Consider the following 144,179-nt stretch of genomic DNA (forward strand, 5'->3'; position numbering starts at 1 on the left):
CTTGGCTAGAACCCGAGTATGGGGATAAATGTGTTCTACTTACACACCGTATTGTTGCTTGTCTGAATAACATAAACCCCTGAGGGCATAGCACATGGTTTAGAATAACCTAGCCACAATGAAGGTAATCTGGCGACTACCAATCCCATCATGCACCACACGGTGGATCCACCCCAATAAAGCACTAATTTGCAGACTAAGCCCACTGGAGGGCGGGATTCTAGCACTATTAGGTTCTCTATGGTTTCCCCTTGCAAGATTGCATTCACGAAAAAATAGTTTGTTAATTAACGCTAAAATGTTAAAATGGACAAAAGTGGACAGCATGCTACACTAAAATGAGGGAAGTTAAGGGTAATGCATCCCCAGATTTTTGCTGGCTGAAAATGTTTAAAATAACTATACCAGTGCCATGAAGGTAATCCATAGACTACCAGTCCCAGAACACCCAGAACTAATGGGCGGGACCTAGAGACCAAGGGGGTGTGACTTCAATGTTTTGCTTGTTTCATAAAAATGTGAGCCTCAAACACCAAGCTGACCGTGATGAAGACAGCGGACGCTGTCGAAACGCGTTGGTTGCTTTTTTGTTGTTTGAACCCCCCACATGGATTGATGGAAATAAATCTTGAATTTTCACTGATATAAGCGTTTCAGAGCCGTCTTTTCAGCGACTCCACTCCTCCCCGGGACCGGGGAAAACCTGTTGTAATTGTCAGCGGTTGGCTCAACCGCAGGAGTAACGCGACCGAGGAAAAGGAGCGCCTAGCTAAGGGAAAGGGAGCCAAGCGGTGGACATATATATATATATATATATATATATATATATATATATATATATATATATATATATATATATATATATATATATATATATTCACAGAAAAAACCATAGGTTATAGTGGATATATAGTTAGGAATTAGCATTTACAAAACCTTGAAAATTCAATGAAAAAACCATTGGTTTTAGGCCATATATAGTTAGGAATTAGCATTTACAAAACCTTATTTTACTCGCATAAAACCATTGAAATTCCATATATAGTTAGAAGCGCTAACTATATATCGCGCACCCGCAATCCACTGCTGATGATGTCACATATTACATCATTCATGACATGGTCAGTGACATCACTGATGACATCACTGATGACATCTCAAATGACATCACTGATGACATCACTGACACCACTAAAATGGCCCTGGGACACCTTGGAACTCGGACGCTTGTCTGCTAGGGCTTGGGTCCCATTCTCGAAAAGCGTCCCCTCAGCCGTGAAGATTGTACAAAAGTCTTGGGGGCCTCCGACTCCCGCAGGCTTCTGATGGGGAGCGGCTGCCATGATTGCTCGTGGAATGGCCACGACGGAGCTACGAGATGGTAGTGGTCTCATGCTGACGCCAGCTTTAGTCTGAAACATCCAGAAACACTATAGACTACCAATTCGATCAGTTCCGGTAGCGCCCCAACATGACCCGGAAGAGAAGAACTTGCCCTCCCCTCTTTGACTGATGGTTCTTGTTGCCTGTCCCCTCTGTTGTCATTTAACAGAACTTTTTGGACTGCTGAAAGGGGTTGTGTTCTGAACGCTGGTTGGTGGAGACATTTAGACTATATTCTTGACCTACGTTGTCGCGTAATGCGTTTTATGACACGCCGCGTTAGCGCACCCGGAAGTGATCCGAGGCGCGGCGCGCAGCGCGTAACGTAAGCATAACAGGTCATGTGACTTGTTAATAAAACTTTTCATTGGTTCATTTTACTTTTGTTAATTTAATGATGAAAAGCTTGGTCATATGACCTAAAAATTACGCTTTTTATTATTTTCGAACAATATTTTTTTTTCAAACATATGTTATAATATTCCAGGCTAATGTACTTTCCCGGAAAATTTACAACTGTCTTGCAAGTAAAATATATTCCTTTTTCGAGAAAAAGGGCGTTTCTTCCTTCCATGACGGAGCCGTTGAGTAAAAGAGATTCGGCCTGCTGTCTTAGTCGCCGATACGCCTGATTATCAGATCCTTATCGATCACTTTATGTTGCAGACATGAAAAACACAACTGCCCTTGACCATTTATCTTTACTGCGTTCCTACATATTATACCTTTTATCCGTCATGTAATTGGACTGCTTTATTTCACTTGCCTTTTACTGATTCGAAAACAGTCACTAAAAGTAAAAACTTTACCAATGTAAATACTACTACCGTGTTTTGTTTTAAAAACCTTTATTGTGAAAATGTCAGTATACAAATACGGGCCTATAACCACGTGGGCCGGCCACGGAGCAAACTGAAATCATATATGATGAGGAGACATTTACACTGTAGAGGAACGTAACGAGCGGGCCATTAGGTTGCAAGAACTAAGGTGTCTAACAGTTGCGGAATCGGTGGACTTACATTTTGTAATTAAAATAGAACAGGGCCACTTACAATAACATTTTCTAGATATACATTTGCGGGCAAGGAGTTACGAGTCCCATTTATACCGGCGCCATTTTGGGCGAGGCCGGGCAGGTCCAAGATATAGTCAAAATGTCTCCACCAACCATCGGCCAGACCAGAACCCCTTTCGGCCCTTTATGCTACAAGATGGTGTCTTCCATTCAGAAAAGATTGTTGGCAGCATTTTGAAAGGAAACAGAAACAGCCGTTCTCCTAGTGAGTTTCACATTGTTACATTTAGGAAGAATGTTGAAGAGTAGTATGTGGAAAATCTGAAGCCATTTTTCTACAAACTCTCAATCAGACTTGGATGGAAAAAAAAAACCTGAAGAATGTACAAACTGAAAACCAATTTTTGTCTGTATAGCACCAGCAGTAACGCTTGAGTCAGCTTTGTGTCAAGCCGCCATTTTCATTCAATCAATAGCGTCCCCCTGCACACATTCAGGGACCTGGTCGTGTCTTCAGATGAAACGCATTGTAGGAAAAGAAGCAGAAAGGAAAAGGAAAAAAGTTCCGCCGGACCTAGTGAAGCTGCAGCAGGTGCAAATAAGCTTCAGACAGTCTTACAAGCACTGCTCAGAACTCTCAACTGAGGCACTCAACATCCAGGACTTGCCATTCGGATCTTGGTGCCTTGTGCTGGTTCCGACCTATTCACACGGTCCACTACTGACATCACCTCATAAGCCAACGGGGCACCCCACGCCGACTTTCGGCGCAGCATTGTAGGATGGCCACACCAGTGCGGCAACTTGCTGGACACAACATCGGGGCCATCCAGATCTCGGCGCGTTCGACTCACTGTACCGCAACAGTGACCGCAACTCAGCTGGACACGCCGTCTTTCGGCGCAGCATTGTAGGATGGCCACACCAGTGCGGCAATTTGCTGGACACCACCTCGGTGCCATCCGGATCTCGGCGCGTTCGAGTCACTGTACCGCAACAGTGACCGCAATTCAGCTGGACACGCCGTCTTTCGGCGCAGCATTGTAGGATGGCCACACCAGTGCGGCAATTTGCTGGACACCACCTCGGTGCCATCCGGATCTCGGCGCGTTCGAGTCACTGTACCGCAACAGTGACCGCAATTCAGCTGGACACGCCGTCTTTCGGCGCAGCATTGTAGGATGGCCACACCAGTGCGGCAATTTGCTGGACACCACCTCGGTGCCATCCGGATCTCGGCGCGTTCGAGTCACTGTACCGCAACAGTGACCGCAATTCAGCTAGACACGCCGTCTTTCGGCGCAGCATTGTAGGATGGCCACACCAGTGCAGCAATTTGCTGGACACCACCTCGGTGCCATCCGGATCTCGGCGCGTTCGAGTCACTGTACCGCAACAGTGACCGCAATTCAGCTAGACACGCCGTCTTTCGGCGCAGCATTGTAGGATGGCCACACCAGTGCGGCAATTTGCTGGACACCACCCCGGTACCATCCGGATCTCGGCCCGTTGTGCTGCCTTCGGCCTATTCGCACATCGGTCCGCTACTGACGCCGCCTCACGTGCCAACGGATTTTCTACGCTTTTTGTAGCCCTATGCCGCATAACAGGTCATGTGACTTGTTTATAAAACTTTTCATTGGTTCATTTTACTTTTGGTTTCCTAAAGATGGAAGGCTTGGTCATATGACCTAAAAATAACACTTTTCATTGGTTTAGAACATTTTTTTTCCCAAACGATGAAAGCCCCACCTTGTTTCTGGATCATTCAGACTGAAGCTGGCGTCAGCATGAGAGCACCACCATCTCGTGGCTCCGTCGTGGTCATTCCGCGAGCAATCATGGCAGCCGCTCCCCACCGGAAGCCTGCGGGAGTCGGGGGCCCCCAAGACTTTTGTACAATCTTCACGGCTGAGGGGACGCTTTTCGAGAATGGAGCCCAAGCCCTAGCAGGCAAGCGTCCGAGTTCCAAAGTGTCCCAGGGCCATTTCAGTGGACCAGGCCTAAAACCGAGGAGCCGTCCACCATTTTAAGAGCCATGTGGCAGCCGCCTATCGCTGCACTGCAAGAGTGGGAGCAACTCAACAACATGGTGAGCGAGACGCTGTAGCCGCAAGAGCGGGCGCAACTCAGCTAGATGGCCGCCACCTGGGGAGGCCCGTTCACGCCGCCTCCCCCACGCCCCCCCCCCCCCGGGCCGCCGCACGCCAATTTTCGGAGCAGCATTGTAGGATACCAAAACCAGTGCGGCAGTTTACTGGACATCACCTGGGTGCCTGTCGTACATGTTGTGTCAGCCATGTGACACTGGACACAGACCGCTACTGACGAGGCCTCCCCCCGCACCACCCGGGACGCCCCACGCTGTTTTTCTGTGCTGCATTGTAGGATCCCTAAACCAGTGCGGCACCTAGGCGACATCACCTGGGTGCCGTCCAGAACTCTGCACGTTGTGCTGCCTTGGGACTATTCGCACAAAAGACAGCTTCTAACCATTGTTGCTTTTTGTGTTGAGAAATGTTTAAATGTTTTTAGTTTTTGTTCCGTTCGTTAAAGTTAGTAGTTAATAAAGTTTTATACCCTTACTTTGTTGGAGTGTTATCTATTTTTTTAAAAACGGGTGAATGGGGCCTTGAATCGGGTTATTGTCATGTGTGGGCTTTGGCAGTGTGCTGCTGCAGGATCGGACATTTCAAACTCAAATGCACGTTCTTTTTCTTACCTTTCCGAAGCATGGAGCGCAATAGCAAGCAGAGAAAGGGTGATGCACGTGTTGAACACTACCTGACCTGGCAAGTTGCTGGCAGTGCCCCCCCGCCCGCTCCTGAAAGAGGGCACACACACACACCGCCGCTCCGAGTACTTCACAAATCTTTAAAAGACCATGCGCTTGTTCATGAGGCTTAAATGGTTTATCACCTCTTCTAGAACCCCTGCATCGACCCTCTGACGTTTCCTGGAAAAATTACCATGTAACCCAATACCAAGCCCTGTCAGCTGAAACCCCCAAGGAATCGTGGGGCATATTATCAAGGGGGTTTATCTCCGCTTTTTTGGCTTTAAAAGCCTTGAAAGCGGAGATAAAATTATCTCCCTATTACCAAGCTGTCGCTAACACCAGTTAGTGACAGCTAAAAGGAGATAGCGACCATCTTGGGCCCCGCTTTGCATGTCAGTGATACTTATCACTAATGACATGCAAAGTGGCGTGCCAAGATGTTAGCGACTAGAAACAGTCCCTAACATCGCTACCTTCTATTACCAACTTTTGGAGATATTCGCGCTAAGCGCGAATATCTCCAAAATCTAACACCTGCCCTGAGCAGTTCTTAGCCATGTTATCCAATGGGAGGTGGATAACATGGCTAAGAGCATTAGGTCGATAATACATGAATATCGCTGACTTTTCTGCGATAATAGCAAGGTTTATCTGCGATAAAAATCGCCGATGTACGGCGATAATTTTTGTCTCTAAACAAGTTAGAGACAAAAATTATCGCTAGTTGTTCGTAATATGCCCCCGGGTTTTTGCTTGCAGAAATCGGGAGGCGGGAGACTAGCACTGAAATCAGTAGTCACACGCCTGAATCGGGAGGATTGGCATGTCTGAATTCTCTACAGCTGGGGCCATAAACTACATCCGCAGGGGTAGGTGATAGCCTGGGACCAGCCTGGCATCTAAAATGGCTGCCGTGCACGACAAAATTGTGGCATTGGAAAAAAGGCAAGATGGCGCAGCCGCTGGAAGAGATGTATCAACATATATCAGCCTCCTCAGCCACCCTCAGGAAACATAGGGGATTAGGATACGTCTCCCGCACCCCCTTATACCTAGTACTTTAATTAACGAAGCACAAAATGGCGAATTCCCGTTTCGCTACCAGTTTGCGGCCCAGTTCGCGGCCCGTGAAGCGCTTCTACCGTGAAAAATCATTTTTTGTTTATTTTCCCCACGGGACCCTTTAATAACCCCAACAACATTCCTAGGGGGTCAAGAGGGGGATACCTTGCCCCCTTTCATTAAATTCCCCCTTAGTTTTTCACCTTTTCTTCTCTCTCGATCCTACCGAGAGACAAGATGGCGGCCGCTCCGGACTGTCACGCAGCAAAAAAAAAAAAAAGCTCACGCACAGCCGCTGGAAGAGATGTATCAACATATATCAGCCTCCTCAGCCACCCTCAGGAAACATAGGGGATTAGGATACGTCTCCCGCACCCACTTATACCTAGTAATTTAATTAACGAAGCACAAAATGGCGAATTCCCGTTTCGCTACCAGTTTGCGGCCCAGTTCGCGGCCCGTGAAGCGCTTCTACCGTGAAAAATCATTTTTTTTTTATTTTCCCCACGGGACCCTTTAATAACCCCAACAACATTCCTAGGGGGTCAAGAGGGGGATACCTTGCCCCCTTTCATTAAATTCCCCTTTCGTTTTTCACCTCTTCTTCTCTCTCGATCCTACCGAGAGACAAGATGGCGGCCGCTCCGGACTGTTTAGAATGTTGACAGACACCGGAGAGCCAATCAGCTTTCTGCGCGCAAAGTTCCGATAAGCGAAAAGTAAGCGGACCGGATCGCTGCCCGGAGCGCTGTTACAGATATATATCTTGATTTAAACGTTAATTTCTCAAAATCCACTGAAGCACATATATTGAGACCTAGCAAAGGCACATCGGGCTAACAGTCCCTACAATTTTGCCAAGTTTCGTGCAAATCCATTCAGCCGTTCGAGCTAAAAGTGAGTCCAACCGCCCTATGGAAAACTCAATGCAAAAAACGCGTTTTGGGACCCCCCTTTTTTCTCAGCCCCCCCTTGACGAAACCCCACCAAATTTTTAGGGGCTGCTCAGAAACAAAATGTGCCATTTTCCTGACAATTTCAGCCGATTCCGTCCACAAACGCCAAAGTTATTAGACATAGAATTTTCAGAAATCCCATAGGGAATTAATCCTAACTATATATACCTACTGGCGATAGCCAGTAGGTAATATATATATATCACAGCTCCAAATCCTATAAGCACTCTCGAGCACGGCAATAACTTTTAGCAGGGCGGTTTATATATATATATTGAACAAAGACTCCTGACCGCCAAGGGTAGCGGTTTCAACAGGCGTAGACCTCCACTCCAATGATGGGTGTTTTTACTCGATCTTAGCAAACACCAAAAAGCCACATCACAAATTCCTGTGCCAGTAATCCATCTTTATTCCAGCAAAGTGAAAAGAGCAAGTGCCCTCCCTGACGCTTTTCGCTCCGCAGGCGGAGCTTGATCACATGACGCGTCAGGAGTAGGCAGTGCAATAAATTGAAATTAAAAGCCCAAGCGCCTAAAGAAACAGGACGCAAGGGTTGCAACAAAGCAAATGGGCCACCAATTCACACTGAAAGCAATAGTGCAAAACAATGATGTTTTTGATAAGTGAACATAAAGACACAGTTAGAGCATAGTGCTCAAATGACATATATATATATATATATTATCGTACTTCACCAAAAACAGCTTCTCAGCAAGCAGATGAACATGCGGACCCAGAAAGTTCTTTGTGCCAATTTTATTCTTCAAACATCCTGCATCAAAGCCGCCATATATATATATCCACTCCGTTTTCTCCCTAGTGCCTCCGCGCACAAACAGGATCACAGACTCGAATTATGCTGATGCCAGATTTCAATTTATTTAATTCAAAGTGCTCGAACAGTGCATGCCTCAAGACGCGTTTCGGATACGAGACTGTGTCCTTGCTCACTTGACTATATATATATATATATTCCAAGGATAATCCGGCTGCAAGGCAGGCTCAGCTCGTCTTGAAAACACGGACACGGACCCAAGTTTTGTGCAAGGTGGTTTATTTGGTGTTGGTGCTCCCAGCCATCATGACGCGTTTCGCGCTACACAGAGCGCTTGATCACATATATATATATGTTTTTACATTTCTGAGCAAAATAGGCATATAACGTGACCCAGGCTTTTAAATGGTGTCTGGCACGAGTTTGAGTTTTGCAGTAAAGACCCGACACTGGTCGTTGATATTTAACCGGCTGGTCTTCATGTGGCTACAACTCTAAATAGTGCAGAAACGATTAGCAGTGCACGTACTTGGTAGTAGGAGTTTTGGTATCTAAAAAGTGCTGGGCTTGCATCAAATATGCTAGAAAAGTGAAACTGTCATCATTTAAAATTAATGTTGCATGTATAGATTTGTTTTCCTTTTCTTTTGTGTTTATTCAACAAGTGATCAGCCTCCACTATATAAGGTTTGCTCAATATGGCACCCAACATGTGTGACATAGGCAGGTGCTCGGCCGAAACTAATACATGTTGGGTTTATATGCTGGTAGCCTGTTGTGCTGTGTCAGAGCCTGTCAGTATTCAGGGATGGGTCCTGATGGCAATATACAGACATATATATATATATTGACTGAAAAAACCATAGGTTTCACACCAGTTATAGTTAGGTGGAAATTTTACTCGCATAAAACCATTGAAAGTCCCACGTTATCGTTAGTTGGACTCACTATAACTTGCGCGTGCAATGCACTGCTGATGACGTCACATATTACATCACTCACGACATGGTCAGTGACATCACTCATGACATCACTGGCAAAAATAAATCACCTCGATTAAGCACTCATCACTGGGTCTGTTCTTTCGTCATTTTTTGATTCAAGGACTGAGGCGGCTGCTTTAGCTTGTTGTGGCGAATTTGCGTGCATATATATATATATATATATATATATATATACATATATATATATATATATATATATATATATATATATATATATATATATATATATATATATATGTATTAAAAAGTGCAAAAAAGTCTAAAATGACAATCATATCTGTTTGAGGCAGAAAGCAGTCAGAAAGTCACATTCTAAAATCCAAAAAAAGGTTAATTAAATCAATTTAATTAAAAAACAATTTAGGTTGTTAATAACAGGCTGTATTAAAAGTTCCCACCACTCAAAACTGCCAAATTGTGTATGTGATCTGAGAGGTAAATAAAACATTGATGTTCCTAGCAACCACAGACGATGTTCCCAAAGGCGCACCTTGAATCAAATCCATGGCACAAACAAGGTCCCATCCAGCAACTTCAGTAACTGCTGAAGGAGAGAATACGACCAGTGCCAAAGTTGGATCCGCCAATTAAGAGCAATGATTCATATAACTTGGAGCAGAAGCCTCCCAGGAGGGATCATAGTCTGCGTCTAGAAGCAATGGTAAGCGCAAAGGACACCGATACAATTGAGCCTGTAGGGAACCCACCAGTTCTTCCATATTCAGAAGTTAAACATGTTGTGTTCATAAGCAAATGTCCAAGGCACACTAAGAAGTGCAGAGGAGACTGTGAAATATTAGCTTCATGCAGTGTTTTTAAACAGGTCGGAAGGATACAAACTAATGTTTACTCATGTCCCAAAGCAAGGGCATGCCAAAACACTGTATCATGCATTCATGACACAGTAGCACATGTGATAGTGCTATGTCCATTTGTCCTCAAGGTGGGACATCCATTGCAGAGCAGAAAAAATAAAAGAACACTCCCGGCATTCAGGAGCACAACCAGCAGAAGGCTTCCAAAATAGCTTCCAAGCAAGGAGTGAATAAATAATGGAATTGCTCTGAAGACTGTCTGGAAGTTGCTAACCAAATTATAGCCTATGCTACCACCATAGCATTATACATGTTAAAAATGTGGTGCACCAGTTCTCTAAAATGCAGTGGGAAATTAGTGCTAGAAACTGTATCTCTGAAGAGGACCTTGCAACTTGAATATCGAATGTCTCCATTGCAAATGTTAAGGCCATACCTTTCTGACACAGTAAGGCTTTCAGTCTGCTCAAAGCATCAAAGCGCACATTCAAATGTTTTATCAAAGGGCATAGTATTGCCTCCCTAACTACACGGGCAGGTGGAAACAGAACTTGTGTACTGAAATTCAGTAACAGATAGTCTATGCCCAATTTCATGTCACAGCAACCTTGGTTGTTCATCATCAAATGACTCCCATTAGAGACCAACCTAAAAGCCGGATGGATCACAGCCACTGGGGAACCTCCCAAGTAGCAAGATAAGTTTGCCATAGACGTGTTGCAAACCCTATGAAGTGAAACTTCCTTACAAATGAATGACTTAAAGTGCTCTCGCAGTTAGAACATCTAAGAAAAACCTCAGTCTCCCTATTCTGTCAATGGAACTTAAAAGGCAACACCAAAGACGCATATACATACCTTTCTCCTTGAGCTTCATATCTGCCCACAAGCTGGTGTTGTAGACAGTATTGCGAGTGAAATGTTGAAATTGGCAGAGTAATGAATAAAGCACTTATCCTATTGTTTTTTTTTATCTAGGAACCTAAATCGATATTTCTATTTTATGCCCTTGTACGGTTATAATCAATAATATCCCTATAATGGCACAGGAATCATATCCATATTTAGTTGTAGCCCATGCAGTCACATTAAGCAAGGCTACTTCCCCGGACTCCTAGAAAGCACAACCAGTTCTCTAAACAAACCAAACCTCCAGCAACCTTGGAAATCCCCATTTGCTTTTGTTTTGATTTTGTCCTAGAACTCCTGTGAAGCACTGTAAGAACGGCCAGTTCTTAGTGACATCTTTATTGACATCTTATGTCCAACCTTACGTCAAACCCGGCACTTTTCAGGTATAAATATACCAACGTTGCCTTAAGCAAACACACAGTGGTTGTTTTAGAGCCGAGCAGCTATCTACTTGCCCGAGAGCCCGGCTGATGCGAGAGCCCACGGACGCTGCCCCTCCCTTTTGACGCACTGAGAGAGACGCTGTCTTTTCTCCTGCTGAGAAATCCAGCTCCGGTGTTCTCAGCCGCCTTCGCGGGCTGCTGGGATATCGAGTCCTGAAAGAGAGATACCAGACCTCCTGCATTCTATTACCCAGGTACGGAGCTGACTAAACCCTTAAAGAGATTCTTGGCAAAACCAACCTAACTTAAACTGCTACTTACTTACTCCTTCCCACGTATTAGGCTTAGGTCAGGTACACCGGGGTAGGCGAATTTAGAAGCACCAGTTGAGTACGTTAGTCAATGTATATATGTATATATGTATGTATATATTTTATCTATTTTAAAGTATCTTGTGGCTAAGAAACCATATCAATGCTTTTACAGTATTGATTTCATAATACTCCTTTTACTGTACGGACTTTACTTTTCATTAAGTATTGCAATTATGGCAATTCATTTCTCTTGCATGAGAAAGAAGACTGCTCAATAAATGACACCTTTTATTGAAAACGCCCGTCTCTCTTTTCTCTGCACTCTGGTGAAACTAAGTACGCATGATTGACTGAGTGAAATAGCTGTCTATTGTTTTCACACGACTCTAGAGATACACTCTTATTCTGAGGGAGCAAAGTTGTCATGTTATATGGTTGTCAGAAGCTAATCCCTTCTTGTCTATCCAGGGAGGTTAAACTCCTCCTCGTTTATTCGAGAAAGTTTCTAGTGACCTCTGAGCTAGCTGGCAAACCTTAAGTCTAATATAGTCAGTAGAGACCTAGTCGACTTCAGTCCTACGTCTACACTGCTGAATATATTATTCCAATGCGCAGAGTCTATTGGGAATATAGGAACTACACTACAATCCAATCCAGGGAAGGAGTTTCAGCAAAAGTGAAAGGTAATTTTTCCAGCTTCTCTATGTGTAACATAGCATATGTCACACCTTTGCGTGCTAAGGTTGTATAGGGAAACAGGCCGGTGGCATCAATATGTTGCCATGGTACACAACCAGAATGAAGTGTCTTAAGTGTACCATGTTCAGTAGCGTGATTGATGTTAGTTGCAATTGCCCATGTTGTAACATACAGCCGGATTCATCAACAATATTTGCGCTCGCAAAGGGCCAGATTCTGAGAATCTGGCCCTTTGCGAGTGCAATTTTTGCATTTGGGATTCATCCCAAATGCAAAAATCGCAATTTAGAAACTCGCAAATTTGCGAGGAATAGCATTTAAGGAATCTCTATTAGAGATTCCTTAAATGCTATTCTTGAAACATTTTAAAATTGCAAATTTGCAAATTTCGGCCGCTATTTACCGCGAGGTCAAACCTCGTGGTAAATAGAGAAAACTTAGAAAAATGCTTTTAAAAGCATTTTTCTAAGTTGCATGTTAGACACACACATGTCCTTAGGACATGTGTGTGTGCAACACCTCTTGAAATGTGCATTTAAGGGGTGCTACAGGGTGTCCTTTGGACACCCCTGGCACCCTTCAAATCGCTATCTTATTTGCGATTAGCAAATTGCTAATCGCAAATAAGGAATACTCCCCATTCTTTCCTATGGGCCTTTTGGCCCATAGGAATGAATGGGGAGTTATTCCTTATTTGCGAGTAGCAATTTGCTAATCGCAAATAAGGAATCTGTAGGAATCGCATTTCATTTTGCGATTCCTACATGAATCCCGTTTTGAGAGTCTGTAATAGCGATTCCTTATGAATCGCTATTTCAGACTCGCAAAACGGGTCTTTCATGAATCTGGCCGATAGACACTGTTACCCATAGAGTATATCCTAGCAGACAAGGTAGTCATACCATTATCAACTACTGATAGCGCCTTTTCTAAATTTGCCCTGTCAATCTCACACAGTCTCTCAGCAGCTTCCTACTGAGGAACTTTCCACACTTCATTGCGCATTCCAACAACCTACTAAAATTACTAGAACACAGAAAGGGTCTGTCTGGGAAAGTGCTCTCATGCTTTGCATCCTTCATTCAGAATCGCTGACAGCGATTCAAACTAGGCAACTCATTCTCAAATACCTCACCAGTGAGGTGCAGAGTGCCTCAATGGTTGACCAATTCCCACACACTCTTAAATTTATATATGGAAACACTAATGGAAATTCTTAAACAATCAAACATTGTATACCATAGGTTCACAGACAACACACAATTGTGCTTAAAGATATCCTTCTTAGAGGATGTCAGCCAACTAAATAACACTCTAGTCAAAACTGAGTCCTGGCTATCGAAAACTAACCTCTAGCTGAACTCTCTGAGAATAGAATTTCTTCTTTCCTCCCCACAAACCAACCCTACACTCGTCCAAGATTGGCTCAAGCACCTAGATGCCATCAACTCAGACTTACCATTATTGATTCCACAACATACCTTGGAATAACACTAGGCAAGAATATGAACATGTAAGCCCAACTCAGTGTAACCACGTGCAGTGCGTAATTCCAACTCAAAATACTGAAGAAATTCGAACAATTTTTGTAACCTCCAGACTTTAAACAAGCGGTACAATCCTTAGTGGTCTCCAGGCTACAATACAGATCTGCAACCCTGTCAGGTATTCCCAAAACAGCTCCACTCAAAGTGACCCTTAAGAAAGCAGCAAGACTATTAACAGGCACTAGACACTTTAACCATATTATTTAGGTATCTCAACTGGCTCCCCGTCGAGGCAATAACTCAACTGAAAATTGTTTGCCTCTCACACAAACATTTTAATGACCAAGGTACCTGGTAGAAAATATTTGAATCTCAGGTGGCAGCTGCTCCCTAAATGGGGCAAACTCTCTCAGGCTAGAGCCCCCTAGATTTAGAAAACAAAAAACCTACACATGCTTCTTTTCTGGATTGGTAGCAAAAATCTCAAACCGAAGGTGACCTCAAGCCCATCGACCCACTTTTTTAAAAAAGAAATGAAAAATATCCTAATCAACAGATTTGTCTCATAAACTCTCGAGGAGCCTATCCCTTGGGCACAGTGGATGATACAAGGTCAGCAGTACCTATATAGGTCAAAAGCAGATCCTTCACAGGGGAACCCCACTCAAACATTTATCTCATGGAACTCAACAGTTTCGGAGCAGCATCAGAAATTCCACCATGAAGAATCCAGACCAGAGCCTAATAACTGAATGATGGACATTTATTTTGATATCTATTTCAACAGTCCATTGTTCCTTTTATTCGTAATGTACTTGTCTATATTTGTTTATGATTTTTCAATTATGTGTATAAACAAAAGTGAGAGAGAGAAGCATGGAAGACAACCCATTCTCCTTCCCAACCAATCAATACTATAACCAAAGAAGAACTAGGGGGCATATTACCAAGGGCATTTTCGCCGCATTAGCGGGACTTTTTCCCGCTAATGTGGCGATAATTTTATCGCCCTATTACCAAGCTGTCGCTAACACCAGTTAGCGACAGCTTGTAGACGATAGCGGACATTTAGGGGCCCACTTTGCATGTCAGCGATAATTATCGCTAATGACATGCAAAGTGGATGTGCCTAGATGTTAGCGACTGAAAACAGTCGCTAACATCTCTGACTCCTATTAACAACTTTTTGAAATATTCGCGCTAAGCGCGAATATCTCCAGAAGCTAACGCCTGCTAAAAGCAGTTCTTAGCCATGTTATCCAATGGAAGGTGGATAACATGGCTAAGAGCATTGTCACGGTAATGCATGAATATCGCTGATTTTTCAGCGATATTCATGCATTTTGCAGGATTTTTACCGCTTTTGAGATAAACCTTGGTAATATCAAGGTATCTCAGCGGTAAAAATCCTCGGTGCTCTGCGATATTTTTTTCCCGCTAACCAAGCAATAGCGATAATTATCGCTATTGCTTGGTAATATGCCCCAAAGTTGCTTCCTATATTACTGATGTTCTAAAGATCAATTTCTCATAATCTTCAAGGCTGATGTGTCTTGGAGCCCACAGGGTGTTTTAAAAAAAAACTTCCTCGCCTACCTAGTTTGTGACGTGCTTCGTCATTGGGTTCACGTCCTGGTCGTCGAATGCTTACAGGATATGCTACAAGCCTGAAAGGTGATGTTAAAATTGGCTCGAGATTTCCTAACACAATTCATAAGTTTTTAATAGTGGAAGACTAAGTCAATGTTAATTACAATGGTGGATGGATGTGGGATTTAAGTTGATCTCCCTTATCCTAAGTGTGCTCAACATGTTTCAGACATATTTTTTCATGCCTCTAAGGGTCATTGTGGCTTTTGTCAGGACCAAAATCAAAATTACGTATGCACACTATGGCATGCAAAATATGTGTGTGGTTTGTACTTACAAACACAAGTAGATGTGGTGATAATGACCTCTTGTGATTCATCCTGTAAAACGTAGAGTTATGAGAAAGTGACAATATTGACAAGTAGGCAGATTTTGTGTGGAGTCAGATATGTTTTCTTTTTCTTGCTCTTCTCTGTGACTATTTGCCACTTACGTGTCAGATACATTCAGTATCATACCTTTTAAAATGACATGTAAATTTAATAGAACACATGAATGTTCTTGACACACATGACATTGACATATTATTTTGTCATTCCCATTATGGACATCGTAATTCATCGCGTTTTACTGCCAAATATTGTGTGTCCTAGAAACAACCGCCAGCTTTGTTACATACCTCTGCACCTGTGGCTGTCAATTTTTCATGCACTGCTGCAAGTGAAATATTATATATGTGTTAAACAGGCTTTTTCAATATTATCGCTATGCAGGCCCTCATCATTTATCAAATTAGCCGACAGCCCTATTCACTGGTACATGCATAGATGTCAATAGTACTCGCATGCAGTGAAAAATACTTTTCATATTAGAAAACCTATGCATAATCTTGAGTCATATTTTTACATATAGATTGTGTGCTTTTTTTAGTGTTAAAAATGCAGCCAATAATGCTTATCACTGACATCTGAGTATGTGTTGAGTTGCTCGAAGCAGAGGAAAGACTCAATCATGGAAATGATTATAGAAATAATAAAGCTAACATATAATGTAGTTGTATTTTTCTACATAGAATGCTACGAGGAGATTGATCCTGTTGTTGCACTCTGCAGTAATCAAGCACATAGCACAACCTGTAAGCATTCAACGACCACGGTGGGAACCCAGTGATGAAGCATGTCACCAACTAGGTAGGTGAGTGAGGGTTCTTTTAAATCACCCTGTGCGTTCCAAAGCACCTCAGCTTTGAAGAATAAGAGAAATTGGTCTTTGGAACATTAGTAAAATAGTTAGCAAACTCGTTCTTCTTTGGTTAAGGTATTCAACTGTCTGTACGGAGCACCGGGCGTTTCCCGGGTAATATGGAGGGGCGGAGGCTCGTTTTGTACCTGTGGAGGCTGGTTTTGTTACTTGGGTCTGGTTTAACAGCAGTGCTGCAATATCAGCCCCCTGTAACAAAAGCGGAAGTAGTGCCCATAACAGCCACCCTCCCATCCCTCCTGCTCCCATGGCCGGTCAAGAAGCAATCTGCCAGGGCTGGTTGCTGTTCCCAGTCTGTGCCGTGTTCTGGTATCCTTGGGTCATGTTCGTACTTTTTAAAACACCCTAAATAAAATACATTAAAAAAAATGATTGGAAAGCCCCTAGATATTATGTGGTCTGACCATAAAATGATTCAGTTCCAGCTGACTAAACCCAGGCATACTGCTGAGGCACATACCAGCTCTAGATTTCGTCTGAACTGGGCATAATTGGATATAAGAGAATGGGAACGCATACTTTCATATTCTTTTCCTGAAATTACAGGAGACATAACCAACAGATTCAGTAGTCTCAAAACATGGTTTCTGAATGCCTCAAATTTCCTGGTGCCTCTGAAAGAGCTAAGAGAAAGCAACTAGGCTCTCATGTGAGCTCCAAGAGCTAAAAGAAGATTCCAAATGGGCATAAGGGCTATGGAGGAAAAACTACTATAGCACAAGTAAAAATAAAGCTGTGAAGAAGTACCACTATGCTATCAGAGAAGCATGAGCCAATTATTTTGCTAACTAAAATCAAAACACATCAAATTCCTCAAAAGAACTTTATAATCTGGGGAACAGTTTAATGGATCCGTCCTACACCAAATTCATCCCTCCCGCCTCTGAAGCACGCTGCAATCAACTGACCAATTTCTTCCTAGAAAAGGTCAATACTATTCTACATAATCTAGGAGAACATGGGGAGACCACCTTAACCTTGGAATATGGGAATCAAAAGATGAGTAACTTCCCTGGGCTGACCACTGAAGATACCAAAGCTATTTGGTCCTCTCTTATATCAGGCTCTCCACCCTGACATTTTGTTCAAAGGAGCTTTGCCAGTTGTTATCATATTGACTATTATGTTCAATCAGTCGTTAAGGACTGTTGAAGTCCCACCTATGTGGAAACATGCTATAGTCAGGCCACTTTTGGAAAAAACAGCGGCTGACCAATTACTGCTCAATCTCACCTTTACCAGGCCCAAGTAAAGTCTTGGAGAAATTTGTTCTGAAAGTACTTTCTCTGTACCTCGAGTCCAACTGATTCCTGCATTCCTTCCAAACAGGGTCCAGGATACGGAGCAGTATAGAAACTTTCCTCCTAGCACCTACAGAAGAATTGAGAGGAATTCTGGACAAGGGTAGTACAGCAGCCTTGATCCTATTTGGTCAAAGTGCCACGTTTGACAGGCTATTGCACCCAACACTGGTTATAAGATTTTTTGAAGAGTGCATTGAAGGCACAGTCTTGAAATGGCTCACTCTTTTGTTTATAATTGCCCCTTCCAAGTGCAAGAAGAACACAGGCGATTAACATTTGTTCCTAAAATGTGGGGTTTCACAGGGCTAGTCCCTTAGCCTGACCCTATTCATTTTGTATATTGCATAAGGCGCTAAAGGTACCCCCAAAATATTTGTTTTAGGGCTAGAGGAGGCGGAAAACTGGAATATATGCTATAAAGAGAATCTCTGAACTGACCTATCTAATTTCACAGGTTGGTATAACTCAAAACATGTTTTTCTTCAGGGACAACGCACAACCATATCAAAGTGTACAAGAAACAATCATTTTCATTTAAATTGCATTTTATTTATCATTTGTTTCTCTTGGTATATTTATCATTTCAAAAAACAATTTTTATTGTATTTTTAAATTTTTCCCCATACCAAACAGTGATTGACAAATAATCATTTCCATATTTAAGAAAAACAACTAATCAGGAAAATACATAACTAAATATGTTATATATGTGTGTTCATACAAAACCCCCACAAAAGCAATTAATAAAAAAAATCTAGATAAAACAGCTTTATGCACTCATTCATATCAATCTCACGATTTAATCTACTCATACACGCACTCTCTCACATTCTACAGACAAAAAATCTAGAAACAACAGAAAACATCTGAGTTTTATGGGCCCAGATAGGAGATATTATTCAGATATTGTCCATGAGCACCATCCCCAATTTCTTATTAATTATCCTTCTCTTAGGGGTCCTTCTCAGTGGAGTTCTCAGATTTCTGTATGTGGCCTACGTATGTTTCGGTGCAAGCTAAAATAATGCCACCTTCATCAGGGCCAATAAATATTAGTTTTCCTTAAAAACTGGGGGTTCTTCACATCTGCAACTAATATTGGCAAACATGGACTTCTTGTAATTAAATATGTTGATCAAGGTATCTCTTTCTCAAATATGCAAATACCAAAACCAGGATATACTCTTTTATGCTTCATGTTGCTGTGACATGTTTTTTATGCAGCAGTTTATGGCTTGTACTGTTTCTGATACTAGGTATTATGTCTCTGGCGTCTCTTTGTCCTTCATAGGAGGGAAATAGGAGTACCTTGTTGGTTATGTAGCTTTCCAAGTGGTGATCCAGATGTATTATATAACTAGCCCGTTCATCGTTAATCGTAAAATCCTAAGCAGGCGTTTTGTAGCTTTTCAGAATTGTGGTTTCGCCGTCCGCGAGTACCGTGGTAGATCCTCCAAGCAGAGGTTCTCTTTATAGCATTTAGTATGTTGCACCTTTGGCAGGGATTATAAAAGTCTATGCTTTTTCTTTAATCTCCTACGCAGACAGAACACAAATTATTATTAGTCTGTTGCATAAAACAGAAAAGACCTCCACTCTCCTTAGTTCCTGTCTTCAACACATAGCGGATTGGATGGCAGCCAGCAGTTTAAAACCTAATGGGGATGAGACAGATTTGATGATAGTGGGTAACAATCCCACTAGGTGAATGAAAACAAACTGGGCCTCTGTCTTCAGCAGACATCCAACCCCCAAAATGGAGATCAAAACGAGTCTGGCTGGATAAAAAAGCTGACACTAGAAATTCAGGTTAAGAAATTAGCAGCCTCATGGCTTGGCCTGCTTTGCACTCTAAAAAGACATCTGAGATGGCTCCCAGAACAAGTTTAGTGGGGTACAAGGCCTAGTAATTTCTCATCTTGAATGCGGAAACTCCTTATACCTTGGAAGCCCTAAGGCAGTCCTAAGGAGTATACAGGTTATACAAAATTCTTAAGCACACAATCTCTTACTAATACCTAAACATCAGTCAACAGGGATAGCATTGGCAGCCCTGCATTGGCTCCCATTGATCAAAAGGGTTCAGTTTAAGACAGTCTGCCTTGTAAACAAAGAGCTTAATAAAACAGGCTCTAAATTGATCAAAGAACTCCTCACTCTTTTCAATCTAGTGAGATTGCTATGTTCCACTGACAAGCTGTTACTCACAGTCCACAGAATTAAGAGAGACAGAGCTGTGGTTGTTCTTCTGCTTACATTGCCACAAAGCTGTGGGACTCTCTCCCGCAACAAATGAGACAAATGGAATCAGAATTGATGTTTAGGAAACTGCTAAAGCCTAGGTTGTGCAAGTAGGCTTCGCATGGTAGTGTCCTGTGACTAGTCAGTGCTGGGAGGCCCTTCTGGGTAGCCATGTGCTTTATAAATCTAGTGGATTAAAATGGAAATGTAGGCAAATGTAGTTTCCAAGAACCATATCCTGCACAGTTACGCAAGAAAATGTGGGTCAAAAGTCAACATGTAAAAAAAGAAGGCAACTTAAGAAATGTATGCATGTAAAATGGCAGTGTTTGTCCCCAGGCCTAAACCAGACACATGTCACCATTTACTTCAAAGAGGCCTCCCCTGTCAGAGGCAAAAGTCTTAGGACACCGGGCCAGGCCTGAGCAGTCCCCTTATTCTGTTTCCCTAGTTAGAAAAGCACTAATCCCAGTGGGGAGAGAGCTACCCACGAACTGGTTTTGGGGTGACAAACGAGGAGGGGTTGCTAATTTTCTTGGTTACGCCTCTAGGGTGGGCACACGTGCAAGGAGAAAATAGTTTTACCCTCTTGAATTTCGGCAGAGAAAGACACACAAGACATGTTGCAAAAGTGGCCATGGTAACCTCTGAGAACTTTTTCCCGATTCCTTATGGAGGAGCCAGGCTGTCACCCTGGTGACAGGCATATATTAGGAAACACTGATACCCACCGCAGAGTACAACTGGACCCAAGCAAGATCAGAAGAGAGATAAATCTGATGTATGAGACCTAAGAGGAGCACTGAAGGACAGGTCCTGTTACCTCTTGTACTCAGGACAAGGGCATAGACTCCAAGGGTCATAAGGCTGACCTCCTGTTCAAGCTACAGGGACATCAAATAGAGACACTGGAGATGAATTATTTTGATAACTATAGGGATGATAAAATATTGGAGTACAGGTAATTAATTGGGTTTGGCTCCTGTAGTGTCATTTTATGTGATACAGTTTGTTCAATTTTTTTTTAATTCAGATTGGAAATTTTTTTGTTTTTTTTTTACATTCGTACAGTTTTGGTAGTGTATACATGCTTTACACATAAACCTGATTTCTCTGCCCTCTAACTAGGGGGATGAGCTCTGGTTAATGTAGTTAGTGGCTCTAGCGGTTTACCTTCACAAGAATGGTATTCATTGTTTAAGGTGGGTGCTCCCTTACCTAAAAGAATAAACATATTTACTAAAATCCTCTATTCTAGAACCACTTCTATGCTATTACTATGCTGTGTGGGGCATGAGAATGCAACATATCTGTGACCTGTTTGATCTTTGAATCTGTATGCTCTGTGAAATAGAACTGTTACTTTGCTGTATGAGCCTATAGAATTGTTTTAGTGCATGTGTTTGTGAGATTCATTTAAACATTGGCCATCACTCCTTGAAGGAGACTCGGCAGCTGGCATTGAGAAACTATGGGTATTACTTACAGGGCAGTCACCAGTGTTGAAAGTGGTGGCCCCAGAAGTGGCAGTAGTCAACACTTCTTTAAGAATGTTCTTTGGCCATGACACCTATGTTTTTATTAGCAATGATAACATTTATGAGGGCTTGGGAATATGCTGCATGTCTACTTGTTCATGCAAAGATCTGCAGGGCAATGCAAAGGCATTTTTTCTCTTTTTTCTCCATGTGGAAAATGTGTTTTCACATGGAAAATCCTCTACCTCTACATGCCCACCATCTTAAGAGTTGTGCTAAGCCATGTTGCATACTGAAAAGTGAATGAAAACTACACCTTTCAGGACTACTTTTTTGACATTTTTAAAGTGGAAATGGGTCACAGAAGAGTTTATAATTACCCAGAAATGGGCAGGCTTTTGGGTGTGCACACATTTACAGGGTATTCTAACTCTTGTTCCCCACTCCACAATCTGTGAGCACATTTACTCTTGCAAAAATATCTATTTTTTAAAAGCAAACAAATTTAAAGGGACAACAGCCACTTTTGAGAATTCCAAAAGTGGTTTTGAACCCATGAAAATAGCTGTTTTACATTCTAAAGCAATATACATGTGAAAATCACGTTTTTGTATTGGGACGTGTATCCGAGGGCCAACTTTCTTTTTTGTAATGGAACGTGTGTCCAAGGTAGAGGTAGGACAGTGCGTGATTTAATAAGTGTACACGTTTAGACCTGGCACCCTTAGGGTGGACTTCCCCCAAGATTTTTGCCTTTTAGCTCCTGTGTTTGCTGATTCTTTTTGTTGGCCTTAGGACTCAAGCTCTTTACCACTGCTAACCATCGCTAAAGTGCTTGTTCTTCTCACCTAAACATAATGACATCGGTGTATACCTGATTGGCATATTAATTTTACTGGTAAGCCCTGTGTAAAGTGGTATACTGTAGTAATAAAGACAGCCAGCAAGACAGGTAGGTGTGAGTCTTTTTTTGCAGGCTAAATGGAAGACATATTTACAACAAGGGGTGGTGAGGGACAGAGTCTCTGAATTAAGCAGAAAACTCTCACCCAGTCAAGAGATCAGGGCTAGATCCAACACCGTTTTTTAGCTCACTGCACCATCCCAGTTTCAGAACCTGGCTGTATGCAAATTAGTCTGTTCCTGTCCCAGTGCATGATGGGAACAGGGCAAACCAAACTACAAAAGCCAATTCTTACACTGAGAAGGAAACAAGCTCCCGGGGACCGGTTTCTGGCATTACAGCCGTCTTCGGCCCGGTTTGCTTGAATCCTGATGGTGCAATGAGCAAGGGACTCATGTCTGAGTATACCCTTCCACGCTTAGGGTGGACAAAAATATTTACAACAAGGGGTGGTGAGTGACAAAGTCTCTGAATTAAGCAGAAAACTCTCACCCAGTCAAGAGATCAGGGCTAGATCCAACACCGTTTTTTAGCTCACTGCACCATCCCAGTTTCAGAACCTGGCTGTATGCAAATTAGTCTGTTCCTGTCCCAGTGCATGATGGGAACAGGGCAAACCAAACTACAAAAGCCAATTCTTACACTGAGAAGGAAACAAGCTCCCGGGGACCGGTTTCTGGCATTACAGCCGTCTTCGGCCCGGTTTGCTTGAATCCTGATGGTGCAATGAGCAAGGGACTCATGTCTGAGTATACCCTTCCACGCTTAGGGTGGACAAAAATATTTACAACAAGGGGTGGTGAGGGACAGAGTCTCTGAATTAAGCAGAAAACTCTCACCCAGTCAAGAGATCAGGGCTAGATCCAACACCGTTTTTTAGCTCACTGCACCATCCCAGTTTCAGAACCTGGCTGTATGCAAATTAGTCTGTTCCTGTCCCAGTGCATGATGGGAACAGGGCAAACCAAACTACAAAAGCCAATTCTTACACTGAGAAGGAAACAAGCTCCCGGGGACCGGTTTCTGGCATTACAGCCGTCTTCGGCCCGGTTTGCTTGAATCCTGATGGTGCAATGAGCAAGGGACTCATGTCTGAGTATACCCTTCCACGCTTAGGGTGGACAAAAATATTTACAACAAGGGGTGGTGAGGGACAGTCTCTTGACTGGGTGAGAGTATTCTGTTTAATTCAGAAACTCTGTCCATCACCACCCCCTGTTGTTTAATTATTTTGTCCACCATAAGCGTGGAAGGGTATACTCAGATGTGAGTCCCTTGCTCATTGCACCATCAGGATTCAAGCAAGCCGGGCCGAAGACGGCTGAAATGCCAGAAACCGGTCCCCGGTAGCTTGTTTCCTTCCCAGTGAAAGAATTGGCTTGGTAGTTTGGTTTGCCCTGTTCCCATGATGCACTGGGCCAGGGACAGACTAATTTGCATATAGCCAGGTTCTGTAGCTGGGATGGTGCAGTGAGCTAAAAAACGGTGTTGGATTAAGCCCTGATCTCTTGACTGGGTGAGAGTATTCTGTTTAATTCAGAAACTCTGTCCATCACCACCCCCTGTTGTTTAATTATTTTGTCCACCATAAGCGTGGAAGGGTATACTCAGATGTGAGTCCCTTGCTCATTGCACCATCAGGATTCAAGCAAGCCGGGCCGAAGACGGCTGAAATGCCAGAAACCGGTCCCCGGTAGCTTGTTTCCTTCCCAGTGAAAGAATTGGCTTGGTAGTTTGGTTTGCCCTGTTCCCATGATGCACTGGGCCAGGGACAGACTAATTTGCATATAGCCAGGTTCTGTAGCTGGGATGGTGCAGTGAGCTAAAAAACGGTGTTGGATTAAGCCCTGATCTCTTGACTGGGTGAGAGTATTCTGTTTAATTCAGAAACTCTGTCCATCACCACCCCCTGTTGTTTAATTATTTTGTCCACCATAAGCGTGGAAGGGTATACTCAGATGTGAGTCCCTTGCTCATTGCACCATCAGGATTCAAGCAAGCCGGGCCGAAGACGGCTGAAATGCCAGAAACCGGTCCCCGGTAGCTTGTTTCCTTCCCAGTGAAAGAATTGGCTTGGTAGTTTGGTTTGCCCTGTTCCCATGATGCACTGGGCCAGGGACAGACTAATTTGCATATAGCCAGGTTCTGTAGCTGGGATGGTGCAGTGAGCTAAAAAACGGTGTTGGATTAAGCCCTGATCTCTTGACTGGGTGAGAGTATTCTGTTTAATTCGGAAACTCTGTCCATCACCACCCCCTGTTGTTTAATTATTTTGTCCACCATAAGCGTGGAAGGGTATACTCAGATGTGAGTCCCTTGCTCATTGCACCATCAGGATTCAAGCAAGCCGGGCCGAAGACGGCTGAAATGCCAGAAACCGGTCCCCGGTAGCTTGTTTCCTTCCCAGTGAAAGAATTGGCTTGGTAGTTTGGTTTGCCCTGTTCCCATGATGCACTGGGCCAGGGACAGACTAATTTGCATATAGCCAGGTTCTGTAGCTTGGATGGTGCATTGAGCTAAAAAACGGTGTTGGATTAAGCCCTGATCTCTTGACTGGGTGAGAGTATTCTGTTTAATTCAGAAACTCTGTCCATCACCACCCCATGTTGTTTAATTATTTTGTCCACCATAAGCGTGGAAGGGTATACTCAGATGTGAGTCCCTTGCTCATTGCACCATCAGGATTCAAGCAAGCCAGGCCGAAGACGGCTGAAATGCCAGAAACCGGTCCCCGGTAGCTTGTTTCCTTCCCAGTGAAAGAATTGGCTTGGTAGTTTGGTTTGCCCTGTTCCCATGATGCACTGGGCCAGGGACAGACTAATTTGCATATAGCCAGGTTCTGTAGCTGGGATGGTGCAGTGAGCTAAAAAACGGTGTTGGATTAAGCCCTGATCTCTTGACTGGGTGAGAGTATTCTGTTTAATTCAGAAACTCTGTCCATCACCACCCCCTGTTGTTTAATTATTTTGTCCACCATAAGCGTGGAAGGGTATACTCAGATGTGAATCCCTTGCTCATTGCACCATCAGGATTCAAGCAAGCCGGGCCGAAGACGGCTGGAATGCCAGAAACCGGTCCCCGGTAGCTTGTTTCCTTCCCAGTGAAAGAATTGGCTTGGTAGTTTGGTTTGCCCTGTTCCCATGATGCACTGGGCCAGGGACAGACTAATTTGCATATAGCCAGGTTCTGTAGCTGGGATGGTGCAGTGAGCTAAAAAACGGTGTTGGATTAAGCCCTGATCTCTTGACTGGGTGAGAGTATTCTGTTTAATTCAGAAACTCTGTCCATCACCACCCCCTGTTGTTTAATTATTTTGTCCACCATAAGCGTGGAAGGGTATACTCAGATGTGAGTCCCTTGCTCATTGCACCATCAGGATTCAAGCAAGCCGGGCCGAAGACGGCTGAAATGCCAGAAACCGGTCCCCGGTAGCTTGTTTCCTTCCCAGTGAAAGAATTGGCTTGGTAGTTTGGTTTGCCCTGTTCCCATGATGCACTGGGCCAGGGACAGACTAATTTGCATATAGCCAGGTTCTGTAGCTGGGATGGTGCAGTGAGCTAAAAAACGGTGTTGGATTAAGCCCTGATCTCTTGACTGGGTGAGAGTATTCTGTTTAATTCAGAAACTCTGTCCATCACCACCCCCTGTTGTTTAATTACATGGAAGACAAGCATCTCCTCAGCTAACGTCCAGCCGTTGTCTGAGGTCTGCTTCACATTTCAAAGTCAACACTCCACAGCTTGACATCACACCTAGTAACATTAGAATCTATGGAAGAGAATGGTGTCAGGAAATGTTCTTGACAACACTCTACTCTCATTACTACATATCCTTCCTCCTTCTCAAACAAAAACAACAAAAAGCAAACAAACAAAAAAACAAGACCAATGCAAATGCAGAGTAAATACAAAAGTGGTTAAAGACTATTCACAAAATCTTCTAGGAGTAACTCTGGTTCTCAAACTCCTCCTGGGAAAATTTCCATTGGACACAATGCCATTTTCAACATTAACATATTGACTAGGTACTGAATCACTCTCGACACAATCATGCATCCACACTCCCCTCTCCTTCACTTTGACAATCTTACAGATCTTCCACCAATGTTTACCAACCACTTCAAGAGCATTACTCTCCACTTTCATGACTGGCGCCCCAAACTTGTTTTGCCCCTTTTTCCCATGGTAAAATGATTTGATGCGTACCGTGTCACCCATGGCCAAATAAACCAGCTTTGTTCATCTTTTCTGGTCATACCAGTTTTTCTGTTTTGTTTGAGTCTTCAACACATTCTTTTTCACCATCTCCATAAGACTTAAAAAATCAGAACCCACTTTTAGCCACTTACTCATCCACCCTGGTTTAAAACTGGTGATCGCTTTTCTTCCTCCCAGTAATTCTAAAGGTGAAACCCTGATAGTGGAGTGTGGCATGGTTCTTTTGAACCACAACATGCTTTCTAGAGCCTTGCTAACATCGTGGTTACCTGACTTTGCCCACCTCACATGCTCAACAATGAACCTATTCATCCTTTTCACTAGACCATTTGCTTGATGATGATAAAGGGATCTCTGTACACATTCTTCCCAAAAAATTCTGCAATCCTTTATTGAAAATGTAGCCTCATCATCAGAAATAAGAACTGGGTGGGGGGTTGGACAAAATGTATAGTTAACAAAAATCTGCAATAAAGATTGTTTAAATAAAAAATAAAAAAATAAATAAGAACTGCAGGCATTCTTTTCCTTCATTCAAAAACAACGCTATACTTGATGCATTGGGATCCTTTACTAACTTGATCTCTGGCCACTTGGACGCATAGTCGACTAAACCAAAATAAACCTTGACCCTGCAGGTAAGACATCGATGGGCTCTATAATATTGATGCCAAGTTTTACCCAGGGCCCAGAAGGACATTGCACAGAAAGAAGAGGTGGGTTACAAGGATGTATGTCGTCACAACGCATACTTTTACTCCGCATACCATTACAACGCGGTATTTACAACGCATACCGCTACAACGCATAGCGCTTTGGGGTGCTGGATAGTGGTAAGTATAATTTACTATTCTAACTCTAGTCCCCGTGGACCCTAGGGAAGGTGTTGGATAGTAAATTAAACTTACCTCTTATCCTAGAGCGCCCCCCAGCGCAATGCGTTGTAACGGTATGCGTTGTAATGCCTGCGTTGTAGTGGTAGTGCGGAGTAAAAATTGCGTTGTAACAGGTGCATACCGGGTTACAACCTTCAAACCTTTGTCTGCATATCTAAACACCACACAATTTCCAACTGCATCATTTACCTCACTGTCCATCCCAAGCCACCAAAATGCCTCACAGATGTGTCGATTGATAAGTGTCACGCCCATGTGACCCCCACAAGCTTTAGATATAATGATATGCCTTAAATCATGAGGAGAAGTACATTTTCCAGAACACAACAACATTCCATCTCTTAAAAACATTTCAGTCTCAATTTTGCAGTAAGCCTTTAAAAGAGGGGACAACACTTTCTCTCTGGGCAAACCATTCTAAACCAACTCACCAGCTTGTTGTAAGTCAGAGTAATTCTTCTACTCATTAATCCATTCTTCTTCTGAACTCAACTTGAGAACAGGTATTTCTAACACAGCAACAAAACAGTCTTCAGTGTCTTCATCACACAACTCATGAAACTGTAACCCCTCGCTTACGTCATGTACAAGGGAAAGGAAATCCACTTTACTGTCCTTCCCTTCAGAAATGTGGGATACATCAAAGTAGTATTGCATCAACATAGTAACCATCCTCACAATCCTAGGAGTACAGCATTTCCTTGCCTCAGCACCCAGTATGTTGTCTAGTGGTTTGTGATCTGTCTGAAGACAGAATCTTCGGCCCCACACATATGGGCAAAACTTCTCCTCAGCCCAAAGTCATGCGAGCAGCTCCTTTTCAATGACTGAGTACTGTAGTTCAGAGTATCTGAGGACTCTTGCTGCAAAACATACAGTATTTCCTTTATCTCTGCATATTTATCAAAATGGCACCCAGCCCAACTTGGCTGGCATCAACAGTGATACAGCAGGAAAGCTCAGGATCAAAAGGTTTAAGCTTAAGGGCTTCACTAATGCTCAGACACTTCTTGACTAATTCAAATTCAACTGAACACTCATGGGACCACTCAACTTTCACCCTTTTTTTAAGGAAAATACTGATGGGCTGTACTATGGTGGAAACATTTGATATAAAACGTAAGAAAATACTCAAAAAGTCCCAGCAAGGACTTGACACCTGCATTGTCACAGGGTGTGGCAGCACCAACTATGGCCTTGATGAGTCCCTTCTTAGGCTTGATTCCTTCGTGTGAGTACAGATGACCCAGATACTGCACCTCTTCACCCAGGAATTTAAACTTCTCTGAGTTTAGCAGCACACCATGTGTCTCAAAAATCTCTAACACCTCGCACAATATGGCATCATGAGATTGAACATCTTTAGAACAATCAACATTATCTTAAAAAACCAATACCTCATGCACACTGCTCAACAGATTCCACATGACTCTCTGAAACACGGATGCAGTAGACGCCAGGTCATAAGGCATACATCTATTCCGAACAGTCCCCAGGAGTGAAACAAATGCTGTCTAAGGACGTGAATTAGAATGCAGATCAATTTTATTATAGGCGCTAGCCAAATCCTGTTTAGTGAAAAATATAACCTTTAGCACATGCATGCAGGCCACAGATCATTGGTGGTGGATGTGAACCAACCCAGATTGCATTATTTAATTACCTCAAGTCAACACACACTTGTAAATGTCAACACCTTTTCCTTGATACAAACAAGGGAGACAACCATAGAGAAGACTTTGTAGGCTCAAAAATTCCTTTATCATAGACAAAAGTTCTTTGTTAGGATCTTCTTTCACGCTGAAAGGAATTCCTCTTAACTTGTGCTTTACAGGAGCTGAACCTGCTTGAAACCATAAATCTTTCCAAGATTGCCACTAAACAAAGAAAGAAGCTCACTTTTCCATTCACCTCATGTTTCATTGCAATCAGCCACCAAAACCTGCCCTTTGGCACTGGGTTTAAATATCATCACATACAATACTTGTTTGAACCATCCTAAGATTTTCAAGCCCTTGACCACCACATAAACCTTGCCCTTGATCTTGCTCCCCTTGAACATGAGGGTGTCTACTATGTACCTCAGGAGATCAATTTGGTGTCCTTCATCAGAGACTGGAGAAGGGTCAGGTGGATTCAACTCTGGATCACACCATGTCTCTTTAACACTCTTTGCATGATCATAGTAATTCTGGCACCTGAATCTACAAGCAATTTTTGTGTTTTTCCACCAACACTTACTTCAACAATGATGTCAATGCAGTGAGATGGATCGCCCTTTGTGGGATTACTCTCCACAGGCAAAACAATATTACGTATATCTGTGACTACAGAAATGACTTCAGAATCAGACTCTTCTTCAAATTCCATGACACATGCCACAGTTTTCCTTTGCCCTTTTTTCTTCAAGCACACCTTTGCAAAGTGTTTTTTTTTTATAAAAGTTACACACCACATTTGCAGCTGAACATCTGTCACCTTTATGATTTGGTGCATTCCCACACTTAAGACACATGCTTTTGGGAAATATCATTGTATTGTCACTCTTGGTTTTGTTGTCAAAACCATTGCTATGGCGAATAATCTTTAGTTTCTATTTGTTACTCACAAGTGATTTGATATCTTTAGTAGGTTTGTCCTGCAACTCCTTCAAGGAGGCCTGCAAAACCTCAATGCTTTTAGCCACCTCCAATGAGGGATTTCCCATCACTAGGAGCTTCTGTCTTATTTGTTTGTGTTTGCACTGGCATACAAACTAATCTCTGATAAGTTGTTTAGCAGAGTTCTCAAATAAACAAACAGATGCTCATCTCCGCAACACATATACATAGGAGTCCACATCCTCACACTACAATTGCTTTCTCTCCACAAATGTGTGTCTAAAAACCATAAGACTTGGTTGTTTGTCAAACCTGTTTTGAGTTTGAGAACAGCTTATTGGTATTCATCACTGTTGCTACCCTCTACTAGCGTTGAATCAGTGTTTAAATATAGACCTCCCTTTGAACACCAAGGAGTGAAGTAATAAACATTTCCTTCATTTGACACAAATCTCAAAGCACCTATGGTGCCTATATATGTTTCATTATTATTAATATTATTATTTTTTATTGGGGTACTATACTCTTTATTCTGTGAACCTTAGCCACTAGCATTTTTTTTAAGTCTGTTTTTATTATACTTTTCATCACGCACATTATACATTCAACAGTTTGTTTACTCCACAAACATCATTATATCAATACAGTACATACGTTTTCCAAGTTTAAACAAATCCTAAATTATTGCCACACCAAACTAGTTTAATTATTCTAAGACTCCACAATATTAAAAACAAAAAGGAACAAAATCCTATTACCGTATCCCATCCCTCCATCGAGCGAAAGGCTCCCATATTCTTACACCCTGCGCTCTCCCTATCCTACCCTTTCTAGCATAGATAAGCTTCTCCAAATTATATGCAGCTATTAGATTCGCCAACCAAATTTGCATAAGCGGTGGAGTCTTATCAAGCCAAGCCCTGGCTAAGGTTAATCTATAAACTGCCATTACCAAAACATAAATTCTTTCTGTACAATATCACTTCCATCTGGTCCAATTCCCAGCAATATCCAAATGGGTGTTAGAATTATCTGTGTCCCTAGTGACCTATCCAAAAAGCCCTCTATATCTTTAATTAGCGTGTGTAGTTGTGGACAGGTAGCGAACATGTGGAGAATATCTGCTTCAAGGGTATTACATCTAGGGCATGTCGTCCCCTCAGAGCCCCCCCATTTAGCGATCCTAGCTGGCGTATGGTAAAGTGAATATAAGGTCTTATAATGCTGGGATTGCAGTGGGGCTGAACACAGGATAGTGCGGCCCAGTTCCAATGACTACTGGAAGGCTTCAGGTTCAGCCCCTAATTTCTCTACCCACTTACTACTATGTTTGTCCATATCGTCTGGCTTGCCCCTTGCTAGGAACGCATATGCTGATCTAATCGTAAGCTCCCCACCAGTGGTTATACTCTCCATGAACTCATTAGAATTGTACCCTGCTGGGCCCCCCTGTTTGTTGCTCAAAAAACTCCTAACCTGTAGATACTTAAAACAATCCCTTCTGTCTACGTTATATCTACTTACAAGGTCCCCAAACTGAACTATTCCCTCCGAGTTCCTTAGATCTCCAATCTGGGTAATTCCTTTATCCTCCCAGACAGCCATTACTGAATCAGAAAATATTTCTGAAGGAAAAGATTTATTATTATATAGTCTAGTATATCTATTGTATCTACCCAGGCCCATCTTTTACAGGAAGGCATTCCATATTTTAAGAGCCGCACTGAGGGACTTGAATGGTTTCCTTCTAAAATATTCTAGCTCAGTGTGGTATAAGAAACAATTTTCTGCCTCTTGCCCTAGCACTACTGCATAAACTTGCGTGGACATAGTTGTTATTTTCTGCAAAATACCACCCCCTCCAATCAATCCCTGCATATATTGCAGAGCTGCCGCAAGATAATACAGTCTAAAATCTGGCGCGCCCCAGCCCCCTCTTTCTCTTGGTAGAGACATAAATCTATAGGCCCATCGAGTTCTTCCATGAGCCCATATAAACCTGTTTAGCATACCTTCCAGAGTGTTAAACCATTTGGCTTAAAAAAAAGGGGAATCGATCTGAATAAATAAAGAAACTTTGGTACGATAACCATTTTCACAACATTAGTGCAACCCACCAAAGAAAGATGCAGGGTATTCATCCTTTCTAAATCTTTTTTAACTTTAGCCAGTAATGTTAATCTCGACCACAGTATCCAAATTCGCAGAGATTAATATCCCCAAATATGTTGCCGAACTGACCACCCTGGTATCAAAACTCGTAGTGTAATGATTCCTACCTATCTGAGTTTTGGACTTATTTAAACTATAGCCCAACAGTTGTCCAAACAATTGAGCCTCCGCTTCAACCCCGGTGATAGCTGTGTCTGGGTGAGGGGTCAATATAGCGACATCGTCAGCATAAGATAGAGATTTTACTATGCAGCCATTCGATATCATTGGAGGAATCCCTTCATTTCTTTCTAATCTACGTAACAATGGTTCAAGGTACAATGCAAAAAGCAGTGGGGATGATGGGCACCCTTGCCTCGTCCCCCTTCGTATTTTAACCGCATCTGAATGCCCCCTATTCACTCTGATCTTCGCGGTTGGATCTTTATACAAGGCTTGTATAGCTGTTATAAAGCCATTACCTATGCAGCTCCAGCTGAGGACTGCCCAAAGGTATTCCCAGGCGACTATATCAAAAGTTTTTTCGGCGTCTAGAAAAAGTGCAGCAATAGGGTCGCCCAGGAACCCTGCGGCGTCAAACATAGTGACAACCGTCCTAATATGCTGAGTAGGGCCTTTGCCAGCTATAAAGCTGTGTTGTGATGGGCTTACCAGATGTTCAATACTCCCTGCAAACCTTTTTGCCAGCATATTAGAATATATTTTAACGTCTGAGTTCATCAGAGTAATGGGTCTATATGAGCCAGTGAGTGTTGGAGGCTTCCCTTTTTTTGGAATAACTATAATATCTGCCCCACCCCAAGACTCTGGAGGTAGACCCCCCCGTTGTGTATACAGCATAATATCAAACATGTCCACCAACAGTACACTTTGAAACACTTTATAAAATTCTACCGGAATTTGATCCGGTCCAGCCGCCTTCCCTGAGGGCAAACTACCCAAAGCCCCAGTAAATTCCTCCAAATGTAGTGGAGCATCTAATATCTCCCTTTCCTCTGAAGACAAGGAGGGGGAATGGATATCACTAAGATATCTCTCTATCTCATCTAGACCCCTTGCATCACCCAAGGAATATAACTCCTCATAGAACTTCCTAAAAACTTCTCTAATCAAATCCGGATCTGTAACAGAATCTCCCTGCGGGTCCAGAATCTCCTTGATATCAGCCGCAGCTGTACGCTGCCTTGTTCACACTGCCAGTATGTCACCAACTCTCTCACTTAATTCATATGCATCCTGTCTTTTAGCCAGATAGTTCTCGGCTGCTTTCCTGGAAATACCTTCCATAGCATCTCCTTTAAGAGCTATGATTTTAAACAAAAAGGGCTCCAATGGTATATTCTGTCTTATCGCTGTCGATAGATTCTCTTCTTCTACAATTAGCCTTTGCCGAATTTCTTCTATTTTATTTCTTTCCCTTTTCCGTTTTGCCAACACATAGCAAAGCGTCTCCCCCCTTACCCCAGCTTTGAAACAGTCCAAAACTACCCCTGGAGATGCCGAGCCTCTACCGAAGCTTTTCAGCTGTATACTCCCAGAAGGCAATTAAGATCGGCCAACACCAGTCTCCTCCCTGTGCCACGCACAAGAACGGCCACCTGGGGAGACAGGCGCTTCCTTGTGGCCACTCCAAAACTTTGGAATCTTTTGCCACTGGCCATCAAAATTGCCCCGAATCTGATGAGCTTCCGCAGGCTCTTAAAAACATGGTTGTTTAACCAGTAAGAGGATGGCTGACTTCAGTAGTTCTACAGCGCTGAGACACCCTAGGGTATTTGTTGCGCTATAAAAATTACGTAAATAAATAAATAAAATAAAAAAATGTCCCAGAAAAATGTTATCCAAGCTTCCATATGCTTCTGGTAAACAACCTCCTTTAATAGGATGAGTTCAAAAGTCCACTGCGTGTTTCTATTTTGGGCCAGTGGCATATTAAATGTTAAGACCAGGGGAATGTGACCTGAAATAATCCTAGGTTGCTTTACCACCTGTACACCAGGAATTAAGGATTTAGAGATTAATAAATAATCTAATCTGACCAAGATTTTATGTGGGGCGGAAAAGAACGTGCTACCATCCAGGAGGGGATGTTACTTCACCAAAGGATCAACTAATAAATTATGCTGAACCATACTGGCCAGGGCACTGTATGACTTCTTCTTTCTCCCTGTGTATCTCCCCCCCCGATTCTGTGAATGAACTTTCTGGGTCGTGGATGTTAAAGTCCCTGCAACATACAATGGGTTCAGGCCACTGAGCAAGTTCTGTATCCATGAACTGCCAGACATCAAGATCATCATCGGTGGAGCCATATATTGTAACCAAGGTAAACCTTGCCCCTTTAAAGCATATCTCCGCTATAGCCCACCTGCCCCATTGATCCTATTTTTTCCTACAAACCACTGCATCCCTACTTCTCCCCAAAATTGCCACCCCTCTGGTCCTAGTTCCTTGTTTACTGGCTGCTAATACTGCAAACCCCAGCTGATCCAAGAGGTATACCTGTGCTGCTTCAATATGAGTCTCCTGTAGACATACCAGGTCTACTTGGAAAGCCCTCAGCAATCCTGCTACTTTTGATCTCTTATTAGAATCATTAAGGCCACATACATTAATTGAAGACATTAAAGGACATAAAAAAAATCCCAACTCGTAGACCTTCCTACAACAGAAAAAAGATGTAATCATCGTATACTCTTTATGCGCTGTCTGTATTGCCTGTACTGTACCCCGCATCCGGTGAACATATGCGTTATCAAACCAAGACCAACATTTTTTTACCTTGGTTAAAAACCCTACCCCCTCCCTTACCCTTCCCCTCCCTGCTGTCCGCCCCCCACTACAGGCAAATAGGTCAAATGTGACCTGTAAGTGACCGTTTTTGGGTTGCGTCAGTCGCACCCCTCTCCCATCATCACCCTCCAAATTGTACCTTTTAAAACCCGCATGACTCTTGATATTACTAGTGCGCTACCAATCCGAGCAATTCAGCAGTTCAATTCATTCTTTATATATTCTATTTTTTCAGTTCTTTCATGAACTGCTGTGCTTTAATCTCTGATAAAAACATTCTGGCTCTCCCTTTCGTAATTACTTTCAGCTTGGCAGGAAACAATAGATAGGCCTCTGAACCGAGAGCCTGAAATTGTGAAATCATCTGCCTCAACCTCCACCTTCTCTCGACCATCACATGAGAAAAGTCCAGCCTAGCCAAGAAAGTGGTGCCCTCAAAAGATCTCTTACTGTTGGGCCTAGCTTTTTCGATGATTTCTTGCCGTAACAAAAAATTCCCTACGTAGACTAGGATAGCTCTAGGAAAGGATGCCTGGCCCCCTCCTTCTGCGCCATGCACCTTCTTCTGAGTAAAGAGGAACCTATGGGCCCTTTGAATCTCCCTGTCCCACTGCCACTGGGATTCCGGAAACGCTCCCTTAAGTAAGTTAATCACATAGCGCCTGGTATCTTGCCCTCCAGTCCCTCAGCCACACCCAAAAGTCTAACATTGTTCCGTCTTTGCTGATTTTCAAAATCCTCCATTTTCCACTGAAGGTCTTCTGACATCTTCTCCTGCATTGACTTAAAGGACTCCCAGTTACCAAGATCGTCTTTCAGCTTGCCCGTACGCTCTTCCCCCTCCGTAACTCTACCAACGAGTTCATCATAGAGCTTATTCGTCTTCCTCAATGTCAATTGTATTTTCTTAGCATCCTGCCTTCCTTTCCGACTCTCTGACCTAGCCTGAGCTTGCATTTGTTTTAACATATTAAGCAAAATTTCAGACGGAGCCCTGTGCTTTGAAGACCCAGCTACATCCTCGTTGTGATAAGTCTGAGAGGTCGCTGAATAATCCCAAAGTAGCCGCTTCTCCGTTCCCCCTTGCGACCTCGCTAGCTCTCTACTCAAATTTGAGTGTCTTTTCTTCTGAGTAGTGTCTTTGCCTATATCGGTGCCTGAAGAACTGGAACCTGACGATAAATCCCCCTCAGCATCTTCCTCCTCCTCTGAGGTTTCCTCACTTTGCTGCACTGAGTCTGAGTCTTCATTAAGGGAAAACAATGCTCTCCTTCAACAGAGCCCACATCAGCCTTCTTTAATACATCCCGGTCTGCAGAGCCCCCATCAGTATGCCTTTCTGTATTTGCGAGGCTAACCGAACTCCCCCATGTGGCAAGCAACTCCTCTTCCAGTAACATAATAGCGCCCATCATGTCCGCGCTACCCAGCTCACCTTTGGGTGGATTTCCCTCCTGTTCCACCATCGCGTCTCCGAATATCGAACCTGAGACCAGGACTTTCTCTTGCTGCAGCCATTCCGCATCCTGGGACCCTTGGATCGCTGCTTGTGCGGCTGACGGCGTGGCTGACAGTGCTCTGACTGCGCTGTTGCCTAGCGACGGTTGAGTAAGCACATCTGCAGCGTCTTCGAGGACGCCTCCACCATCGCGGAGACCCTCGGCACTGTTTTCACTGATTTTTCTGGGAAATCCAGCTCCTAGACCGGCGGAACGCACCGTAAAGACCTCCGACAAGGTAGGCTGCCTGAGGGGGGTTTCCTTAAACTTGCCTTTCTCAGTCCTGTCAGCAAGTTTCCCCGGCGTCTTGATCCGCGTCTCGGCAGGGATGCTCTGGTCAGTACCGGCAGTCATACTGGGCTTCCCCCGTGGCTTCGTCTTCTTCTTTAGCTGTGGGGCGACCATTTTCCTTATTGCCCCTGGATTCTTCGCAGGCCCCTCTGCAAGCACTACCTCTCCTACTGGGGCATTTTTTTTCCCAGCATCTGCGTGTTCTTTCGCCCTTTTCTTCCCCTTATCGACTTTAGCATCGCGCAGTGGCATTTTGGTCGGCTGCTGCTGCTGTCCTCTCTTTGATCCGAAGGAGCTCATGAGGTTTCTGAGCTTTTGTTTTAGCCACAAGAGTTCCGCCAGCCATCTACTCTTAAGCACCGCACTGATAGGGTGCCCCAAGGCATAGGGTTTTAGTTGAGCATGCCACCGCCACTCAGGGGCCATCGAGGGTCATTAACATGCTATGAAGAACACAGCATCTTGGTGTCGATGGGAGAGAGGTCTGGTGCGACCACTCAGCACAACCCGTCCGCGGCCATCTTGCCTCTGAACCGCCTAAATATGTTTCAAATGTGTTATTAGGTGGCTCACCTCGACTATCTAGGAAGGAAGGAGGAGGTGTGATGGGTTGCATGGTGCACATGAGAAAGGTTTACAAAAGTAAAAGAGAAAAAGAAAATTATTAAACAGCAGTAAACTGAATTGAAAATAGAGTGGTGATAGAAAGATAGGCAAAGAACAATAAAAATAAAATTGTGATGGGGCATCAGCAAATGGATTTGATGTCAGCAGCCAGGAATACTCTTATTAGAATAGTGCGCAACTTGAAAGGAGTGTGAACTTGTTGTTTCTACGTGTCCAACCTGTTTGGGACACTCTTCTTCATCACTGCCACTCTCTGTCACCACTGCCACTCTCTGACTACTCATGCCACCCTCTGGCCCACCCATGCCACCCTCTGTTTCATCACCACACCCTCTGGTTGTCCAGTGTACATTATTTTTGGCAAAGCAAAGCACACCTTCCCTGCCTCAAGTGACCTGAATTAATTTGGGGCTGATTAATGTGTCACAGAATATTTTTTTAGCTGGCACCTGCTTCCTTAGTGCGCCCTGATTAGTGATCTTTTGCACTTGCTAAGTGCTTTCATTGTTGCAAAATTAGTTACAACACCTGCCCTGCCCCAACTGACAATAATGAATTAGGGGCTGATTAATGGATTTTAACTTCCAGCCTGGCTCCTGCTTGTCTCCCTTAGCTGTAATTCAGGACCTTTGTGGCATATGTGTAACTATTCTGAGGTTCAGAGCAGGGTCACATAATAGTTGCAACTGGCAACTGAACTCTGGAGGGGCCCCTCAGGAAGCACTACAGGAAATGGCTACTAATGATGAGCCTGAACTTTTGAACCTGGTAAGTAGTTACTTTCAGTTTTGCTAAAATCGTATTTCTGCAATTTCGCACTTATTCGCGGGGCGCGAACTCACGCGAACAGTGCGAGCAGTGCGAGCAAAATCCGCTGCTCGCGGATTTGCGGATTTTTCAGGAAATTCGCAAATCTCGCGGATTGCAGATTTCCCGAAAATCCGCAAAATCCGCGAGCGGAACGGATTTTCCGCCCATGCCTACACCAAAGAAAAAACTCATAGTTAGGCCGTGAATTCGGCAGTTCACAGTAGAAGGTACACTTCAATAGTGGCTGCGCTGGACAAGACCTAAACACCAACGGGCCTGGTACGACAGAGTGGGCATCTTTCAAGGGCAGGCCAAAACAGCTGACAGGTCTGATACAGCTCACCCGGTCCAAGAAGCAGATGCAGCAGCTGGGAGGATTTTGTACACGTGGGTTCACAATGTCACTGTGTAGGCAGCTCATCGCCAGTAATTTGTAATGATAAAGACAGTCAGCAAGACAGGTAAGTGTGAGTCTTTATTTACAGGCTACACAGAAAACAAGCGTCTTCTCAGCTAACGTCCATCCATTGTCTGAGGTCCGCTTCACATTTCAAAGTCAACATTCCTCAGATTGACAGCACACCTAGTAACATTAGCATCTTTGGGAGAGAATAATGTCAGGAAAGGTTCTTGACAACCCTCTCCTCCCAATATTACATATACTGTGTACGCCACAAATCACCTGACTTTGCCGTTTGCTGTTCGAGGAGGAAGGAAGGACCGCTACCACTCGCGGAACCCGCTTCGCGGGTCCCGCTTCGCCACTGCCATCACTGGAACCAACAGGTAGCTGCTGGGTGTGTGAGCGTGAGACAGGGCTGCGAGCGTAGGAACCGGGACTCGCTTTCCCAGGAGTCCCGGTAATCCTCAGGCCGAGTCACCTGGCCCGCTCTCCCTGACCGCCCCGCCCACTCAACACCTGACAATAACATATAAAGCGGGGAACAACGCTGCGCGGGAGCGCGCGGGAGCGCCCGGGGCTAAGCCCGGGCAAAGGGCGGGCCCTCTGTGGCCCTCAGAGGCCCGAGGAGACTGGGCTGGGCCACAGATCTTGGCTAGGCGTCCTGAGCTCCCTCCCGCCATTTCATTTGGCACTCCCGGGTTATGTCCTGCCGTGAAACAAGAAGCATGGCCGCCGCAGGAGCAAAAAAACTTACCGGGACACTGGATGATTTCATCACCCGCACACACGCACTTATCGACCAGGGGATAATTCTCATGGACAGGAGAGTTTCTCAAGATTTGGCCATGGCCAAGCGTTCTTCCCTTGGCCTCATTGCCGAGGCCCAGACACCGAAAATGGATTCCCGGCGAGAAGCGCAGGTGTTAGTACATCATTCTGGACCTAACAAGGACATGGATGCCCTTAATCTCGCCAAAGATTTGGAAGCTTCACCGAACTTAGACATATTGATTGAGAGTGGAACGCAAAGAAGTGAAATAAATGTTAGCAACCCTACAGTCAATTTAACAGAAAGAGCGCGGATAGAAGGGGCAATCCCTAAACAAAAACGCAAAACTAAGACCTTACCGGCTGTGAAAGGGAAGAAGGCTAATACTTTACCTAACCCCTGTATTGCTGAAAAACCCTCAGACAGTTTACCTATCCCCACAGAAGGACCACCTCCTAATAACCCTGGTTTACTGCTGAGTCTCCCAGATGACACAGTAATTGACCACAGTCTGGAAGAAATTTTGCAACTCAGCGGCCCCACAGGCAATTCAATAATAACATCCCCATTGGAGGAGCCGGGTTCTACCTCAAATAACACAATAATCTGGAATATGTTAAAAGCTTTACTAGAACCTATAGAGGCAAGATTACGCTGTCTGGAAACAGTCTTAAAAAATATACACAAGGACATAAGCGCTCCCAGCTTTACCCTAAATAAAAAATCTATTCAGGTTACTAATGTACCTAAACCTACAAAGACCACAATGGCTCCTAATAAAGCGTCAGAGACTAACAACACGACGACTAAGAAACCCAGTAGTGCCTTAAACCAAGTAGGACCTAAAACCAAACTCCCTGTTGTTGAGCAGATTAAAAAATCAGATACTAATTCGATCTCATCTAAAAATAATACCATCCCCCAGCCCACATCGAGCGACAGTTTATCCCAGGCGCCTAAACTCGATATAAAGGATAAGGGCAAGGTTAGGAATCGTAGAAATATTCACCTCCCCCCAGATGCCGCACCTTATGTGGTTATCCTTACCGGAGTTACAGAACTCCGGTCGCCAGAAGAAGAATCATACCAGGCACTCAAAAACAAAGTTTGCCACTGGCTAGCGATCAATTATCCGCTCCCAACAAACATATCAGCTGATATCCTAATGATAGAGAGGGCTCCCTGGGTAGGACGAAACAAGAAAAATTTGCAGGGGGACTGCGTGGTGGTAACTTTTGAAAATCCAGAGGCAGTAGATTTCATTTGCAACAACAGGGCCCCAAGAAATCAGGCGAGCAGGGTTACTGCCAGACCTCTCTCGTATTTTTATCTTCCCCACAATCAAGCGGATAATCGCTGGAGTTGGTTTAAAGGCTCTCACGATAGGATTCCAAGACAAAGGCCTAATTTCCCTTGGGACATTCAACCCCCAGCGAGGGAGGAGGGCTGGGATGGGGGGTGGAATTTGGTGGGGACTAGGGGAGGTAGACCACGTCAAGGTGGTCCCCCGCATGGCCCCCAATTTATCCATCCCTTTTTCTACCAACAACCTCAAAATGGGCCTTCCAATCCCCTGTACTTCCCTATTGCAAACCGTTTTGAGTGCCTTTCAAACACAGATTGGGTGGATTGACACACTCAGGGTTCGCCAGGGGAACATGGTGTTTGTCTAAATTTATCACGTCCCTGTAAGGATGTCTCTATAGTGGTACCTATAACAGCTAACTTATCCCCTATACCCGGAACTGGGCTGACAACGACGAGAGAGAGCCGGGGTGCGGGTACACTGATTGCCCCTAACACAGACTTAGCACTCTGTAAAGTCCTTACCTGGAACGTGGCAGGTTTAAATGCGAAGGCTTTGGACCCAACATGGCAAAGCTTTATTGAACAACATCATATTATAGGGCTTCAAGAAACGTGGGACACAACACAATCTTTTTCCCTCGATGGTTTTTGCAGCTTTTCCACCCCGGCAATCCCAGGCATAAGAGGAAGAGCAAAGGGTGGTTTACTCATCTTGTGTCCCCTGGATTTAGTAGGGATTTTCAAAAAAATAGATACCGTTTTAACAAATGTTCTTGCGGTAGAATGGACTCTCCCTAACTCAAAGGTTGTTCTGTTGATTAACTTTTATAACTCAAAGGAGTCTGACACTGTAAATGAACATTTAATCTTCGAACTTACCTGCACTGGTGGGGAGCCGTGAGGGGAACGGCAGGGCAAACCTTCTTTCCAAATATCCAGCCGTGAGGGGAACGGCAAAGGCAACGGAGCGAGCGGAGCACCTGGGAGTCTCCTGACCAAGGCGGCCAGTGAACGCCTACACTTCCCAGCAGCCCCGGGTCCTGGCGCGCTCGTGACGCTCCCGCTGCGCCTGGAGGCGCCTCAAGACCGCGGAGCGCCGAGCGGGCCTGGGGGCATTCTTCGAACTTACCTGCACTGGTGGGGAGCCGTGAGGGGAACGGCAGGGCAAACCTTCTTTCCAAATATCCAGCCGTGAGGGGAACGGCAAAGGCAACGGAGCGAGCGGAGCACCGGGGAGTCTCCTGACCAAGGCGGCCAGTGAACGCCTACACTTCCCAGCAGCCCCGGGTCCTGGCGCGCTCGTGACGCTCCCGCTGCGCCTGGAGGCGCCTCAAGACCGCGGAGCGCCGAGCGGGCCTGGGGGCATTCTTCGAACTTACCTGCACTGGTGGGGAGCCGTGAGGGGAACGGCAGGGCAAACCTTCTTTCCAAATATCCAGCCGTGAGGGGAACGGCAAAGGCAACGGAGCGAGCGGAGCACCGGGGAGTCTCCTGACCAAGGCGGCCAGTGAACGCCTACACTTCCCAGCAGCCCCGGGTCCTGGCGCGCTCGTGACGCTCCCGCTGCGCCTGGAGGCGCCTCAAGACCGCGGAACACCTCCCGCCCCGCGGGACGCGCGCGGGACGGCGCCGGGCGAAGCCCGGGCAAAGGGCGGGCCCTCTGTGGCCCTCAGAGGCACAAAGAGGCCGGGACGGGCCACCACCCTTAGCATCCTGTTACAGCAAAGAGGTACTGTGCTTCCCCTTATCATCTCTATACAGCCCACTGTTTGCTATTTAGCATTACACCATGTCTATCTGGGACGAGCTTAATGCTATGTGTGGAACTCAATATACACCCGACCTTTTATCCCCTATAAGCACAGACAAAAACCCACATCTCGCTTACGACACCCTGCAGATGTCTCCTCTGTCTGTTAATAAACTTCAATCTCCACTTATAGCACTACCGGGTGGGCAGAACACCAAAAGAAAGACAGATGATGCCATCAACCACGGAAACCCACCCAAAACTCCTAAACTAGGCGCCAGTCGCTCTCAGCACCACTCAAATGTTACCTCTGTGTCGGGGGATATGGAGCCTGGAAACAAGGAAAATTCCCCATCACCTCCCCAACCAACTTTATTGGCCCAGCTCGAGCATCTATTAACCTCCCTAATCTCTCCATTGGTGGAAAAAATCAACGATCTGGGGGATAGGATATCTAACATTGAATTGATAGTCAAAACACATATCCCACCAGGAACTAAATCAGCATCATCAAACCCTCCGATCCCCCTCCTTGTCCAGGAAAAACCAAATCTGAACCCCCGCAGGAATGCGCATTCTCAAACTTTATCGCTGGCCCAAACAAACCACATTGAGGTGAAAAACGAACCTATCAGAATGCCACGAATAAATCTACCTCCCGAAGCCGCCCCCTATGTGACTGTTGTCTCCGGGATTCCACCTCTAACCCACGGAAAAGTTGAAACACGCCAAGACTTACTACACAAGGCCATGCATTGGTTACAGACTAATAGACCTCTGCCACCCGACCTAGATGGGGGGATCTTAAGCGTTAGGAGGGTGGGGTGGTTGGGCACTCTGCCAAAAGACATTCCAGGGGACCTGGTCCTAATTAGGTTCAAGCAAAGGAAAACAACCCCCTACTTACGTTCCTGCAAGTATAAACAGGGGGATGGCCAAATTCGCATCTGGGATTTGCACGACTTTTATCCGAGCTTTCCACCCACCCAGATATCAAGAACACAAAGGTCCTGGGAAACTTTAGACCGATATGGGACATAACAATTATTGCTGTTTTTAATTTGATGTTTTAAAATGTCCTTTCTAAATAGTTCCCTTATCAGTGATTTTTAACCGCCTTCTGAGTATTGGATAACTTCTTTTAACTGAAATAGTTTTTTTTTTTTTTTTTTTTGTCATTATAATGCTTTTTTAAATTTTCTATAATAATGTATGCTTATGCTTATATGATATTTTTTCTAAATATCGAATAAAGCTTATTTTGAACCTTTGAACCTTGAACATTTAACTTCTTTGTTAAATTTTTTGTCAGCCTATAGGAGTGATTGCACTACCCCCTCGGAATTGGTCATTCTGGGGGATTTTAACATACACCCCTGTGAGGGAGGTTGTTTTAATGATAGATACGGGGGGATATCACCCGAAGCCATTCCCCATTTTGAACACACTGCAGAGGGCGAGTACCTAGAGTTTCTCCTAGCGAACCTAAATCTCTTCGAATTCGATCAGGGCATTAGCGAGCCGAGAGCCCCAACGTTTGTCGGAAGAGATGCCAATACAGTTATAGATTATATTTTTGTTTCAAATGGGGTCTTGGCAAAGGTACATGAGTACAGCGTAGTTGACCGTATCTCATCGGATCATCATCCTGTCCTCTTGGCCTTGGATTTAGATTGCTTTCGTATTGGCAGTCCACCAAGCATGGCAGCCATAAAGGATCTGAAATCTAAAGAGCAGGGAAGGCGCCTGAAATGGGAGATGATCGTCCCAGAGGATTTCTTTCATGTAATTGCCCAAGAAACGGAGGATAGCATGGCAGTATGCTTGGACCCAACTGCAGAGGGCCCCAAGGTCCTGATAGCCTTCGAAGACATCTGCTCCAGGATTAGTAAGAACTTGGAACGAAGGTCGGTTGGGCAAGGGAATACAAAGACCCATAAATGGTTTAATAAGGAATGTTCGAGGGCTCATAGCGCTCTGATGAAAGCCATCAAACAAAAACCCAGAGATAAGTCCTTAGTGGCCAAGTTAAGGAGGGATTATAAAAACATAACACAAAATCGTAAAAAACAAATCAAGGAGGAAGCATGGAATAGCCTACTATCTGTGGAAGTCCTGAGAGACAGCAAAAAGTTTTGGGCCATTGTAAATCAGCCCTTTTTTTCCGACAATGGGCAATCGGATTTAGACTGTGTCATAGAAGACAACAGATGGCTAGCCCATTTTGGCAAAATCTATGAGTCTACACCCCCTGTCTCAACTGACAAAACCCACGATCATACCAATTTGGTCATGGACTTTGACACCATGGAAGTGGAAAGGGCGATTAGAGAGACCAACAAACATAAGGCCCCGGGCCCTGATGGGGTACCAGCAGACCTTTATATGCAGTACCCACAATTCTGGTCCAAAATTCTATCTAATGTTTTCAATGCTATCCCGACAGCAGGCTTCCCATCCTCCTGGTCTACCTCCATAATTGTGCCTATATTTAAGAAAGGGAATAGGGCGGACCCGGCCTGCTACAGACCAATCTCCTTGCTGGACTCTGCCGTCAAGATCTTAGGCAGAGTCATTTTGCACAGAATGGAGGATTGGCTGGAAGAGAGCGGGATCCTTTCAGACCTGCAGTACGGGTTCAGAGCACACAGAGGGACAATTGACCAATGCCTGAACCTTCATTTAATTATTAGTAAATACACTGTGGTGAAGGGGGGGTTTCTTTATTTGGGTTTTATGGACTTATCCTCGGCGTTTGATTTGGTTAATCGTTCTAAATTATGGACCATCTTACACAAATCAGGATTGGACACTACTTTGGTTAGTTTTTTACATGACCTTCATTTTAACTTGTTTGCAACGGTTAGGACATCAAGGGACGGTAGATGCACAGCAAAGTTTAGATCAGGGAGAGGGGTCAGACAAGGGTGCATCCTGGCCCCTCTACTCTTTACACTGTACATCAACGCTTTGGGGAAATTTCTGACCTCAGCCACCTTGGATATTCCGCGTATGGGGGGCCTACCTATCCCGGTCCTCCTATACGCGGACGACGCTGTCCTTATAGCACGGACTGGCATAGGGCTTCAAAAACTTTTGGACCATTTCGGCCAGTTCATGGAAGCGCTTGATTTAAAAATCAATACCGTCAAGTCCCATGTTATGGTCGTTGGCTCGCGAAAGAAAAATATGAAGATCAGATCTTTCAGCTCCAACAATTCACCAATCTCAAGGGTGCCCTCTTTTTGCTATCTGGGGGTCACTTTTGACGAGAGAGGAACCTGGAAGCCACAAATGAAACTTAAGGAAAATGGAGTAATTAGATCAACAACAGCACTCCTGAGCTTTTCAAAAAAATTGGGCTCGAAACCCATGGAAGCAATGACCAGGATTTATAGAGCCAAATGCTTGGCAATTGCTTCCTACGGGGCAGACATTTGGGGCTATGTTCCAGTCTCAGGAATACAAATTGCCGAAAATAACTTCATACGGGCCCTGTTGACTCTCCCGAAATCCTCCCCCACACACTCAACGCATAACGAACTGGGTATGGGGTACGTTACTGATCTTCTAAAAATGTCCCCAGTACTTTGCTGGATCAAAACCTGGACCAATGAAGAAATCAGCCTGAATCACTGCATCCTAAAGGATTGTTTATCTCTGGACAAAGCTCATACTATCCCGTGGCTGGCATATGTTAGAGCGGCATGTGCGAAGCTAGGGCGTCCGGAAATGTACTCTCTTCCGCAACATCTTAAAAAAGAGGATGCAAAGTGGGTGAAGCAACATTTTCGATCTTTGTTGGAATGTGAAAGAGAATCGGCTGAAATCAGTAAACCTACAGTCAGATCACTTTTTCAACTCTCCACCACCACAGAGATGGAACCCTACTTAAAATTTGTCACAAAGCCCTATCATCGATTTCTGCTCATAAGGTTTAGATTTAATTTGATCCATCACATCCTTGGTACGCACACAGATTGGGGTACCCCAGAAAATTCTCCCCCTTGTACATGCGACTGCTTCTCAACACAGGACACTCTGCACCTGGTTATGCTGTGCGAACATTATCTGGTTCCGCGGAAAAAATTTCTTGTGCCCATTTTAAAACCTTTAAATTTCGTTCAGGTACGGCCAGCATTACTATATTTACAGATGTTGAACTCAGTGCCAGTTGCTTATGGCGTAGCCTGTTTTTTAGTAGCTGCCACCAGACAGAAAAAATTAAGAACTGCCGCATTACTAACTCATGAACATTGATTGTTAGTATATACTCTGGTGAGATTTATATGCTGTTATCCTCAGGTGTTCTCTGTATCTACCAAATCCCTTCTTATTAACGTCCCCTTTCCCTTGTTTTACGTAGGAATGCAATCAACTCTCTCTACTTATTTAATTACTTTTTAAAATATTTTTTCCTGTAATATGTACTGCTTTTATGGTTTTAATTAACCGAATAAAGTTTTTTGACTGACTGACTGACTGTGTAAATAGTGCCTGTACTTGAAAGATACTAGTGGGCGGCAGCATTGATTGTGCCACCCACTGAAGTAACTTTCCAAACCTTTCTCAGGCCTGCCACTGTATGTGAGTGCAGTTTACTGGCACTTCAATGTGGCATTTCAAACTACTTGCCAAGCCTTAAACTCCCATTTTATGACAAATAACTCACGCTTAAGGTAGGCTTTAAGTAACCATAAGGGCAGGAAGCTATGTAAGTGAAAGGTAGGCCATGTGCCTGTATGTTTTGAATGTCCTGGTATTGACAAACAGCATATTTCATTTTTCATTACTGTGAGACCTACTCCTCTCATAGGCTAGCTTTAGGAATTCCTTAAATCAATTTTAAGCCGCAATTCCTGATCAAAGTGGAGTCGAATTTTCATGTTTCATATGTTTGGAATAGCAATGATAAATTCTCTTTATTGGTGAAGTTGAATTTAACATTACTGTTTGAGAAATACCACTTTTCAAAGTGGATGTTTCTGTGCACTTACTCTCTGTGTGTCTCACAGCCTGCCTTCAAAACACAGCTGGGGTGAGTGACAGCTACACTTCGTGCATTCCCTGTAGACAACCAAAGCACAGGAAGGATAGGTGTGTCTGAGTACCCATCCTCTACATACAACTGCATTCTGATTGCCTTGCCTGGGCAGAGTAGAAGGGAATGGCGACACTTCACTTGAATAGGCTGTGTCCTGTACCCACAGAAAGGGCTGACTACCACCTACAGATAGACTGGCAGACAGGAATTAGTTCAAAGGGATCCAGGTGCTTTGAAGTTACCCCTCACATCAAAGGCACCTTTGGGTATAAATACTGGGTCTCTGACCCCCTAAAATCAGACACCTTTGGATCTTGAACTGAACCTTTGTCAGAAGAAAAGCTGTGCTGCTTAATGGACACATCTTTAAACTGAAGACTTGGAAGGACTACTTTTCCCTACTGCCTGCTGCTCTCTGATTAAGGAAGATGGACTCTTCCTTCCCACAAAGGGATTTCCAAGGGCTTGTTGGCTTGCCTCCTGTTGCTTGAGACTCAGAGTTATCAAGATCTCTTCCACTGTTCCTGTGCCTGGCTACCTGGAAGCGGTCCAGAAATTTGCAACATAGATCAGAACCCGCGCATCAGTAATAATATTGGTGCATTGCATCAGAACCATTGCTTGGCCTCCAGGGATTGATGCATTAGACAGCATATCACCGCCACTGCAGCTTGATGACATCAACGCATCCCCTTGACTGCATGGCAGAATACATCACTTTGCTCTATGACTCTCAACTCCAGGACTCATCTTTGGAACTGATGCATCCTCTTTACTGTGTGAAGAAGATCAACGCATCTCATTACGACCTAGTAAGGTACTTTGTTCACAAAGCCTACGTGGGCCGTGTAGCCAACCGACGATCCATTGCAATTGGCCCGAACTTGAACTTTACCCCAGTCCACCACAATCTACAGTAACCGTTTTAGTGCTTCTTGCTTCCTAGCACTTTACTGCATATATTCCTTTGAAATTCAATATCTCAAATTCTTTGCATTGGATTTGTAATCCATGTTTTTAAACATGTGTGGAATTTTTCATGGGGTATTTATTATGTTACTGTGTGTGAGTGTGTGTATGTTGCTCAAATACTTTACACATGTTCTCTTCAAATAAGCCTGACTGCTCTGTGTCATGCAGCCAGAGGGTTACCACAGGATAACTTGTGTTTCCTTCGTGGCCTGGGTGCATGCCTCAGCCAACCAGGAACTTATTTCTAACACACAGTAAAGTGCACCTATAGAAATGGCACCATCATATCCATGAGATAATGTACTCCCTATATTCTAGTTTAGGACACATCAAGTAAGAGTGCTGGTGCACATCCTGTATCTGAGAAGGGGTGTCCCTTTTCCAAGTTATTGTGGAAAGTCAAAAGTTCCTAACCCACCAAGAGATCAGCTATTAGGTTTGAATATATATTGTGGTTCTAGCATCTACAGCTCCACATCCAGTGCTTTCACCTACACCTTCGGCCCTCCTCTCTCCTAGGTATCTACTGGCTCCCCATCTCTAGCAGGGACATAACAAGTAATGAAAGCCAATCCATACTAAAAGTAGATATTGCAAAATGAATTGTTATTTTAAAGTCTCTAAAATGTCACATACTAGTTAATACATAAACCCATTTCTGAAGTAGAATTTTACTTGACTGTGTGTTGTTTGCAAGAACCTTATGTGGAAATACAATTGCATAAGGTTGGTTATATTATATATGTAGACCCCTTAGCAGAATATTAAAACATCTGATTTTTCTGCCACCTTTCATGTTGCCACATTTTAAATGTTCTCTTTCAGACATTTCTCAGAAATTCAAGCCTTGCTGTCTGTGATGCCAGTCTATGATATCAGGGATCTGGCTTATTATATTTAACAGTCCATTGATCCTAAGCTTTTACCATGCCATAGTGCAGTGTTAATCATGGAATTTGCTTTTTTCTTTCAACAATCGAAAGGTTACTCGAAGAGTCAAGCCTTTAAATTCCGACAAAGGCATTCTTCAAACTGTTGAACTGAGTATTCGTTGCTGTATAGCGTATTCATAGAAGTCCTATCAATGCAGAACAAACTATTTTAGACTGATCAGTCCAAGCTCAGCTTAGAAATGCAGGCTTTGAGATTGATTCAAAATGGCAAGGAAGACACATGTAATATGTTACATTCTTGGTTTATAACCATTCATGTTAGTGATTCAAAGTTTTTTTGTCATTCACATATATATCCTTTTAAAACACACTTAAATTATTGATAATATAATATGTAGGCGATAGGGTCCTCATACACAGATACCTTAAAAATGATTCTCTAACATCACTCAAATGAAACCACGTGCTTAGGGTTTAGAAAGACTTTCTATTGGTTTCTTACATCTATATTTTAACATCCATTGTATTCCTAGTCACATTTAGGGCCAAATTTACCAAAGACTTGCATCACCCTTGCGCCACGCAATGGGGTGCAAGTTTTGTCCAACTCTTAAGTTAGATTTAAGAAGCCATGCAAGGTCACATTGCGAGGCCCTAAGTGGCTTCATAAATCTTGATTAAAGCAACGGCTCACAAATCACTGTATTGCATTACTCGGCGCAAAGGAGGTGTTTCCATAGGTGTTTCTTGGGTGTTTCCATGCAACATCCATGGATTTTGGTTAAGTCACAGATTTACCAGAAGTGAGAGACTTTGGAATGCGCCTAAACCCTACACCACCCCAGGTGAGACGTAACTAGGAGAAATAGATTTATTTCTCGTTGTTTTTTCCACCTTCTATTTTTTCTGCATTCTGCAGCACACATGGAAAGAGGAAAACCCCTCAGGAGATTGATTTTCTGCAGGAACGAGCCCTTTCCTGCACAAAAATAATCCTGCATGCAATGGAGGCACCCTGGCACTAGGCAGCTAAAAGGTCAATGGTGCAGGGGAAAAGGCAGGAATGCGCAGTATTGGTTAAAATACAGTGCACTCCTGCCTTTCCTTGTCACACAGTGCAGGGCAGCAACGTGACTTTCTGCACTGAAGTGCGTGACTTGGCCATAAATAGGTTCCTAAATATTCTAATCTGAATTCTGAATGTCATGTTCACAGTGCGCAAACACGATGCACAAACATCATGCAGCAATGGTCTGTCTATGTGCATGTGTTGCTTGAACACGGATGTTATATGCAGTCATGCATCAGCACTTTATCCAAGTAGTTGTCACAGTTATTTCTGGAAACAGCATTGTGAAACATCCCCATTGTTATTTGGCAGTGTTACTTGTACGGAAAATGTAATGCACGTTTAGGTGTTGGCTATAAAGCAAACTTGAGGCCAGATCCCAAAATAAATAGGCTAGCACTATTACATGATCTTGGTTGCAAAGTAAGACAATGCTTGGTGCAAACACCTTTTGCCACCATATTATGAATGCAGGTATCTGAAAGAGGTAATGTGTATCAAAAGGGTTATGCAAACTTGTTTCACGACATTTGGTAGTGGTGGTGATATATTCTGTTGTTTGTCTTGCTGCTGCATTTTTGGGCCACAAATTCCAATATGAGTTGTTGTTCTGTACTGTGGTTATTGTGTTGCTTAACTCCTTGGGCGCTAATGATGAGCTCAGCTTGTCATGAGGCACAGTGGAGCTGTACTCATGACGAGCTGAGCTCATCATAACTGACGCGGAACGCCCACATGGGCTAATGCCCTCCTTTGTGGACGTTCCACAGGAGTGGGCGGAGTCATGACGAGCTCAGATGGTCATGAGCACAGCTCCGCTGTGCAGCATGACGAGCTGGGCTTGTCATGAGCACTGCGGCTCCGTGCGCGGCCCAGCTCCCCCCGAGCCGCTGGGGAATTAGCCCCGCGGCGAAGGGGCTAATCTTTTGCCTTTTTGATGTGTGGGATCCTGCAATGTTTTAATTGTGTTGTTATGCTGTTTCCTCTATGTTATTGTGTTATGTTTTGTTGTTTACTTTAGATATGTAAAAAATGGTGATACATTTTCAGCCAAAAGCAGTATATGTCATTAAAGTCCCCAAGACAAGCAACCATTTACCACCATCTTAGTTGGTGCAATAGAGCTGCTCCAGCTCGTCAACTATTTAAGGCACCAATTAACTGAAAACCGTGGCAGAGACTGGGTTGGTATTTTCCACTGGCAATACCACATATCCTCAGTGAAAAGAATGATAATTGTTGATGTAAACATCTTTTACCACTACATTATGAAAACAGATTTGCTGAGTTTGTAGTGTGTGACTAGAATGTTAATGCATTTTTTTTTGCTAGTGCGGGTGAAACTTTTTGTTGTTTCTTGTGCTTTTTGTGCTGTACTGTGGAGAAGGAGTCCTGGCTGGTGTAGCATGTGAGGATGACCCCACTTTTTAACAGGAATTCCTTGGATATGGCAAACATTGGTTACAGAAAAGGCTTTCCTCACATTTCTGTGACAGAAAGTTCTGAAATATGTGCCAACAACACAATTTCCACCACTCAGGCTTTCCGCATGCCTCACAACCGAGTTTTGCCACATATCTAATAGTGCAAAAACTATGTCAAACGTGTGGCGGGCCTACTGTAATTCACAGGAACAGGCCAAATACATTAATGTAGTGTCATTGGTGTCCTCACATGTTCAAACATTTGTCGATTCCTGTCCTGTGCAATCTGCCCACCAATAAACACATGGAGGGTCAATTATATCGGGAGAAGTATGGGAGCATTGTTTATAAGTCCTTTGACATTTGCCTGACTTTCTGAAGTTTTTAGTCACACAGCAAAGAAGAAATTGACTAATTCAAGGAATTCTGTGAAATAAAAGCATGTTGAGACTCACACAAACCACTTTGCTCTTTCTCTCTGTTTCTCTAGTTTTCTGAAATGTCAAAGGTTGGTAGTCTTCTCAGAGTACCGGGCAACACTACAGACATCCCCAATGTATCTCTTCCATCAAAAATATTTCCTGGTGTCACGAGTGCCGATCTCTGGAATCTTCCCCCCATGTCTGACAATCTCTTACTCTAAAAATCTAGGGAAACACGGGTATGGGTCAAGATTTGGAAGGGATATGCTCCCATCTGAGTAAGAATCAGAGAAGCCTCCATGTTTTGGGGAAAATTGCTGAAAATCTAATGCATTGTTCAGCTAGTTGTCCCAAACTGAAAATCAAGTGGTTGGAGATGTGGCACATGGTATTAAAAGCATAATCATGTGCAGGTTATTAAAAAGTATTCCGGAAATTTTTTTCCTTGCTGTTCAGGGGTGATACATGTGCCCAAAAGACAAGTACCCTTAATCAGCATTTACCTTGCTGAAGTTTACAAGTTTCCAAAATACACTGGAACCATTTTATGGTATGTGTACAACTTGAGCCCTTACAAATCCTATGGATGGTTGGTACCACATTGCTCAGGAGTAGGAAGTTGGGGGTCAGGCCGTAGCTGGTGTACATTCTTGTTTGAGGGAGCCTAGAGGGAATTATCTTTTGGGGGAAAAAATTGAAAGTCTAATGATTCTCATGCTCAGCACAATCGCGGCCAGTCGAACAGGTTGAAGGAAGTTTGACACCCACTGATAGAAACCTTAGGATTTGTATATGTTATAAATACATGGTTGGTTGTGCTATGATTTCAGAAAGCTCATGTGTGATATCTGTGTTCAAAAGACAGATGCCCTAAACTGAGATTTCGTTTGCAGCTATTTTCCACATTTCCAAAATGTATAACTTCCAGCTTATTGCATGTGGACACTATGAAACCACAGAAAACCCATTCATATCTGGCTTCCCCATACAGAGACAAACCAGAGGAACAAAGCTGGGACTCACACCTAGACCGGGGTATGTTATTCCACAAGGGAGAGTTGCGGAATTACCATATATATGGAAACAAATTCTAAAAATATGACAAATGTCAAGATCAGTGGATGTTGCTACCAGCTGATCAGATTGAGGGAGGTCTGACTTCCTTTATTATAAGCCTTTGGGTGCGTAAGTGTTAGACTATATATGAACGTGTTATACTTTCATACTGTCAAGTGGTTAATCTGAGACCAAAACACGTGTACCATCAATTTGTATATTGCTGGCAGCTACTCCTAGTGTTTCAAATTTGTTTTGCGCCCAGTTTATTGTATGCAGGCACCATGAAACCATGGTGAACCATACATGCCTGGTAGCCTCATCCTTAGGAGACACAGAGTAACAAAGTTATTAGCGAAGCTTTGGCGGAGATATGCTCCTACCAGTGGTAGACTGGAAATGGTATTAACGCTGCAAATTTGACAGATGCCTTGTTTAGTGCAATCTTTCAGCTAGCCATTTATTGTGAGAGAGATGTGGCACCCAGCCACAGAAAACCTTGGATATATAGATGCTAAAAGTATGTGGGTCTGGATGTTCAAATATATCTCTCCAGGGTGTTGAACAAATCTTTGAACAAAAGACATTGCATCCTAACCCAGCATTTTGCATGCAAATACTTTCCAAATGTCCAAATTGTAATGTACTCAGTTTATTGCCTATGGGGAACCTGAACCCATAAAAAACATCTGAGTGTTACAGGTAAGCTCAAGAGACCCACATAAACAAAACTGAGGGGGTTAGGTTTTGGCAGGAATATGTTTCTGTCTGAGTGAAAATGGAGGAACTTACCCTCTTTTGGAAAACAAATTGCTGAAAAACTGGTACATTTCTAGAATAAAAGTGGCAACCCAGGGAACTGGGCTGGACACTTGTTAAATGACAAAGTGTTCCCTGTGGGGCAAGTGTGGCACTTGATGCAAGGTGCTCCTAACAAGGGATGGCTCAGTGAAATTTATATATGGTGATTAAAAAGTGCAGAGGCGTTATGAAATAAAATCTTTTAGAGAAAAGAACAGCCCTAGGCAAATATTAGGCCAAATCTAATAAACAGACCTACATTAAGCAAAATGATATTAGCATAGACTCAGTGTACTTCACAATAATGATTAGCTTGTTTTCTTTAAACATTTTTTCATTAGTTTGCACTCACTGATATCATGTAAATGGTGCACAGTAATCATGGACCAATGCAGTTTTTGTGTCTTTGCATTTCCGTTAATTTTGTTGTGAAAAGTTGGTTATCTTATTTGGAATCAACATACATAGTCCTTATTCGATTTTTATTGTTCTCTGTATCGCACATGAGTCAGGCTCCCTTTAAGTATTTGCTGGGAATAACTATGGGGCATATTACCAACAACTAGCGATAATTATCGCTATGTTGGTTTAGCGGCGATATTTTTAACGCCGAGCTGCGACGATTTTTATTGCTTAGGAACCTTGCTATTATCAAGGTTTAACTCCAAAGCGATAAAAATCGGCCGAAAGGCATGAATATCGCTGAAAAGTCAGCGATATTCCTGCATTACCGAGCTAATGCGCTTAGCCATGTTATCCACCTACCATTGGATAACATGGTTAAGAACTGCTCAGGAGCAGGTGTTAGCTTTTGGAGATATTCGTGCTTAGCGCGAATATCTCCAAAAGTTGGTAGTAGGAGATAGCGATGTTAGCAACTGTTTCCAGTCGCTAACATCTTGGCATGCCCACTTTGCATGTCATTAGTGATAAATATCACTGACATGCAAAGCGGGGCCCAAGATGGTCGCTATCTCCTACTAGCTGTCTCTAACTGGTGTTAACGACAGCTAGGTAATTTACGATGGTTATATTTGCATGTGTTACAATATATCACTGTGTGTAATCACTTTAGAATTTTGTGCTATCATCATTTATTCAATTATTTCAATGACATTTTTTTATGACACATGGCTCATACTAGGATCATGGACTGGTAAGACTCTTGTTTTATTTTGTTACTTTCTAGGCCCCTGAAGTAGGGTCCATGTAGAGACCCGAAACGCAATGGGTCGAGAAACTTATGGAGTAAACATAAATGGATGATTTGTGTATCTTTGCTGATTGAAGATAATGAGAAAATATATCTTCTGAAAATAAATGACAATTCAAAGAATGGATAAATATGGCTCACAGCATCATCTTTAATTTATTTTTATGTTACTAACCTGGACAAGGAACTGTTTGTTTCATTTGAAAAAGTGTGCACATTCACCGGGAAATGGTGTGCCTGACCTGATCATTTTCACATTCCTGTTTTTTTATTTTATTTTATTTTATTTATTTGTGTTTTATAGAGCGCAAACGTGACCTGTGAGGGTATCAGAGCGCTTTACATGGTGTACAGTGATACAAATAAAAAGTTTAAAGTGCTGAAATGTACAAGATCAACATGTAGGGTTACAATCACTAAGAGAGTTTGTAATTGCACAGGACCCATTTGATCACGGTGTGAGGAGTTGGTGATCTGGAAAAGCGGTAATCTTGGATAAATCAGGCAATGCGGTGGTGCGAGTAGGGTATAGAGACAAAATATCCACTCCAAAATATCGACTGGACATAATATTGAGTTTTAAATATAGACTGGACAAAATATCGACTGGACATAATATCGACTACAAAAATATCGTTTTTCAGGTAAGTGAAGTAATATCGACTGTATAAAATATAGATAGCAAAAATATCGATTTTTTAATAATATATAATATTTTATAGTGTATTTTTATGTAATAATATGTGTGAATAGTGTGTATTAATGTTATAAAATATTTTATTAAATGAATTTTGTTTTTATAATAATTGCGTAATGTAATTCTGTAGCGGGTTGTGGGTTTATAGGGGAATAGGGTGGGAAGTAATTTAATAATAATTAATTAATTAATATATGTTTGTTAATATTTTTAATTAATAATTAATTGATAATTAATTAATATTAATTAGTTAATTAATTAATATAATTTTGAACATATTTTGTATTGGCAAATAATTGTTAATTAATTAATTGTAATTAGTTAATTACATTAATTAGAGTACATTTTTAATATATATAATTTTGTGTTATTTTTAAGTAATTAATTTGGAAAAAATAATATTAATTATTAAAATTATTACAGCTAATGTTCTAATATATTTACTTTATTGTTATTGTTAATTAATAATTAATTGGTAATTAAATAATATTGATAAATTTTGGGTAAAGGAGCATTTTTAGGGTTCAGGGTCAGTTTTCAGTTTTTGGGTAAAGGGGCATTTTTAGGGTTCAGGGTCAGTTTTCAGTTTTAGGGTAAAGGGGTATTTTTAGGGTTCAGGGTCAGTTTTCAGTTCATGGGTAAAGGGGTATTTTTAGGGTTCAGGGTCAGTTTTCAGTTCATGGGTAAAGGGGCATTTTTAGGGTTCAGGGTCAGTTTTCAGTTTTAGGGTAAAGGGGTATTTTTAGGGTTCAGGGTCAGTTTTCAGTTCATGGGTAAAGGGGTATTTTTAGGGTTCAGGGTCAGTTTTCAGTTCATGGGTAAAGGGGTATTTTTAGGGTTCAGGGTCAGTTTTCAGTTTTTGGGTAAAGGGGTATTTTTAGGGTTCAGGGTCAGTTTTCAGTTTTTGGGTAAAGGGGCATTTTTAGGGTTCAGGGTCAGTTTTCAGTTTTTGGGTAAAGGGGTATTTTTAGGGTTCAGGGTCAGTTTTGGGTTTTTGGGTAAAGGGGTATTTTTAGGGTTCAGGGTCAGTTTTGGGTTTTTGGGTAAAGGGGTATTTTTAGGGTTCAGGGTCAACAAATAAGATTGTAAAAAATTATTTTTATTATTTTCATTTATTATTTAATTATTATAATTTAATTTAAGTCGTTTTAAGTATATTTTAGTAATTAAAATTTAATATTAATTTAATTTAACACTGTTTTTAATAAAGTCGATATTTTTTACATCTATATTATTGTTAACGATATTTTGTACTCGATATTTTTGTACTTACCTGTTTGTAGATACAAACTCGATATTTTGACAGTCGATATTTTGTCCACAATATTTTGGCAAGTCGATATTTTGTCCCTCGATATTATTTCAGTGATCCGCGAGTAGGCCTTAGACGAGGAATTTATCCATGAGAAACGTTTTGGCCTCGTTTTTGAAACGTGCTGGAGAAGGGATTCTTCTGATGGCAGGTGGGAGAGATTTCCAAATTCTTGGTGCTGCTCCGGTGAATGCCCTGTTGTAGGTTCTATTTTTCTGAAAGGAGGCGGGTTGGAGTAGGAGGTTTCTAGTGGAACAGGAGTTCCTGCTTCTTCCAGATATCACTAATTTCTGTGCCAGATAGGCGGGGGAGTTTGTGTATAGGGCCTTGTGTGTAATGCATGTAAGTTTCAGCTGAATTCTGGCCTCTAGAGGGAGCCCGTTCAGTGCTTTCATGTGTGGTGAGATGTGGTCGAACTTCCTGGTGCCTGTAAGTAGACTGGCGGCCGCGTTGAGGCAGGCTTTTAAAGGCGCTAAGGAGATCTTGGGCAGTCCAGTGAGGGTGGAACAGCCATATTCCAATCTGGAGATGTCTAGTGCTTGAACTGCCATTTTTAGGTCAGGAGCATTGATGAAAGGTTTCAGCTTCCAGAGGTAGCTCAAGTGGAATCTGGCTGCTTTAGCCATTGAGTCAATATGGTCTCGCATATTCAGGTTGCAGTCGAGGATTATGCCCAGGGATTTGGCAGAGTCCACAATGGTTGGTGGGCAGTTCAGGACTGTGATGGCCTTGATCCACTTGTGAATCTCTGGGTTGGCTTTTGAAGGGGAGATTAGGAGAAATTCTGTTTTCTTTACATTAAGTTTGAGTTGGTTATTGGCTAGCCATTGGACGGTCATTTTCAGGGTCTCATTCAGGCAGAGGATCTCCTTGAGCGAAGTGGAGCATAGCATTTTCAGTGCTGTGCCCAGGTCTGAAGCCAGATTGAATGTCGTCAAGTAGGTGGAAGTTGTTGATGTGCTGGCTTAGTTTCTGTTGTACACACTTCTCCAAAACTTTGGCTAAAAGCGGGATACTGGAGATAGGTATAAAATTGTCAGGGGCGGCTGGGTTCAGTGTGGGTTTTTTCAGAATGGGAAGGACATGGCCAGCTTTCAAGGGGTCCGGGATCAAGCATTGTCGAAGAAAGGTGTTGATAATTGTAGTCCAGCAAGGTACGATGGATTGGGAGATGGCAGCGAGGCAGTTGGAGGGTAGCGGGTTGTTGAAGTGGTTATTAGGCTTTAAGGTACAGAGGATTTTTGAGATAGTATCTTCAGTATAGTATTCAAAGTCAGTCCAGTGGGCTTTGTTCTTTGGGGGGGCTAGGATGGTTGATGCGGAAGAATGGGGCAGGACGGGAAGTGGTTGGCAGTAGGTGGTGGTACTGAGTTCAATTCCTAGTGCCGATATTTGTTCAGCGAAGAAAGAGGAGAATTCATTTAATTATATTAGCGGTTTGGGGGATTCTTTCGGTGTTTTTGCATGTTTATTAGATTGGAGTTTGACCAGTTCAAAGACCTTTTGGGGTCTATTCTTGGTGTTCCCCAGTTCTGATCTAAAATATTCTTTTTTGCAATTGAGGATGTGCTTATTGTAGGCATTTCTCGCCTGGCGGAGGAGTTTTAGATGCGTTGCAGAGGGGTGTTGTCTCCAGATTCTTTCAGATTCCCGTAGGGATCTCCTCTCCATATTGAGGGAGCCAGTGAACCATGAGTTCATCAATATCAGCAATATGTTTGACTGCTGAACGGCAGTTGATTAATAGACCAGATAGGGGGATGTCTGGAGGAGTGTCAGGAGTGTGGGCGGATATAGATACAGACGTGAGGTTGCTTTTTACCACATTTTAGTTGTGGAGAGTGGCTCGCCTGTTAGGGTTGATGGTAACTGTGCTGATGAGGTGTTCAGAACTCATATCTAGCAGATGGGGGATGGCTGGGACAGAGTTGTGGTCTTGGAGGATGGCTAGGATTTCGCTTCCTGTGAGGTCTAAAGGATTGGAGGAGACGGTAGGAGCATTAAAGGAGAGTGCGAGAGCGCAGGATTCCTCCTTAGAGAGGAGGCAGGGCGGTTTACGTGGGCGAAGATGTCTCAGAGGCAGTGGGAGTGGGTGCTTGGGAGGCTCGCTGTTCGGTGAGGGGGAAGTAAGTGGTGGGTTGTGGTTAGCAAAAGGTAACTGTTTGGCACTGTTAGACACAGTGTAATGAATGGAGCAGCACTACATGAACATTTTAATAACTCAGAACTTTTGATTATTTAAGTGTGCGCTGAGAACCATTGTAGTTTAAAAGAATTTGACATACCCATACCTAAAGGAGTCAGACAGACACCTCAATTGGGGGCAGAAAGGATACAGGAAATATACTACCTTTACTAAAACGTCTTCTTCTGAGAGTTCAAACAACAAAGACACCGGATCTGAGCTAAGTATCAAATCAAGGTAGACTAATCCACCTAGGGCCACAGGCTTTTTAGACAGGGTATAGGGGGAGAAGGGACCCAAGAGAGGACGGAGAGGCAGAGGAAGGGGCAGGAGCAGACTCTGAGGCAGTTTTTATCAAGACAACAAGGGGAACGGCAGACGAAGCAGCAACAAAACTCCTGTTAGGACAAGGTATTCCTACAACTAACGCCAGTACACAAAGCCCTAGCACTACCATACAAACTATTACCTCCATCTTCAATCTATCTACATGCAGGCTATCACCAGATGAGATTTCAGTTCTGAGATGGGAACTTTCCTTTGTTCCCACTGTTTGCCCTAACTTCTTTGAATTGAAATTGGAAATGCAAAGCTGCTTCTGTAAGATTCTCCTCAATTATTTATTTTCTGGTGACATGTCATTTTCTTCACAAGCTGCTAAGGGTCTTCGACCACTGTCGACCTCTACACCACCATCCCATATCATGCCTAGTGAGATTCTAGCATTTAAAAAGATGGTACTGAAAGACATGGAGGTGCTCATTAAGGAGGTGAACTACTTGAAATACAAACTCACTTACAATGAGAACATGGCAATTAGGGACATCAAAAAGGACACATAGGTGGTATTGAAATCTGCCATTAAGAGTAGTGACATACTCATCCAGGATGTGTCTGAGTATCGAGTTGAGATACTGACCCAACTGAGAAACATATCTTGTTACATAAAGATTAAGAGTGAACCTACTGGTACACTCAAGAACATGATGGAAAAAATCACAAAGAAAGTCTTGAAACAGGGGGTTTTAAGCAAAAAATAACATGCATTCCTGAATAAAGAAAATCCGAGGATACTGGAATTGTACACCTTACCAAAGATCTCTAAAAGATAATCCACCCGGGAGACCCATTGTCTCACATGTGGTTGCATTTTGGAGTCACTGTGCCAATATCTAGGTTTATTTTTGGAACCCTTGGAACTCCTGACTAAGTCATACATCAGTGACAATATTCACTTTATTAAAACATTTGAAGGGTTGTCTTTCCTTGCAATAATGTACACCTTAGTTACCATGGATATACAGTTACTGTACATCAGCATTCCACAGGCAGAGGGTATAAGAGTGATATCAGCGGTACTGGACTCACGTGAACAGCCTACACAAGTTCCTACTTGGTTTTTGGTGTCACTAATGGAGATGGCTATGAGCAAAAACAATTTTCAGTTTGATAACTGTTTTTATTACCAAGTTAAAGGAGTAGCTATGGGAGCAGGCATCAGCCCTGACTTGGCTTGTTCATGGCTCATTATGAGACTCTTGAAATCTTTATAAATGGCAGTCCTTTTCTTGACAAAATAATCAAGTGGTCGAGATATATAGATGATGTCTTCCTGGAGGGGTCCATTAGATGAATTACACCTGTTGGGTTTGAAAACTGGTCTAGAGATATTCAATTTACCATGAAAATGAGTAAGACTAATATCTCTCCTTCCTGGATCTTATGTTGGGTCCGACCAAATCACGATCTTTAGATCTCTATATAGGAAGCCAACTGAGAGAAACGCCTTTCTACATTACACTAATAGTCAGTCAAAAAGTCTTAAAGGCAATCTACAGTTTGGGCAGTTCCTGCAAATTCACAGGAATTGCATAAGAACAACGGGCTATTTCAGGGGGACAGATACACTCTTCAGTAGACTGATTGAAAGCAATTACTACAGACCCCTTGTTACTACATTTAGTTCTATAAGCAATGACATGAAAAAATGTCAAAAGACATTGGGGCTAGTGAAGGAACAACTCACACAGAAACAAACACCTTTATTCTCCTTTAAACACGGAAGAATCTTAAAGATACCCTAGTTATGGCTGCACTTTTCCAGCCACCTAAAACCAATCTAAAAACATTATAAGGACTCCTGGCTGTAGCGGGCCACTACAAACGTAAATACAGCTTGAACACCAGTAAATTCACCATCAGAATGCAGATATTGCCCTAACAAGTGTCAGTAATTATAACTTTTGACAGAACATTAGGGACCACAAAGTGACCACATCCTCTTCTCCTCAATCTGAGCTTTGACGGCCATCTGAGGCTTGATGCCTCTTTCAGGCCTACCTCCACAGAGAACTGGGAAATCTGTTCAATAGGCCGCGCGCCTCTCCACCTTGACTTCCAGGGGCATCTGCTATGCAGCCGTTTCAGACCAGCAGAAGCCGGCCACTCACCTTTGCCTTATCGGCCTTCTCCTCTGTCGTTATCTGGGTACAGCAGCTTAGGGGGGTAGAGTATCACCACACCCGGAGGGTAAATTTCCACTGACAAGATCACAAGTCTTCTAGGAAACTCCTCTTCATGGAAGTGCTTAAGCAGCCATGCGCTACGGCCACAAAGAGTACGCTCCCCCCATGAGCAATGCATCCCAGCTCTCACCACCTCTATGCCAGGCGAGACCTTGGACCGCATCCTGCAGGAAATATCAGCAGTAAGCCTGGGGCTGGAAGGAATGGACACTAACATCTCCACATTTGATAAGGTTGGACATTGTGGGGTTCCACACATGAGTAGAGGGGCTGGACCAAAGAGTGACAGCGGTGGTAGGCAGACTCGACGAGGTACTGGACAGGGAGCTGGAGCTCCTCTCTTCCTCTGCTATAAGCTAATGGATCTGGAGGACAGTAGCAGTAGGGACAATGTCTGCTTTTTTGACTTCCCAAAATCAGCGGAAGGATCCAACACCAAAGCATTCGTCAGGTACAGCCTCCCGGGACTTACAGGTCTCACCTTTGACCCTCCGCTGGAGATGCAACACACCCACCGCATCGGCCATCCACGCAAAGACTCTCTGATGTGCAGTTGGCTCCTCATCGCCTGTTTCCTGGGCCATGAACAGGTGTGGCAACTGCTGTCTGCAGCTCCTACACAAGGCCCATTCATATATGAAGGCCATGAGATCTTTATTGCAGCAGATTTCTCTAGGGAGACCAACGATCACCGCAAAGCCTTTCTCTCTCTTCGACCCCGACTAGGCCAAGTGGACATCAAAAATGTCTCTTTGAGACTTCACGCTTTTGGATCACCAAGGATGGCATCTCCAAGGACCTCTATATGACCCAGGGGACCGGCACCAGTTCCTGGAAAATGTTGGACAGCAGGACATGAAAGGCCACTGCCCCATGACCAGACAAGAACACAACAATGGATCCCTCCTTCTGCCCCAGGTGGCAGGCGGAGAACCACCAGTGGGTCACGGAACCATGGCAGAGACCAGGAGAGAGCAGCCCGTACCCACGAAGACAAGACCCTGGCCCTCCAATAAGTTGCTGTTTTCACCCTCAAGCAAAATGGAGGCAAATCTCACTCTCCTTTAAAGCCCAACTTGGAGGAAAAATGAGGGGGAGAGGATTTGTGCTGTAACCCCACACCAGAGACAATAGTACTGATGCTGCCCCAAGAGACTTGGCAGATGCCGGACAGCTGAGTATCACTATCACTTTCACTGTATTGGTTGCATGCAAAGTTGCTCACATTACCTGAGGATGATGATGTTATAGCTTTTGTTGGTCTTGTTGGAGTCGCTGTTTTATTATTGGTAAACTCCTTATGACTGTGCTCTTGCCCCGTCTATCCCCCCCGGAGATAGCAGCACCACAACACCAACTCCAATAACATTTCAGCACATCTAGTACCACATCCCCTGGACTCACCCCCCTTCTGAATGTCCAGAGCACTCAACATAGACTCCCTATCCCAGACACATACAGGTCCACACAAGATAACTAGAATTCAGAGTTCTCCCAGAAGGCTGCACTTGTCTGTAAGAATGGCCCCAACTGCTCCCTCCTTCTCCTCCGGTTAGACTCTAATAACACTACCAGTTAATGCTACCCATCCTGATGGCTACTGCACAGCCACAGCATACTCTCTTGAGCTTCCTCCCCACATACACTGTCCCCAGACAACCCAAGCAACCTACAGGCCACATCGGGCAACACCCTACCCTCCTGAAATGCCCCCCTTGAAGCAACCTGGATATTAATGGAGTGGAAATGTTTGCAGTTGTGATACACTTGTTTATTGCCCTGTGGTGGTGTCAACGCAACATGAGTACCATCAATAGATCCAATTACATGGGGTATCCATCTTAATGCATAGAAATCACCCATGATGTCAGACGATTCTCCAGGTTTAGGAAAAGTGATGTAGTGGTCCATGTAATGGGTCAATTCCTGCAACATATCAAAAAGGACATTACTGATCATGAGCTGGAACATTCCATCCGATTTTGCCAGTGTGTACTGGAATGTTCCATGACAAAGTAATGCAATGTTGCCATCACCTTCAGCTTGGGCGTTAGTGCTATTGAGTTATTGTGATGAGGCCGCAAATGAGGTGACAGCTGCTAGTACAACTCATCAATCGTTGCCCTTGTGAAACAGTATTTATTGATGATTCCTCGTTCTTCCAATGTTTGTAGGTCTGGAAAGGGCCTGTAAACAGAAGGCTGTCTTCCGCCTCCTCTGGAATACCTATGTGTTGAGTGTATACAAAGTTGGTGGTAGTTCACAATGTACCAAGCAACATGTACTAGACCAACAACCAAGAATAAATGACCACACCTAAAACAACATGTAACTGAAAAAATAAATGTCAATTAACATTGTTGACCTTAGATACGTATCACAGCATGCAGGTCATTGCTAGACATGTTTGAAAGGTTTGGTGACACAGCAATTAGAGTGCAGTAGTGTAAACTTCACTAGTGTCTGTGATTGTTTAGGTATAGCAAGCAAGCAGGGACAAGCCACAACTCACAATCCAAGTAGCCTAGATTTATGTTTGTGAGAACAATCATGTGGTTTATATGCACACACAATAGAATCATGTAAAACATTATAAGTAGGACACCACATACATACAGCGAATCACAATGTAAATTATGCACACTAATGTCACAGGCTGGACACGGTCATGTTGTCATGTCTGCATTACATGAATAATTACATACACAAACCATTTACTATGTAGAAGTTCCCAATAATGCAGTTGTCCACTTAAGTGTAGCACTCAAAGGTACCCTAGAAAATTACATATCAGAGCTAAGTGTATGTGGCTGCTTAATGTCGCAGTGTAGTCATTCCTTGGAAAATGCAGTACGCAGGAAACATGCACCACCTTAACAGTCTCACATCACACAGATTGCACACTGCATACACTGTCCTGTAATGCAGTGACTAGGTGAAGATTGTACTTGGAACCCACCAAAAACGCATTTTGACTATGACTAATCCTAGGAGACAAAAAGGAGTTGTTTGCTTTCCTGTTAGTATTAGCCTCCCAATCAGTCGTCATGTGCCCCTCAAGATTAGGTCCTGTGGAGTGGTAGCATTACAGTTAGATGTCACTTTCCACTGAAAAATGCTGACCCAGTCACAAACTCACAACATTTACAAAAGTTTTTGCCCTGTCGACTGATTTTTCAAAGGTCGTGGTAGGTGCATCACAACTGAATTGAACACAGCCATAGTCTGTTAGTTGCTATGGTGAAAGTTGCTGGTTTCAGATTTTGTCCACATTGCATGTAAACTGATGTGGTAAGCTCCCATTGGTAATGTCTCTTGTGGTCTGATGATATTGTTTGAACCGCATGTTAGGCGTGTCGTCTGCAGGCAACGGAATGCTTTGGACGGATTTGGAAAATGCGACCGAAGCTTACCTATTGCTTTGGTCGCATGGACTGATGACCACCTCTGAGGCTTAGACATAAGTCTATTCGTTCCCTAGAGAGTGCACTAACTGCACTAACTGCATGATTCCAGGACCTCCCCATCTCTCTGCTGCTGTCCACATCCTCTGGGAGCTACAATGTCACATTGTGAATTGCACAGGGCCTCAGCATTAACAGATGAGGAGAACAAGATTCTGCTTGGCCCACTCATGCCTCTGTACAGCCAGCTCTAAAGGGATGTATGACGTTACAACGCATACTTTTACAACGCCTACCTTTACAACGCAATTTTTACACCGCAACATCCATTACAACGCATACCTTTACAACGCATGCCATTACAACGAATTCTTTGAAACTACCTTTACAACGCATTCCACTACAACGCATACCACCTTTACAATGCATACCATTACAACGCATAACATTACATTGCATGTAAGGTAAGTGTTGGATAGAGTAGGGGTTAAAATTACTATTCTAACTCCAGGGGGTGCAACAGTAGGGTACGTGTTGGATAGTGTAGGGGTAAAAATTACTATTCTAACTCCAGGGGGTGCAACAGTAGGGTAAGGGTTGGATAGTGTAGGGGTAAAAATTACTATTCTAACTCCAGGGGGTGCAACAGTAGGGTAAGTGTTGGATAGTGTAAGGGTACTATGTGTTTTAATGCTATGCGTTGTAATGGTATGCGTTGTAATGACTATGTTGTAATGGCATGCATTGTAGTGGTGTGCGTTGTAGTGTCATGCGTTGTAATGGTTGCGTTGTAAATGTATGCGTTGTAATGGATGTTGCGTTGTAAAAGTTTTGTTTGTAATGGTAGTGCGGTGTAAAAGTTGCCTTGTAAAGGTTGTTTCCCGCTCTAAGGCAAACCAGAGGAGCCGTTAAGTGATAATCAAACTGGTGGACTGGTGAGGTGCACAGAATGGCACTTTTCTAACCTTTCAACAGTGTGGGCAAGCTGCTCATGACTTCTGCATACTAGTATTTATCTTTGTACGTGTTGTATGTGAACTAAGGGCTTGTCACCATGTCATCCTTACAGGTCAACTCCCATCAGAAGGCCAAGCTGTGGAGGACCATCTCCCGGAAGCAGGCCCGGACTGGCCGTTGCGGGCACCGGGCAATCCCCCGGTGGGCCGCACGGGTGGGGGCTGGTTTGGGGCCCCTGGGGGCCGTTCTTGTTACAGGGCCGTTTTTGCAGCTATGCTGCAAAAACGGCCTTGTAACAAAATCGGCCGAAAATCGGCCCTGGCAGAGAGCGCGGCGCCCCCCCTCCCCCCGGGAGGTGGGGAGGGGGGCCGGCCGAGCACTTTGCCAGGGCCGGTTTTAGTTCCCAGTCCGGCCCTGCCCGGAAGGTACATTCTATGGGATTTATCCGTCGGCACAGTGCCCACTGCAGGAAACAGTGGCAGGACTTGAGAGGCTGGACCAAGAGGATCGTGAGAGTCCAGCTGGGCCTGTCACCTCCAGGCAAGAGGGGTGTGCACCGCACCCTGAGCCCCCTAATGCTACTCATCCTGGCAGTGGTCTGCCCAGACCGGGATGGGCAGTTGAGGAGCAAGGAGGGGGTGAGTATGTGCCTTGTTGCCTAACATATTTACCCATGCATGTGCAAGGATCTTAGCCTGATGGCCCTTTTTTAGGTTGTAAGACACACAAAACCACTTTTCAGTGCAAAAAGATGCATATGCACAAGGATAAGTCGATGCATGGTTATGCCCCTTTCATCTGGGACATGTGAGGATAAAATGGTCAGGGTATTGTCAGTAGTGCCATGCTATTGAAAGCTGAACGCATGAGAACATGTGAATGGAGATGACCTTCAGAACTATTGTAAGTGCCCAACTCGTGTCAGCACACTGTGAAATCTCTGGACTGTTCTCTGTGTGGTCTCACCAACTTTGTGAAGTATGTTGATGTTGGTACACTCAACTGTAAAATCCCATGTAAAACAAACAGGTAGCAGGTAAATTTTATGTTGAGGGCTTAGTGAGTAGTGATTGGTCAGTGTGCTAATGTCCGGTGCCAGTACTGGTGTCCTGTGTACTCAAATGTATCCTGTGGGCAAACTAAAGGTTTGGTAACTCAAGTCAGCTATCACACTGTCCTTTCCCATGATTGGGTATAAGATTCCATCCTCTCTGTGCCAAAGAGTGAGTCCATGTTTAGGACTCTGTAATGGTGACAACACATTCCATTAAGTGACTAACAAATTAGGTCTCTGGTGGAAACAGGGTTTGAATGTAAGGGATTATGGCAGATACACATTCACAACGGTTCTCATATGTGTACATTTTCTTGATGTCACATGAGCATCAGTTGGAAGTAATTTACCAAAATGAGATTTAAAGCATTAGCATTTAAGCTGTACAAAGTGTGCACAATGCCAACAATAAGTGAGGAACATTCAGACTTGACCTTTACAAATGTGGACTTCTGCAATTTTGACAAAATAGTACTAAGTGTTAGATAAGCACATGTAAGATGTTAATGACTAATAGTCTGTACAGACAATGCATCCAGACGGCATAGTGATCCACATGAAGCAAGGCGAAGATACAGTCATTGGACTTAAGAGTGTGCTGATCTGTGTTTACATGGCAAACTGGTCAAATGTATCCAATGTGGACAATAATCTGATTAATCTTTCTAACACTGTACTTTAAATGACACACAATTGTGGGCCATATACCTGTCACCCTAGCTATGCCTACTACCTTGATGTCTCCACAATAAGAGTTAGACATGTAACCTAACAAACGACTACTTCTGCTACTAGACAGATGAGCAAAATTAATATGATCTGTGTGATATGGCCTATGCAATGACTATAACAGCTTGATGTATGACAAGAAACATATGTGACCTGTAACACTACACTTAATGGTTCCCAAGTTGATAAATAGGGGGCCCGATTCACAAAAGTAATCTGAGACAAAATCCTAACTTTACGACTTTCGGTATTAACAAGGGGCATTTAGGAATAGTAAAGTTAGGATTTTGTCTCAGTTACACTTAAGCTTTGGTCTTAAGTTTGACTTAAGTAAAACTTAAGTTTAACTGAGACAAAATCCTAACTTTACTACTCCTAAATGCCCTTTGTGATTACCGAAAGTTGCAAAGTTAGGATTTTGTCTCAGTTAAACTTAAGTTGTGGCCTTAAGTTTAAGTTAAGATCAGAGTTATAGAGTACCTAGGGCCATATTAATAAGAATGGAGTTCAAATTATTCCTGCTTTAGCGGCAGGAAACTGCTGCTAAAGCAGCAATAATGGGCTTGATAATATGCCGTATATAATTCCCATAGAAGCCCATGCTCACACCAGAACATGGGCTTCTATGGGATTTCACAAGGGCATATCATCAAGCCCATTATCGCTGCTTTAGTGGCAGTTTCCTGCCACTAAAGCGGTGATAATTTTAACGCTATTTCTTGATAATATGCCCCTTAGTGTTGTAATGTACATCTCATTATGGCCTTATGCCACAGTTAGAGTGTGAGAGTTGGGCCATTTCCCAATTCTGAGAGCTGGACCTTGGCCACCTCATGCTCATGAGATGTTTCTTTTGAATCTATATTGGTGCACACATCGCCATGCATTTGCTCAATACCCAGAAATATGATGCACCGACCAGAGTATGATAAACAGAAGGATAGGGTTGTACGGTCTACCAAGGCTGATGTTAGTTGCAATATGTTCTCCAAGCTTTTCAATGAGTATTTGTTTGATAAGTGAATTTGAGTGTGTCTACATGGCCAGAGAGGATGTATGACAAGCTGACTGCGACAAGATACAATGTAGGGTACATCAGGCTTGTGGTTTTGTTGTTTATTCTACTTGTTTTTTGTATTGTGACAAGCTGTATGTTGTTCCTTCAATGAAACCTATTGTGTGTTCCTGGTTTGACAAGGGGTTGTTTGTGTGTAGTCAGAGGGATGAATATGGCACAGTACAACGCAAACTAATACATTGCGTGCCATTGCAAAGTGGTCGTTACAACGACCGCATTGTTAGTACTCGATGTATTAGATAGCAAGTCATTACAACAACTTGCACTAGGGGGCGTGCTGGACTTAGTAATAGTTTTAATTACTATTCCTACTCCAGTTTGCGCAACAGTAGGGAAGGTGTTGGAATCTATTTATAGTACCTGATCACCCCCTAGTGCAAGTCATTGTAATGACTTGCGATGTCATTACATTGGGTACTAACAACGCAGTTGCTGTAACCACTGCGTTGTAATGGTAGCGTGATGAAATGAAAGCATTGTAAACACTGTTGCCCCTTAGGGATGTGTATCATGAGTATGTGTCTACCTTTTTCACCCAAATGAGCAATTTGCTTGTACATTTCACAAAAGAGCACTAATTCTAAATGTTGTCATTTCAGGCATATGATGATTCTGAGATGGGATATGACATGCCTTACATCGTAACTAAGATGGCAGACAGTTTGTATTTGCCAAAGGCTATGATAGTCATATCAGTTAGGTGACACAGTTGTGACCTAGCTATATAGGAATTAGGAGTTGTCACAATACTTTCAGGAGTGGATTGTGCTTGTTGAGTCCAAAATATGTCACCTACCTGTTCAGGGGCAATGCTGGGTTCTGCATGGTCTTAGGGTGTCATTTATGTTTAAGATATTTAGTCAAACTCTATTGATTTCAAAGGGTATTTTTTATGTACATCTAATTGACCTGTTGGGAATGCTAGACTAAGTCAATTCCTATTAGTACATTCTGAGTGAATGACATGTGTCTGTGATTGGTCATCCAATGCCCCTTCAAGCCCCCTTATTGGACCCAGCTGAAGGTATATTTGTTCAGCATGACAACACACAGCAACAGTTTCCTTCTTGGCTCAGTTGATGCAAGCAGACTGAACCTCAGTTGTTGGTAACAGGGGTGGGGTAGAGTCAATTTAGTTCAGGGTGGATGCTTTGTGTCAGCCCGGGCTGACGCTACCCGTGGACAGCTACGAATGACTACAGAGCCCAGCAGCAGAGCAATGACTTTAGTGGGCTGTCACTGTTACAATCTACAGGTGAATAGACCCCTCCTTTAGGTTTTCATCCATAGTTCATCATGGTGATGCACAATCAACGCACATCACCCCTCACCTGGGACGCTTAGGAATGGGCTGAGATGTCAATCTGTTTGGCACTTCAGTTTACGGACTGGAATGAGAATGTTTAATCTGAGTTTCTTTTCATGCCACACTTGCTTTCACCCCCTTACTCAGTGTGCACAATGCATCGTCATCATTATAGCATGTGGTCACATCACTTGAGGGTGCAATGGATGTGAACGCAAACTGCCTCTGCCTGTTTGAAAATCGGGGAAACCTATGGTACGTCCACAGAACTGAAGTCTAACAGCCTTAATGGCATCATAGCACATTGTGCACTGCTCAACATGGATGACGACAGAGTGTGTAGAGTGCGAAGAGTGCAACATGGATGAGATTTTAGATTTTTGCACATTTTTCCACTAACAATATTTTTGTACAGGATAATAATCCACAATTTTACCCACACCTCATTTGTGGTTGGAATATGATGTGTGTGTATTTAGGAATTTGTGTATTGAAACCAATGCAGTACCTTTGAGATATGCTTGATGCTGGCTAAGATCCCACAGAGATGAACTTGGAGTGATGTTATGTCTAGTGAATTGCCCTGTGCTACATGTGGTAGGCTGAGTGGACTGTGAGTGCACAGAAGTTCTGTGGGACTGTCTGCTGGGCAGGTTCTACAGTGGCCTGTGTTACACTCATGCACTATATAGTCAGACAAGGGAGGATGTGGATGTTGGGATGTGAGGCCCAGCTGCACATGTTGCTTGAACGGTTGATGGTGTTTGAGCTGAGCTTGCTAAACAAGAGTAGAGAGAGAGAGATTTGTGTTTCCATTTTTGAAATGGAGGGGAGACTCAGACGTAATAGGGGCAGAACTAGTAAGAATTTTTATGAGAGTCGAAGGAAGGAGTTAAGGTCAAAGGCAGTTCTAGGATACGTGAAGTGTCCCCAATATTACATTGAGAATTTTTGGAAATGCTGGGGTGTGGGAATCAGAGTTTGGGACCATGAAAAACTGATTAAAGATAGTGTGAGTTATGCTAGGAATAGGTTGATGTGATTGAGGTAGAACCAGCTAGACAAGGTTAGAGGCTGGTGGGAGATGAGAGATGTAGTCTGTGGCACTTCAGTGAGAGATGACTGTAATAGACTGGTGTCATTGAGAAAGGTAGTTGTTAATGTGCAGAAGTCAATAGAGGTATGGAACATGGAACTGAGTTATGGATGTGACAGAGCTCGGTGAGTCATGGTTAAAGTTTTTAGGCGAAACAAAGTGGATAGGTGTATGTCAAGGGCATACACCAGTTGTGTAAGATAGGGTGCAGGATGGGGAGATGCAAAGTGTTGGCCAGTAGATGTATATTGTGTTTGAATCTGTGGATGCACTAGTTTGTAAAATGACTATTAGTTGGCCTTAAGCAAAGTAGGGTGAGTAAAGGGTGAAAGGCGAATGAATGAGGCCCAAAAAATGGCACTGTTACAAGAGGCAGATGTGACACTGGAACTTTAGACTAACCCTGGGCGTAGCATAGTTTGAGTAGTAGCGCTACACGTAGCTACACCAAGTGCACTACGCGAGCTACGTGAACTGCCGCGCGGTGCACTGTGCAAAATGCTGTTTGCACTAATTGCACAGTGCCAGATGTTTGTCCGCACTGTGCAATCAGTGCAAACTCCATCTTGCACAGTGCAAGCGGTCGTTGTCTGCCGCTCGAGTAGTTTTCTCTATTTGAGCGGCAGCTTTCTCAACGCGGACTGGTAGTTTCTCATCATGAGCTGTCTCAAGCATATGAGACCAGTCGCAATGAGAAACCTGACCTCCCCGTGTTGAGAATCTCGCCAGGAGGTTTATTTTCCACGCTCGTGAACAGCAACTTGATGTAGCTGATCGCGAACGAGGAAAAAGTCTCGGGATGACATTTTGCTTGCTCGCGGTCACCAACTTGATGGTGCGGGCTGCGAGCACACAAAAAATGACCGCTACGCTACTGGTGTTTCAATTGTGCTACGTGCAATTCGCGTAGTGCGAAGTAGCGCAAACTTCACAAACTATGTGAGCGTAGCGTAATATTTTGCCAAAGGTTACATTTGACCCAGTTCCAAAAGTGTTTGAAGAACCAATATTTTTGTATCATCTACTCTGGCTTAGCAAGGGTAGCTCTTGTGTGGGTCCATACTGGGGTCCCATTTAGCCGATAAGACACTGCCAAGGAGCAGGAGGGCAATATGTCTTTGTAGAGGGGACATTGATGTTTTCCAAGATTATGAGGCAGTGATTCTGTGCCGAATGTGAATAAACTGGACTTTGTTCTGCACCTATCCCTCATCTGCACGAGGTGTAACCATATCCGCTGGCTTGAGAATAAAATGTCAATTGTGTCCTAGAGCCATAGATTAACTGTCACCCCCCCGGCATTCTGTCCAGTGCTGCCAGCATGCCTTACACAATGGCCTGCGCACTGATCCCTTCAACACTTTTGGTGAATCCTATATCCTGAGACCCAGGAGTACTCCTACTGCTCTGCAGGACACAATCCGCACATTCTGAATGAAATTATGTGTTAGCAGCTCACACTACAATCAGAGGTGCTAGATGTTGAAAAACTGTGAAGAACATTCTCAGAACATAACCCAATACAAATACACATTTGGTATAGTGACCCCCAGTCCACACATGGTGACTGCATCCTCCGTTGTTGCTGGGCCATACATTTTGCTCATTACAAAGGGATTCTGTCTCCAAATATTTCACTGACAACTGGGACACAACTACTTCTAGGTAGCTGGAGTGGGAAGCACTGAAAGCAGTACTGAGTGGCGGGTGCTTGGAGCTTGGCTGGGGGATAGGCCAATATCCATAGGGCTTTGATGCAAACAGAGGTACCTCTAGGTCAGTAGGAGACTGCAGACCAGGTGCAGGATGGGATGTTACACATGCTGACAGATGTTCAAACACATCATACCCATCTTATTGTGCAACTGCGTTGCTTTTACTTTGCAACATGACAAGCTGGATTGCATGCGGAGGAAGATAAGTCTGGGCAAATCGTGTCCTGCTTCCTCTCTTGCTCAACAACCATGGTCCAAATCCAAAATAGTCAGGCAGCCATCCATGAATCCTTCATGGTGTACTGTTGTGCCCTATACATTCCCTGTAAATATTATGTTGCAAACAATCTCATTGTGGAAATCTGAGCAAGGCCATATCCTCCTTACATGCACAGATGGTTTTTTAGCACACTCCCAATTACAGGCCAAGGATATATTTCACTTGCCAAATGGTAATGCTTCCCTGCATCTTGTAATTTTCCCATCACCTAGCAGTGGCTGTGCCTCATGCCACCACCAGGGTGTTGGACATCATGCTGTGAGAGCTGATCTGCAACAGTGGCAGGATAAGTGTGGCTCTGTGGAGGCTGCATCTGTCTGTGTGAAGGCTGTCCAGGGTGTGCCTTGTTTATGGTATGTTATGTGTCAATACTGCTGCAGTAGCCCGTGTGTTGTTTGGCTGGGAATCAGTTGTACGAAGTGGGCATTTTCCCTACATGCAGGGCATAGGAGCTGGTCGGGTCAATGATGCTCCCTGGAGTACAGCTCCCCTGGTGTATGAGTCCTGTTCTGGATATGTGCTGGATCCTTCAATGTTGTGTTTCCTGACACATCCAATATCCCATCCTGGTTGTCACTTCCTAAGATGACCTGGCCACCTGCCCTGCAGTGAGGTTGAGATAATCGAGAGAGGAGGCTTTTGTGGATGCCTGTTTGGACACTGCTGTAGTCATCAGGAGACAGTATATGGTACTGCGCGATTGGGCTAATGGGAGTATGACATGTCACGTTGGACTGTATTAGTCAATTTTGTGTTTAGAGTCATGTATTGATCTGTCAAAAATGGATGCATCATGAAAAGTGAGGTGTGAGATTGTAAACGAGCAAGGTCTAGCTTTTAAATCTGATTGGGTGGATGTATTGTATTGCTACTTAGTATATCAGCCATATATTTTGACATCAGTTTCATGTGGGGTTTATACATGTTATTGGTTAATTTCAAGTTATGCAGACTAGATAAAGTGCTTCTTGCTTTGGTGTTTGAAAAATGGCAGGGTGATTATGGGTAATGATGTTTCTTCCTGCAATGAGAATTCCTATAACATGAGATCTTGTGATATTTATATGCACTTCAGATATTCAGATTCTTTGCTGGTTGAAATGGACCAAGAGCTTACCTTTCTACCAAAATTGATGTAATTCCGTTCAGCTGTTGAGGTAGTAGCTGCATCAAAAGTTTCTATGTAAATCAACATGGAGATAACGCGTTGTGGGACCCCCCTTTTTTATCGGCCCCTCGCTTGAGGAATCACCCCAAAACATTTTCTTTTATTTTGATCTACATGTAAAATAAATATATAAAATGAATTGACATTATTATTTACCATTAAAAGATAAGAATAATTGTTTTCATGTTTAATAAATATTGCTACTTTTCACTTTACTTTTCCATAGAGGGATATATACCCTGATAGTGGGGATCTCCCATTAGCCATGTTTTTGTCACATAGCTTAAAATGAAAAGTAATTTCCTCTGGTGTTTGTCATAGCGTTCACAATGTAAGACCTGTTGCTTTCGTGTTTGTCAGATGGTTCACAATGTAAAGCACCTTCCTATGGTATTGGGCAAAGAGTTCTAAATTTAAAGCCCTTATCTATGATATTTGGCAAGATGTTTGGAACATAAAACCCTGTCCTATTGTATATGCCAGGAAGTTCACAATGTAGAACTTGGTCCTCGTGTAGTTAATAAATATAGGTCAGGAGGTTCCATGACTGTCCGATGTTACTAGCACTAGTTGTGTGAATGGGGGTTTTTCACCTCAAGTGTCCTGAACTTTGTTCTCAGACTCTCAAACTGGGGAACAACTTCTGCCTTTAACACTTTTCTCTAAGGGTAACCAGACAAAACTGTGCCAGGATGGCTCATCAAGGGGACGTGGGCTAGAAAAATAGAAGTCAAGAAAGCACAACATTAACACTCAAAAAATCAAAGCCCACAAAGTGTTCTTTCTTTAAAATGAAAATGTTTTTTAAAGCATGCACAGATAGATACTAGGTGGAGTCTCAAAATAGAACACATTTTCAGCAAATCTGCCTTTTCTGTATGGTATCTCCAAATTCTTCACCTTCTCTGAACTTTATTTTTACCACCCACATATGTTAAAAACATATTTCTGATGGGAGTATCACTGTGATCTGGCTAAGCTACAGTTTAAATGCACTGCAGTAACACGTGGCAGAGTAAAATGTCTTTGCCATGTAGAGGAAGCTGGCTCACTAAATAGTATAATACATTGATGTACACTGTGCAGAGAGTCCAGTGGATCCCTTATTGGTCTACAGTGGTAAAAGAAGATAATACTAATGCTCTATTTATAGTAGTGTGGGGGAGCTGTTAGGGCTTTCAGAGGGTAGTGCTAAGCATTTGTTGTACTCACAGATAAAATAAATGAGACACACACTCAAGAATAAATACAAGACCAATTTGTAAAAATAACATTGATTTTTATATAACTCTTCAGGTGAAGAACTTCATTCTAAGCTAAGTACGTTTTATGTTATAATTTTTCAAAGTTCACGAAAGAAATCACTGAAATAGAAGTCAATGAGACAACGTAGAAAGAACATATAAAATCATACAGTGGGTTCTCGTGGTTCACATTCTTGAGTCGGGGAAGTAGAAGGTCCATGTCCTATGTTCCAAAAGCAGAAGTTTGGGAGTGTCCCGGATTTGGGTGGGAGTAGGGTGCTGAGTTCATTGGTAGCATAAGGAATAGGATTTGATGACTAGATGAATGGATACAATCCTTCTCCACATACATGAAAAAGATTCACAACATTTAAACTCAACACTAAACTAAGGATAGGGAAAACCTAATGAATCAAGGAAACAAAAAAGGTGTCAGAATCATAGGTAAGGAGTCATCTATAGCATGAAGCCACACAATCAGAGATCACAAGAGAGATCAGTACATCTCTAAAGGGCCGATTACAATGCAGCCCGGAAAGGCTTTGACTGTCAGTCAGAGCTTTTCCGGGTGGCATCTTTGTTTAATTTGCAACTACTGCATTACAATGTTGGCGGTCAAAAATTAAACCAGCCGGTCATTCTGGCTGAATTATGATGGGCTCAAGGAGCCCGTCAGCTAGTTGGAAGCCAGTCGGTAATCCCAGAGGACGGCCTATCCACCCTTTGTATTACGTACTTGGTCTCTGGCACATGGAAAGTCTGTCAGGGAGCAAGTATAGGGGCCCCTAGCATGGCCCCCATTGCCTCTGTGGCCTCTGGTTGGGGCCAAGGGGGTACCTATGGTGCCTCCTTGTTCATCCTTCCACCGTGTGGCAAGCACCCTAATGTGCCTGCCACACAGTGAAGAAATAAACGCAGACTCCCATTCATCTAAGGGAGCTTGAGTTACGGTCGGTTTCCATACGTAACACGAGCTCCCATAGAGGAATGGAATCATGCGACCAAACAGTGTTCGGTTGCATCATGATGAGATGGTTGGGACCGCTGACTGAAGGTGGGTGGTCCCGTTTCTGAGATGGTCCGTCCGACATCGTAATAACACCTAAGTCTATAGTAGATCTGACCAAACCAAAGATGGGTTCACTAATAAAAATGCCCAAAGAACATTCGAGAAGTATGACCACAAATGCAAAATAGCACTTTTCCAGTTCCCAAGAAAGAACTTGGTGCCTTAAACACTACTCCCATATTCCAGTCTCCGCTTCCAAGACATCCTTGGATTCCTCCCTTCGTCTAATAGTACCAACTGGTAACATTCCCTTAATTTTTTTATTAAAATTATTTGAACATCCTATTTCTTCCTCGCCTCACTATCTCTGAAATATAATGAGCGTTTTACTAATTAATGAATACCTTTGGTACACACCTGCAGAGGAGAAAATATGCAAAAAACACTTTCATGTTATTAATAAATGTTGTAACTGTAAGCTTAAGACCCACAGTTATGCTAACTTAACAGTTTACTTTGAATGCCTATTAATACTACAACCTACAAATAAACCAATAAATGATACAGGATTCTTATGTGTAGCACAATAAAATAATACATGTATTAATAACCACAAATTGTCAATATTTTAAAGAAAGTATTTAACACACATATGATTAATTCTCACTAATCCCTTCTTTTCAGAGTGCCTTTTCCAGTGAGGAATTAGCGATGAGAGTAGGCATTGAAGTAGAACATGATGGCAGATGATGTGTAGGTGTTCTTTCATAATTAAATCATGTACATAATTAAGTCCCCGCTCTCATCTCAATATGGAGGTTACAAGCAAAAAAAGGAATGCTTTCACAAACACACTGGCTTTTAAGCCCAACTTCAGCCCTTGTTTTCACTAACATTTTGGGGCTCCTACAACAACCTTTTCCTTTAATTGTTTTCAATTCTAGTTTTACCTTCATCCACCCTCCATGTTGGTATTTGATGTCCTTTAGTTCAATGCTTTTCTTTTGATTTCCGTTTCTCTTTAGTATTTGCGACCTGCTGCTGGACTATGCTTAGCTTCTGCTTTGCATTCAAGTTCCACAACCTTTGTCCTATCCCTTGGGCTACTGGCACTGCCCACAAAGGCATACCAAATAAAATTTCACCTGTTCCCATATTTTAAAGATCAGGCATATGATGGAAAGCTCTGCCCCTCCACTGTTCTAGCTGACATTGCTAACTCCTCCAATAAAGAATTTCCTATATCGCTTCATGAGGCCCCTGACAGTCAAGTCACTTTCACCTTTCCAAAATCATATCACATATGATTTGCTTCAAACCTTAAGTTAGCCCAGTACTCCTGAGGTACACTGAAGTACGCTGATTTGCTTATCATGATGCTTGTAAGGCTTTGTCTTTTCCCAAGCACTGCAATTACCAATATGGTCCAATTATTAACTTTAAACTTGGTTTATTGTTCATCACTGCAACTTTCAAAGACACCTCCAGACCAGACACTGCCTTTGTGATTCCCCTTCTTATAAAATCATCCACCTAAGTATCCAATGTAATCTATCAGGGCCTGGTTCACAAAGTGACTCAGCAGTTGTAATGCAGGCCCCAAAGTTGTAAGAGAGTCTCTGCACTCAGGGCAGAATCTTTGCAATGAGATTTCACATTCCCCACAGTAGAGAAAAATCGAGGATTGAGAATTTTGAAAATAGTTTTGTGCATTGATGAAAGAGGGAAGATCTTTTTTTTAAGTGCAAAAATACCTCAAACATTATGGTAACACATTCACAAAGGAAGGAACTAATCAGAGGAGAATTGTCTTGATTTGAGATTTCAAAGTGGATCTGGTATATCCTAGCTGCTTTCCAAAAAGTTGGATGATTGACAATGAGACAAATCTTCACTGTGAGAAAATTCCATAGTTTGTTAGCCTATTAACACATGGATGTACTACCTGTGAGAATTTGCTTGACCAGAGTAAACCAAACAAATAGGTAATTGACGATTGGGAACATGTGGTAGATATTTTCATGAGAACCAATCCACCCCAATCACTTGCATTATACAAATTAGGAAGGGTGCCATGTCAAAGGCTGCTGCCACTTGTCCTCCTACATCCAATGCAAGGCTAATATAATCCATGCCAGCAAATGTACAAATGTAAATTTGCTAAGACAAAGGGGTTTGTTTCTGTTATTTTAATGGAGGCAAAAAGACCCCTTTTCAACATTAAGGGAACTGTTGTTATTACTGACAAAAAATTAAAACCTACAATAGGGAAGAAATAATGCAATCTGAAGCTAATTGACAAGTTTAATGATTAATGGACCATTAATTTAAGGTATGTAACCTACACAAGTTATTATCTATAAAGAAACGATGTACGCATTATAGACTACTGTTAATCTGACATCTGTAACAATGTCCAAAATCTACAGATTTAATGTTGTAGATATTGTAAACTTTGTTGGTACTATCATTTACTTTCCTATTTTAATAATACCTTAGTAGTTAGCAGTATTGTCTAGCTTATCCTGTTAGTAAGAAGATGATGGTTTCCAAATAGCAACTTTTTAGATGCTTTTAATATGAACATACTCTGATTTGTATTAGTAATATTTAAGCAAAACTAATGGGCTGATTACGATGTGGACGGATGCAGAATATCAGAAACGGGACCACCAGAAAGTCTGTTGGCTGTCCCGACATAGGCATTACAATGCAACGGCAATCACAGAGATTGCAATGCCTATATTTTGTGGCGTGGCATATGCTGCTGACTGTAGCACACACCGCAAGACAAAAAAAGGACACGGCACCTATCCCTGCACTACGTGGCCTGGCACCATGCGGTGCCTGCCACATGGTGCAGGGATATATACCCTCCAGGTCCCATGTTTGGGTGCAAGGGGGATTGGGGTCCCTTTCCATCTGCCTTTTCATGGCGGGTTACCTGCAATGAAAAGGTGGGCGTAAAGGGACATTGTAATTCCCTCAATGCACCAGCGGGCTCAAGGAGCCTGTCAAATGTATGTCGGTCGGTCTTTCCAATCACCACCACACCACCCGCCATCCTAACGTGGCGGGTGGGGATATTGCTAGGATGGCAGTGAGACCGCCACCGAAGGGCTGTCGATGGTTGTCTCCTCGCCATCCTAAACAGGCCATTAATATTTTAAGTGTCTTGGAGAACCAATGACTATTATGTAAGGTGCGGGTTTGCTGAAACTTTTTAAAATGATCTACTTTGTCAGCAGGTGTACCTACGTTTGGACAGTAGAGGTGCCTAAAATCCACAATACTTATTTTCATGTGATACAGATTCCTGTGCTGATGGATTTGTTGATGAAAGCTTCTATACAGTTTTCAAAGTTGCAAAAATCTTTGTACACTTCATGGTGAACTTAACAGCATTCAGCCCTATTGGAAAATATTTTAGGGGCACATCACAAACTCAAATGTCTGTTGTGTTTTTCCTGAATCTCACAGGTTAGCAAGGAAGTGCGCAACTTGTTTTGAGATTACCATTGACATGCAAATACCCATGTCTCTCGGACTGAATGTTTAGCCCTTAATACACTTCAGGATTGAGGAACGAGAGTTTGGTGAACTCAATATATATAGGATAAAGTACTCCCTACTAAACATTTTAAGGATATTGTATCACTGAGGAGTTCCATAACCATGTAGAAGAAGAAGCCCAAAGGTAGAGCTCCTTCATAGGATTATGTAATTCCAGTACTTATTCCTTAGAGTACATTGCCACACCATCACCATTCCCACAAACAATGTATAACCTTGGTGCATAGCTATTGTATATATCTAAGGGAGAGTGTGTTAAACATTAATAATTAAAATAGAATCTCTAGTGAAAAATACACACATCAAAATAGCTGTTAGATATTTGTTGCAAAAATACATTAGAATCAAGTCAGTTAAAAAAGGCACTGTAGCTTGAAGTGTGTAGAGGGATCACTGAAATAATATCGAGGGACAAAATATCGACTTGCCAAAATATCGTGGACAAAATATCGACAGTCAAAATATCGAGTTTGTATCTACAAACAGGTAAGTACAAAAATATCGAGTACAAAATATCGTTAACAATAATATAGATGTAAAAAATATCGACTTTATTAAAAACAGTGTTAAATTAAATTAATATTAAATTTTAATTACTAAAATATACTTAAAACGACTTAAATTAAATTATAATAATTAAATAATAAATGAAAATAATAAAAATAATTTTTTACAATCTTATTTGTTGACCCTGAACCCTAAAAATACCCCTTTACCCAAAAACCCAAAACTGACCCTGAACCCTAAAAATACCCCTTTACCCAAAAACCCAAAACTGACCCTGAACCCTAAAAATACCCCTTTACCCAAAAACTGAAAACTGACCCTGAACCCTAAAAATGCCCCTTTACCCAAAAACTGAAAACTGACCCTGAACCCTAAAAATACCCCTTTACCCAAAAACTGAAAACTGACCCTGAACCCTAAAAATACCCCTTTACCCATGAACTGAAAACTGATCCTGAACCCTAAAAATACCCCTTTACCCATGAACTGAAAACTGACCCTGAACCCTAAAAATACCCCTTTACCCAAAAACTGAAAACTGACCCTGAACCCTAAAAATACCCCTTTACCCATGAACTGAAAACTGACCCTGAACCCTAAAAATACCCCTTTACCCATGAACTGAAAACTGACCCTGAACCCTAAAAATACCCCTTTACCCATGAACTGAAAACTGACCCTGAACCCTAAAAATGCCCCTTTACCCAAAAACTGAAAACTGACCCTGAACCCTAAAAATGCTCCTTTACCCAAAATGTATCAATATTATTTAATTACCAATTAATTATTAATTAACAATAACAATAAAGTAAATATATTAGAACATTAGCTGTAATTATCTTAAAAATTTATATTATTTTTTCCAAATTAATTACTTAAAAATAACACAAAATTATATATATTAAAAATGTACTCTAATTAATGTAATTAACTAATTACAATTAATTAATTAACAATTATTTACCAATACAAAATATGTTCAAAATTATATTAATTAATTAACTAATTAATATTAATTAATTATCAATTAATTATTAATTAAAAATATTAACAAACATATATTAATTAATTAATTATTATTAAATTACTTCCCACCCTATTCCCCTATAAACCCACAACCCGCTACAGAATTACATTACGCAATTATTATAAAAACAAAATTCATTTAATAAAATATTTTATAACATTAATACACACTATTCACACATATTATTACATAAAAATACACTATAAAATATTATATATTATTAAAAAATCGATATTTTTGCTATCTATTTTTTATACAGTCGATATTACTTCACTTACCTGAAAAACGATATTTTTGTAGTCGATATTATGTCCAGTCGATATTTTGTCCAGTCTATATTTAAAACTCGATATTATGTCCAGTCGATATTTTGGAGTCGATATTTTGTCTCTATACCGTGTAGAGACAGGAAGACATATTCATGCTATGCATGTCGTATAAAGGACAGTTAATGTTGTTTCTAGATGCTGTATGTAACATACTGAAGGTTTTAAACTTTTTTATCTTAAAATGCACTATTTATCACTTTTATTACTGTTTTATGTTATGTGGATTTTCGTAGGAGTTCTGTATCATAATAAAGTTAAACTGAAACTGGCAGGAAGGCACAGTATTTAAAAGAATAAAATGCATTCCTCTCTTTGTCCCTGCATTGGTGCCATTTTGGCACCTGTGAGCCATGATTCAAGAGAGCCTGCGCTGTAAGGAGGATTGTTTTTGTACAGGAAGGTGCACCTTACTGCAAAAAAACAAACTTCTTTGGCATATTCCTCCTTCTATGCATGCATCAGAATTCAGTACACATTGAAATAGGAAATAACAATGAGAAATAAAGATACTTCTCTTGTTGTGCCTCACCTAGAAAAGCTTAGCATATTGGTGCAATCCCAGATCTGCCACTTTTTTTAAATCCGAGAATGCATTAAAATCCATGGTAATCGTGTGGGCAAAGTAAAGTAATACAGGAATGTGTGCTGCATTCTTTAGTCCTAATTTATGAAGCATACATTGCATTTTGGGCTTGAGTCATGTATGCACCACGTGGCATGGTCAAAGAGCGATGCAGCTCCCCCTGTAAATATGCTCCTAACTGTTTATGTGTCTTTGTGCTTCTTGGTATTTGCGCACCACCAAATCCAGACTGTATGAAAATTAAGAGGAGAAATCAATCACCGGTTCTTCTTTGCATTCTTCTGCACTTTAATGCAGAGTTACAAGCTTCCTGCAGCAGTTCCCACACCCTCCACAACCTTCCTGCCAAATACACTAATCTTCTTTAGGCAGCAAAGTCAGAGCCTAAAGGCATCCTAGGTATGCTTTTTGATCATTGCTGTCAATTGGGGATTGGTTCTTATATCAGGTTAGTCGTCATCAATAAATCTTCCATTTAGGAAAACAAGAGATGCAGTCCTGCCCTGTGAATATGCCGCTATGTTATTAAGATGTAATCTTCACAACCCTCCGCAGAGCAACTCTCCATTGATATTTAGATATTCATTGTTTAATCTTTCGCCAGCCTTTAAAGAATCACATTCATTTTTGGGATTATGAGCTATTTAAGTTTTATACACATACTACTGTAAAATGATGAGTACTGTAAACTGAAGTTACATTTTCAGTTTCTTAAATCTGCATGCGGTCAAATTGTAAGTTTGAAGTATGCCTTTGTTCATTACTATTCACAGTCATGTCTTGCACTTGCTTAAGGCAATAGACTAAACTTTCCTAACTCTGCTATCTGTTGCACATGGAATGCAAAAGAGACTGCACCATAACGCTCCTCCTCTCACATATTGAAAATATGTATTAATATCCACTTTGTAAAATCTACTGACACATCTCTCTAGGGATGAACGCTCATATTCACGTAACCATTTCTAATATGCCTAAAGCATCATATGAAAATATGAAGTATTTTTGAAAGACTTCCTCAATCCATCACTCATGTTCAATAAGGATAAATATCACTTTATCCCAAAAATATTAGACGTGACAAAGACAATTACATAACCAAAGGGCTTCTATTTAATATATATTTTTAGTAGTGCCCTGAAGTCTAGAAATTGAACAGTTGGCTTGCTTGTATAGAGTATACCTTTTGGATATGTCTTACCTTTTTATCTACCCGCAAGAATAATCACAAAAAGAAATGTGGCAGCCACACTTAATCGTAAAAAAAAAATGCTGAATGTCACATTAAATGAATCAAAATATGTGTTCACAGTAAACAACTATGCCTCCAGGTGTTTATAGAGTTCAAAAAGCATGTAGCCCGCGGCTATTTGCATACACCGAGAGATGAGGTGTTTTTACACCAACATGCATGCTCCACAGAAGTGTGTTTGTTTTTAATTTCAATTCAGGTTCACTGTAATCTCATGCAAGACAGTAAATTTACATTTAACATTAAGCCATGTATATTTTTCTTTTCTTAAGGAGAAAGTTAAGCGTGCTTTTCTTTGAAATGATACCTCTTTTCTTAAATTGAGCTCAACGCTGTTATAATATGGCTGAGATACCCGCCACCCCCTCTCAACACAATCCCCAAGAATGGGAATACGGAAACATTTTCTGAATTTTTGGAAGGCGGGAGGGAGTTACCCTCCCGGCCGTATTTATTAAAATATGAAACAAAATTAAAACATTAAAATAACAGTTTCATATCATGTACAATTTCATTTCCACATTACGATGTTTTGGCTGACCTTAACACATTTCTAATACAAAGGTTCTCCTAGCCGATACTAACATCCTACAAATACTTTCTTAAATTGAAATTGTACATCCTAACGTTAAGGGCCAACGGCAAGGTCGTAACCGGTGTCAGATCCCTAAACGAGAACTACCCCCTCACTTGTGAGGGGCGGCCGCACAGAGGACTGTACCTCATGTGCACATACCAATTTCCCTTGTCTTGACGGGGGCCCCAATTAACTCGACGCCATTTTATGGTCGTCGGAGGACTCGTGTGAGGTGTCTAGAAGGTAGCGTAGACCCCCCTCCCCACCCCACACAACTTACCACATCTGCCGTCGCAGAGTTCCTGGCCCCGGGAAATTCCCAGGAGGGGCCCGTAGCCCCTCCTATCCAGGGAGGGGCCTTGACCGCCTTCCCTTTCCTTTCGGCGTCCCATCCTTAGAAGGGACCGCCTCCCCGTTGAGGGGCCAATGGCCACCTCCCCCCGGGCGCTCCCATCCGTACTGGGTGACGCCCCCCCCATAGGGATCTTCCAATTACTGCTCACCGATCATGACCTTACCGCCCGACCGAAAAATAAATACGACATTAAACTAGAAAGACTATTTACTAAAAGACAACAGATGCTCAAAGTATGAACTATCGAAACATCACTGATCAACACTGGTGCAAATACTTTATTCGATAAAATATACTGTAAAGAATTATCCACTTTATTGCATAATGAATCACAACTTTAATCAAAGCAACCTGTAAGAAAATTGAGTTACCACATCAAAACTTTATTTCAAACCACTTGCTGTCTCCAGGGGCTGGTGGGTGGGTCACAAATGGCTCTTCGTTCCGTCTCGAGCTCACGTGCAGCGGGGAGGTGCAGCTTCAGAGCACAGGAACAAGAGGATGCTACCTTGGCTTGTCGCTCCTTTTATCCTTCTTCGGGCGGGCGTCAACCCGCCTCCGCCCGCCTCCGGGGGCGTGGCTGGCGGCTTCGGTGTCTAGGACAACCCACTCTAGGGCGGGAAAAAGCGCGCCCCGGCTACGCCGCTTCGGGCATACCAGCCGAGACTCGCCTCCCGCCCAAGATGGCTTCCCGGGGGGATCGGGGTACTCCACCATACGTTCGGGGGGACCGATTGGTCGCCCCTTTCCATATGGCTGAGATACCCGCCACCCCCTCTTAACACCATCCCCAAGAATGGGAATACGGAAACATTTTCTGAATTTTTGGAAGGCGGGAGGGAGTTACCCTCCCGGCCGTATTTATTAAAATATGAAACAAAATTAAAACATTAAAATAACAGTTTCATATCATGTACAATTTCATTTCCACATTACGATGTTTTGGCTGACCTTAACACATTTCTAATACAAAGGTTCTCCTAGCTGATACTAACATCCTACAAATACTTTCTTAAATTGAAATTGTACATACTAACGTTAAGGGCCAACGGCAAGGTCGTAACCGGTGTCAGATCCCTAAACCAGAACTACCCCCTCACTTGTGAGGGGCGGCCGCACAGAGGACTGTACCTCATGTGCACATACCAATTTCCCTTGTCTTGAGGTGGCCCCAATTAACTCAACGCCATTTTATGGTTGTCCGAGGACTCGTGTGAGGTGTCTAGAAGGTAGCGTAGACCCCCCTCCCCAAGCTGTTAATATTATTATTTGTGGTAGTAGCAGTATTGCTAGAATCATTATCACAGTAGGAGAAAGTCTCCCATCTACATGTACTATGTTTGAAAAAAAGCACACCTAGGGGCACATTAGGATGGCGGGCGGATCCCAACGTAAAAAGGGACCGTCCGCCATAAGGGCGGGGGTCACGTGGGGTCCATAATGATGTGCCCAACACACTGGTGGGAGCATCCCGCATATTTAACATTGCAATGGGTGGTGCTCAGCACCGCCCGCCGCACTGCCAAAAATGCACATCATGCATTTCAATGCACAAAGTGACAGACACCCCATGTGCACCTCCCACCCCTCAGAATCCCTGGGGTCCCGCAACAGGCCTCCACAAGAGATTCCCGCATGCCTTTCCATGGCGGCAACGCCGCCACGGAAAGGCATGTGTCTGCCCCATCATAATATGGATGGCGGTGTCTAGCAGACACCGCCACCATATTAAACTCTTTTCCGCCCGGTGGACTTGTCGACTGGGCGGAAAAGCGGTGGACATTCTTTCCGTCCGCTGTGGTCCCCCCCACCATAGTAATATGGAGGGGGAAATGGGTGGCGGGCGGGGACAGATGTCGGGCAGGTCGCCACCGCCATGCGGGCGGTGGTGATCCGTCCGACATCCCCCCTAGTTCTTGAAAACTTTGAGACATCTGTTCATTCTGCCACGGTGCATACCATGTGTTCATTCTTTTAGAGTTGGGACGCAATTCTTATTCATTCATTCATACTTGTTCCACTGGAAGAATATTTGTCAGTGGAACTACCACCTCTCAGCAATTCCTCCATCATAGAATCATGCAGTGGAACTTAAACTCTTTTCGACAAATTATACATGATGATTTTTGAAGTATGTTAGAAATTGGGGGGCCTATTTATAAGCCCCTTATGCCGCGGTTGTGTCACTTTGTTTGACTCGCCGGTGGCGCAGAAGCCTGCTCATTATTTTTACCAGGCAGCACTAAGCCTCCTTATTTGGTTTAATGATGCCTTGTAAATATCATTCCCTTTAACTTAGTTTTCTACTTTGAAGGGGCATGCAATGGGTGTTGCTGGGGGCGTTCCCAGCAACATCAAATGGTTTATGACACTGCCCTAGATTTACAAGAAATCGTAACTCTGAGGCAGGGCCAAAAACGTACACCTCTCCAGAGAAATATCTTTATTTTTCATTTTCTATTCTGAAGCAAACATAGAAGGAGGAAAAAACCTGTTGCAATTGTTTTTGTGCAGGAATGTTTCTATTCCTGAACAAAAATAACAATCCCCACAATGCAGGCAGCATTGCACCATGGTGCATACGTGCCTGCATTGGTGCACAGCAGCCCATTATGTGCCAGTGCACAGGAAAAGGACAATCATGTGCCATATCTGATAGATACAAAGCATTCCTGACCTTTTCTAATGCCATGGAGCAGCGTATCAGGAAGTCCTGTGGCACTGCCCTCCAGCAAAAACTCATAAATGATGCCCATGATATCTAGTTGGCACAAGTTTGCATCCAGGGCAAGTAGGGAGCACATTCCTAGTCAGGGTAAGTCTAATTCACAACCTAAATTAACTTGTGCTTACCCTCTGGTATCTTGGCACAGAGCAGTCTTAAGAGGCATTGTGTGAAGTATTTGCGCAGCACTTTAATTACAGTAACACAGTGAAAACACCACAACAAGACTCCACATCAGTTTAGAAAACACAGTGAATATGTATCTGAGTAAAACAAGATCAAAACAACAACATTCCACTATGTAGAACTTGAGACATGAATTTTCAAAGAATAAACTGCAATATAGTGCTTTAAAGTCAATGCCACTTAGGGGTTACATGAGGTAGTGCTAGACCGAGGTAAATCCAAAGTTTCAGGGTGACCGAGACAGAGGGTAGGTCGGCTGCTGGGCCCACGCAGGGCCCGCTTAAAAAGTACCTTAAATGAAGCAAGCGTCAAAGACTCAATGTGGTTTCCGATTCATAAGCATTGCAGTCGGGTCCTGCATCTAAGCTGAACCCCTTATGGTTCAGGCTTCGTATCTTCATCAAGCCTTGTATTTGTGTCCTCGGATCAGTGTTGTCATTGAGCTTCGCAGTCAGTACCTCAGATCAGTGCTGCATCATCATTGATCCTCCCAGCAGGGACATGCATCGTCATTGAGCAGTGCAAAGATGTCTGCAGATCGGCACTGCAGTGGCGTTGGAGGGCACTGCATCAGTTCTGATCAGCATAAGGTCATCACTGCATTGCTTTTTGAAGGAAAACAGCTGCAAAATCCACTTTCAAGGGCCAATACTGGATTGGCCGTTTTAGGCAGGGCAGGACTCACAGTTTGCAGAGTCCCGAAGCTGAACCAGAGCTGAAGGACGTCTTTGATGACCCTGACAATTCAAGAACAGGGTGCAAGCCAGTAAACCCTTGGAAAAGCTTGGGTTCAAGGATATAGAGAGCAAGTCCTGTCCTTTCCACCCTCAGGCAAGAAGCAGCAGGTAGGAGGCCAACACAGCAAAGCAGTTATCAGATTGACAGTCCCTTCTACAGCCCAGCAGCTCTTTTTCCGAATGTCCTTGCTTCCAGCAAAGTACTGCTTTGCTGGTGTCAGTGGTCCACTACTTACACACAGTTGTGCATTTGAAGTGGGAAGTGGGGAAGATTACTCCAAAGAGGCCTTTGAAGATTACTGGGTGCCTGCCTTTCCTGTCCTGGCTCCAGACCCACTGCAGCGGTATGCAGCTTTTTCTGTGAGGACAGGCACAGCCCCCCTCTCCCAATTTACCTCAACAAGGCCCATCAGCATGACGATGGGCCATCAGCATTAAATGGCACACCCCAGCCCCCTATGTGTGTGATTGTCTAGAGGAAATGCACAAAGTCAAGCTGGTACCCAACTCATGTGTGTGCGTGTATTTGAAGACAAGCAAAGGCATGGAAAGGCTACAGTAAACTTTCTTAATGTGGTGTTTTCAGAATTGCCATTTAAAATCGAACTTCACCATGAGTGGTGATTTTAATTTGGGAGTGCAGAGACAACTAACTCCTAATCTCTACCTTTCCCAATTGGAAATTACACTTAAAATATGTTTTAAGGCCATGCCAATGCTAGCCCATTGTAAAGATAGGCTGTGCAGTTGTGAAAGACAATTGCACATGTAATTTCACTACTGGACCATGCAAAACTCAAAGGTACATGTTCCACCTTTTAAATACACTGCACTCTGCCTATAAGGCAGTCTAGGGCCAACGTTAGCGATGAGTTTTATGTAAGAAAAGGGAAAGTTTGGGCCTGGTAAGTAGGTTAACTTGCCAGGTCGAAATGGCAATTTAAAACTGCATACACAGACTCTGCAAGAGCTGGCCTGCAACATAATAATGGGCTACTTAAGTGGGTGACACAATTAGAGCTGCAGGCCCGAAGGTAGCATTTAGGTAGCATTTAATGTACAAGCCCTGGGCACATGTAGTGTGCTTTACAGTAGATTTATAAATAAATTAGTTACGTCAATTGTGGATTAGCAAATGCTACCGCATTTTAGAGAGAGAGCACATGCACTTTAGCATTGGTTAGCAGTGGTAAAGTGCCCAGAGTCCTAAAGCCAACAAAAACAAATTCATCAAAAAGGGGAAGAGGAAGGCAAATATTTTGGGGGTGACCCCGCAGAAAGGGCCAGTATTATACAATACGACTACTGATGGTGGGTGACTTTTAGGATTCAGGCGCTCTCTAGACAATACACACTCCATCCCTAAGCCCAACCACGTACTGTGGTGCTTTAAGAGAGGGGATGCCCATCCACCATCCCCAGGTAAACCCTAGGGTTAAGTAAACAGTTGCACACTCTTAAGCACATGCAAAAATGCATACACAATTATGCAATTAATTTTCAATTGTTGATTTTCATTCTTGATAAGTATTGGATCTTTATTATTCTTTGCAAATATGTGTTTTGTCGTATTTTGGTGTCTTGTCTCACGATTTTTCAAGGCTAAAACCAAAAAAAAAGCCTCTATTTTATACAGGTCAAAAAATGGTCCTACAGCGTGAAAGTCACCAACCTGTGACATAATATGTATATTTCCATTTCCAATAGGAAGTGGCCATATTGTGGAAACCAATGCACCATATATACATAATAAAAATGGTGTTTGGAATACGCTCTTAACAATTTAAATGATCAATCCTGCAAATAATTAAAGGGAACAGATCTACATGTGTCATCTGCTTATGCCACATGCAGATTGCCACTCCATCACTGAGGAAAGCGTCTATGTGTTTATGACCGAACCCGCTGACAATGCTAACCTTGTCATGACCACATTAGTGAAGCACATATCCAAATCAAAAAACTGAGTCCAAATTAAAATCGTACCAAAGTCTAACCAGCAATCAAAAACACCATATTTAAAAATAATTTTAAATAGCGCGAACTAGACCCGAGACATCGGGTATCAGAGCGCTGTACATTAGCACCAGTTTCGTTACAGACTGACACATTGATTTTTCCTAGGCACAGGAAGATTAACAGCCTGATTCATGTACGGGCCGTTTTGCGTGGCCCTAATAGCGAATCATAGCGACTTGCTATTGAGGACACGCAAAACGGCATTCATGTAGGAATTGCTAAATCAATAGCGATTCCTACATGTTCTCTATTTGCGAGTAGCAATTTGCTACTCGCAAAAAAAGGAATAACTCCCCATTCATTCCTATGGGCCAAAAGGCCCATAGGAATGAATGGGGAGTATCCCTTATTTGCGAGTAGCAATTTGCTACTCGCAAATCAGATAGCGATTTTAAGGGTGCCAGGGGTGTCCAAAGGACACCCTGTAGCACCCCTAAAATGCACATTTTAACAGGTGTTGCGCACACACATGTCCAAAGGACATGTGTGTGTGCAACATGCAACTTAGAAAAATGCTTTTAAAAGCATTTTTCTATGTTTTTGCTATTTACCGAGAGGTCTGACCTCTCGGTAAATAGCGGCCCAATTTTGCTAAATCGCAATTTTTGCAAGTGTCATGAATAGCATTTAAGGAATCTCTAATAGAGATTCCTTAAATGCTAATCCTCGCATATTTGCTAATTCCTCATAAGCGATTTTTGCATTTTGGATTGTGAATCCCAAATGCCAAAATTGCACTCGCAAAAGGCAAGATTCTGAGAATCTTGCCCTTTGCGAGTGCAATTTGGCTTCATGAATCAGGCTGTTAGTGATTTGCCTAGAATCACAGGATGTCGAGTGTCGTATGCCGAGACTGGAACGCGGTTCCCCAGCTTCGAGGTCGACAGCTCTAACTACAAGGCTACATCTTGAAAATACCTGTTTTCTATTTGCTTGTTATCCACTTCTTCTGTAAATGAGTTAAAAGGAAATAATTGTCCAAGCAAGCCACATCATCCCTGATATGTATTCATCAAACTATATGCTTCCCCTCTTACTGTGTCCAGTTTCTATGTAGAAGCCTCAGTGCCGCATTATATCCAAACCTGTGAAATAGTAAAATCGTATGCGCCCCATATTCGAGAACTCTGGCCTGGTATAGCCCACTTGCATTTTATATCATTTAGGACCAAAACGACATATATGCTAAAAAATAGAAAAGTAAGGGGCATATTATCAAGGGGGTTTATCTCCGCTTTTTTGGCTTTAAGAGCCAAGAAAGCGGAGATAAAATTATCTCCCTATTACCAAGCTGTCACTAACACCAGTTAGTGACAGCTAATAGGAGATAGCGACCATCTTGGGCCCCGCTTTGCATGTCAGTGATATTTATCACTAATGACATGCAAAGTGGGCGTGCCAAGATGTTAGCGACTGGAAACAGTCCCTAACATCGCTATCTCCTATTACCAACTTTTGGAGATATTCGCGCTAAGCGCGAACATCTCCAAAAGCTAACACCTGCCCTGAGCAGTTCTTAGCCATGTTATCCAATGGGAGGTGGATAACATGGCTAAGAGCATTTGCTCGATAATGCATGAATATCGCTGACTTTTCATCAATATTCATGCATTACGGCCGTTTTTTATCGCATTTACGATAAACCTTGCTAATAGCAAGGTTTATCTGCGATAAAAATCGCCGATGTGCGGCGATAATTTTCGTCTCTAAACAAGTTAGAGACAGAAATTATCGCTAGTTGTTGGTAATATGCCCCTAAATTCCCTTTCCTCAGACTTATAGTAATATCCTCTATTTTCCTGTGTGGGCGCCATCTATATCGCCATGAATCTCAGCATATATTCATCACTATAGCTTGGACATCACAGACGGATGCCTGTCTCACTCTAAATTTCACATATTCCAATACCCTGGAGAGTAAATGTTGTAATTACACCCAAATATGACAAAACACATGTTGGCAAAGAATAATAAAGATCGAATATGTACCAAGAGTAAAGCTCAACAAAAGAAGATTAAATGCATAATCGTGTATATTTTTTTGCATGTGCTTGAGGCTGTGTAACAGAGTATTATACATTACCGCCCGTTTCTAAGTCAGATGCTTAGTTCAGTGCAACACATTATGGGACTAATATTTGAAAGTGTGAAATAATGATTCGTAATTTGTGAGAAAGAACGACTTTCAAAATGTGATTTGTTAATGTTGATGTACTAAAGTCCTGCTTACTAAGGTAACAATTCCTTATGAATCTCAGTCACAAAAGACAAAATACCGATTAACAAATTGTTAAAAGTCAGAGGGGCAGATTTATGAAGGGCTTGCGCCACGTTTACGCCGCCGTTGCGTGACGCAACGGCACGGAAACGTGGCGCATCCCTGCGCCCTATTAACAACGTGACGCATCTAGGAGATGCGTCACGTTGTACAGCACTGCGCCATGAGGAGGCGTTCCTGCGCAGGGGGGGCGTTCCTGGGCAGGAATGCCTCCAGAAAGTGGCTGAGTGAAATCTATGAGATTACACTCAGTCACTTTCAGGGCAATGCTGCGTCAAAACCCTGCGCCTGCTTGAAGCAGGCGTAAGGCTTGAGGCAGCATTGAAAGAATAGGGCCCCCCAGAGCATTGCTGGAGCTGTGTCGCACTTGCGACGCAACTCCAGCAATGCGCCACATTTCCGGCACAGATGCGTCACGCATCTGTGCCGTTTTTGCCCCATGGTGCGCCGCATCATAAATGCGGCGCACCATGGGTGGCGTAGCTGTGGCGCACTGTGGCGCATGTTAACTGGCGCATCCCTCGGGATGCGCCAGTTAACATAAATCTGCCCCAGAATTTGCAAACATTGCACCAGCAATCGCTAATGTTAAATTAGGTCATATACCAGGTGCAGTGTTGGAGAGGAGAGCAGCAGAGGCCATCACAATTTGCTGGTTTAAAATCAGAATCATTCTTAGGGCCAGATGTACAACTGATTTTTGTGTTCGCAAACGGGAAATCGACCCTTTTGCGGCCGCAAAAGAGGGTCCTGGCATGTACAAATGCTATTTGCAAGTCTGTGTTTTGCAAAATAACGTTTGCGACTCTCGCTATTAGGAAGGGACGTCCCATTGATTTGTGACCGCATCGCAGTTTACCACCTACTTCACTAGGTAGTAAGCCACTCACTAAAAGGGAAGGGGTCCCGGGAGACCCCTTCTCTTTTGTGAACGGATGTGAAAATATTTTTTTAAAGCAGGCAGTGGACCCAGGTACCATTGCCTGCCCTTAATCAATTAAACTGAAACGTTTCATTTTTCTTTTTTAAATGCATCCCGTTTTCCTTTAAGGAAACGAGGCTGCATTTAAAAAAAATTGCTTTATTGAAAAAGCAGTCACAGACATGGTGGTCTGCTCACCACCATCCCTGCGAGTGGTGGCAATTCCTAATAGGGTAGCAAATAGCACCTGCCTCATGAATGGCAATGAGACAGAAAATTTGCCACCCCATTAGGAATCGCTAACAGTGTCTGAGACACTGTTGTGAATTGCATTTTGTGAGTCGCAAAGCGCCACAATTTGTGAGTGGCAAAATGTAAGGTTTGTACATCTGGCCCCAAATGTCTATTCAGAATTCTGTAGCGGATGGCTGTCAAAAAAGAAAGCAAAAATGCATCCATTTTGAGTAGGGGTGGGCAGAACCCATGCTGTTTTGCTCCGCGGAATTCTGCAGAGTTTCCTAAAAACTCAGCAAGATTCCGCAGAGTTCAATGAGTGGGCCGAATTTGGCTAGTCAAACTGATCTCTAGCACTGGAAGCTTGTTTACTGCTGAAAAATTAGCGTGATCAGCACCACACAGCATGCCAGAGGGAGCTGCTTCTTTCTGCTACTCGAGTACAATTTGAACTAGAGAGGCAGCTTTCTTAACATGAACAGTCATAACTGGCTGTGACTGCCACTTTTAGAATTCTCGCATGGAGGCATTATAGCACCCGAAAATTGCGCTAAAGAATGCAAATTCTCGCTCGTGCTTGCTAACTTAAGTTGGCGAGCCGGGTGCAAGAAAAATCTCTGCCACAAAAAGATTGGTGGAGTTTTACGAGGACTCCAGACTCATTTGTTTTCATATGCAAAACATTTGGATTGATTTGACATAAAATGAATGTTATGTTCAAGGTTTTAAATACATGAGGGCCAGATTCACAGAATGAACTTAAGACATAATCCTAAACTTACTACCATTTTGGTATTCACAGAATGAACTTGCTACTCTTGATATTCACAGAATGAATTTACTACTTTTGGTATTCACAGAATGAACTTACTACTTTTGGTATTCACATAATGAACTTACTAATTTTGGTATTCACAGAATGGATTCCGACTACTAACTTTACGTCCGCACTCGGGCCGGAATTTCCGCACCCGGAGCGGGAATTCCGCTTTTGGCCCGGAATCCCTGCTTTTGGGCCGGAATTTCCACTCCCGGGCCGGAACTCCCGATTTTCTGCCAGAATACCATCATTTAGGCCTGATGAACGATTCAAGTGCCTATCATCCCCCACCACGCTCCAGCTGAAGTCAATTAACACTAACTGCAAGACCAGCACCACCAAACATATAAAGGCAGCACACATTGAAGGAACAGGTTTTGCCACAGAGAGTTTGTGTTAACAATCGCTGTACATCGCCAGAGAAAAATGGAACAAATGAGGAGGAAGAAGAACTTTACCACTGAGGAGACCACCATGCTTGTGGAGTACATAGTGAGAAACCACAAACACCTATATGGTCTCCCACTTTACTGCACCAGTGGCACACAGAAGGCAGCTCCATGGCAGCAATTAGCGGCTGCTGTCAAAGCTTTGGGGGATGAGAGGCGCACAGTCCAGTATATGAAGAAGAAATGGCAGGATGAAAAGCAGAGGTTGAAGGAGAAGTACTTCCCTCTGTATGTTGCACCGCAAGTCCCAGAATCCTTTGTAATAGAAATGTCAAATCCCTCTCCCACAATTGAAAACATGGGCACAATACTGCTGCCGTATATACCTAACCCTGCTAAGTAGCAAGTGACAAAGTGCCCTTACCAATTATCCACATGTGTCTGAGTCAGTCAAAAATGTAAGCAGTTGCGGAGCATATGAAAATCAACTGCCAAATTAATTGGGACAATACAAGGGGGCAGATTTACAAGGACTGGCGCATCCCTGCATATTAGCAGGGATGCGCCAGCACCAATGCAACATGCAATTCTACCCTTGCATCACCACGGATGCGTCGCATTAACAATGCTGCTCACTATGGTACAGGGATAGACAGATGTGTGTCTCTTCTGATGGTGTAACGGCAGCGCTTTGCTGAAGCTGTGTCGCAAGTGCAATGCAACTCCCTCAATGTTCATGAACTGCCCATATCTAACGTGCTGCGCCACTCCTTTCGTCTGCTTCAAGCATGCGTAAGGTTTCATCGCAGCGAACTATGAAAAGTGACTCAGTGGAATCTTGTAGATTTCGCTGCATCACTTTCATGTCATGAGGCATTTCACAAAGGAATGCCCACCCTGCTTACATTTAACCTGACGCAGGTTTAATGTGGTGCAAGGATACACAAGTGACGCATCTTCCTAGATGCGTCACATTGTAACTAAGTCGCAACGTGGCACATTGTTTCCGCCACCACCATGTCACAGAAGTGACGCAACGGTGGCTTAAATATCTAGCAAGGGGCCTGTAAATCTGACACAAATTATCCAAGAAGTAACTCACCCTGTGCCAGCAAAAATCACAAAGCAAGAGGCGAGAGAATCCTAAGATTAAAGTATGTCATTCACATATTCCGTTGTTCATTTCCCACCCTGTCACAACGAATGTGAAAGTTTACCACAGACGAAAAACTAGCTTAACAACTATTGGATTTGTCAATGGACATTCACCTTTAGCAAATGACATATGTGAATAGCGAAAGATAAAATATAATATGTCTTGGCTCATCATACCTTTGTAATTGGTGAACATAACATGTATTCCACCAACAGTCCCAGACCTGGAAATTCAATCACGCAATCGAGTGCCACAAGAATTCAAAAGGGTGTCCCCACTATATTGTAATAGTGTCTGTAGACATAATCAAGAATTCAAATGTTAACCAATATGACAATGAGGAACAAGAAGTGAGCTACCATTGTCAGTAGTAATGACAATGCAGCCACTGTCCATCTCAGAATGTTTTCACTATACATGAAATCGCCCAGTCCACCCAGCTGGTCATGTACCTCTCACATTGGATGGCTAGTTTGTTGGTAATCAACAAAACACAATAGTGGACTTTATTGCAGGATTCAGAGTCATGTCATTCTGATATACGTCGCTTCTAGGTAGTGGGCCCATTATAAGTTATATGTGGGATCACTCATGATATTAAGTGACACACACTTCTGCAACGGTGGTACCCACAACTGCTTGTGCTTTTCCTTTGTGCCTGAAATTGAGTGCGTCATATGTCCCATCAGAAATGTAAAGTTGCAAACACACTTATCATTGTAGGTACAATGAGGTCCTCCCAGAATCAGAGGCACACACTGACTTCTGCTACAAGGTTGGCTGTGACATCTGGTACAGGACCACACACTGGGCCGGTGCTGGGCCATGGTGAGTAAACCCAATAATAATGTACCTGAATGCTCATTAAATGTGCCTTGGATCTCCCCCATATGTTGTATGTGTTGTAAAACACTGTTGTCCTACATCACAATATGCTCACATATGGCATTTAATCACATACCAGATCAGAATTTGGTGGCTAATGAAAGGATGACACAAACTTTATGCCAAGTGAGTGCAGAATAGACATAAAATAGTACAATGTGTCATATGAAGTGTCCAAAACACAACTGGCTTGCAATTCAATTATATGAAAACTCCCCAGCAAAATGTCCATGGCAAAATCATATTGAAATTGGTATGGATGAGGCTTACACTGATGCCGTGTACCTTTGAGATGGGTGTATGGGCCCTAAACTGAATCTCCATGCAGTTACATTTTTGAATCACATGGCTGAAAAGCAATACGCTAATCCAGTGCAGGTGGGAAGCATCAAAGCTTCTCAACTTAGCCACAATGTGGAATCATTACCAAATGTTGCATTCTGCTTGCCTCCTCTTCTACCGTATTTGCATAAAGGTGAGTGGTTAACATATGAGGTTAGGATGTCTGCTGTACAAGACACCATCCATTGTCAGCTAAATACTACCTTGATATTGGAATTAGGGTACGCAAACAGAGGACACTCAAAGGATGGACATAAGAAATGTGTTCTCTGAGTCAGAAATAAGCTTTGTGACTTCTTGGGTAGGGAAGCACTAACGGTCAACATTATGTACCTGACTATTGCACATCTCACACAGACAACATTACACTCACGAAACCTGTTGGTCTTAATGGTGAATGTGAAATCAGTGAAATGCGGAGGAGTCCAGGTCATTTATGCCCTTCCTTGAAATTTCAGTAACCTTCTCATACAAGTTTGTCTGTTGATGTGTCATCTTATTGATGACAGTGCTGCGTAGAGGTAACAGCTGGCAACTACTGCATGTGAGCAGGGGCCCACATGTAAAGTCCATGAGGGAAACATGCCACACAATGTCCTGGATTATCCAGTTAATGGTCTTTGAGAATTACATGTTAGCTCATAGCTACCATCTGATGCACTGAAATATGGACATGTATGTCTCATCACAGCTGCTGACAGGATGACACCAGTGCAGCGTACCCCATCCCAGGGAATGCATGACATCCTGGCTGCAGCAGTGAAACCCTCCATCAGGTAATTCAGGCATAAAGTGTGTCACTAGCTTATATTACTAAACCATGAGAGTGATCAAGATCCCCTTCTGTATGGAATCAGCAGTTGTTTACAAAGTGACATACATATTATGAGTGTCACATGTGCCTGTTTGTCAATTAATAATGCTGATCATTGAGAATGTTGTCACTTCCCTCTACAGCTGCTGGATCGTGGACAGCCATGTCAAAAACATCAATGAGCAGACAGGTTCAGCATTTTAGAACAGGGGTGATTGTGAAGGGACAGAAAGTTTTGGCTGGAGTTGGTGAGTTTTCTTGGATAATGTACATCTCAGTTTAACACCTCAGTGCTATGGTGTGAGCTGTCATTTGTGGTGTTACACTAACCAGGTCACATGATCCTCATCTGTTGATGCAAAGTACAGTTAATCCAACCCTTGTGTTGCATCACATGTAATACCAGGTCACTCACTAACACGGTTGCAACCTCTGTGTTCCAGGGGATGAAGAGGATGAGGATGACTGACCTATAACTAGTGTGGGCCGATGGGCAATCAGAGGGGAAAATCCACTGATGGTCACTGAGGACAAAGACTTGGGAGCGGATGTCAACAATATGTCCATCCACTTTGGGGATAACAATTTGGATGGCATCAACAGCAATCGTACCACATCGCCAATATCATTCACGTCAGAGTTCAGACAAGCTCTGTTCACATCATGCGTATCTCCAGACACATCTGCAGTGTAATGCAGGTGGACATGTCTTGCTGACCCTCACACATCCACCTCAAATCCTCTGGGACAGCCACAGGAGGGAAAATACATGTAGGGTCCTGGGTGGGAGTGGAGGGATGTGGTGCCTCAGGTCCGGAGCCAATGTTGTGGTCGAGCAGGCAGCTACAATGAGGGGGACTGGTTGCAGTGGATGCAGCTGGAGTTCCTGATGGAATGGGGGCCTCTGGAGGTAGGGAGGCACAGATGGCAGGCCCAGGTTGTGTATTGACCTGCCCTGAGGACACCTCAACCGAACCCACAGGTAATTAGTCTGGGGAAGAGTAGCATTCCACCACCCCATGGCCAGAGGAGTTGGGTTTTCCCCCCCTACTTCAATGTCCACAGCCTTCACCAGGCTGTAGCACCAGATCTGTGTTCTTTTTCAGTCTGGGTGGGAGCAATACCCTTGCCCCCAAATGTTGAGGGTCCCTCCTCATCCTCTTCATCCTCACTGGTAGAAAGAGTACGTAGCCGCCTGCGCACTGATGGCCTCCCGCTCCGGACCTGGTCCTGCTGTTCGTTCATGATGTAGTGGTTGTTTTATTCAGGACGGGACACATACATATATGAACCAAGGTCAGACTTCGTTTTCCTCTAACCACACTATACAGTTGTCAGTGTTTATGAGCTTACATTACGTGTTTGTTCACTGTTATCTCCTGAACTGAGCCTGACATGGACATCTCACATGAATATTTGTGGCTTACACAACAGTATTGGCAAACCCTCAATTCTGGCATTCTTGTGATTGTTGTGACTTGTCACTGCTACATATACAGGTTCCAAAACCAGACCACCTAAGGGGAGCAGAGAGAGTCAAGATTTAATTAAAATTGCCCAGTGATATATAGTAGCAGCTCTATGAAGTCTGTTCAAATGTAATCTGTTGTATAGCATTGTATGGGACCAGACAAATGCTGAATGTGGGTCACACATCCAGATGGGTCTGGGCTATTTGTTTTGCTACATTGTGAGTCTAGCCTTTTGATGTCCCCTCACAAAACTGAAAATTCAGTGCCACATAATGGCTTTGGTGGCTGATAAGGTAGTGCAGTACACCGGTGACCAGTGGTGAGTCGTTGTGACAGCTACCTGTACATGTGAAATGTCATACAAGCCACTGAGGGTAAGACGTGCGTCAGTGGACACAATTTGCAAATTTAGAAACACTTAGGAGTGAGGCAAGGATCTCAAAGTCTGTCTTGACTCGATGGCACATGATGATCTGTCTCAATTAGAACCCAAACTCAACAAATGCAATGCAAATCACAGCATCCAATACCGTTTGGCCTGCCATACACACACTGGACAGTGTCTGTATCATTGCTCATCCAATGCACCTATCAGTTATGATTCCCTTGGGTCACTGGTAGTGGTGCTGGCAGAGCAAATTACGACACAAATGCACAGGTTTGGCTCCTTTACCCAGTTGTCAGGAATAAACTACAACTCCCAAAATGCACTCTGCCCTGTACAGTCAATATGCCACAGTGTGCCTTTTTATTCTTGATGACTGCTGCATGGACATGGTATAGGTGTTTGGAGGCATGGAACACACAATGGCACAGCACTGTCTTCACTCACATCATACTCCCAGACATATTATGCATAGGATACACTTACCAGGTCTCTCCTGCTTATGCTCCTCTAGCTGAGCATGGAGGGTCGGGCCAAGTTGCTCCCAGGACCCTCCGTACAGTGGGGAGAGGCGAGGACGATGCACATGGTTCTGGGAAGACTGGCCCACCAGCTCCTCAGTCTTGTGCCGGGACCAGCATTTTAGGTCCTCCCAGCGCTTGCAGCATGCCCTAGCACTCCTGGTGTGGACTTTCACTGCATTGCAGTGCTCACCCATGTTGGCCCATTGCCTGGCCAGGGATGCAGTGCTCAGCTGGGATTCAGGGTCCCCATATAGCTGAGGATATTTGGCCAGCACCCCCTCTACCAAGATGTCTAATTCCCTTTCTGTGAGAGGGGTGCTTTCTCCTCATTACACTCAGCCATTTTGGGGCAAATACAATTAATGAGAGCAGCAGGATGGCAGAGGATCTGATCTGTGATAGAGGATGGCTCAGAAGGAAACACAAATTGGCTTCCATCAACTTCCTGTGATATAATTTCTGTCTCCCATTTCCTGTATTACATTTCCTGTATGAAATGATGTGCTCTGGGTTATTTTCAGCGGTTACGGCCAGCATCCTCGCGTTACGGTCCAAAACCGGAAATTACGTTTTCAGGCGGTAACCTCCGAAATTGATGCGGAACATATTATTTCATACAGGAAATATTATACAGGAAGTGGGAGACAGGAAATACATCACAGGAAATTATTGGCAGCCATTTTGTATTCATCCTGATCAATCCACAATCACTAATCAAATCCACTACCATCCTGCAGTTCTGTTGTGGAAAAACCTGAAATGACAGTGCAGGTTAAAATCATGAACATGTAACAAAAGGGGGAACAGACCATTTAATGAAACTTCTGGGTGGACAGGGGGGGGGGGGTGACACAACATCAATCCCTAGTTTCATTTTCTCCTACTTTGCATTATGGTACATGTAGTCCATATTGAGTGCTCATTACAAGAGTTGTGTGATGTGTTACGTAACAATGGGGTGGAGCAGTGCTGTATATCCAGACACAGGTGCCTGATTCACCCATGACATCATCACTCACGTTGTGGGCCCATCATTTGTGGGGAAGTCAAATTTGTTGAATGCACAGGCCTGAGACTGCAATGGTTATGGCCTTTGTGATTGAGTGACCCATCCTCATAAGGACCAGGTAGGTCTCTCAGAACATGTATAGTTTTACATCTGTGTGAAAAGATTGTTTAGGGACATCCACTACACTAATCGCTGACGTGAGAACATGACCTGAGGCAGGCTCAACCTTTTGACTACTGTTCAACAGCCGTGATTTACATGCAGTGAGTGTGCCTTGCAAAGTAGTCTCAGGTTGGAATATATTGACACAGTCATGTCTATCCAAGTTTCATCATTGACAACAGACAGCAAACCACATTTTGTCCATGACACTACAGGTTGCTCAAGTGAAAAACATGGCAACAAGCTGATCACGGACTTCCATACCCTGACCTCGGTAATGTGCAATGGCCCGGTTTCCCAGATTCAGAGCAAGCAGAGGTTCCAGAGGTATGTGTAAGACATGCATTGAAGCAATGTTGTGAAAAAACAAAACAAGCTAATATGATCTTGCACATAACTTCAGGGGAGTATAGCAGCACACCCCTGTACAGTCAAGACATCTGAATTGCGACTTCAACATACCAAAAGTGCGCTCTATGATGGCTCGAGTCCATATGTGTGCCCTATTGTACCTACACTGAGGTACAGTGTTTGCACACCTTTAAGGGGTGAGGAGATGTGGGGAGAGTGCATACCCAGCGTCGCCTGAAGAAGGAAGAAAGGGCATTTGGTTACATTTCCCTCTTTTGCACAGGACATGATCTATACTTTAGTACATGCAGTGTCTGTTGGGCCATGTATGTAGCTTTATTATTCTTGTGCTACAATGGTTAATGTTGCATGGCATTCAGACATTTCAATAACACATATCCCTCATTTTTTAGTGCTTGGTACTTACCCAGTAGCCACATGTTGCCAAATTCTCCCGCAGATATCCGCCGGGCAAGAGGTGACATGCGGAATGCGAAGCTGCCATATGTACTGCCTGGGAACACTGCATGCACATCAATGAACCTCCCACTAGCATCACAGACAGCTTGCACATTGATGGAATACCATCAGTGTTTGTTGCAGAAGGTGTGTGCAATGCGGCGGGGTGGCTGTAGGGCCATATGTGTACAATCCATTGCACCCAGCACACGTGGGAAATGTGCAATGAGATAGAACTCTTGTGCTGCCCTTTGTCTCTTGGCCAGTGTATGGAGCATTTGTATGTAGTTGTGGGCTCTAGCAGTGATGCATCTCAGTACCTGATGCAGGCAACACGACTGGCTTGCCTGGGAAATGCCCACCTGGTCACTAGAGACCCTTTGGAAAGACCCGGTGGCGAAGAAATAGAGTGCAGAAACGATCTTGAGATAGGCTGGAATTGCATGGGAGCAGCAGGTCACAGAATCAAGTTAATGCTCCCACTCACATACTATATTCAAAGATGACTTCTGGAGGGAAACAGTGCCTGGCCCTTACATCTTGGCTGGACATACCAAATAGGTTGATCCTCTGTCTGAAGATCCTCCCTGCTCTCCTCCTCCTCCTCAAGTAGTTTTGCCGCATGCAAGGGGCAGAGCAACAAACACATTCAGCGACATATTGAAAGGGTTTGTGGGTGTCTGCTCTTCATTTATACATCCTGCAGGGCTGAGATTGGCTTCAGTGTGTCAGCTGATGCATAGTGGGTGATGGTAGGCACTTGGACAGGTGTTTACCTTTGAGTAAAATGTTCAACAACCACAGTGCGTGTATTACGGCCCCAAATCAGAGATTCTGGCTTGTAAGTGGAGATTCAGGGCCGTAAGCAGAGATTCTGGGCCTTAAGCGGAGATTCTGCTCCAGGGGCGGAATTTCTGGCCCGAGTGCAGACGCAAAGTAAGTAGTCGTAAATCAATGCTGTGAATACTAAAAGTAGTAAGTTCCTTCTGTGAATACCAAAAGTAGTAAGTGCATTCTGTGAGGGCCAAAAGTAGTAAGTTTAAGGTTTTTTCTTAAGTAAGTTCTGTGAATCGGCCCCTAAGTGGTTGCCATTTTAAACAACAACCACAAGATTATTAAAAAAAAAAAGAAAATTCATAAACTAAGAACCTGGGGCCATATTACAGATGCAACGCATTTTCCTGGATGGCACTGGATTTCAAAAGGTGCACCGAGCGCAATACTGGAAAATGTGCAGAATTATGGTGATACTGTTACTGCTTCTCCTGATAGCTTCTTTGCCTTTGCGCTCCTGTCTATAATATAGTGCGGGTGCAGGGGATTCCCTCATTTGCATGGGGCACACCCATATGCAAGAGGGAATGCCATCTAAAGATAGCCCTGGTGCTTTATGTGCCCCAGGCTATCAGTATTACAGAAGGGGTGGCACAGGGGTCTGCAGCCCCTTCTGTAATAACAAAGTGCCCTGAGGGGCAGCAAAGCAGGGGCAAATGCCTGCTGCGCCCAGGGGTCACTTTCATAATACAGCCCCCGAAATACTACCACATTACAACAAAGACACAGAATGGTTAAAAGTCATTGATACATATGTCTTTAAGTACTAAACTAATATTAATATTTTTATGCCATTTGGTTTTCATTCGAACAAAGACACAGATTGGTTAAAAGTCATTGACATAAGTATTTTAGTACTAAACTAATAATAATATTTGTATGCCATTCTGTTTTAACAATTACAGGCATTTATCAAAATGGAAATAGTACACCTGAGTCACGAAGCCAAACCAGCTTGATTATTGACCTTGATGCACCTGAGGGAATGCTAGAGAAAACAACTACATCTGAACATATGTCTACACAAACAACCCCATCTGCAACAGATGACGTTCCTTAAAGACGCTTGATGCTTTGGCAATTAAGAAGAACTGCAAGGCAATATAATACACAAACAAGTGAAATAGAATGTGTAAATGAAGATGCTGGAACACAGGCTTAACATTTTAGTAAACTGGTAAATTACATGCAGTTCATGAAGTTCTAAAAAAGCTGCAAAATCATAAGTGTACATTATCCAGTAAGATAAAGAAGTTGTACAATACAATAAAGAATAGCTTTGAATGTATGTCAAGTAGTATGTTCAACATTCCAGAATCTGTACATATATTATGCATAGGAACAGCTGAAGAATGCAAATCACAGTGTGGACAACCTCACTCAGACATTTGTATTTAGGCTTTTGGTCACACATTAGATTGTTTATCAGTAGCTGCCTCTGCCTTGTTGGCCACTCTTCTAAGCTACAGGCCCATTTCACTTGCAAAATAGTGACATTAACACAACCTTAATTCAAGTTAGTAGAGTAGTAGAAGAACTGAAACCTTCAATTTCAATAATTATGATTGCCCTAACACCACCTGAGAGTAAGGGAAGGTCTAATGGGAGCAGCATATCACTGTAATAGTAGGTGTACACTTAGAAAGAAACAGGATTGTTCAGATACAAGGTAGTTAAAGAAACGTGCCCATGACCAGACCTTCTAGATCAAAGAAAAATTTATTTTAGATATATTCATGAAATGCAACATTTTATTTTTTGTTTTGACTTATTAATGAGACACAGTTATTATTATTAGAACAAAGTCTACATTCATATATGTGAATAAGCAGGATTAATCATTAGAAATCAAGAATTGTGTCTATTTGTGTACATTTAGTGATAAATAATTAAAACAATAGTTGTTTCACAACTATGAGCTGTTCCCTCAGCAGAACCTAAAGCTTCAGGGCTACATATAGGGAGAGAGAGGTTCATCATGATCTAGATTTTCTTTCCTTTCATTGTTGCCTATGGCTTTCCCTATACAATGCAACATTATGTACCCTAACTCAACCTTGGGTTATTTTGCATTTTGTCTCTGGGGTGTAGTCCTATAAATCATAACTTTTATGACGAAAAGCAAATCGTCGTTTTAAATTTACAAACTTTATTTCTATCACTGAGCCTGTTGTTTTAGGTGCAGCATTATAGCAATGTGCTCTTGCTATTAGCGGATGTAGATATGGGGTAAGTATACATGGGTGAATGCCATACGAATAGTCACCTGTAATAAACAAGTACATTTGATATGTAGATGTAAATTGAATAAACAAGGTAGCGCCATGGATTATCACAATCACCAAGTAAGCATCAATTTCCCATGTCTCTCATTTGAAGAGCCTTGTTAAATCGACTAGGGTGGAAAATGAAAAGTGCAATGTGTACTCCCTGAGTTAGGTGAAACAATGTCTGTTACAGTATATTACATTTTGCACGTGACCTGAATCTTAACAGAGTGTTGTTTTTTCTATACCTGAAACTAAGGACCATATGTATGACCATTTCCTTTTGTGATTCGCAATTTGTGAATTTTAGTGACTCACAATTTGCGAATCTCAAAAGGAAATGTACTAATGTGTTGCAGACACATTTTGTGATTCCCATTTGGGTCGCAATAGACCTGCCTCAATTGAATATTGATTCATGAGGCAGGTCACATTTTGCAACCCATTTGAAAAGGGCAATAACAGAGTGATGGTGTCCTGCCGGGGACAGCAGATCACCATGTTTGTGTTTACTTTCAAATAAAGCAACCTTTTTTAAATGCAGCCCGTTTTCCTTAATGGAAAACAGAGTGCCTTTCAAAAAGAAAAAATGAAACATTTCTGTTTTATTTTTTAAGACTAGGCAGTAGTCCGTGAGACAACTGCCTGCACTTAAAAAAAAAGTTTTGCAGCCAGTCACAAAGGGGAAGTTGTTTCTTGTGGACCCCTTCCTGTTTGCATCTGGCTTACCACCTACTGTTGCAGGGATTCTGCACAAACACAGAACTATGCGTATAATTATGGGACCTTAGTGCATGGGGACTGAGTGATCCTACCACCTAAGTATCCATGTGCCCAGGACTGACTAGCTATAGTGTCTCACTTTACTCTCCCACTCACTCACAGAGAAACAAGGGATTAGACACCCCAGAACACAACAGTCCAACTCTCTCATGAATCGTGGTTACAAGACACACCCTTTCACTCACACTCTTATACTTGACTACAATAAGATCTGTCTGAGACACAAACACGTTTAAAATATATATTTTAACCTATGTGTTCCGATATTCAGTATACCTGCCACAATAAGCAGGAACATGCATACCACAAATACGGTCAGCACAGCAAGTAGTCTGTAAATCATGAAAAGAGCTGTCATTATGAACAGGCAGTGTAGCCAAATATCCCTCCCCTGGTTTAGGAGCAGAATGATTATATATTCGAAGATCTCTGGAAGTTATCTACACACCCCGTACCTCAATCTATAGATGGTAGATCTACATCATAGGTGCTGCCTTGCTCTTCTCTCTGTAAAAGTCCCCCTCCAATTGTGTGCTGCCTATTTGTGTATTCCAATAAGATCAAAGTATGTATTACTAAACAACAGCTGCATAAGTATGTTTTGTCTGGGTGCTAAGGCCAGGCCAGAACAGAATAAAACGGGCATTGTTGATCAACCTTGCTTACAATGTTCAGACTAAATCCCAGGAGCCTGCAGAGTGTGAATACAGTAGGTTCTCATGTGAAAGTGGAGAAAAATCTCTTTGCTAAATAAACTCATGTAGTAACATGCACAAAGCAGTGGACAGTATGCAGCGTGCTCATGCTAAATTAGAGAAAACGACAATGTGCACATGGGCCAAGTGACACTACTTGAAGTGGGCAGTACACCACAATTGTTTTGCAAATCAATCATACATGCCTTTGCGACTCTCTTTTAAGAAGACACACCATTGGCACGGCCTTTCCTAACAGTGACTTACAAACCCAATTTTGTGAGTTGGTAAAAGGTTACTGACTCGCAAAATAGGGTTGGTACATTGCACAAGCTGTTTTTGTAGTCACACACAACCCTATTCTTCATTAGTGACTGCAAAAAATTAAGTTACATGTGCTCCTAAATGTGTTACATCTACATGTACTGTGATATTCTGAAAAAAGTGCAATTTGTCAAAAAGCCTGTTTATTTGTGTGCAATTCTGCAAGGCTGTTTGGAAAAGGGATATGTGTAATTATTCTGCTTAGCATTGTATTTAAGAAAAAAAATTAAAAACATAGAAAGAGTGTTTTGCGATATCCTTCCAGCCACACGTATAGTTGTTAGATAACTCCACATTGCTACTAGATGCTGCGAACACAAAATCATACCAGGAATGATCTGGCTGCAATCAGTTTGATTCACTAGGAAATGTAATAATTAAATATTTTTCAGACTGAATCTTACAGACCTCTAGGTAAACGAAAGATGGGACTGCAATGAATGTCAAAATATTTGTATTGCCACAATTGGTAGCCTCATGTGATGGTATTAGCACGCATCACACTTTGTTCATCAGCTGCCACTCACTTTGTAATAAAGCCTCCATCCAATGCTCCCGTGTAATTGTTGAAGCAGTTTTGCTCACAGGCGGCTTATAAATATATACAACCCATAAATATGTGCAGCATATAACGTGTCGAATTCAAACTGGTCTGTACTAACATTATTAACTGGGATTGAAGTAAATTATGATACCTATGTAATAGCCACAATAAACACTTTTTTCAACTTATGAAACGTGGTGCAGTGAGCAGATATCGACTGCTACATCAGTCACCTCTTAGAATGGTTTATTAGGTGAAAAATTATATAACCAAAATAAGAAGGACATGCAGAATGCATGGCAAATACCCCTTGATCCTCAACGGTAATGCAGCAAAGAGATTGGAGCCATTGGTGCTAGCAACAAATTCTAATTAAAGCTGTGAGATAGTAGAGTGACCACACAACCTGTAACATCTCTCATATTTCACCCCCTTTGTGGGGTTTAAAAGGGAAGAATTGAATTTATACAGTTGCTTCTTGATGAAAAACTGGAGATTGAACTTGCTGAGGCGAAAACTGTGCATCCGTTTAGGCTCTGGATCCACCATGGCAGTTGAAAATATTGTAACCCAGTGAGCTCTTACCATTGATCATCCTGGCCATGCTGAAGTAGATTTTTCTAGCTTCAGACTTCTCAAGGACCTTTCCTACTACAGCTGCCCTCTAATGATATAAAACTAGCACATCCTTTTAAGAGAAATAGGAATAGGTGGAGAAGTGTGGCTCACTGGTTAGAGCAGGCAGACCCTGAAGCAGAGGTCAGACCCGGGACCAGGGTTCGATTCCCGACGCAGCAGGGTCTTGAGCTCAAATGTCCATGGACTCGATATTCTCGCTTAGGTGCCTGACCTAATCATGGGTTCACACTCTGCAACTCTGGGCATTAAGCTTGCTTAATCTCCATAACGCCCCCCGCCCCCGCAGCAGGATGCCTGGCTTTCACCTTGGGGATGCCCTGTAGGGGCTATCTCACAGGGAAAAGCCAGGACGGGTTCCCAAGGCAAGCGCGGAGATACCCCTTCGGGGGTCGATTCAGGCGCTATATAAGAAACATAATAATCTATACTACTATAATAAAGCAGAAACTTTCAGGCTTTGAGGCGGGTAAACTCGGGAACCACTGCGCCAATCTACACACCCGATACACCGTTGAAATCGGCAGGGTGTGTAGATGGTTATAGGCTACATAAATTAAAAAAATAAACGTTATTTAAAGTTTTAGATTTAAAAAAAAAGTAGTCCCTCAAAAGTAGCACCGGTTGCGACGTGCGTGGTCATGTTAGGAGCACGGGGAGGAGCGGCGTCCGAGGAGCGGCGGACATGGCGCGGGGGAGGAGCGGTGACGTCAGGAGCAGAGGACCGGTGGCGGAGGAGGAGCGGCGGACATGGCACAGGGGAGGAGCGGTGGTGCGAGCGGACAGGCGGGAGCAGCGCCGGCGGAGGTAAGGGCACTCATGTAGGGGCAGGCGGGGGACTGGACAGTCCAGGCCGGGCGGGGGACAGGCCGGGCCGGGGGGGCGACGGGACGGGCCGGGCCGGGACGAGCCGGGCTGGGCAGGGGACGGGACATGAAAGTAAATTACAGGAGGAAAAAGTGACGTCTGCAGGTTACAAAAGCCTAATTGCTCCCGGACGACGTCGGGACGGGCTGCTAGTAATAATATATAGAAAGGTCAAAGCAGTGGTCTACATCTGCTATTATACTCCAATGAAAGAGATCTCTGTAAATGAGCATGGTAGGTATTTCACCGAGGCCACAAGTATTGTGTTTGTTATGATTCCTAATAATGAATCATTATGAGTCACTGAAGCACGTGTATCAGAATCAACGTTAATTTCAACATTGCTCAGTTTGGGCCTGTTGCTGCTGTTTATTCTGAACAGAGGAGTTCTTTATGGAAGGACTAGAGATTGAATAAAATATCGTGGTTCCTAAATCTTTCTCTGGAGTAATAGTAAACATTGGCACCAGCAAGTTGCCACTTTGGTACTGCTGGTTTGAATTTTTACTGCTGGGTTATTTAGGTCCGGTCAATGCTCTTTATTTCTGCGGTACGCCATAAAAGGAAAAACAGATAAACACCCGATAGAGAACTGCCGTCTATAAACATAGGATGAACTAGTTAACATAGCAGTACGCTGTATTAAATTCATAAAACAATTCAAATCTAATTAAACCAGCCAGTTTATTAGAATCAGCAGCAATATAATTAGGGGCATATTATCAAGAAATCTTTCGCCACTTTAGCAGCACATATCGCCGAAAAAGCAGCGATTTTTTCATCGCACTATCAACAAGAACACGCTAACATGCTTTAGCGCTTGTTTTCTTCAGGTAGCTGCTGTTTTTTTTTTTGCTTTGCATATCAGAAATATTTATCGCTAATGACATGCAAAGTAGGCGTTCCTTGCCAATGCAACATGAAAACAGTTGCAAACACAACTTCACACTATTAACAATGCGGCACCGGACCCGCAAAGTGATTAAAAAAGCCACCGTAACCGCGGGTATCGCAAGAATTTAACCCCTGTGTAAAAGTTGACATCCATCTTTTGTATAGGAGGTGGATTGAGTGGTTAAGTTCACATTTGCCTTTTAGCAAGATTTTCATATGAGCTTACTAATTATCGCTTGATTTCTCATGCTATTGCTGCCTATTGCCGCCTATCGCTGGATTTGACATTGCCTCTGCTCAAAGCATTGCTAATAAGCTGCTAACACGGCAATATCAACCAGCGATAGACAGCGATAAAAGTAAACACGCTAAGCGCAATTTGCGATAATTATCGCATTCTGTTAGTGTTTTGCTCTTCAACATGATACAGTGCAAAGAGAAACATTTAAAAATAGGTACTTTTTTCTATGAGCAACTGAGGCGACTGGTGAAATATGTTTTTGCCTTATTTGCCACATTGTCAATAGATATCTAAAGACTGCAAACAATACATTTTGACTAGTGTCTGAATACAGGATTCAATAGGCCACCTCATTCTGCGGAATTGCCATTTCGACAAATAGGATTTATCCATTTTTCCCTATCTCTGCAGTACCCTGGGCGAAAAAAGCAAGGGATCAACCACAGTTTCATCGGCAACCACAGGACGGGCAAAACTGCTCTGCTACTCTATCAGAGCGGGTCCAGTTATTGGTGAATGCACACACTGGGAGGGACCTATATCTAAATTGCACATAAAGCTGTTTGCCCTATGTTGGTTAGATTTCTTCAGCTTCAGCTTCATAAAATCCTTTTGCCGTACAAAACAGTTTTGTTGTATCTTTACCTTTAATTATGTGCATTCCTTGTTGAGAATGCAGCCAGGTCATTTTTAGAATGTAATGTGTTAAGAGTGTCAGTTGTTACATGGTCTTTGATGAGAACAACTTGCCTCCCTGTTGGGCTAATAAACTACTTTCCACCTATATACTCTGGACATCATCTTTACATTACTGGCGACGACCAGGAAGGTGAACACCGCCCCTCTTTCTCCTGTTGCCATACCTGAGCGTCCTTGGTCTAAAGTTGCTGTTGACATTATTGGACCCTTTGAGAACCTTGGACCTTCTGAGAGATTTGTTGTTGTTCTAGTAGATTACACTTCTAAGTGGTTGTCTGCTTCTTGTATGGGTTCTGTTTTGAGTAGGAATGTTATTGAGTTTTTGAAGGATGCTTTTACTTGCGAAGGGGTACCTGATATTTTGGTCTCTGATAATGGTGTCCAATTCACCTCCCAGGAAATGGCTGACTTTTTGAAGGATCTATCTATCACCCATCATAAGACTGCTCTTTATTCTCCGCAGGCAAATGGCTTGGTGGAGAGCATGAATAGGTTGATTAGAGCATGTGCTCAAACCGCTTTGGAGAGAAGACTTCCTTTGAAACCTATTCTCAGAGAAAAACTGTGGGCACACAGGAACACACCTAATAGTGTAACTGGTTTATCGCCCTTCAAAAAACTCAAAGGTAGGGTTTCTGATTCCAAGCTTAATCCTTTGTGGCTGTCTGTTAAGGATAGAGGCTCTGTAATCAAGGATTCTAGGTTGGAAAACTATCAAGATAAATACAAGCGCAGGTTTGACGTTTTGAAGGGGGCGAAGAGTTCTTCTTGGAAAGTGGGTGATCTTGTATTTATCAAAAAGGCTGTTTGGTCCCCTAAGTGTGAGTCAAAGTATTTTCAGCCTAGACAAATTGTAAAGGTCATGAAGAATGTGGTTATGCTTGCTGGGGGAGATGTCTGGAGTATGTCACGTTTGTCAAGGTGTGTGGAGGGGGAGGATGGTGTTGTGAAACCTTGTCCTGTTCCTGGTAAATGTGTTGTGGAAACTGCTCCAGAGAAGTGCTCGGATTTTGAACGCTCGTATCAACCACCTCTGAATGAGCGTGTTTCTGCTCGTGGCAAAAACACCAGAACTAGGAGACCTCCTTTGTACCTTCAAGATTATTATCCTGTGTGACTTATCCTTTTTGTTGGATCTTTGTTTTCCGATTGTTTCTTCTTTCTTTTCCTTGTTTTTTTGTCTTTCCCTCTCTTTTCTTTTCGCCTTCTCTTCCTTTCTTGTTTTCATTTTTCTTTCATTTTGTTATTATAATAAGGGAGATGTGTTGTATCTTTACCTTTAATTATGTGCATTCCTTGTTGAGAATGCAGCCAGGTCATTTTTAGAATGTAATGTGTTAAGAGTGTCAGTTGTTACATGGTCTTTGATGAGAACGACTTGCCTCCCTGTTGGGCTAATAAACTACTTTCCACCTATATACTCTGGACATCATCTTTACATTAAGTTTTTCAGTGTGCCCAGAGTTTAGCTTGTTAGGAGGATACTTAATTTAAGATTCTTAAAACTCATTTTAAGGTTCATCTTGGTAATTTATGTGCTTAACCCCCCCGGGGTCTTCCCAAAGCCTTTCTAACCCTATACTTCTCAGAGTGTTCCTAGCATATTCAGTCCACAGAAAATCACCTGCCCCCTGTATGCAAAGTATCTCTTCCAGCCCTTGTGGATGGGAGCACAACTCGTGGAAGGACAAGGCTCTCCTCCAGTACAATAAAGGCCTAATAGCTATCCCTTCAGAAATTGGCCTGAGCGCCATGTCCAGTTTAGTGGGATCAACGGGGTGCTGACTGGGAGGCTCTTTAGCCTCCTCAAGAATCGATTCTCTGCCAATTCCAGGGTAAGAGCAGCATTGTGTCCCTAGATCTCTGCATCATAAAGTATGAAACGCAAGGATTGGTGTGTAGATTTTTGTCGCAAGACTGTTTACAAAAAAAAGACCCCAATGGATCAGCTTAAGTCTTCATTTGGAAATATGTGCTGGACATTCCAGCAGCTCACTAAGAGTGATTCCAAGGCACTCGAAAGTATGCATCTGCTCTAATGAGATCCCATATAAGGTGGGTTTAGGTTGTGTTGACCAGCAAGGGTTCAAAACTGTGAATTTTATTTTATCCACATTTATTTTCAGGCACCTCTGTGCGCAAAAACTGCTACATTTTGCAAACATCTTCTGAATGCCCCTGGGTGACTTAGAAACAAGAAGTATGTTGTCTACAAACACCAGGCCAGGCACCTTCATATTAACTAAGCTAAGGGCACCATAATCACACATTTTCAGGCAGGCATCAAGATCATTAACACACAGCGTAAATAGGACACATCCCTTCCGGATGTGTGAGAAAGTGGCTCTATATATACTGGACCAAAGTAAGGTACAGTATGTATAGATGCCACAAACCCCAGAGGTACAACAGAGGTTAAAGTCAGGGCTGACCTTACTCTCAAAAGTGGTAGCTTGATCGAGCAGTAAGGCAGTACCAGAGGACATTGAGTTTCACAACTTCACACTTAGAAGATTTGTCGAGTCAAACCAGTCAATGTTATCCTATGGCAGTAAAGTGAGATATTGGTTTCCAGGTGAGTACTCGACCAGTGAAGTTAAGGTTCTGGCATAGACTCAGGGGTCCCCCAGGGTCGGGTAGGTACAGTTGGTACACCCTCAGCGGCACAGGGGTAGCCGGGTGAGAAGGTAGTTGGGCCCAATGATATCCAACGAGAGGCGGGGGCCTTCGGTTGGTGGCTGCTGGCTAGCAGGCCATGCGGATGTGGGAGCTGGGCTCCTGGTCACTTGCTCAGGGCAAATGGGGAAGTAGGATAGGTCACAGGGTGCACGGCCAGGGACTCTCGGATGGCTGGGTGCAGGGTGTTTTTGAGGTGTTGGGCGCTCAGTGTTATTCAATGGGAAAGTTAAAAAGGGAGCCAAGGCTGCAGTCTTGGGGACGGTGATTCTTCTGGTGCGACCACCACTTCGAGAGGTAAGTTGGGATCTTGGAGAAGAGGTAGATGCCCCAAAGGTAGGCACAGGGGTCCACAGTGCACAGGATGCAGGGTTGTCTTTGGGCTATGGGAAATCTTACCCTCGGCTGTTCGCGGTTGGAAGGGGCCCTGGTTCTGGGGCTGCAGGCATTGTCTGGTTTGTCGAGGATGGTCTTTGGGCACTGGACTTCGGGTCCCAGTCACCGGGGGGACGTCCCCATGGTCTTGGTTCACTCTGGAACACGCCGGCCTTGGGGGTGCAGAGTGGGTTGGTCTGGTGCTTCTTGGCTGGCACCAGGTGTATGGTTGTTGAAGCAGAGCCTCTGCTTATGAGAGTCCCAGTCTTCGAGAGGGTCAAGGCAGGCAGGTCCTCCGGGGTCCCAAGGTTGCTGTCCGCAGGAGTCGCTGGGATTAAGCAGGAGCAGGTTCCAGGATCGACAGGCCGGTAGGGCTGGGGCAAAGTCAGTGGATGTCGTCTTGTTGTTAGCAGCTGCACGGCGGGTCTTTTTCTTCTTGATCTTCTTTTTTTATATGGATCTGAGGAAGGAAGGTTCAGGGAACCCCTAAATACTGAATTTAGGGGTGTTACGGGTAGGGCAAGGGCAGGGACCAATAGGTCCCTGTCCTGGTGGTGGGTACACCCCCTAGTCAGCTCCTCTCCTGTGGGAAGGGGGCAGGAGCCTAGCTGTGATTGGGCAGGGCTTCCCATCTTAAAGACGGCCAGAGCCAGGGGTTGTGCTTCACCTCGCCTCTCCCACCTGAGGAGTGGGGTTGGCGCAGGCTGGCACACCCCCCTTCCTGATGTAGGGTTTCCCGCCAGTCTTCCTGCCAGACTGGGGGTCAGAACTGGTGGGGGCCAGTTGCTGGGTACAGAAAATGGTCTGGAGAAGCTCACAGAGGCGGAAGGCCTTTGAAGCTTCCCTCTGCCCATCCTGAGGTGGGAGGAGACCTAGCACCTCGCCCAGGATGTGTATTGTTGCAGGCCCAGGAGATCAGGGGCTCTCCACCCAGGGGTCCAGCAACATGTCTGATGTGGGGCAGCCTAGGCAGCCTCTCAGTCCAGACATGGATAGTAGGTTAGGTTTCAGGGGGCATCTCTAAGATGCCCTCTGGTGCATTTTACATTAAATCTCACACTAGCATCAGTGCTGGTTTAATGTGCTGAAAGGTTTGATACCAACCTTCTCAGTCTTCAGTGGGGCCATCCTGGTGCTCTGGAGTTCATAATGTCGACCTCCCAGCACCGTATACTCTTAATGGCAGCACTGCACTTACAGTGCCCAGGAATGGCCCTGGGTACTGTAGAGGCACAGGGCTCATGCACCTGTCCCCACACCACTGGCATAGGGCACACAGCTAGAGGGGTGACTGAGGTATGCCAGGGCAGTGGATCTTGTGGGCATGGCACACAGGCATGTGTGCCATGTCGACTCTTTGTTTAGTTCTGTTCTTAGATACTCAGCCTGCAAAGGCTGTTTGTGGGTGTCAGGGTACAGGGCCCCTTAGGGTGGCACAATAAGTGTTGCAGCCCTTAGGGGTCTTCTCTGGTCACCATGCCCGGGGTACCTAGGGTACCATTTACTAGTGGCTAACAGGTGCCCAGAGATGCCAATTGGGTTTTAGGTTCAACACAGTTTTAGAGAAGGAACACAGGCCCTGGGTACCTGGTTGGCAGGAGCGCCTGGCACACTCAGTCAAAGCACATCAGCAGTTCAGCAAAAAGTAGGGGCCTACCAATGCAAGAAAGAAGGCACTTTCTCACAGGATGCCTCTGTGAACCGGGAATGGTTTGGTTACTTTCACCAGTCGGCCGCAACTATCCTGGGCAAAATTCTGCTTATGTAGTCTATCAATAACTGCATGAATATAGAATGAAACACCCATCTCAATCAAAACTTGCCACAGAACTTTCCTGGGGACCAAATGAAAAGCAGATCTACAAACACCATGTCAAGTCTGCCACCCTAAAGGGCAATGGTTTTCCAACAAAGTGACTGCAACTTAAACTCTTGATTAAAAGTGGAAGTGCAGTTACGGAAACCTGCTTGCATAGGACTTAAAATTTTAATTGGCCTCTATTCACTCATGCTATCTTTCCAGGATGACTCTACTGAATAATTTTTGCGTAATGTCAATAAGATTAATACAAATGTAATTAGTTGGCAAAAGGGGTAACCCTGTTATGGATGGGTATTCTTTCTGCCCTCACCCAAGGAGAGAGAATGGGTATTCCTTGCATAATTGGTATTAAATATTAGCACAAAGTTGAGACCCCAGGCATCAGTCTCTGCCAGAAACAAATCACCAGGAATCCTATTGATGCAGGTGCTTTGTGTGGTCAAATCTTCTTGATGGCAGATATAATTTCTTTACTAGTGATGATAAGATGCCCATCACTAGCTGTGCGTCATCTATGCTTGCCACTTGGGGGCTCATACCTGTGCTAGAGACAGGTGCGCAACTAGATCTTAATTTGGGGGGGCTAACATGGCAAATGAAGGGGCGTGGCTAATGTTAATCAATAGGGCAGAGCTAAAATGTCAGATAATCAGGATCGGTTAATGCTCAGGTCAAGCTGAGAAAAAATGTGGTGAATTCTGCATTTGAAACTGGACAACAATTAGAGCACACATTTTTGTTAATTTGATGCATTTATATGCTATTGTCTTATGAAAAAGGAACAGAATGTACTGAATTAAAAGGCCAATTTAATATATTTTACTACAAAGCACTTTAGGAACACAATATGACCAATTTTCCCAATGCCATTTCAAGGCGATTACCCTTTTTCGCCAGTTCATTAACAATTGCTTCTTTAGGAGGACAATGTGCTCGTGAAATCCATAGACAGGTGTGTGGGAATGTCCTAGCTCCACCCATGGAATGACTTCCCAAAGCAAGGTAACTCAAGGCAGCTCAATGCTCTGCCTCTCATTACTCTGGAGTTTCTAAACCACGCAAAACCACACAAAGTGGCCTTTGTGTGGGTTAGGTAAATCCCAATTAAATGGGTAAAATGATGGCATCGTAAAAGAAAATCAGAATGGATGGATACAAGGGTGAAAGTATAATAAATGTAAATGTGAGAAGATGGATGCGTTGGTGAAGGGATTGTAGAGTAAAAAAATATCTGAGATGATGGCTAAAAGGATGGGTGTAAGGCTGGCAGAGTAAATTGAAATCAGAAAGGATGCATGGTTGGATTGATGGATGAAAGGATAGCAGCTTCAGCATCGCACAAATGTATAACATTACAACACATGCCATCACAATGCATGCATTTACAACGCGGTTGTAACAACTCAAGTGCTGTTACAACACATTACCATTACAATGCAAACTTTTACCACGCATATGCCTTTACAACAAAGGCATATGCGTGGTAAAAGTTTTGTTTTAAAATATAACTATTTTACAGGTAAGTATAAATGATATATATATATATATATATATTACTTACTGGCGGTCGGCAGTAGGTAGTTATAGTTAGGACCTAATTTCCATAGGAAATCCGCAACATTCTATTTGGATTAACTTTGGCCCCGGTGGACGAATCTTTGTGAATTTCTCAAAGAAGATGGCTCGGTCCGCTGCGCTCCTTCCCTGAAAGTTTTGGGGGGATTCGTCATGTGGGGGCTGAGATAAAAGGGGGTCCCAAAACGTGTTTTCCCCATGTTATTTTCTATAGGACGTTTAGACACGGCTACAGCTCGAACGGCTGAATGGATTTATAAGAAATTTGGCAAAAAGGTAGAGTCCAGCTCGCAGATTACACTTTTCTTTGAATGGTATAAATCCGTTCAATAGTTGCTGAGAAAATTAAAGTTTAACTCAATTATATATCTGTAAGCGCGCACTGTGCGCGAGCGGAATTTTGTTTCGATGTTTGACGTCTGTCAACGTTTGATTCGGAGGAAATCAGGAAGTGTTGACCGCCATTTTGTTAGTGCAAGTGAATATATTGTACAGAACAAAGGGTTGGAACATGAAAAGGGGACAAGGTAGAGATTGTCTGGCCGCGTAGGTTTTCTCAGGGGGTGCAGTAAGGCCCTTGAACGCGAAAATAATTTTTTTTTTAAGAAAAGTTGCTGGGTGTGCGCACTTGGTCGCGCACACCTATTTACAAGACTGTGAAAAACTATAGTGTAGAGCATGGAAAATGAGCAGGATGGAGAGCGTTTGATCTGGTAGGTTTCCTCAGGGGTTTATTAAGGTCGCAGAAAGTCTAAAAGTACCTTTTTTTTTGCAAAAATGTAGCGGGGTGCGCGCACCCGGGCGCGCACAAAGAACAAAAATAAAAGGAAAGATGGAGATAAATCAGAAGTTTGAGTGTTTAGATATAAGGTGGCTTGTGTTAATTGAGTTTTATCTGCATTTATAAGTAAGTACCAATGCAGAGTCTCATGTTACAGAGGAAGATTCTGTTTCCCTCTTCCGTGAAATGAACACCATCTCTCCTATAGATGCCTTGCATGTTGTAACGCAAGTTGTTGTGGTATATAGAACCCATGCTATATTCTCTGAGGAAAGCAGAAACAGATTTATTTACATATGTCCTTGCTTTCTCAATCTGTGGACAATGTTGATTGGACCAATTCCATTTCTGTCTTTGGCATATATTGGAATACACCAAGACAGTCCAAGGAAAAAGTGTCATCAATTGCCGAAAGGTGTCCTTTAGAAGCATTTCCAGACCTACCCCAGTCAATGTGCCTAGATCGTTCCCACCACAGTGCACAATTATAAGGTCAGGTTCTGGGAGATGCATAAATGTTTTCACCAATGGTATCAATTGGTGACATCTCAATCCTCTCTGGCCAATCCACGTAATCTGCACATTTGGTAAATCAAGGATGAAAATGCGTCTGTTTGCTGCATATATTCCACTCCAGTGAATATAGATGTGTCCTAAAAGCCAAACCTTCATTTTCAAGGCAGATGCAGTAGTTCTCCGATGGGTTCTGGAACTGGAATGGTAGTTAAAAGCTGAAAGTCCGGATAAAAAAGTGGATGAGGCTTGGTGTGGTTGAAAAACTAAAAATGATTGGTTGATTCTAACACCTCAAGATTGAAGACTACGTTGCTTGTTAATGTTTATGTAAAACGAAAAGTACTATTGGGTGTGAAAAAAAATGACATGTAACAAAGGAGTGGACAGGCAGGTGTTTTTGGAGGGAAATCAGCCTTTTTGGTTTGATGTAGAACGTTGAGATATGAACTTTTGACCTGTGCCTTTAGCCAGGTGCAGAATGAGGTGTTACCATGGTAACAGGCAGAGACTGCAGAGGGTGAAGGGTGACCTTTATGTGACTTTGAAAATATTGAAAGGGACAACCAACTGAAATGTTAATTTGATTTTAAAAATGTGCGGGAACAAATATGATTGGTTGAAGAGGCATATATGAGTCTGTATTGAGAGGATATCTGTGCCATTGAATTTTGGTTGCAGTGATAGAAGCATTATTGAGAGTTCCGTCAAACGAATATCTGTTTTGTGACTGTCACTGTTCTACATCTTATAAAGCATTGGTAAAGGTAAGTCTGTAACTGTTTCTTTTGTCATGTACCGTAAAATGTGGTTCAGTCAGTATAATTGGTTCATTTCCCTCACAGTCTCTGAGTAACCTCATTTTTGACTGTGACAATGTCTTGTATTTTTAAAACTGCTTTTCCATTTCGTTTCATCACTCTTTAACGACATTATTTGTTTGCAATTATTAGTTTAAAATTTTGAATAATAAATTTCATTAAGCTGAATGGTCTTCAGTCATGTTCTTATGTAATCTTTTACTGTTAGTTCTTTTAATTCACTGTCAGTCAGAGACGAAACTGGAACGAAATTTCGGGGGGGGCAAATTAAAAAAAATTTGTTAGGCGGACATGAATGTATATTTAGTATGCAGAGTAAAGTTGCAGGGGCTCTTAGAAGGGGTAAAACAACTGCAAGGCCTAATTAACATTCAAATGGTTGTTTACATAGATGTGAAACGTTCAGGTGCGGCTGTGTGTGTATCTGGAATCTATGTTATTTTGGGCTGCTACACCAGACGGAAGGGGGGGGGGGGCTGAAGTCCTGTGAATTTAATGGGGGTTGCGCGCCTTTTCTTCATATTCTTTCAAGTGTAAATGATAGTTTTGTATATAATTTTGGTGTACTGAAAAAAATGGAATATAAAATATGTTTAAAATAGACAGTAATTATTTGTGTGATTTTGAAGCATTTCCATATAATCTGAGAAGTTGGTTTCGAGATGAAAAAATTGTATTAGCAGAGACACAGATAATGCAGGTAGAGAGAGAAATGATAGATTACATGTATTACCGTCGTCAAAAAGTGCTAATGCTTAAGGTATACATAAAATTTCTGTCAGACGACAAAATTACAGTGTGCTTTGTGGCCGCAGGCTGCACTAGTTGGGGTGGGTTGAGAGGGGGAGGAGGCTGAGTAAAATAAAATGAAAACTTGTGACCATGAGATTCTGTACAGGTTCGTGTAGTACATGCCTTCATACATTGAGGTAGCAGACGGAGTATACATAGATCCCTCTCCCTCCTGCCGTCTGACTCCATCTTTATCTCCCTCCTGCTTTCCGTCTCCGTTGCCCTGTGTTATCTTAGTGTGTGTGTGTCTGTCTGTGTCTGCTTTCAGTCCGGGCTGAGGAAGTTTGCTCTGCAGGCACACACAGATAGTCGCATCAAAGTACTTGGCAGGTTTTCAAAAAACTATTTATATAATTGAGATGCTTTTTTGAAGCGCTAATTAATGTCTACTTTCACAATTACCGTCGGTTGGCTCCACAGAGCAGAGGGTATGTCGTATTTGACTTCTTAGTGCCTTCGCTTTTCCACTCTGTTCTCTGGTGGCTGGCGGAGAAGTGTTTGTTACAGTGGAGATGAAAGCGTGATAAGTAATGAAATACAACATAGCGTCTGGTCTGTAGAAGCGGGTGAGCAGTGATTATCAGTGTGAGTGAAGAGCAACTGCGGCGGTGCTTGGTGACAGCAATAAATTATTTTCTTAACAGAGGTACGATTGTTTGCATGCTTAGCGACCTGCTAAGAAAGGCTTGACGGGCCGTCACAGGCCTGCGGGTGGCAGTATGAGTAACTCAGGTCGACAAAAGAAAACATGAACTTAGTACAGCTGAGGTTACGTGGAACACATGAATACTCTTTCAGTATACAATAATTTCAGTTCAGAATACGGATTAAAAGAGAGAACGTGTAAATTTGAAATGTTTATTCAGTAATGCAATGATTTCAAGGGAAGTTTCTTATCTAGTACGAGTACAGATATTGTAAGAAACAAAGTAATCGGCATAGTCACTAGCCCATAGAATACAAACGGTGGAAGCATAGTATGATCTAAAATGAATACGGTTTAGCAAAATTTATTCTATACCATTCTGAGGAAGTATATTACATTTTATAAAATCTAAGAAGGTGTCTTGACTTTAAGTTCAGCAACCATACATGAAAATGCTAGTGGTTAGACATCACCTCATTAACAATCAGCTCTCTGCATGCGAAGCACTATCAACTTTGTGTTATGCTATTATGTAAGGAAATAAAAAATGCGCCAAAAGGGACAAGTTGGCTGGAGCTGCATGTATGTTATCTGTTGGAACGTTCGAAAATCAGTGTTGAGAACAACTACTGTATTGACATATCTTTTGAAGGTTTCAGTACTCAATCTGAGATACAGCTCGAAAAGCAAGGCTAATATTAGTGTAAGAACATATTTTTCTAGTATGAATCGAAAATATTTGAGTACATGGAAAACTAAAGCAACAGAGGTGTGTGAGGCGCAAATACGCAGCTGTAAGGGAAAATGGTGTTAAACTTATAAAAAAACTCATGCTAACTTTACACATTAATCAGGGCACATGTAGCATATATTACCCTGCTTTGCTCCGAGTACGTTTCAAATAAGATAAGATAAGCAACTGAATTGTTGAAATTAGAGTTCAATGAAAAGTTTAGTTTGATATCGTGTAGGTGAGTAAAAAAAATTTAGTCCACATAAAACACGAAAATCTGACCAGCACAAAATTGTAATGTCCACTGTTAGTAAAGCCAATAGGTCTGTTCATATAAAAAAAGAAGTCCAAGAAAACGTGAAAAAGATAGGGAGGGGAAAAAAATGTAGACGTCAATGGCTTGCATAAGAGTCATCCAACAACTGAGTAGGCGAAATAAGCAGCTACCGCTTCTAAAAGGAAGTCACTGTTATCATCCGAAAACAAGTCAGCCATCCAATTGAAAAGAGGAAAAGAACATACATGCTCTTCAATTACCGGAGCCTCTAGTACCATCAGAGGACAACTCAGTGACTTTTCTATGTAGCTGTGTGCCAAAAAATCTTGCGCTGCTGCGAATATATTCCAATGACCCAGAACTCCATGTATCGCTGCAAAGGTCATAATCCCTCTGTCAGAACAAAGCTGTTCATGATCAATTAACGGATTCATGGGATGATTGTAATTCACGTCAGGGGATACCAAGTTGCAGAGACATAAGTCCAGGGCCCACATGAAATCACAGTTCAGGCAATGAAACACAGGCTGCATACAGGTGAAATAGGGAAATCGAAATGATAATGCATATGACGCACTCAAAGTCGCAAGTGGCAGGATGCCATAGTACTCAAGCATCCTCTGGCGAAATAGTTCTAAGTGCTCCGGCTCGTTTGCGAAGACAGGACGGACATCCATTTTGTAATAAACAAAATAGGAACACAAAAGCCGCAGCCACTGGTAGTAGAACAGGAAGTCCAGAAAAATAGGTCGGCGACTATGGAGTGAAGAGTAGCAGAATGACTTCAAATCATTTCTGGCAAAGAAGTCACTACACCATTGCTTAGTAGTTATAAAAAAAATAGGCCTGTCCTGAAGAGGAGGATGCGTTAAAGATTATGGGAGTCACCTCAGCAAATTGTAAAGGAAGGTTACTATTTCATAAGGTATGCACTTCTCTGTGAATGTTAGCTAAGTGAAAGAGATATGTTTGTGAACAGATGGTAAGGTAACTTGTTTTTGTGACAATAAGGCTCTTGTTCATGTCTTGTGATTGAACTTTGAATTCAAGGACGGAATTCGCGGCCAGATGGAAACATCAAGGTTCCCATGCAGGGGTGGATAAACTACATTCTTACAGGGAAGCATATGCAGAGTGACTATTACAGCGTAAGCTTTGTCGTTTAAAAACTCATAACAATTCTCATTGCATGAAAATAAATAACCACTGTGAAGAATAAGGAAAAAGTCGGCATTATAGCAGGCACTGGTGTATCTTTGAAAAGACATGGAACATTACAGCGCTTCTAGTTAAATAAGTCATGTAATTGAAAGTGCCTGGATGTGAACGACTAATTACATGTTTCAGTACACTCATGTCTATACAGATATAGGGGCAGATTAACATGCTCCGTGCGGCACTTTTACGTCACTTTTCCCATGTTAAAAGTGACGCTAAAGTGGGGTAAGGGGCTTGTAAATCTGCCCAACATTTTTTTGACGTCTCCAAGGCATTTGTAAGTGAAAGGGAGCGATTTGGTTTTATGTCAGTAGGAGGTACTGATCCCCTCGTATCTATTTATGTGAATATTTTTTTATAGAATTTGAACACTGAAAAAACGCGAAAGATAGACTAATTAATTCGTGCATTAGCCATGTTGCAGCTGCGGCTTCTGATACTAAAAAGGGAAAAGTGTCTAGGCGTTGAATGTGGAACACAGAAAAAGAAGCGTGTGTCATGGAAAGCAAACGTGGTTTGAAAGTGAAATGTAAAGGTTTAAAGAGAGAGGAGACGTTAAGATAGTTTCAGGGCTTTAAGTTGGCCGGGTCTCTTCGGGTCTCAGCACAGGCAGTTTCTTAAAGGTAGGCTTGCTGTCTATCGGGCTCCACTTTTGAGCCCTGGCATAGGCAGACTGTTTACTTAACTTGTGCAGCTATGAATCTGTGTCAAAGGTATTAGTACTCAGTTGCTGTAGGTATGATGTTACCTGTTGTACCATACCTACATGCAATAATATGGAGGGCAAAATTTACAGCGTGGTTTGTGGCGGAGAGCTGCACTGGTGGGTGAGAGGTCAGAGGGGAAAGTGTTGGGGCTAAAGGGAAACAAAGAGTTGTGACTATGAGGTTATGCAGAAGTTCCTGCAACAGATACGTTCATGCACTAAGTTAGTGGAGTCAGTATACATATATCTGTGTTGCTGCTTTCCTTTTCTCAACATACTGTTTTTGTGCTGCTTACTTCATATATTTTAGTGTGTCTGGCTCGCCCTTTGTATCTCTGTCTATTGTGCAGTTTTTCTCCATGTTGCTTATCCTCTGATTTCTACGGTTCCTGTCTCTCATACATTTTCTCTCTATGCAGTTCTTGTTCTCCCTCACTCTGTGTCCTATTCTTTCTGTTTGTCTTCCTCTTTTTCTCTTTGTTGTCCTTTTTACTATATTTTTTCCCTTCTGTCATTCTTTTCCTTTCTGGCCTGAAAGCACTCTTACCTTCCCTCTCCCTTGTGATATCTCTCTCCTTCTCATACTCGATTTGTATCTCTCTCTGTCTCCTGCTCTCAGTCTTCCTCCTGCATTGTCTGTATGGTGGTGTATATCTCTCTTCCTGCTATTCACCCTTCTTCTCTACATCTCTCTCTCTCTTCTGCTCTGCTTGTCCATCTCTGTGTTCTTCCTGCTCTCTCTTTTCCTATTGTACTGTTTGGCTGTTGTCCTCTCTGTCCCTGTACCTCCTGACGTTTGTCTCCTTTGTGCTCTGTCTGGTATTTCTACTCTGTGACTCCCTCTCCATGTTCATCTTTTTCTTTATTGTACCTTCCCTTTCTTTCTTGACTTTTCTCTGCTCCTGTTATTTTTCTGTCTCTCCATTTGTGCTTTGAAGGATGGTCTGTCTCTGTATGTTCCTCTCACTGCTACTATCTCTCTCTCTCCTGTAGTCTGTATCTCTCCTGTCCTGTGTCTCTTTTCTACTCTATATTTAATATTTTATTTCATATTTAGTTATTTGATGTGTTCAAAAAACAATTATTGAACTTAGTTAGGCATTAGGATATCTAATGCTAGAGAATCCTAGGGAATTTATCTGTTAGGCTTGTTGTTTGCTACAATGGCTGTATGTTGTGTAATAAATATGTCTGTAATATGTTAAATAAATTTCAGTATTTCTCTTTTTTATAGTGTTTGGTGCTGAACAGCAACAACCTGCCTTCTACGTTACAGAGTTTTCAGCAATCACATTCTTTTTTTCAGGTGAGTTGGTATTTTTGAAAGGCAATTTTTTTGGATGCAGATTAAATTAATAAGCAAGATTTTTTAGAATATTTGCAAAGTTTCTCTTTGGTGGATGATTTTATCTTCTGTTTTTGCCATGTCTGTATCTGCTTGGACTAGATATGTATTTTGACATACTTTTCCACTGTCCGTTGACACTGTCTTTTTATAGGCCTGGTCCATGTGTTCTTTTCGATGCAGTTCTGGTTCATCTATCCTTTGACTATAAGAGTTTGCTGTTTCCGTGGAATAATTCTTGCTAAGTCTTCATTATTTCTCTAACTCATGCTGTATCATCTGTGTGCAGTCTTTTTTCTTCATTTACAGAGGTGTATTATGATATGGGTCTTGGTGTAATGGGCATCTTTTCTGCATATCTGTGACTGTACTATCTGTGTGCACTGTTTTACATACATTTGCAGAGGTTTATTATGATGTGGTTTCTAATGGTTAGCATGAAATTTTGTACGTGCTATGAAATTCACATGCTGAGTATGCTGTTGAAACATAAAAGCAACTGTCTCTGTGGGAAGTAGTAATCTGTTAAGTGAATGTTATAAGTATAAGTATAAGTATAAGTATAAACCATTTTATAACGCGCTCTGTTACTGGGGAGTATCCTGGCGCGTGGAGGGAAACAAAAAGGCAGAAAGCAGAACATCGAGGGACCCTCCTAGACTACACTCTTGAATAGGTGGGTTTTCAGATGTTTTTTGAAAGCAGCCACTGTCGGCGTGGAGCGCAGATGGAGAGGAAGTGCATTCCAGGCCCGTGCCACAACCACAGATATCGACTGACCACCAAGTCTGGCACGTTTAAAACGGGGAAGGGACAGTTTAAACAAAGTGGCAGATCTCAGGGTACGTGCCGGGGTATATCTTGTGAATCTCTTTCTCAAGTACGGGGGGCCTTGGTCATGAATTGCACGAAACGCCAACACCAACGATTTAAACAAAATGCGTTGTGCTACAGGAAGCCAGTGAAGCGAGCGCAGCTCAACGCGAATGCTCTTCCATCTGGGGATGTTAAAAAGTAGACGTACAGCCGCATTCTGAATAATTTGGAGGCGTTTGACCAGGTATGCCGGGATGCCACTGAACAGAGCATTCGCATAGTCGAGGCGAGCCAATATGAGCGCCCTGGCAACCGACTCCCTGGCCTCCCTGGGGAGCAAGGGGAAGAATTTACGGAGCATTTTCAGAGTGGCAAAACAAGTGCCTGTAAGCTTTTTAATATGATGTTCAAATCTGAGATCCTCCGTAAACCAAATGCCCAGATTTTTAGCTGGTCTCCCCATCTCTTTTGGGCTAGGAATATTAGAAGGCCAAAGTGTGCTCATGAATGAGGGGGGAAAGGAGCCATAAAAGAGCACTTCGGTTTTGTCCTCATTGCACTTCAGCTGGGCCTGTGTTAACCAGCGAAATACCGAGGACAGACACAGATGAACTGTGGACGTGTCCAGATTATCGTCTGGCCAGGTAAACAGCAATTGGGAATCATCAGCATACCCTAAGATCTTAGCCCCGAACTGTTCAGCTAGATAAACCAGGGGTGTAATATACACATTGAACAGTAAGGGGCTAAGAGTGGACCCCTGCGGAACCCCTGTAAGCAGAGGCTTGGGCTCAGAGGCATGGGGGGGCATACAGACCTGCTGGGTCCTATCAGATAAAAAAGAGGACAGCCAATCCAACACAACTCCCCCAATGCCAATGGCAGACAGCCGACCGAGGAGGAGCTCATAGGGGACGGTATCGAAAGCGGCAGAGAGGTCCAATAAAATTAGGATGTTATGGTTTGTACATTGTGAGCCTCCCCTTCAGACTGTATATAGTTTGAATAGCAGTTTGTAGTGGTGAACTCAGAAAATGGATCCCTAAAAATCAATTATAAAGTCTATTAATAGTTGTGATATCCAGAAAACCTAAAAACAAATTTCACAGTAAGATGTCTTTTTACAGCAGTAATTATTTAATGAAATAAAAAGGAATAGTGTTACTGTCTAGTCTCATAGTGACAATTTGTTTTCAAACAAGAGGAAGGTGCTATCTTAATATATGTAGTTAATGAGTTACAAAGTATAAAAATGTATGTAGTTTAACAATTAGTAAAGGTAGTTTTAAGTTATCTATTGATGAAAAAGATATTATTTAGTCTTTATATTTTGTTAAAAGGATACAGAAGAAAGAAAACAAATTACAAAAATGGAGAATTACTCTGAGAAAAGTGAATTAAATTTTGAAATCGCTAATGAACTAATCGAGGAATTACTAGATGGAGTAATTGAGGAGGAAATTGATACAGAAAATGAGGACTTTATGGACAAGACATTCGACAGTGCTTATTTAGAGATGGTGGAAGGGGAAGAACAGATTTTGGAGGATGAGAATTTTGAATCTGAAGAAGTACCCGATGAAATTATGCTACAAGTCCTTTTAGAATATGAACTTTTAAATAAATAAAAAAATGTTAATACTAAAGCATTCTTGAAGATAGTTTTCTTGTACTATTCGTCGTTGATCTGCTTTCCGAGAGTGACAATACATGTTCTCATGAAGTGTATGAGATTATAGTCAAAAAATTAAAAGCACTACAATCACCGACAGTGCTTGAAAAACAGTGTACTGTTTGTATGCCTTAAAAATTAGAATCAGAAAATATGTCTATAATGTTGACACAGCTAAGGACTGTCATAAATTTAGAATCAACATTCACTACAGGATTTCCTACTCTGTTCAGAGACTGTTTCTTTGTCTTTATTCTATTTATAAAATGAACCAGTGGTTATAATGTGTATGTTATATGCTAGTAGCGGTCTATAATATTTGTTATCTTTTTTCTTAACAGATTGTCATTTTTATCAGAAACATAAATTAGTATGCCGACCAGAAATGAAAAAAGAAAGCTGTATAAATGGACATACCATTTGAAGAGGAAAGAATTAGAAGAATTATCAAATCAACAAAGGACGGATAAAAAGAAGAGTGCTCCTGGTAAGAAAAGCAAAGATTTCTTTAAAAAGTTATGTCAAAGGAAAAATGCAAAGGATAATCTTCAAAAGGAAAAACAGTTATCAATATCTACAAGGAGAAACGAAAAAAGCTAAATGTTTCTCAAATCAGCAGTGAGGAAAATATGTACAGTAAAAGACGTACTAATCAGTTTGCGGAAATCAGGAAGGTATGTTTTATAACAGAGTAGTTTCGAATTTATTAAAAAAGGAAAAAGTTTCTAAAAGGAAATCTGCTTTTTATAAGAAGAAAAAATATATAGAGGATGTTGTTGAGCGCGCGTTTGAGACAAAAAGAAAATTATTTATTTAAGTAATTAATAGAATAAATACACTAAATAAGGCAATCAGAGTTTTAAAAGCTAAGAGTAAATGGAAGAGACACATAAATAGAAGTAATTTTTGTAAAGTGTTTTCTGGGAAATGGATGCATACTTCAACTTCTGAGCCATTTTTTAATGAAGAGAGTTACTTTCAAAGTAACGATTTGTTGCATGCAGTTGACACCAGTGGTCGAGCATATGAGGTGAAGGATGGTTGTGCTATTGAGAAAGAGAAAATTGTGGTGATAGCTGGAGAAGTTTTAGAGGGACGTCCTAATGTTCCTGTTTACAGTTGGAATTGTAGTAGCATTTGCAGTGTACGACAGGATTCAATTGATTTCTTTCACAATTTCTCACGTAAGTACACTAAGGAAAGTCTTTAAAAAAATTGTAATGTTGCAAGAATTAGACCATTGCAGAGTGGAAGAGAAAAAATAGGTCTGCAAGGGCATTCTCTGGCTTGTCTTTCTAAAACAATATGCCAGAGTGTTTTTCATCACTTCAGGATGTTAGCAGTGCATCATACCAAAATGAGAACATTAGTGAGAAAGTTGTATTATGCAAAAAGTCCAGCACTTAAACTTAAACAGTTAAATAGTGCTCTTTTACATGGATGTGAATTAAATGTTAAGAAGATTTGTGCAGAAATTGAGGTAAGTTATTTTGGTCCATATGAAGACAATGCAGAACCTGATATAGTTATAGAAGGAAATGTGTTAGAAAATGTCGGAAATTTTAATACTGAAAATTTTGAACAGGAAATAACAAAGTTTAAGGTCATTGCAGGTGAAAACCCAAATTTTCCTTGTGTGTGTTGTCGACGCATTCATTACAAAAGTCAAACTTGGTTATTTGATTTATATTTAAAAAGTGAAGATGAAAATAATAATCAGTGGAACGATTTTGCGACTTATTTGTTGGTAGAAAACTATTTTGATTTGGGTTTTGAGCAACGTATTTGTAAGCATTGTTATAATAAATAAAATCAAAATAGAATGCCTGCTAGAGCTGTACATAATAATCTTGAGTTGATAAATATTCCATCGGAACTGATGGATTTAAATACTTATGAGACTATTCTGATTCAATGTGTACATCCTTTTCAGGCTATTGTTCGTATGGAGCCTAAGACTGGCAAATTAAATCCTTCAGATTTACAAAGAGGATTAAAGGGTAGAGTTGTATATTTGCCACTTGATTTAAAAAATAACATGGAGACAATTGGTGTTGAAAATGTAGAAGAGGAACCTCTAGTTATTCTAGTTAATGGTGTACCTACAAAGAGTAAGAAAATCTGGCAAGATTTAGTGGATGTTAGAAAAGTCAAAAAGGCAATGTTGTATTTAGTAAAAAACAATAAATACTATAATACGTAGAAGAAGAAGAAGTAAGTGAAGAAGAGGACAATGATTTGTCTATTGGACAAATTGAAAAAGTTGACTTATCCAGAAGTGAAGAAATGTATGAATATTACAGTGTTCATCCACTGCATTCCAAAGAAGCAATAGGGAATGCTATTGAATTATTTCAGATGAAAAAAGCAAAAGGAAGTCCTATTAGTGTATGGGAAGAAAGTTTGTAAGGTCATTGTTTCCCACAGTTATTCCCTACAGGTGAAGGTACACGATATGATGATCGACCTATGCAGATTCCTGCATCTGAGTACCGGACAACAAGATTATATGCAGAAGATCCGAGATTTCATCAATGTATTCCATATTTGTTTCATCTTCTGTTTGAGAGTGACTTATCTGGTCTTTCTTATGCAGTAAACCATATCTTAAAAAGTGGAGTGCATTTGCAAAATGTTTCAGCAAAGGAATTTATGGATGAAGTGCAACAGAAAGATAGTGTTTTGGATTCACACCTAATTAATTTAATGGCATGTCAGCGTGGTACTAATGAGTATTGGTACCGTCGTCATGGAGATTTGAAATGCATGCTTAGAAATTTAGGAGCACCTACATGGTTTTTAACTCTAAGCTGTACAGAGTACGCTTGGGAAGATTTACTTGAATTTCTTCGGGAGGCGAATGCAAACATGGAAAATATAAACTACAAGACCCTTGGAGAGCTGTGTTCGCTGGATCCGGTTAATGTTTGCAGATATTTTAATCATAGATTTGAAGCTATGATGTCTTTTATTACAAACAAGAAAAATCCACCTCTTGGTGAAGTTCTGGATTTCTTTTGGAGAAAAGAATATCAAGCAAGAGGTGCTCCTCATATTCATATGCTATTATGGATCAAGGATGCTCCCAAATTTGGAACAGACTCGGATGAGACTGTACTGTCTTTTATTGAACAATATGCCACTTGTGACATACCTAATAGTACAACTGATAAGGACTTGAGAGGAAAAGTGTTACGCTTTCAAAGTCATCGTTGTGGAAAATATTGTCAGTGAAAATTCAAATCAAAGAATAAATTCTACACCAAATGTCGTTTTGGATTTGCACGACCGGTACTTTCAAAAGGAAGAGTCAACAATTTTATGTCATCTTTCCGACATAACATCACAAGAAGGTCACCTAAAAATACCTACAATTTAAGAAGAGGTGAAGAGTCCAAATATATAAATGACTATAACCCAGTCATTTTGTCCATGTGGAATGCTAACATGGATATAAAATATGTTGCAGACAACTCTATTGCTGTGGCTCGATATGTAACGTCTTACATCACGAAATCTGAAAAGACGGAACTGAAGGAGATGTGGGAAGACATTTCTCATGAAAAGAGCCTAAGAAAGAAATTGTATACGTACAGTTTGAAGATGTTATCTCATCGAGAAATTGGAGCATATGAATGTTGTGATCGCTTATCATCAGCAAACCTTTATGCAAAATCAAGAACTATCCGGTGGGTGAGTTTGGGTCTTGCAGAAACACGAAACCGTGTTCTGAAACCTGTGCAAGAAATTGAATATTTAGCACAGAAGGAACCAAACAGTACAGTCATTCTGAAAACAAATATGTTGGATACATACTATCCAAATAGAAGTACTCTGCTCGAAAATATTTGTCTGTATGAAATACTTCAAAACTACAGTTTTAAAAGGAATATTACAGAGAATATTGATAAAGGTGTACATACTGTAATTGGACATGAAGGATGTTTGGTCAAACAAAGAAAAGGACACTTGATTAATCACCGAAAACTGAGTTGCGAAACACCTGACAGAAGAGAATTTTACTATTTAGCTCTTTTGCAACTCTTTAAACCCTGGCGTACAGAAGAGGAACTTCTTGGTGACTTTGATAGTTATGAAGATTCTTTTAACGCATCTAAAAGTACTATAGAATGTCCTGTTTTCAGTAATTATCTCCAAATATTGAATGACAAAATAGAGCAAGAAGCAACAATTGCAGCAGAGATTGCTAGAGTCAGTTCACAAGGTAGTCAAAGTTCGGCTTCGTTAAGTCAAGATCCACTGGGACAACCAATTATCCAAAATGAAGCAGCCACTGCCATGGATGAGGTGGAAAGAGCAATGCAGCAAGGTCAAGAGGAAGTAATAATCTTAGAAGAATTAGAGAAGCAACTTAATCTTGAGCAAAGACAGATATATGATGAAGTGACAGAGCACATTGAGCATGGCTTTCGTCATGAGAAAAAAGAATGCTAATGTATGTCATTTGAACCTATTCGACTATATGTAAGTGGAGATGCTGGAACTGGTAAAAGTTTCCTAATTAAAGGAATTACTACATATCTACAGCAAAGAACTCAGTCAACACTGTCTTGTATTGTTACTGCTCCAACTGGATTGGCAGCACATAATATTAAAGGTATTACTTTACATTGTTTACTGATGCTGCCAGTTGAACACGAAAATAAATTACAATATCACAAGCTATCTGGAGAAGCTTGTTGTGAAGTTTCTAGAGTCCTCAAAAAAATGAAACTTCTCATTATTGATGATGTAAGCATGGTATCCAATTTAATGCTTGCTTTTGTGCATTTAAGAATGCAACAGATACTTAAGACAGAGTATTATGTGTTATTTGGAGACAAACTTGTCATAGTTTTTGGAGATCTACTGCAGCTAAATCCTGTGAAAGGACAACCTGTATTTGAAACTGTTACGCATGAAGAGACCAGAAAGTGCCTGGGCAGTATTGGAAATGTTAATATATGGTCACATTTCAAATATACTGAACTGATTAAAAATATGCGACAGGCAAAGGATACTAAATATGGAAATATTCTTCAAGATATAAGGATTGGAAAACTAACTGAAGATGCGAAAGAAACTCTACGAACACGATTACTTTCCAAGTTGTTTCCTAATGAAAATAATTTACCTGAGAAAATTTATAGTAAAAAGGTAGCAAATAAGTCAGTCATATGCTTGATGCCAACTCTCAAAGAATGTTCGATTTTCAATGAAAAAATGTTGAAGTAAGAAAATCAAGAAATTAGGAAACTGGAAGCTAAAGATAGAATAGAGCATGAAGGTAGTACTATTGTTTTGTCTGAAAAGTTGAAGTTAAAATTGGATTCTCTTCAGAAATCTATATCTAAAACTGCTGGCTTAGAAAAAAATCTGTATGTATGTTTAAATTGTCGGATTATTTTACGGAGAAATTTACATGTAGAAAGAGGTTTGATGAATGGAGCAATGGGTAATGTTGTTGGTTTTGTCAATTACCCAAATAGAGATGAGATTGAATTTTTAAGAATCAAATTTGATGGAATTGAGGAAGTTCAACAATTCAGTCGCTGTTCAACTCGTTTTTTGCTTGTGAAAGACTTATATGTCCGTCGGATGCAATTTCCAATTTGTTTGGCATATGCAGTGACTATTCACAAATCTCAAGGCTTATGTGTAGATTGTGCTTAGGTAAATATTGGAAGCACTGTATTCAAAGAGGGTATGGCGTATGTTGCTTTATCTTGAGTTAGAACTTTATGTGGACTTTATATAATTGATTTTGATGAGACAAAGATTAGTGCAGTTTTAAATTGTGTGAAGGAGTATAATAGGTTAAGAAGAGAATATGCTCCAAGTTTACCTCAATATCCTTTAATTCAAAAGTGTATGGTTGGTCAGAAAAGGAGAAATTAGGAAAAATGTACAGAAGAAGTTGAGAAACGAAGAAAAAAAGATGTAGCTGTCATTGATAGCAGTAAGAAAAAGGTTAGTATTGAAGAGATTGTTGGATTTAAGTTTGGAAACAGGTCTGGTGTCAACTGCTATGCAAATGTAGTGGTTAATGTTATTTTTTTTCTAAAAAATTGACAGCAACAGATTGTACAAAATCGGGAGCAAACATTTTGTTGTTCGTTAAATTCTGTATTTGAAAAATGTAGCAGTGGTAATAGTCAAGTAGCAAGTGTTTTAGAACTAAGGAATGTTTTAGACATATGTGCAGGACTAAATCAATTTTCTCAGAATATTCAGCAAGACTGTCAGGAATTGATTATGTATATGCTTACAGTTTTGAAAGATGAAGGTGTAGATATTGATAGTCTTTTTGGCCTTTCTTATAAATGGCAACATAATTGCGATAATTGTTCATTTTCAAGTAGTACTGATATACACACTGAAAGATTTATATATTTAACATTACCAGACTGTAAAGCAGTGTCCTTTATTAAACTAGTTAAAGATGCGCATCAGAACATGGTCTGCTCTCAATGTAACTCTGAAATGTTATCAACATTATGTATCCACAGATATGGACAATATGTAATTTTAATGTTTCAACGATGCAGAGCTGATGGGAGTAAATTGTCAACTTTAATTAAAAATGTTGTGGCTTCTCAAATATCTATTTCTAGAAGAACATTTGTAACTGTAGCCATTATTTTTCATGAAGGGCCTTCAACATCATCAGGACATTACACAGCTGGACGCTCTGTAATGATAGTCAATTGAGTTTTAAGAAACGTTTGCCTTTTGACTTAACTAATTCTTATCTGCTATTTTTCCAACCCAAATTTCAGTAAAATTACTTGGTGTAGGAAGATTAATACTGTAAAGATATGAAACTCTGTTGTTTAGAAATATCATGTGACTGAGGGTGTGCAAATCTAGAAATGAAACTTGTATTTGGCATAGTGATAGCATCAGGTACAAGTTTACTCAATGTTTGATGGTACAGACCACGTTGGAATTTTTATTCGAAAGGTTGAGAAAAGAATGGATAAGACTACGATCAAGTAATTTGAGAAAATAACTACTTAACTTATACTATTTGGCCACGCGGAAAAATATGAGACAACAAAATGTGTACTTGAGATAAATGTTTTTAGAACATACTTGGACGGAAGTTTGTTGAGAGGTATTTAAAAAATAACGAGGTAACTCATACTATTTGGCCACGCGGAAAGGTATGAGAGAAGAAAATGTGTACTTAAGATAAATGTTTTAAGAACATACTTGCATGGAGCTTTGTTGAGACGTATTTAAAAATAAGTGGTATGGTTTAATTAGTTTGTAACTGTGGAAGATGTACTGTGCTTACTCAAGAAATTGCGAATTAGAGAAAAACATTTAAGACATGTTTTTTTCAGGTATTTATATTATGTATAGAGATCTTGTACGGGTTTTTTAACCCCTTCGATGCGTGTGACAAGGTCAGCTCGTCATGGGCGTTACCTGCACTGTGCGTGTGACGAGTTGACCTTGTCACATAACAAGGGATTTTTTAAACACAATCATTTAGATTGTGTTTTTTTCCCCCCGCTGTTACATGATGATTACTATTGAAATCACTGTTTATAGTGAAAATCAATATATTCTGAGGATAGCAAAAATAAACCATGTAATATGTTGTCTAAGTTATTTTGTTACATTGGATTTAGAAATATGTATTATAACAGATTTGTTTATTGTCTTCCACAGATATTACATTTATAAGGTAAGTACAACTAATAACATCCGAGAGTTTCCTCTGCCTCTCTCTTATCCTTATTCCTTTCATCCCCTTCCTCTCTCAGTGCTGTTCAGTCACGCTTATTCCCTTTAACTCATCCACATTTTGCGGTGTTTAATTTTCTATCCTGTTTCTCTTACATATTTTCTGTCACTATTTCATTCAGTCTATCTATCTCTTCAGTTTCTTCCGTTGTCTCATGGTGACTCACCTTTATTGACCCTGTATCACCTTTGTTTCTTGAATCTTAATTCCTATGTCTTACCGTTCCTTAATATTTGTTCCCTTACTCTGCTTTCATTAATTATGTTCAATTCCTAAACTTAAATATATAGTTTACTTCCCTTACCCTCCTTCATTTCTATTTATCTGTCTCTTACAGTCCTTGTCTGTTTCTACCCCGTTCATCTTCTGTTACTCACCCTTTTTCAATCTGTATCTCCTTAAGACATTCCCGTAATCTTAGTCCGTTTCTTTAAGAGACTGTTTATTTCGTGTAATATCACTGATCATACTCTCATTTTCTCTCTCACTTTACTTTCGTTTAGACAGTCATTCCTTCATTGCTATTATCTCTTTCAATTAATTATCTTACTCATTGATTTATATACTACACATTCTGTCTCTCACTCTCCCTCACTCTTTTTTTCTTTCACTTTCTGTTTCATTCACTTCTACTTTGTTTTGTTTTATGAAATGTACATTATAACCTTAATTTTACCTTTCTTCCACAGATACTATGGGGCATATTATCAAGGGGGTTTATCTCCGCTTTTTTGGCTTTAAAAGCCAAGAAAGCGGAGATAAAATTATCTCCCTATTACCTAGCTGTCGCTAACACCAGTTAGCGACAGCTAGTAGGAGACCATCTTGGGCCCCACTTTGCATGTCAGTGATATTTATCACTAATGACATGCAAAGTGGGCGTGCCAAGATGTTAGCGACTGGAAACATAATTATCGCTATTGCTTGGTAATATGCCCCTATGTTTTTTAAAGGAAATGTAGTTTTACTTTGTTACTATTTCTTAGATAAGTATAAAAAATAAAGAAACTTTTCCATCACTGTGTTATTTCTTTGTCTATCCTGGTCATACTAGTGTCATGTTTTATGTGAGCACTATCACGCAGGATTGGGTGCACTGTCACAAGGAGCGTCTTGAAAGTGATTTTATGAAATCAGCGACATTTCACTGAGTCAGTTCACCAACGCTGATATATGAAAACATTGGAGGCAAATGATGTGTGTTAAAGAACGTTGGGGCATATTATCAAGGGGGTTTATCTCTGCTTTTTTGGCTTTAAAAAACAAAAAAGCAGAGATAAAATTATCTCACTATTATCTAGCTGTTGCAAACACTAGTTAGCGACATCTAGTAGGAGATACCGACCATCTTAGGCCCCACTTTGCTTGTCAGTGATATTTATCAGTAATGACATGCAAAGTGGGCATGCCAAGATGTTAGTGATTGGAAACAGTCGGTAACATTGCTATCTCCAATAACCCACTTTTGGAGATATTTGCGCTAAGTGTGAATATCTCCAAAAAATAACACCTGCCCCAGAGCAGTTCTTACCTATGTTACTCAATGGTAGGTAGATAACATGACTGAGAGCAGTAGCTCGATAATGCATGAATATCGCTGACTTCACAGCAATAATCATGCATTTCGACCGATTTTTATCGCTTAGCACAGTGGATCCCAAACTTTTTTGACCTGTGGCTCCCTTGACCTAATCAGCAGTTGGCAGTGGCTCCCCACCATTCCATACTTATTTACTCACCCACCTTTCCCCATTATGAGGTGAGCTTTTGTCTGCAGAGTTGCAGGGAGAAGAGGCCTATCAAGAATGAACTACAGCAAGGGGTGGGGTGCGGTGGGGGAGACTTTACTATGCCTCCGCACATAGGCAGACTCAAAACGTCGAAGTCATGAGTCACACATGATGTACAGTGCCAGGATGTGAGGTTAATGTTAAATGGTGTTGTTTCCAGGACTTTAAGAGGTGTTTAAAAAATGGGGGGGTCTCTTCAAAGGGAGTGTTGGATGTAATTCAGAGGGCAGTTTAAAACACGTAGGCTAAAAATCTGCGCTTAGCATAGTGTTGCGCCCGACTGGTGTTATGTTGTTTCTGTCATTCAATGCAGATATATAATATAGCAAGTATTTTTTCACCAACAACAAGCCATGACTATTGGCTTTGTCAATGGTTGCTAGTTTCTTAAAATAAAAAAGCAGCAACTATGGCATTGCTGAATATAATATTGTAAATACTTATGTTCAAGAATGATGAGACAGTGAAAGAACGTTAACCTGTTTTTTTAAACTTATTTCACAGGCTTCTTTAAATGAAGTGTTCTCTAACATTGTAGCGTGGGCGTTTTACTTTTTTATACCTAACACAATCCTTTCTGTATGCTGTAGCAGGAGGAGCGCCACATGCTTGAACATCCTTGACTGCCCCATTCTCATTCAGTAAGTGGCAATGAGCCCGATACAGAACTTCAATGGGTGGGAGGGGCTGATCCTTTCCTCCTGGAGGAGTACGAGGCCGCTCCAGCAGTGGGAGTGAGGCCTCTCAAAGGGGAGCAGCGCTGCTCCCTGTGATGGCCACAATTACAGATAACAGGGTAGGGACGTCCGTGGAATTTACGGACGGTTAGTCACACTAGACTATTCGCGGCGCCCCTGGCACCTCATTACGGTGCACAGGGGAGCCGCAGTGCACAGTTTGGGAATCACAGACTTAGTAGATAAACCTTCATAATAGCAAGGCTCCTAAGCGATAAAAATCGCCGCTGCTCGGCGTTAAAAATATCGCCGCTATCGGCGGAATTTTCCGCGGTGTTAGTGCGTTAATATCAATGCGAACACATCTGTGATAGTAAATCCTGTAACAGCCGGTGGTACTTAACATTACAGTGTGAAAACAAGCGTTGTTTTCACGCACTAATGTGTGCCTTGTAATTAGGGGACGGGGTGGATTCAGTTTTATTTTCCACACCCCCATGTTAACGCTGCCGAATGCTTGATTAGAGCAGGCTTTGGCAGTCCTACGATAAACAAATTTATTCCACCTCTTTTTCTCGCAACGCCTTTTTTCGTGATAGGGTGTTTTCCCCTCCAACCACATTTTGCATGTGCTTTGACGTACGCCCACTTTATATGTCATTAACTTACTGTGCGGCACATATACAAAGTGGTCTTACGGCAGGCGTTGTAATGCCGTTTTCAATAAGGTCCTGGGGAATATTTTCAAGGATAGGCAAAACATTGACGCCGGTTTTATCGGCAGAAAACTGCAGACATAGCGGCGATAACAGCCTTGATAATATGCTCTATGAATTGCAATCAAACCTAATGTTAGATATAAAGACAACTAACATAGGTTTCGGTTGCAATTCGTAGAACATACTATGAAGGAGATTATCGTCGTTTTATCGGCAGTGTCCTGTCGATGAAACCGATGATAATGTATTACGTCTCCTTCATAATATGCCCTAAGTATTGTCGCTTTTTTGCATAATTGTCCTGAAAAAAAGCGTTGATACTTCAGCTTGTGAACAGATCTCTTTTTGGTACAATGAGTTAGTTCTGAAAAGAACTTTTTTTTTTTTGACAAGTTTTATATTGTTTGTGATTTATAAAACTGGAACCGAAATTTTGAACAGTAAAACTGTGAAACAGGATCAATATGAAATGAAAAAAATCATCTTCTGTCGAAGCATTGATGATTATTAATTCTTTTTTCAATAAGAGTGAGGCTCTGCTCTCCGTATAGAATAATTTCTCCGCACAAGTTGCATTTCATATGCACCTTTGACAAATATGGTCTCAAGTCCATCTGTGCACTGGATGGAGATGCAGGTCGTCCACCAGATGATGTGCTGGCCACGGCTGATGGTAGTTGTGTTGCCAGAGCTCTTGTAGATGCCTGTGCAAATTTCTCAGGATGCACTTGTCTCACATGCCTCATCATCGTATGTATTGAAAAGGAATACTTTTTCGAAGGATTTCCTCTTGAAAGAACTGCGTTACATATTGTGCAAGTAACTTTGGGCGCATTCACTTTTTTTTGTTCCTTAGGAAAAGTAAAAAATTGCCAGATGAAAGATTCCTTCCTTTTTGTTAAAGGTAGCCGATAATTTTCTTCAGATTCAGAAGATGAATTCTGTGCGGCAGCCATTTCACCGAAGTCTTCGGAAAGATGTAAAACATTCTTCTCCCTTGAGAGTAAAAAAGATAGTGAGGGAAGTGGGTGGGATCCGTGAAAATTCCAGAACAGAAACTACTAACAACCAATTGGAAATGTTGTTTTCAAGTCACATGACTTGACATGCGCGCATTAGGATGTGTACGCGGTGACAGTACCCGGGCACGTACGTCATTTGGAAGTATTGGTCTAATTTACTGAAGTTTCAAAACGTGAAAAGGAGGAAAGTTAAACGCACCCTGAGCTTGTACATCTTCTCAGGGGGATCCAAGAACAATATTGTTAAAGTATAAAACCTTTTATGTTTTTGAAAAAATACCAGGGAGCGCGCACCCGGTCGCGCACGAAAGTTTAAAAAGGCGTTCGGCTCCATTTAGTGAAAAGTTTCAAAACGTTAAAAAGAAGGCAAGGTACAGTCTCCTTGACCTACTACAACTTCTCTGGGGGGTCTATGAAGAAACTCGATGGGTCGAAAAATGCAATGTTTTCCCGAAATATATAGCGGGGTGCGCGCACCCGGTCGCGCACGAAAGTTTACAAAGCGTTCTCCTCCATTTAATGACAAATTTCAAAACGTTCAAAATAAGGCAAGGTAGAGACTCCCTAATCCACTAGAGCTTTACAAGGAGTCCCTAAACAAGTCTGCCAGTCACAAAAACTGTTTTTTTCCGATAAATACATTTGTTGAAATTCATTGATAAAACTATAGGTTGCAATCACGATATAGTTATTAATTAGCATTTAAAAAACCTATGAAATTCACTGAAAAAACCATAGGTTTTAAACCCGTTACAGTTAGGAAGTAGCATTTAAAAAAGCTATGAAATACACTAAAAAAACCATAGGTTTTTAACACGTTATAGTTAGGAAGTTGCATTTAAAAAACCTATGAAATTCACTGAAAAAACCATAGGTTTGACACATGTTATAGTTAGCTGAACATTTCACTGATATAAAACCATTGAAATTCCCCCGTTATAGTTACTTCAGCTAACTATAACTCGCGCGCGCGCCCCCAATGCATTGCTGATGACTTCACATATTACATCACTCATGACATGGTCAGTGACATCACTCATGACATCACTGATAACATCTAAAATGACATCACGTATAACATCATTTTTGTAGAAGAGTGACAGACCTTTCCTCACCCTAAAATAATCTTTATTACACACACTAAAAAATAGTAAATAACATTTTAAATACAATAAGCATACCAATGCCACTTAGAACACACCTATTTAGTAATTTGAAAATATATATACACAACCACTTATTCATGAATACACATATATAGTCACTCATATATTAAATACAGTGATTCATATATGTACTCAGTCATCATATGTTCCTATACATTGATACATCCAAATCATCCTGTTACACACCAACACTCAACCATAGAGTTACTCGCACATAACTTATATGTATTACTTTAAAACATATGTACTTAGTCAGAAAAAGACTATTAAAAACGTAATTCATTCATTTACACATTAATATATACATTCATACAGAAAAGGAAGAAATAGTAACCCATATATCTACTATCCACATACAGTTATTCACCGATACAGTGTAGGACATATGCTGCCTACAACATATAGGAACAGTATGTCACTCATTCATGCATGTATGCAGTATGTAAGATCTACTAATGTAGCATATTAACACTTAGACACTCAGACACTCTCACTAATAATCAAAGAAACAACAACCTATATAGACATAATGTATCAGTCATATAGCTACTCACCAACACATGCAGCCACTTAAACAGACCAGTGAATTGTGGGCGCGCGAGTTATAGTTAGCTGAAGTAACTATAACGGGGGAATTTCAATGGTTTTATATCAGTGAAATGTTCAGCTAACTATAACATGTGTCAAACCTATGGTTTTTTCAGTGAATTTCATAGGTTTTTTAAATGCAACTACCTAACTATAACGTGTTTAAAACCTATGTTTTTTAGTGAATTTCATAGGTTTTTTAAATGCTACTTCCTAACTATAATGGGTTTAAAACCTATGGTTTTTTCAGTGAATATATATAGGTTTATATATCCCTGTAAATGGCTTATTTTTTTAGTAATGGGTGTGTGTATATTACCTACTGGCGGTCGCCAGTAGGTATATATAGTTAGGATTTTTTTGAATAGGGATTTCTGAAATTTCTATGTTGAATAACTTTGGCATTGATGGACGGAATTGGCTGAAAGTTTCAGGAAAATGGCACATTTTGTTTCTGAGCGTCCCCTGAAAGTTTGGGGGGGTTTCGTCAAGCGGGGGCCGAGAAAAAAGGGGGGTCCCAAAACGTGTTTTTAACATTGAGTTTACCATAGGGCGGTTGGACTCACTTTTAGCCCGAACGGCTGAATGGATTTCCACCAAACTTGGCAAAATTGTAGGGACTGGTAGCCCGATGTGCCTTTGCTATGTCTCAAGATATGTGCTCCAGTGGATTTTGAGTAATTAAGGTTCAAAAAAATATATACATCTATAGCCGCGCTCCGGTACGCGCACCGGTACGTGCACCGGGCGCGCCACGCGACTTGCGCGCAGAAAGCTGATTGGCTCTGGGGTGTCTGTAAACATTCTAAACAGTCCGGAGCGGCCGCCATCTTGTGTCTCGGTAGGATCGAGACACGAGAGGTGGCCAAAACAAAGAGGGAAATGACCATAAGGTGGAGAGTAGACCCCCCCTTGACCCCCTAGGTTTGATGTGGGGGCCATAAAAGGGCCCCGCGGGGCAAAAAATTGATTTTCGAGGGGGGAGCGCCCGGTACGCGCACCGGTGCGCATACCGGGGAGCGTACCATGGGGAAAAAGAATGACAGTTTTAAAAGTAGCTGTTTAAAAAAAAAAATGTTTTGTTGTTTATTTTATACATACACATACATATATATAAATGCATATGCATATATATATGCATATATGTGTATATGTGTGCGTGTAGAGAGAGGTAGAGAGGTAGAGGTGTAGAGGTAGAGAGGTAGAGAGGTAGCGGTAGAGAGGTAGAGATTAGTAGAGAGAGAAGAAGAGAGAGGTAGAGAGTAGTAGAGAGTGAGTAGTAGAGAGAAAGTAGTAGAGTGAGTAGTAGAGAGCAGTAGAAAGTGAGTAGTAGACAGTAGTAAAGAGTGAGTAGTAGAGAGTGAGTAGTAGAGAGTGAGTAGTAGAGAGTAGTAGAGAGTGAGTAGCAGAGAGAATAGTAGTGAGTAGTAGAGAGTGAGTAGTAGAGTGAGTAGTAGAGACTAGTAGAGAGAGAGTAGTAGAGAGTGAGTAGTAGAGAGTAGTAGAGAGTGAGAAGTAGAAAGTGAGTAGTAGAGAGTAGTAGTGAGTAGTAAAGAGTGAGTAGTAGAGAGAGAGTAGTAGAGAGTGAGTAGTAGAGAGTAGTAGATAGTGAGTAGTAGGGAGTAGTGAGTAGCGAGTAGTAGGGAGTGAGTAGTAGAGAGAGAGTAGTAGAGAGTAGTAGAG

Source organism: Lissotriton vulgaris, chromosome 3_1 (assembly GCF_964263255.1).
Source record: "Lissotriton vulgaris chromosome 3_1, aLisVul1.2, whole genome shotgun sequence".
In the NCBI taxonomy this organism is placed as follows: Eukaryota; Metazoa; Chordata; class Amphibia; order Caudata; family Salamandridae; genus Lissotriton; species Lissotriton vulgaris.